Source organism: Lygodium microphyllum, chromosome 29 (genome assembly GCF_053477565.2).
Source record: "Lygodium microphyllum isolate KBCC chromosome 29, Lygodium_microphyllum_v1.1.10, whole genome shotgun sequence".
In the NCBI taxonomy this organism is placed as follows: domain Eukaryota; kingdom Viridiplantae; phylum Streptophyta; class Polypodiopsida; order Schizaeales; family Lygodiaceae; genus Lygodium; species Lygodium microphyllum.
Genome location: NC_141163.1, coordinates 64239574 through 64383752, shown reverse-complemented (window position 1 = coordinate 64383752; position 144179 = coordinate 64239574). Strand labels below are relative to the sequence as shown.

At 39.6% G+C, this 144179-nt stretch overlaps 1 protein-coding gene across 2 annotated transcripts; it reads right to left on the bottom strand.

The window, feature by feature from the left end:
- Positions 1-68828: 68828 nt before the first annotated feature.
- LOC148010718 (putative polygalacturonase At1g80170) lies at positions 68829-131908 on the bottom strand. Of its 2 annotated transcripts, none has more exons than XM_087671650.1 (9): positions 131692-131908; positions 130899-131033; positions 130480-130641; positions 129857-129883; positions 129539-129746; positions 70916-70997; positions 70529-70637; positions 70308-70427; positions 68829-69129 (listed from the first exon to the last, which is right to left on the bottom strand). In XM_087671650.1, exons 1-9 carry the CDS (start codon positions 131824-131826, stop codon positions 68860-68862), a joined length of 1248 nt encoding a protein of 415 aa, XP_087527776.1. In that variant the 5' UTR covers positions 131827-131908; the 3' UTR covers positions 68829-68859. The 2 variants fall into 2 exon arrangements, with proteins under 2 accessions (XP_087527776.1, XP_087527777.1); XM_087671651.1 differs by having other exon boundaries at positions 70529-70628.
- Positions 131909-144179: the final 12271 nt, after the last annotated feature.

Sequence of the window (144179 nt, the reverse complement as noted above, 5' to 3'; positions counted from 1 at the left end):
AGCAACTATGGAAGTGGTTTAATCATATCCAAGAACAAAATGCATGTTACCCACAATCATTGGAACCATTAAATATAATGACATACACTCGAGGCATGGTAAAAAGAAGTGATCTTTTGAACCAACTTATCAATACTTATCAAAATTTTGATTTTAAATCCGAGCTCGCATAGCATGTGGCCTAAAGTATATTTATACTATTAATTTCTTGATATCAAACTTGCAATTACAATATGCTTCATGCCCAGATAATATCAAACTTGTGATTTCAAATTTCCATCTTGCAAGATTAATATGGATAGGTGCACATAGCAATGGCTTTTGCTTATATCAAAGTGTCGATGGTGGAGAGACAGCATCTGGACTCACAAGATAGACATCCTAGCTATTCATTGTGAGCTAGTTCTCGATGGGTTTGTAGAATGAAATTTTACATCAGAGCTGTATTATTTTCTTTCTAACACTGAAATATAGGGTCTCGAAATGTGCCCTCCTTTTGTATAGTAATATAACCAATACCATCCAAAGTGGGAGAGTATATTACCAATTCCATCCAAACTATGGCAAATCTAGCATGGTTGCTCAACGAGTGTTTGGTGTGGTAGGACAAATTCACATAGGATGCATTACAACAGAAACGAGGCATAGACGCACAAAGTCGATCGCGTCTATCATTGCGTCTATATAAGCATGTAAAAGAGCGTGTAAATAGACACGAATTTTGCGTCTATATATCCGCGCAAATAGACATGAATATAGACACGTTTTCAGACGCGTAATTATTTAACCACCTGAAATTGGACTTAATATAATAAAAAACCCAGAGTTAATAATTATTTTTGCATTGCTCTCTAATGAATGGCAGTTCCTCCAGTTGACAAGCCTCATATAAGTAATTACCGGCAAGCGACAGAAACCTTATTATACAATTAGTAGCAAGCATTGCAATATGTATCTCGTAATTTCTCTACTTGAAGATGATAAAAAATACTTTTTTAAATTATGGAAAATTTAATTTAGCTTTAAACTTGACTATTGATTCTTGAGTATGCACGTGTGCGCATGATAAAAACCATAGAATTAAGAATACACATTGAATCATTAAGCAAATTAAGTATGTTACAGTGAATGATTCATCTCATCTTCAATGAGATCAGCCCTTGCTAAACTATCTACTTCTAGGTCTATGTTACCAAGAGGTAACGAAACAAATAAGTCTATCATACTATCAGATGTGTTGTTATATTGCTCAATAACTTCACCAATATCATCGACAATCACATAAAGGCCAATGAATGAGAAGCATTAGCACTTAAGTTTTATGCTCAATGTCTAAAGAAAGCTAGATTATTAGCACTTCCAAGTGCCATGAGCATACATGTATTTTTTCTATAGGATTTCCACACCTTTATTTCACTTAAATGGACCTTAGTAAGTGCTTGCAAAATACACTTGAAGAAAATGAAAATGTGTGAGCATCAAAAGCCTTCTCTTACATAATGATTCTAGGCTCACTGAATGATTTTCCATGATTAATGTTGGATTGGATCAAGGATTATGGCTCTTTGAAAATGTTTATGTGTGGATGAAGGTAATATATGATTTTTTGTATGCAAACAAATGTGATATAATGGAAAATGAGAAGTCAAGGAATTATTGGACTACAAAACACAATAGAAAATGAGCCATATTGGAATTTTTTATTTCTAGAATTGTACAAATTTATCTTTTTCCTGTGTTTTTTTTTGCAGATGTCGCATCCTGGTTCATCTAGCAATGACTTGGATTTGGATCGCATGAATGATACATTGGGCTTGTTCGGCAGAGGGGTCAATGCATTTTTTGGAGGTTTTCTTAGTAGGGAAGACTTCATGGGAGAGATGACCAGACACCTTGGCCGCTCTCCCACAGTAGACGAGGTGTTCAGCGTCATGTCTGGAACGCCTCTGACGTTTTTGCCTGGCACTACTTCCCAAACTCCAATTGTAGGTACTCCACATGCAGCACCTGTACATGCATCAGCTGAAGCACAAGCGTCAGCCGACGCATGTGCATCTGCAGCAGCACGTGCATCCAGCGAGGCAGAGGGTAGTCGACAGAGAGGGAGGAGGGAGAGTCGAGGGGGAGGACGAGGCTTGTGTGGGGGTTTCCTAGGAGGTGGTGAGTGATCACCCTCACTAGAAGATCACATAGAGGAGCCAGTACGCCAGTACTATAGAGTTACAAATACTGGTGGCATCTTCCATGATGATGAAGGAAGGGATGTAATGGTGTACATGAGGAGCGTCGTGCATGCGACGTATAAAGATTGTTTCGTCTACTTCAAAAATCAGAAAAGCGGCTTGTGGCAGGAGGTGTTGAGGGCAGTCCATAGGAGGTACCCAAATCTTGAGGGTCAGCGATTCTCGGATGATTGGGGACGCACAAAAGTGAGGGATTTGCTTCACAACAAAAGATCCCACCTCATGACACGCGCCAGGGACTCACTATGGAGATAGGAGGAGGGGCATGGAGCCTATAGCCAACCACCTATGTGCCATCGCATAGAGTGGAAGAAAGCCAATAAGAAAGCAGTAGAGAAAGTGAAGAGTCGCCAGCATGCAAAGGCGCGACGCATCCAAATGGAAACCATGGGATCGTCGCATTATGGATCGGGCGGCAGAGAGTCGTGGGAGGTAGAGTTTGTAAGTATATTTTGATTTCTAGTTTTTTAAATTTTATATTTCTTTCAATTCTTTATATAATTTGTTCTAATACATTGTGTCTCGTAATTGTTTGTATATATCATAATTGTTTTGTAGACTACTATCATTGGTAGGATACCTACTCCTAGAGAGGTAGGTTACCATTGAGGCCATAACCGCGCAGCCACATGGCTTCACTTCTATGAGGAGGGTCTCATCAATACAACCGGGCTATGAGGATTCGACAGCCAGAGGAGGTATGTTTTTCTTACTTTCCTATTGAAAGTATAGCTAATTATAACTTTTTCTCCACCATGTGTACATAAGCAACCTTGATCTTTTGTGCGTGTAGACGAAGCTCGATGTGGAGCATAGCGAGGAGGGGGATAGCGACACTAGTAGCCACGGTGGTGCTAGTGAAGATGTTTCTTCTTCAGATTCATAGAGGAGCACCATACCTCCTCTATGGCCTTGTTTTCTTGTATATCTATTATTCATCTTTGAGCCTACTGCTTGCGACCACGCTTTAGGTCGCAAGCACTTGAACTCCCCATGTAAATGCTTCTTATCTATAATGATTACATGGACTTTTTGTTTTCAATTCTCGTGCTTTTAAATCCATTGTCTTTTTCCCAAATGCACAATTTGATGTATGGGAGGGGGAAAAAAACCAGAGAGCATGTGCTCTCTGGTTCTTTTTTTCCAGTTCTGTTTTGCGCGTTTAACTTGCAGAAAGCACACGTTCATAAGCGCGTCTAAAATGCAGAGTACACGCGCTCATACATGCGCTACATTATTCAAATTTAAAAAATAAATTAAATATATTTTTTAAAAGAAGGAGATTTTTTATTTTGCGTTCGCATCTATGGGCGCTTGTAAAAGCGCGTCTATGGGCTTGTCTATATGCCCGTCTAATTTGCCATGTAGACGCGCTGGTAGACACAAAAAAGAAATTAAATAAATAATAATTTTTATTTTTTTATGCGTTTATATTCACGCATGTATATGTGCGTCTATTACGTGTCTATTTTTGCGTGTAAATTTCTCGATACATGCGACTATAGATGCGCATTTGTAGACGCGCAAATAGATGGGCGGGTAGACGTGCCCGTAAGATTTTCTCTATATTCAAAAATCGCATCTAAAAGTGTGTCTAAGAGGCCTTTTGTTGTAGTGTAACTTCCTGTCAAATATATTCACATACATTTGTGTATTAGTATATTCAAGACCTGAGTACTCATTAGTAAAATTGTAATATAACTCAAACTTCTACAACTAGTAGATGACCACAACTTAGAGCACAATCACTTTTACATAAATAAATACTCTCTTTTGTCTATATAAGAATAAATTTTTAAGAACTAAAGAACCCACACATGACTACAAGATCTTTACCTCAGCAATGCTCTTAAGTATTACAACAATTCTCTTGCAAGGGGAGTAAACAAAAAACAACTAAATACAAAGTACAATATGGGTAAGTGGTTAAAATCTAAATTTAAATTATTTTGATGTTTAAAGTATAATAAACTACATGTACTATCAAGAAAATGTGGGACAAAAAGGGATAATATTATTACGACTGCCATGCATATCATTAATAGATCGCCCTATAGTACCATTTATTTCCAGGTTGCAGAGGAGGTATAGACATGAAAGCCTCCCTCTTATGCACATTTATGTGTCTTTGGATGTGAGGCATTTTTCCATGTGCCCAAGGACAAGCGTAACAAGTTAGATCCTAAGAGTGTTAAATGCATATTCCTTGGCTATGGCGATGAAGGAGAGATGGGTTACCGACTATGGGATCCGTAGGTGTGAAAAGTCATCCACATCCATGATGTAGTCTTCCATGAAGACGAGATGCAAAGGTAGGCTAAACCGATTTCCTTTTTAGATAAGGAGTGCTTAAAATGCAAATTCATCAAACCTTGTCAAAATTTATTCTAGGCTATAGCATCCTAACCAAGTTGGTGCAAAAACCAATGTGTTAAGTTAAATGAGTATTCACACTAAAGGGTGATGTGTGCATACGTGTGTGTGTGTGTGTGTGTGCGCGCGCGCGCGCCATTATCTTTTGTGTTAATATGTAGCATTGATAATGGTACCCAATTGTGATCCAAGTAACAATTCCAAGACGCTAGAAAAATCTAACCCAAGGGAATCATGTCAAGTCAAAGCTACCAAAACAAAGTCTTAAAATTGGTCGCATGCTACAACAATATAATTAAGACCAAACATACTTGATAGCCTAAAACATCAAGATAGTTTCAAGGGTATTTGCATCTTCTTGAATGGCATTCCAAGATAACAACCATATCATTCCTTGTAGTCAAAGCTTAAACTAGTAGTTATGGTATCAAGCTAAAAGTGGAGAGTTCCATCTTCACAAGTTTTCTTAAAACTATTAATGGCTAATATCATAATGTTGATAGCATGGCTACTTTGCATATGCAATGCCTAGAATTAGGCTAAACCAATTTCCTTTTTCGATAAGGAGTGCCTAAAATTCAAATTCATCAAACATCGTCAACATTTATTCTAGGCCATAGCATCGTGACCAAGTTGGTGCAAAAACCAATGTATTAAGTTAAATGAGTATTCACACCAAAAGGTGATGTATGCATACACACACACACACACACGTGTGTGTGCGTGCGCGCACACGCGCATGCACATGTGCCAATCATTACCATAATAAACGAAAATGTGGTGGTTGGAAGGAGGGGGTGAAACATATACATATACCTACATAATCATAATTTGCATATACCTATATAATTGTAATTTGCATTTCATAATTGTGTGAGAACTTATACATATGCCTACATAATTGTCTATTTCATAAGTGTGTTTATGCCACATGCACATATTCAACTATTAAAAATCTATCCCATATATTCAATCCTCACTTTTGAAGTTAGTTATCCAAATCTACTCTCTCTCTCTCTCTCTCTCTCTCTCTCTCTCTCTCTCTATAGAACTAAATTTTTTTGAATAACTACTTACTGGTATTCAACTCCTCTAAAGTTTGAAATACCTCATTAAGAAGCCCTTTTTTAAGGAATATGGGAAACATGGCAAGTCCTAAATTTACCCATACGGAATTTTCTCGAAGGGGTTATAAAATATTTGATGTTTGTTGAAAAGGTTACTTTTTGCATTTTTCTCAACCATACGATGAAGTCATGTAAAGAAGTTTTTGTAAGGAAAGGTTTACAAGACACCCAATATCGTACTTGATAAGATACTCAAGGTGATTCCCCTCAAGAAAAGTGTATCGCTTCCAAACAAGAAAATGGTTATTTCATCAAGTAAAACTAGAAAAAGCTTACACATCTATATTTGCAAAATGGGCTTTTTTATTCCAATCTAGAAAAAGACTCATAAGTTTGTACGTTTCTAAAGAAAAAGGGGTTTAATTTATCACATTTGAACATTTGAACATGTAAGTCATGGGAAATTCTTAATACACTTTGAATGCACGTGATAGATGGCTTCTTATAGTTACACCTCTAGAGATAATATAACTATTTATCTTTTTGTCTTGACATGTGATAAGATGGCTTCTTATAGCTACACCCCTCTAGATATTACCCTTTTTGTCTTGACTTGTGATAAAGTCTTGTTATTTAACATTTCTACCAATGCACAATATAAATTTTTTTAGAGAGAGAGAGAGAGAGAGAGAGAGAGAGAGAGAGAGAGTCTTGCAAGTACACAACAAATATTGAATAGATAGACAGAGTGAGCAATATGTGGTGTGAAAAAACAAGGATAGGCATTCCGACGAAATGTACAAGGCTAGGATCTCAAATTACAAAGCATACACACAAACCTTTGATCCTTACTAAATGACTTGTGTAGGGGATATTTATTGCGATACACATACACTTAGGCACTAAGGGTCACTCTCAAACTCAACCATGAGTCCATGAGGACCAATTACAAACCTCCCTTGAAGGTTATGGCCCCTTTAGAATCCAAAGACTAATAATAATTAAAAAAACATACAAATCATTTCAATTTGTTCAATCTAAGAAGAGTGTATTGCTATACGTTATGTAAAGGTCCTAGTCTTAAGACACGTGCGAAGAATGCCTAGTTCCAATCACACTATGACACCTGCCCACAAAACCTCCCTTGAAAGAGATGACTCCTTTAGAATCCAATCTAACTAATGAAATAAAAACAAAAACAAAATACAAATCACTTTCATATGATATATGGATGTAAAGGTCTTAGCACAAGGGAGGAAGGGTATCCTCAAGAGTCTAAGAGTCATTACTATGATATATGTGATGTAAAGGTCAGGGAGGAAGGGTATCCTCAAGAGTCTAAGAGTTATTGCTATGCAAAAGCATCAATGCTCCCTTCTACATCAATTAAACTACCTGTCTGCGTCTATAATGACAATGATGATGATGATGATGATGATGCCCATCAGAAAAAGGAGAGAAGGAACAGATGTCACCTCCAAGCAATAAGGAAATGTTCTACAAGCTATGCTAATAAGATGAAATGTGCATGCTTGGCATGCTTGGAGACTTATTCTCAATTGCATGCTTCTTCCCAGCAAATGGGTTTTATCGGAGATGGACTAAGCTCTTCATTGATTTGGTTTTTACTCAAATGTGATTGCTGCACGTCTAGTTTTGCTGGCTCAAATCAGAGACGAATGATGTGTCGTGTTGATTCGAGGTTGCAGCTTAGTCTTATTATCACATGCAAGTTTTGCGAATTCAACCCTTACGTGCATTAATAAAAAAACCAAATCATGCATGAGAAAGATATTACTATTGGGACATTATTGTGAGACCTCTGTGATGCGCAATACTACAACAATCCCACTTTTATTTAAATAGTTTATTCAAAGAGAGAGAGATAAAGAGGGAGGGAGGGAGGGTAATGTAGATTAATACAATGCTTATTCAAAGAACTTATTTCTTTTGTATTGCAAAGCACTATTACCAAGCTCTTAATACCCAAACACTAACCATGTATTTATTAAACTAGCACCCTTTTGAATGTTAGCAAGACATCTAGAAAGCATTGTTTCACTTCACCATTTATTTCTTTAGCAAGAGTATGCTTGTACATGATGACATTGGTGAGGTTATCCCTCTAAGGACCATGCTTCAAAAACTGCCCTACTTGCAAGGATCATTCACACTACAAGGAAAAAGAGGTATAGCGACGGCGGATAGCGACGTAGGAATAGCGGCGTCGCTATTTGCATTGCTATTTGCGTCGCTAAATGCGACACAAATAGTGATGCCCGACAGGGAAGAAAAATAGGGCCGAAACCCGAGCGCATTTCAGAGAGAGAGAGAGAGAGAGAGAGAGAGAGAGAGAGAGAGAGAGAGAGAGAGAGAGAGAGAGAGAGAGAGAGAGAGAGAGAGAGCGATCATCTTGCATAGGGTGACAGAGGTAGAAGAAGAAGGCTTGCCACCGCCACCACCGCCGCCGATTGCGAAGGAGAGGAGGAGCCTTCATTGCGAAGAGGAGCCACCAAACCCTTGCCATATCTCATCGATGAGTCGATTCTCTCCTTCTTTTGCTTGTTTAGGGTTTAATTCTCTCCATCTTTTGCTTGTTTAGGAGAGGAAATGAGAGAGAAAGAGAGGGACAGGGACAGGGACAGGGACAGGGAGGGAGAGAAAGATAAAGAGAGGGGGAGAGAAAGAGAAGGAGAGGGAGGGGGTGGAAATGAGAGAGGGAGAGAAAGAGAAAGAGAGAGAGAGGGAGAGGGAGAGGGACGGGGAGGAAATGAGAGAGGGAGGGGGAGGGAGAGTGCATTCTCTCTCTCTTTTACTTTTGCTTATATGATTTATGTATACATATTGAGAGAGGGAGAGGAAATGAGAGAGAAAGAGAGGGAGAGGGAGAGGGAGAGGGGGGGAGGGAGAGAGAGAGAAAGAGAGGGAGAGGGAGAGGGAGGAAATGGAAGAGGAAGGGGGATGAAATGAGAGAATGAGAGGGAGGGAGAGTGTATTTTCTCTTTTTAATTTATTTTTTGTATAATTTGTATATAATGAGAGAGGGAGAAGAAATGAGGGAGAGGGAGAAAGAGAGGGAAATTAAAGAGAGGAAATGGAAGAGCGAGGGGGATGAAATGAGAGAATGAGAGGAAGGGAGAGTGTATTCTCTCTCTTTTTTATTTATTTTATTTATTTTTTGTATAATTTGTATATAATGAGAGAGGGAGAAGAAATGAGGGAGAGGGAGAGGGAGAAAGAGAGGGAGAGGGAGGAAATAGGAGAGGGAGGGGGAGGAAGAGAGAGAAAATGAGAGAGGAAGAGGGAGAGGGAGAGGGAGAGGAGACAAAAACATACTAGGGAAATGAGAGAGGGAGAGGGAGGGAGAAGAAATGAGAGAAGGAGAGCAAGAGAGCAAAAGGAAATAAGAGAGGGAGAGGAGAGGGAAAAAAAAGAGAGAATGAGAGGAGAGAGAAAAAGAGATAAGATGTTAAACATAATAGGCAAAGAGAGAAAGAGAGGGTGTGGGTGAGGGTGAGGGCGAGGGAGGGAGAGGAAATGAGAGAGGGAGAGGAAGAGAGAAAAGGAAATGAGAGAGGGAGAGGAGAGAGAAAAAGAAATGAGAGAGGGAGAGGAGAGAGAAAAAGAGAGAAAGATCATTAAACCTAATGGAAAAATAGAGAAAGAGAGAGTCAGGGTGAGGGAGGGAGAGGAAATGAGAGAGGGGGAGAAAGAGAGAAAGGGAAATGAGATAGGGAGAGAAGAGAGAAAAAGAGAAAAAATCATTAAACCTAATAGGGAAAGAGAGAAAGAGAGGGTACCCTGGCACCTGCTACATAGTATCATAGTACTGGGTACTTGGCACTATGATACTAGAGTACTAGGTACTAAGATGCTATGATATTATGTGCTAGGTACTGAGTACTAGATACTAAATACTAGTGTTCTATGATACTATATGCTAGGTCATAGAAAAAGAGAGAGATGGAAGGAGGGGATAACAATCTAAGAAAAGAAAAGAATGATAACAAAAACAAATTGTTTGTTGTAATGTAGACAAAATGGAAAACGAAGAAGGTCCTGTTGTTCAAGATCGCGAGGGAGCGTGGCTCAAGCTTAGGTGGATGCTCTGGAGGCAGAACGTGGTGTCTCCGTCTCATTGTTCAGCTGGAGTTGCGTCACCTCAGGGATTTGTCACACCTGTGGGGACGTCTAGTCTAGTTACTTCAGCCTTTGCTGAGCCGTCAGTAGGTGGCACCCCTGTGGGTGCCACTCCGATAGATATTACCCCGGTCGGTACATCGAATGCACAGGGGTCTCCTGGATATGCCCAAGAGTGTGGATGCAGATGGGAGAGGACCCATCTTAGGCAGACTCCAAGGGGATATGGATATCTAGTCGATAGTAGGTCAGGAGCCATCATCATGAATGATGAGGGGAGGAGGGTGATGGCTCGCATGAGAGAGTTGTGCCAACAAGTTTTTCAGCACAACGTCTTGGATCATTGGAAGAACATACTGGAGGGGAGCAAGGACTATATAGTAGCATCCTTGCACGAGGAGTTTCCGGTGCCAGCCTCAGTAGATAGATTCTCTACTGGCTAGATGATGGATTGCATGCGTGCATACATGTCACATAGACAATCCGACACACGCAAGGCAATCTAAAGTGGGGCTGCAAAGCTCGAGTGGTTAGATGCAGACAACTGGCGCCGACTGAGGGAGGAGGCTACAGATTCTCCAAGACGTTGGAGTCAGCAGCGCGAGGCGGTGAGGGCACGACTCGAGGCCGGAGTGGTCCATCATCTTAGGAGTGACGGCCACAGGACATATTTGGAGGACTTTGTAAGTTTTTCTTTTGTTTTGCTTATTTATTTTTTTGAAATATTCTTTGTACTGACAATCATGTTTCTAATCGTTAGCATTTTGTTTTCTTTGTAGCACTCCATTACAAATCGCGATCCGACTGGCCTTGAGACTCGATATGCAGAGAGACATGGTCTCACTTCATTGATCGACCGATTGTATAGACGCGGCAGCCCTGTAAGTCACTCATCTTTCTTGTCCGTAGTTACCATGTTTAATTAGAATCCATTATTGTATGGTGGACTGATGTGTTGTTTCTTTTTCTGCAGAGTCCGTTCGATGCTCCTTTTCGACGGGACGAGCTTTCGAGGGACAAGGATATGTAGCTCGCCCTTGGATCCCTGGAGCTCACACACCTTTATTTTTGAGTCGCCTAATCTATGTAGATATTTTCTATGTATTAGTGATATATTGTCATGATTGTACCAATCGCTTATTATGCGATCATGTATTTATTTCATGTATCAGTGTTATGATTTCAGTATGCATTGTTTTTGTTTGCAAGCGCATTGTACACAGTGCATAAACTATTTTATATGGCTCTCATAAAGCACACAGGCTGCCCTACCAAAAAAAAAAATTCATTGTTACCGTCACTATTAGCATCGCAAATTTTACTACTCGCGTCGTTATTTACGTCGCAAGGCATCGCTATCAACGTCGCAAATGCGACACTGATACCGACGCTGATAGCGACGGTGATACCGACTGTTCTATGGCGTCACCAATAACGACGCTTTTTGCGACGATGGGAGCAAATTTTGTTATTTGCATTTTCATCGCTTTAAACGTCGGTATAAGGTCTATATCTTGTAGTGTCACCTACTCTCGGGCATATATTTAGGCTCTTTGATTAATACCCCTTAAACTCTTACCCCCAAGGATCTATATTGCCTTCCACATCCACAAAAGTGCTTGCCAAATGTTATCTGCATTATGCTTTTGAAAGCCATAATTGATAGATGCTTCTTGAGAGTGATAGTTTCTCTAGCTTAATTAGAAAATTATTGCCATCAAGATTGAAAACATATTCCTAGCAAAGGAATCCAAATAGAAGTTTATCTACCTTAATTAGGAAAATATTACCATTAACATTGGAAACATATTCCTAGCAAAGGAATCCAAATAGAAGTGATTTTTTTGTTGCTATGAAAATGCAAGAACACGTTAGGAAAGAGTTCTCGCATGCCAAAAAACAAGTAATCCATGCAACAACTATGGAAGTGGTTTAATCATATCCAAGAACAAAATGCATGTTACCCACAATCATTGGAACCATTAAATATGATGACATACACTCGAGGCATGGTAAAAAGAAGTGATCTTTTGAGCCAACTTATCAATACTTATCGAAATTTTGATTGTAAATCCAAGCTCACATAGCATGTGGCCTAAAGTATATTTATACTATTAATTTCTTGATATCAAACTTGCAATTACAATATGCTTCATGCCCATATAATATCAAACTTGTGATTTCAAATTTCCATCTTGCAAGATCAATATGGATAGGTGCACATAGCAATGGCTTTTGCTTTTATCAAAGTGCCGATGGTGGAGAGACAACATCTGAACTCACAAGATAGACATCCTAGCTATTCATCGTGAGCTAGTTCTCAATGGGTTTTCAACTTTTGTAGAATGAAATTTTGCATTAGAGCTTTATTATTTTCTTTCTAACATTGGAATATAGGGTCTTGAAATGTGCCCTCCTTTTGTATAGTCATATAACCAATACCATCCAAAGTGGGAGAGTATATTACCAATATTTCCATCCAAACTATGGCAAATCTAGCATCGTTGCTCAACGAGTGTTTGGTGTGGCATGACAAATTCACATAGGATGCATGATAATACCAATCTCAATCAAGAGGCCACTTGCCAAGTAAAGCTAGCAAGTCGACAGAGTCCTATAGAAACCTAGTTACCAGCATTTCTTCTAAAGGAATGCATGGAGCATAGGAGGCTATTGATGATATCAGTTCTGTGGTGGGTGGTGGTGTGCTACGATGGCTGGACTATCAAGACTGTTGCAACTAGCTTTAACGAAAAACATTTTTGGTAGTAGATACGAAAACCTATAACTCAAATTTTTGCAGAGATTTTTGGATCAAATTACATGTGTTTGTTATTTTTTCAACTAGAAATTTTTAAGAGTTTGGTTTTCAATCTTCTTCTTTCAATTTTGAAAAGTGTTTTTTTTATAAAAAAAATTTACAATTCACTTTACATAAAACCTCGGATGATCGTGAACATTGGTTGTGAGTAGTGGTGGAAATCGCCCAACTGCTACGACTAGACTGCTATGACTATTGAGGTTGGTCATGCAAGGTGGGTGGTGGTCTCACCACCTGGCTGGTGTGAGAGATTTGAGGCTGGTGTTTGAAAGGTATGGGTGGCGCTATTACAATTTACGATGGGTGCTACGAGCTACGACTGGCACAGCCATAATTAGCAGATGGGGCTTCAGCGTTCCCTCAGGCGCCGGAAGCGGCGAGCTCGTCGTGCATGTGTATAATACTGATGATCGACCGACCTCCTTGAGTCACGCCTCACAAGCAGCCAAGGGGAGACGAGCTCGTCTCACCACATGTGTATAATGCCTCTCATCGACCTCCCTGAGTCACAAAGCATGTGCACAGAGAGAGAGAGAGAGAGAGAGAGAGAGAGAGAGAGAGAGAGAGAGAGAGAGAGAGAGCCAGTCATGGCGAAAGATTCATGAGAACGTTTGCCACAATCAAAGCATGCTATGCTAATAAATGATAGCATGCTCATCCAGCGTGCTAAGCTACAAAATAATAAAGCGCATGCCACCTCAAATTTCAAAAGGCTAGATGCTCTTCATCAGAAATTAGGTTTTTCATTTAATAGCAAAGCTTCGGAAGGAACTATGAATATGCAATGTCGCTACTATCTGCCTCTCACCTCTTATAGTACATGATGAAGCCCTCCACACATCACGTTCCCCAAGGGAAAAAAGCTATTATATACCTTGTGTAAGTGTTCTTGCATGCACATGCTAAGTCAAGATGGATCTCACTTCTTCTCTTCCAAGCTATCTTCATCATCTCTTCCCTTTGCTATTTTAATCATCAACAATTAATCCTTGTTGCACAATTATTGCACAAGGAAATGGATCATAGATATGGTACAATTCTAAGATACTTTCAAGGTGTCTATTCTCTCTAGCCATTTTGAACATGAATGATGCATATGTTGATGGATACACATACACAAAGTTGTGTGTGTGTGTGTGCGTGCGTACTATATATTATTTTAGATGTGGGTTTAGGAGGCTCCAAATTTACCAAAAGTCTCCTAAACCTACAAGACATACCAAACCTATTTCTCTCTTTGAGAGCATGCAACTTTTTAACTCAACAATAACCTCTCTCTTTTTTCGAATTTCAAACAATAGTTTAGGGCCCTCTTCCCTATTTTGTGTGTGTGTGTGTGTGTGCACACGTGTATGTGCACACACACGCGAGAAGTTGTAGGCATGGATACATTGGGCAAACAACTATAGGCTCCAAGGAGTGGCCTGCACGACTGCAGCAACAAACCTTCTTCTTCTTCTTCCTCTCTCTCACATAGAGAGGCCACTTATTTGAGAGAGAGAGAGAGAGAGAGAGAGAGAGAGAGAGAGAGAGAGAGAGAGAGAGAGAGAGAGAGAGATTGCTACTTTACAAAAAAAAAAGAGATTATTGCTAGCATTTAGAATTTTTGGGGAGAGAGAGGGAAGGAGGGAGGGAGAAGAAGAAAGAAGTGCACACACACACACACACACGCACACACACAGAGGAGAAAAAGAAGGAAAAGAGGGACAAGAAAAGGGGGGAGAGACAGAGGGAGAGAGAAAATAAGAAAAAAGAATAGAGAGAGAGAAGGAGGAGGAGAAGATAAGAAGGGAGGAGAATAAAATGAGAAAATGGAGAGAGAGAGAGAGAGAGAGAGAGAGAGAGAGAGAGAGAGAGAGAGAGAGAGAGAGAGAGAGAGAGAGAATAATACTTCAAGTCCTATTGTCCTCTCTCTATGCCAAAAACTATAACCCTAGCCCCCAAAACATTACAAGGGCTCCAATAAGGTGGCGTATGTCCATCTTAAGTTGGCTATCTATTCATTATGCTAGGATGATGATTGCATGATTTGAAGCAACAAGTGTGATAGATCATATAATCAGCCTCCTCTCACCTTCTATATGAGGTAATTTACATAATGATGGGGCATACCTATGCACTACCTTGGATATAGGTTAGCTCCATATCCCTCCTAGAAATTTAGTGGTTTCTACAAAATACTAAAGGTTTGTGCATCCTTGCATGCATGTACTTGCTAATGTATTCTTGGACCAATGGTTTTTTAAATTGATGTAGTTCGACACAATGTAGGTTGGCCTTTGTTTAAAAGAATTGATTTTGTATGTGTATGCTCACGAATGTGAGTGATATTTGAATAATTATCTCAACCTCGCTTTGATCAACCATGCTTATTTTACTTTACTAGGCTTCTTTACATAGACCTCCCTTGACCTTAACAATCTCACGTTGATCTATTTCTACTTCATAAAATCTATATGTGGGACATTACAGTTGATTTTGAGGGAAAAGGGACCTTTTAATCAGCATTCATTAATGATGAGATTAGGGAATAGTCCAATGGGACACTACCATGTGTGGTCCAATGTAACATTTGACCCTCTACTAATTCAGCCAAAATTCTTCTGAAACTAGTAAAAAGGTCTAAATGAGCCTCTAAACTTATCCTTAGGAGGCAAATCCAACTAACTTGACAATTACTTTTTTTCGAGTCATTTTCCTTGCTTTTAGCCCTTGATTCGATGTGGCTCGAAAAAAAGTAATTATCCTTGAGAAGTACCTTTTTTTAAAGTCATTTTCCTTTCCATATAGTAGGTGGAAGAAGAAAAAAGGTACATATATACGTTTGGACTCTAAGAAAAGTAATGATGACTTTATAGTGATTGTATACTTAAAGGATGGGGATCAAATGTATTTATTAGTGAACAAGAAATGGACATTGCTAGCTTCTTGCTTGTCCTTGGTTTCTTGGGTGCATCTGGCTTCGTCGTAGCAACTAGCTTCTTGCTTGTTGTTGGTTTCTTGGGTGCATCTGTGGCTTCATTGCATTAGCTAGCTTCTTTGTTACATGGTTTCTTCGATGAAGCCTTCATATTGGCTTTAGGTATTCCTTCAAGTGTAAGGGAGTCTTAGTCAATTGGGATTTCAATGTGCCTTTTGATAGAAACCTTGATTGCTAATGTCATTACTAGCTAAATAAAGTTAGCTTGATAGCAATCTTGTGTAAACTGCAAAAATATGATGAATAATATGAAGAAGAATGGAAATATATTTCCATAATGCTTAAAAAGTTGAACTTTACTTATAGCTATTGATTTGTTTTCAAGCATGAACTTTTCTTGAAGAAATCTCCAAGTATTTGCAATTACCCTCCAACCACGTGAAGAGCTGTCAGGCTACTGTGGGACTTGCAAATTGTAGATAAATAACTCTTTGTCCCTCTTAAGTTGTGGAAATTTGTCCTCAATGGTCATTAATTTTCTTTTAGAAAACTTATTCGATATGATTTTGATAGTCATGAGATATTCATTTGGAAAACACTAGTAGAGGAAAATCCATTTCATACTTATAGTTTGACTCCAGCATGGAAACCACTGAGGGAATTCATAAGACAAATTTCGTGAATTTTAGATCCAACACTAATGTGCTTTAGTGTGAATTGCATATTAAAACATGTTTGAGAAAGTCTATATATCAACGCAATGACTAAATATTTTCTTTGCATGAGAGTAAATTAGGCAAGAGTGTATTCCTCGTGATATGGAATAATGACAAATTGGAGTTCTTCGGGCTTTATCTCTTGTAGAAAAAAATCACTTGAATTTGCATTTGCCTTTGCAAATATAAGGGAATCAACAACATAAACCTGTTGATCTTGTCAGTTGTTGGGAGTGTAAGAATAAGACACCTGGAAAAATTATATAATTAGCTAAATTTGGAAACATGTGGAAATTAATTCCCAAACTCAATGACATGCATAATCCAAAATGGACGAGGAGAACATTTGCACCTTGAAGAGTTTGGGTGACTTGAAGATCCGAACTCAATGACATGTAACTGGTGCAGTTCCAAATTGAGCAGTAGGTAATTTTTCACATTGTAGGGTTCAAGTATTTGAAGACTCAAAATCATTAGCACGCAAGTGGCAGTTTCAAATTGGATATTGATAATTTTTTGCATCATAGAGACCGAGTATCTGATAGACTTGGACTCAATGACATGAAATTGGCAATTCCAAATAACTGAGTTTCTGATAGACTTGGACTCAATGACGCAAAAGTGGCAATTCCAAATTGGACACTGAGTAATTTTCCATGCTATGGGGTTTGGGTATGTGAAAGAATCAGACTTAATGATGCACACATAGCTCTTCCAAAGTGGCAATAGGGTAATTTTGCACACCATAAGGTTCATGTGTCTAGAAGACCCGGACTCAATGATGCACATGTGGTTCTTCCAAAGTGGATGCAAGTTTGTTTTCCACATCATAAGGTTTGGGTATCTTGAAGAACTAGTGTCAATGGTGCACATGTGGTGCTTAAAAAGTGATAGTGGAGTTACTTTACACATCATAGAGTCTATATATCTTAAAGACCCAGACTCTATGACACACATGTGGTGCTTACTAAGTAAAAGTGGGGTTACTTTGTGCATCATTGGATTTGGGTGCATTAATAATCAGTAAGATATGTTTGCAAGAAGATGAGTAACAAGGGATGAATTCAATGAAAAATGAGTAACTAACCTCAGAAGTATCAATATGGTTGTGTCATTAATTTCTTTGTCTTTCTTGTGAAGAAAGATGGAGTCTTCCAGTGAGATGGACAAGTATTGCAGATCTTCATTATACATAATGTTGACTATATCTTGGCTTAGAATTAGGTTTACCTCCTAGAGTTTTCATTTTCTAGGTCTTTGAAGGTATCATTGGTTTGTTCTCCTTGATCTTCAAGAACTTACTCTCTCATATTTTGTTCACCTTCTTTTTGTTGCTCTTTAGCATTAGGATTTGTAGTTCTTTGGTGTTTAGCTATACTTTCTTCTTCAGTAGTTTTTTTTTCATGTCTCCTTGAGGACTTGTCATTTTCATTATCTTTTTCATTTTTGTCCTTTTGTTCACCATTTGCATTCTCCTGCCGCTCAATGTGAATATCTTATACATTGCCTTCATTTACTCTTGAAGTTTTGTCTCTATCATGTCCTCTAGTGTTTCATCCAAAATGTATTCTTGCTTGCCCAAGGTTGCATTCAAATTTTCTTCTTGCCCCTCATTTATAATCCTATTATGTTCATTGCCCTCATCAGCTAGGTCACCTTCATGAGGGATTTTCTCTCCTTGATCATAAGTCACTTCTTCAATGAGCACTTCTTTAAAAAATGACTTTCTTGACTCCCTTGGTCTTCAATCTGAGCAATGCTTAAAATCTCATAAGCCTCTTTATCAATAATGTGAGTAGGCTTAAGCAATTAGTCAAATCTATACCTGATTAGCTTCGATGTGTGCATATCTTTATTCATTAATGTGACCCTATGAGCATGGGTAGCATAAATGTAGCTATCTTGTAAGAAGTCAATTAGGTAGTCCTTAGTGGATTGTTGCAAACATGCCATAGCCGAAGGCTACCACCTAACCCTCAACACAAATCTATTACAGATGCTCTAAATAAGCCTTAGGAATGGAGCCTTAGGAATGATCTTGTTAAAGGACTTTTGGACCTTACAAATTTCCTTCGGGCATTCATTTTTTGGGGCAACCTCTTTCTCATTGACTTGGTTTCCCTATCCTTGGCACTGTTGGCTAATGCATATGCATATGCACCTTGCTTGCTCTTGCCAAAATTCTATGCATTTTAGGCTCAGTCACATGATGCCACTGAGCTTGGAATGGCTGATTTCGTGTGCATTGTTGAGGCTCTAGTGGATAATAACAAGACTTAGGATTATCTATTCCATAAAAAGACATGTGAATTCTATGAACTATTCTCTAGTTTCTTGAGCTACTTGTGGCTTCAGAAGAGGAGCCTGCCAACCCTACAAGGCTTCAATAGATTGATTTCTCTTGAAAGAGCATCATAGACATCAAAGAGGTAGACATGGACATGGAGAGGTCTTGCCTATTGAGAAGGAGGAGAAAATGTCAAATGAGCTTGACATAGTACATTTGAACAAGTAGGCAATCTTGTGAAAGAGGTCCAAAAAAACATTCCAATGTCCATTGAATCCTTGACCCTTTTGTCAATCTTCCCACCATTCCCATTCTTAGGAAGGAGCTCTTCATGCTTAATGATATATAGAAATTCACAAGGCTAAGGGAAGATTTTTACATTGGAGTGATTGCAAAGTCTTGTGAGGAAGAAAGGGACATTATTGGTGATTCTCAAGAAGAATTAGACCATATATTAGATTACAACACTTCAAATTTTGTTTTTGCAAATGATGCTATGAAGTTTTGTCTACAAAAGGCTCTTAATACTTCAAGACACTTACAAATGAAGGGGTGTTTCTAGAGGCTCAAAGGTGAATTGGAATTGAGCATATGGATAAGAAGGTGGAGTAGAAGCTCACTATTGACGTGAACCTCATCAAGGTTCTATCAATTCGTCAGTCAATGATATAGTTATAGAGGAAGAAAACCCTCCAAATGTAAGTTTTTTTCTCCTCCTTTTCTTTAATTTCTTGAATCTTCAAATAACAATAACAATCTCATATTTTCCATAGGTATTAGTATACAAACCTCATCAAGGTGGAGTGGAAGCTCACTATGGACGAACCTCATCAAGGTTCTATCAATTTGTTAGTCAATGATAAAGTTGTAGAGTAAGGAAATCCTCAAAATGTAAGTTTTTTTTTCTTCTCATTTTGTTAAATTTCTTGAATCTTCAAATAACAATAACATTCTAATGCCAGAAAGCATATTCAACGGTGGATTTCGTGATTATATTTATTTGCCGAGGCTCATACACAAGGTGGATTCCTTGTGCGAGAAGTTGATAGGGATGCTTGTCCTTTTCGGGTGTCAAATTAAATTAATGTGCACGTGGGTGATTTCATAGCAGATGATTACATAAAATACATATTAAATTAATAGACATTTACGAGTTTAGAGTGCACACTCAAATTAAATTAAGATCAGACAGAGTTTTAACCTATTTAATTATTTTGTAGCTAAAGACTGCTAAGTATTCACTTTTTTTGGATTTTATTTAATTATTTTCTAACAATTGTGAATGCTTCAGTTGATGTGTAGAGCAAGCAGCAGTGGCGTTGGGTAGCATTGGGTGATAGCATGAATCTAAAATGCCTAGAAGAATTAGTATTTTTGATGGGCATATGCCTTATCACTAAAGACATGGTGTCAATATTTATTCAAGCATGCTTATTTATTAAAGCGCTTGACAAAACATTTATTATCTTGTGTGCATAAAGGCACTCGATTAAATATTTCATTATTTGATATTTGTATTTGGGCACTTTTGGACGCCCAAATGTCCAAATGCCTTACTCTATAATTGGGCAAATGCAAATGCAAATGCAAAAGCAAAAGCAAAAGCATGCTATTTGTAAAATGGACTATTTTTGGGCTTGAAGATAAATAAATCTATAAGTACATGCTTTGTGAAGTGCTCACACAAGGCATGGGGGGAGATTGCACCCAATTTGTCTTTTTGTCTCATGTTGTGCAAATTCCCTTTTGCTTTTATGAAGGTTTGTAGAGTTTTTTATTTTTGGGGATCTTCCAGCATTCACTACGCACGCATACAACATCTGATCTACGCACTAGTGGTATCAGAGCGAAGTTGAGATCAAGAGCTTCCAATCACTTGCCATGTCGCACGAAGGCAAAGCTCTTGGAACGAATGGGCTCTACAGGCTGTCTCGTGACAAAATGACAACACAGTCGTGTTCTTGGCAGTGAAGAACCCCCTGTTGTACCCTCTGATCATGAAGGACCTCTCACAGCAAGCGGAGGACCACTCCCCCAAGTCTCTTCTACAAGACGTTTTTATCACAGAGAAAGCAATTCACGATTATTGCAATGCTAAGCTTATTGTTTAAGCTTAAAGAGAACTTCAACTCTAATGTCTCAAATCAGTAATTCGGCATGAACTTGTCGCCGTTGATTCTGTAAAAAACATACCGTCGTCCTACACCGAATTCCTTAAATTCATTAAGCTTTTTAAAAGCTTAAAGTTATTAAGCTTAATCTAAAGCTTAAAGTTCCAATTATCAATCTCTTACATAGCAGGCATTCATACCATGGTACTCCAAACTAGTTTTTAAGCTTCAACAAGCCCCTGTTCCCATCTGCAACTTGGTTTAATGAATTTGCAACAAGTAGGGTGTTATGCGCAGTCTATGTGAAAGATATTCTGCTTGGAAGAAGACCATTACCAATTGCCGTACTCGAGAAAAGCAAGATCGTAAAAGCAAAGGCATACTAATAAACAAAGCAAGTTCGTGGTGATCTTATTCATATGTGACTAGAGGATGAGCGACGGACCTTCAATCAAATCCAGGATGTCGGATCATAATACGAATGATTTTATGGGTGAAGGCAATTCGCCGGAGCCAACTATGAAGTAGAAATTGGATCTAATCATGATGCAGCTTCAAGAAGAGAGAAGGGCATATCAAAACTTGCAAGTACAATTGGCTACACTTCAACAATCCATTGTCGATCAAGATGGAGCACAACCTGAAGATGTTATTTGACGTACTATTTATGTGACACTCGATGCACAGGCTCTTAGGAAAGAGGCCAATATAAGTAAAAGAAATTTTAAATTCTACACTTTTAATGGGCAATGTGATGGAAAAATTGTTCTTGCTTTCATTAGTCAATTTGATGACTATTTTCATGAAGAGCAATATGTTGAAAAAGATAAACTTAAATGCATCACTAACCATCTAGCAGACACAACATCATTATGGTGGATTGTTGTCCACAAGAGTATTGATTGTCCCTCTACTTTGGAAGCCTTTCAAAAGAAATTTTTTGCAGAAGTTCCTTCCACCTCAATTCCATGGGAAAGCTATCAAACTGTGGGATCTCCTACAACAAAGATATCGTGAATCCATTCCGCAATACACTGAGCATTTCTAGAGTGCTTTACTTCAACTTCGAATGCTTGAAGATATTCCTGAGGTGACCCACAAGTGCAAGTATATGTCCAGTTTTCTTGGTCACTTCTATGCGGAAGTGAATATGTTCAAGCCAAAGACTTTGGAGGATGCAATTACTTTAGCACATGATGCGGAGGATAAAATTTGTGGACAAGAAAAGTGACCGCAACAATTTTCAGTTAATGGTAACTTTGGTACAAAGCAATTCAATTCTAACTTCCAAAGATTCAATCAAAATCTCTTTGCTCCTTCTTCTTTCCGTAAATCCTGGCCTCGACCTTTTGCTTTACCATCAAATACAAATTCAAACCCTAAGCCTTTCCTCCACTCAAATCCCAATATACCCAAACTTCCAGCCCTTACCAATAATGTCTCCAAAGCAAAGCCTATGGTTGCTACAAGTGTCATCAGCTTGGACATTTAGTAGCGATATGTCAGTCCAAGAAGCAAGCTGTTCAAATCAATCACTTGGGAGCAACTTATGACGAGGACCATGAAGATATGCTAGACTTCACTGAAGATAATGATGATATCGACGATGCTTCAGATACTTTACCAGGTATGCTGAATCCTCATTCATTATTAACAATGAAATGTTTTGTGCATGGTCAAGAAAACATTGTTTTGCATGATGATGGAAGCATGCATGATTTTATTTCCACAAAGTTGGTAAAAGAATTAAATTTATCTATTGTTCCATAGGCATCCATAATTTCTTTCACAATTTAAAGATTGTTTTGTTGTTAATTTACCACCTCGTTTACCATCTACACATCTTGAAGACCATAAAATAGATTTAATCCAAGGTTCTCAACTACCATGTAAAGCACCTTATAGACACAATCAGATTAAACGAAAAGAAAACCAAGTACAAGTTGGAACTGTTGAACCGAGGACTCATTAGGCCCAGTAGTTCTCCTTTTGGTGCACCTGTCCTATTAGTTAAGAAGAAAAATTATACCTATAGGATGTGCATTGACTATCGTGCCCTAAACAAAATCACTGTAAAGAATAGATGTCCAATCCCTAAGGTAGACGACCTCATGGATAAACTACAAGGGGCCACTGTTTTTAGTAAGATAGATCTCAAATCTGGATATCATCAAGTACGCTTGGATATACCTAACATTTTTAAGACTGCATTTAGAACTCAGTTTGGTCATTATGAATTTCTTGTTATGCCTTTCGGTTTGACCAATACACCAGCTACATTCAACCGTATGATGAATCGTATATTTTTGAAGTATCAGAATTGTGTGATTGTTTTCTTTGATGATATATTGGTTTTCAGTAAGGATGAGAATGAGCATTGTGAACATCTATCTTTAGTTTTCAAATTGTTGAAAGAGAATCAATTGTATGCTAACCCTGACAAGAGTGAATTTTTCCAAACCCAGATTGAATACTTAGGTCACATTGTTTCTTCTGATATGGCATTCATGTTGATCCTAAAAAGATAGAGGCAAATTTGAATTGGCCAATCCCCAAAAATGTGCATGAGTTACGTTCTTTCTTAGGCCTTGCCAGCTTTTATAGAAAATTTGTGAGGAATTTTTTCATTACTTGCATTGCCTTTGACCTTGTTAAAGAAAGGTGTTATGTATCAATGGTCTGACAACTAGCAAAAGTCTTTTGATTTATTGAAACATGCTTTAACACATGCACCTATCTTGCAATTACTTGATTTCAATGGACCATTCTTTCTAGTAGTCACTGATGCTAGCGGATAAGGAATAACAGCTGTTCTCATGCAAGATTCACATCCCATAGCCTATTCTAGTTGCAAACTTAAACCTTTTGAGTTGAAGTATCCCACCTATGATAAAGAATTGTTAGCTATAGTTCAAGCCTTACATCAATGGAAACACTATTTGATGGGATTCGAATTTATGATTAAAACTGACCAGCAAAGTATCAAACATGTCCTTAGTCGGCTACAAATTTCTAATCATCATATTAAATGGGCTGCTTTCATTCAAAGTTTTCATCCATGTATCCAATATCAGCCAGAAAGAGAAAATGTTATTCTCGATGCCTTGAGTAGAAGACCAAGTATCCATAATATTTCTGTTCTATCTTTTGATTCCCTTACTCCTATGAAGGATACCTATGACCATGATCCCAATTTTCAAGCTGATTGGAACAAATTAGTTGCTAATAAATGGATTCCAATTGATTCTTTATCTTATTTTGATGAATTTATGTTTTATGAGAAAAGATTGTGTGTCATTGTTCAATTTTGATCATTTGTGCTGCATGAAATTCATTGTCCTCCATATCAAGGACATAAAGGTATTATTTCCACTTTAAGAACATTAGTTGAAGATTTTTATTGGCCACAAATGGAATCTGATGTTTCTAACTTTGTTTCTGAGTGTTTAATTTGCCAAAGAGTCAATCAACACCATGGTAAGCAATATGGCTTGTTAATGCCTTTACCAATCCGTGATCGTCCATGGGAACATATTTCAATGGATTTTATAACTGGTTTGCCTAATACACAAGCTAATCATGATATGATTTGGATTATAGTAGATCGATTTAGTAAACAACCATATTTTCTACCATGCAAGAAAACATTAACTGCATCTCAAGTTGCACAATTGTTTTTGAAGACTATTTTCACTAATCATGATTTTCCAAAAGTTATTATTTCTGATCGTGATTCTAGATTTTGTAATAATTTTTGGACTACTTTGTTTGCTAATTTGGGTACTAAGATTGATTTCTCATCTGCATTCCATCCTAAAACCAATGGCAAATAGAAGCTACTAATAGTACCATTCTAGATCTTTTGCGTGCATACACAATTTCAAAACCACAAACATGGGACATAGAATTGCATCTACTTCAATTTGCATACAATAATACACCACACACAACTACTCATAAAGCACCTTTTGAAATCATTTATGGACATAGATTGGCTACACTTGTAACATCATTGTCGAATAAAGTTAAAGCTGTCGATGATATTGCCAATACGCATGCTACTATTTTTGCTCAAGTTAAAGACATGATTGCAAAAGCCATGAGTTTCAATGTTGGTGATTATGTTTGGTTACGCATTGAAAAGAGAAGATCTTCCAATGTTTGGTTACCCTGTTGTTAAATTAGCACGGTTTTATGAACCTTTCAAAATAATTCACAAGATTAATGACAATGCATTTAAATTAGAATTACCCAAACATTGGAAGATCCATAACATTTTTCATATCAGTTTGTTACAACCTTTTAGAGACCAATTACCTATCCACCCTGTTTATGAAAATCCTCATTTGTTAGAAGAAGAAATCGAAATCCTAGAACTTGAAACTATTCTAGACACTGACTTTATGACCACTAAAACTGGCCATAGATATTCTAGATATTTGGCTAATTTTAAAAATCATCCTGTTGAAGAGGCCCAATGGATGCACGCCTGCGACCTAAGTGCTTACCCCTCACTGCTCGCTCCACATTGAGCTAATAGCAATTGAGGACAATTGCTATCTCACCCCAAGGGTATGATGCCAGGAGGTATATTCCATCGTGGATTCTGTGATTATATTTATTTGCCGGGGCTTGTACACAAGGTGGATTCCTTGTGCGAGAAGTTGACGGGGACATCTATCCTTTTCGAGCATCAAATTAATTTAATGTGCACATGGGCGATTCCATAAAATACATATTAAATTAATAGACGTTTACGAGTTTAGAGTGCACACTCGAATTAAATTAAGATCAGGACTATTTAATTATTTTGTAGCTGAAGACTGCTAGGTATTCACTTTTATTGGGTTTTATTTAATTATTTTCTAACAATTGTGAATGCTTCAGTTGATGTGTAGAGCAAGCGGCAGTGGAGTTGGGTAGCACTGGGTGATAGCACGAATCCAAATGCCTAAAAGAATTACTATTTTTGATGGGCACGTGCCTTATCACTAAAGATGTGGCACCAATATTTATTCAAGCACACTTATTTATTAAAACACTTGACAAAACATTTATTATCTTGTATGTGCAAAGACGCTCGGTTAAATATTTCATTATTTGATCTTTGTATTTGGGGACAACCCAACACGTTACTCTATAATTGGGCAAATGCAAACGCAAAAGAAAAAGCATGCTATTTGTAAAGTGGGCTATTTTTGGACTTGAAGATAAATAAATCTATACATACATGCCTTGTGAAGTGCTCACACAAGGCATGGGGAGAGATTGCACCCAATTTGTCTTTTTGTCTCATGTAGTGCAAATTCCCTTTTGCTTTTATGAAGGTTTGTAGAGTTCTTTGTTCTTGGGGACCTTCTGACATTCAATACGCATGCATACGACATCCGATCTATGCACCACATTCTCATATTTTCCATAAGTATTAGTATACAAACCTCATCAAAGTGGAGTAGAAGCTCACTATGGACGAACATTATCAAGGTTCTATTAATTTGTTAGTCAATGATAAAGTTGTAGAGGAAGGAAATCCTCAAAATGTAAGTTTTTTTTCTCCTCCTTTTCTTAAATTTCTTGAATCTTCAAATAACAATAACATTCTCATATTTTCCATAAGTATTAGTATACGATGACAATGATTTCCCATTATGGTGGCACATGGACTAAGTTTGGGCAAGATTCTAGCCTTTCATACTATTTTCGTAGGCTTGATCCAAATATTGTAAAGATTTTTATAGTCAAAGTATAGTAATTACCCATCTCTTCCAATGACTACTCTTAAGACCTTATCCAAAGTTTTAGGAAACTCCCATATACCAACAAATAGAGATAAAATTATACTTATTGACAACTATGCCATAATTAGGTTTTTTGGCTATGCTCTAGGATGCAAATGCTCAATGAATGGATACTTCCTATGTTACAATTCTTATGCCCTAGCTACCAATCCCTTGAGAAACCCCCCTTTTTAAGGCTTTAGGAGGCAAAGATACCTCATGTACAAGAAAAGTAGCACATTTTTGCTAGAGGACAATAAAGACAATGAACATTGGGAAGTAGAGAGCAGTAAAAGAAGACAACTCTTCAATTAACCTTTGAGACATATATATATATATATATATATATATATATATAATATCCTTAATTGTATTTACAAAATGTTATAAAGAGTGAATGCTCTCCAAGAAAATGTGATGAGAATCACGTTATGTATAAAGTCGTAATGCTAATGAGAATATTTTTTCTAATTTTCATATCAATCCCTTATGGATTCCTCAATTTTTTATATATATATAGTGTTGATTGTCTTAACATGCCTAAGCTATTTTCTATAAAAAGTATTGAACATTTTGCACAACGATTTTTCTTTTCTTTGTCCACCACCACGTCTCATGGTTCTGAAGTAGAATGTTATTGCTAGTGAGACTTCTCCATGCACTAAGTGTTCCATATGGATAATGGTCCACAATTCTCAACAAAGTATGTTTCATGCTTGAGTAAAATGTGTTGCACAAAAAAGGAATATATGAAGTCCAAGAAAAAATGTAGTTATAAGATAAAGTTTCAAAGTAGTATACTCACCAAGTACAATGTGATGTCTTTATTTACCTAAGCTTTAACTATTGCTTCCACCAAACTTTGTATAGCCTTCTCGTAGTCTAAACAATAGCTTGCATTGCTCTTGATTTGGTGCAAAAGTCTTAAGAAGTTATCGAGCTCCATCCAGACCTTCATACAATTATTTGCTACTAAAGGATCACTTACTACATTGGTTGTACATGTGTGAAATTGTAATATCTCGAAGGCACGCGTGAACTGCCTCAATAAAAATGAAATTGGATAAATGATTTTTTTTAAAATTCCCCTTATCCTCCCAGCCGACTGACGAGCTGGAGGGGAAGGGGAATAGAAGGAGTGATTAAGCTCCTTGGTGGAGCTTGGAGTGAGGGAGAGGCGTGCGTGATGCCATGCAGGGGAGGGAGGATCCCCCTCCCCTCCCCTATTTAAATAGGGTACGCTGCCGCCAGTGGGAGAAGGAGAAAAAGGGACGGCCTGCTGCTACCAGTTAGAGGGGATGGGGCTACAAGCTAGGCATTTTCTCTTCGACATTGTGGGTTTTTGAGAGCTTGGCTATGACCGGTTCTGGCCACTTTAGTAAACCCTGAACTGGTTAGGAGTAGAAGGCCCGTGCTGCATGGAGGGGACGTTGTAGACATCGTTGTCGTATCGCGGCAAGACTAGGAGGATGTTGTGCCGCTGTGGACTGCCGCCATTTCTCCCTACCACGTCGGCAACCATCCTTTTAAGCTCCTCCCCCCAATCATTTATCTCAGGAAGCTTCTTAGAAGAAGCAGCTTCTTAGAAGCTTCTTCTAAGAAGCTTCTAAGGGGGGCTTCTTAGCCCCCTTTCCCCTAGTTCAAACCCACCTTACACCCCTGTAAACGCCCCGAACAACGTAGTATGCTTAACAATTATGATATTCGCTTGTTTTCAAGATTTAATATAAAAGAGAATGAACACTTAAAGCTAAAAATGAAAATTACTCACAAAATTATAGCCATGAAAATGTAAAAGTAATGGAGACAAGATTGAGGGTTGAAGATGGGCCACCCCCCCCCCCCCCCCCCCCCCCCCCCCCCCCCCCGAAGGAATGTATTTCTGCTCAACCCAAGTCCCTTAGGGAAGAGCTCAGTTACAATCAACCTGAGAGTGAGAAAAAGGTAATTCTCACTCTCACAAGATCATGCAAAGATGTACAAACACACATGCATTATCTATTATGCAATGATAAGAACTGATTTCTTTACAGTATGAGAGAAGAAAAAGGGGAAATCAGCCTTTCTCCATCGTTGATCAGCAGTACATGGATAGGGCTTGCTTCTTGTTGCTAAAATGGAAGAAAAAGCTCGAGAAGGAGGTGCTGTGATGAATTTACAGGCTTGCTGTCCTGTAAACAGCAGTGATAGAAGAGGGCATATGGAGGAATTTGATAATGGAGAAGTGGGGGATGATGATGGGGATGGATGGGGCCAGTTTCTGGCTATCTGTGGGTGCTGTACATGAGTTTACAGCAAAGAAAAATGATGATCAATGAAGAAAAACGAGCTCTTATTTATAGGAGAGGGGAGAGCTAGTACAAAAGGGGAAAGTGGAGTAGCACATGACAAGTGTCCAGCCACATGTCATGAGATGTGACAAGTGGTGGGACACTTAGAAACTTGTGTGACAAGTGTCTTGACACTTGTCTCTTCTCTATGGCCTTCCTTTTTGGGTTGAATACTGTCAAGAATAGAAACAACCAAATTTAGTAAGCACAGTCAGAGTATAGAACTTACTATTTTGAGAATGACATCCCTATTTTTTAGGACTAGCATTTTTAGGCTAATTCGAGGCTCCTAAAATTTAGGGATCTCCTAAAATTTAGGGATCTCCTAAAATTTAGGGACCCCCCCAATATGGGTATCATATGAAAGCTTTTTCCGTGTACATCGCAAAAATGGTATCCGAATCTTCATGTGACTTTCCTATGCAAAGAAATGTGCATTTCAAGCTTTCAGCCCACACATGCACATTATACAAGCATTTCATGATCATGCCATCTTGTTGATTGTAACTGTCTGTTCTGGTGGATCTAGCCCACACTTCAAGGCATCAATCCTTTCTGTGTGCGAGTCTAACCCTGATATGCGTGAGTTCTAGTCACAGGCGCCCAATCGGGTCATATAGGTGGAAGTGTGAACTATCTTTTCTCTAACCCACCGCGTGGGTCCACCATAACCTGTGACCACTCATCAATGGCCAGCTCCAATGCACTTTTCTTTATATCTAATTAGTGCAAAGGAAATAAATTTAATAAATCATTACATAGACAAATTAATGAAAAAGGATACAAATTCTGTTTCTATAGAGTTGTGACAGCCCTCTGGCTTTTATTCAGCTGTCCTCAGCTGAAAAGCTTCTTGATATTGCTGTAGAATATTTGGGTAATCCTTCATGAATTTTTCATCTACCCACTGTGCATCTGTTGTGGGTAGATTTTTGAATTTTAGTAAGAATTTTCGTGTCACAAGGCCACTTCTCGTGGTTCGATCCTTGAGAAACAAAATCTTTTCAGGTTCCAAGAGTTGCTCTGTTTCTTCAACTTCTGGGGGATCTTCAGTAATGGGTTCCTTTGGTTCTGGTCCTATGTAAGGTTTTAGCAAACTTACATGAAAAGCATTGTGTATTTTCCAATGAGCAGGAAGCTCAAGTCGATAAGAAACTTCATTTATTTTCTCAATCACTTTGAAGGGTCCAAAGTATCTACTGGAGAGCTTTGGAAAAGATGAATTTTGACCAGAACCTTGTTTGAGCCTGCTTTTATCAAACTTGAGCAAGACATATTGACCTTTTTCAAAAGCCAAAGGTCTTCTTCGTTTATCTGCTTGCTTCTTTTGTCGCTCTTGGGAAACTTTGATAGTGGCTCGAACTTGATCCATTGTGGTTTTTAAATCTAAAGCAAACTCATCAGCAGCAAAAATCTTATCTTTAGTGCGAATAATTGGAGGAGGAATCACTTTACCCTGTACTATTTCATTTGGAGCTTTCCCTGTGGATGAGTGCACTGTATTGTTGTAAGCAAACTCCAATAATGGAAGATATTTCTCCCATTGTGACTTATGTTCACTAACATAAGCTTTCAACATATCCAAAAGAGTGAGATTCATCACCTCTGTTTGGCCGTTAGTTTGAGGATGAAAAGCTGAGGAGAACTTTAAAGTGGTTCCCAAATTCTCAAATAAAGCACGCCAAAAGTTACTTGTGAATTTGGAGTCTCTATCTGAAATGATCTCAGAAGGCATACCATGTAATCTGAAGATATGTTGAATGAAAAGTCTTGCAGCTTGTGCGGATTTCAATGTTTTATGACATGGAATAAAATGTGATTGTTTGCTGAATCTATCAATTATAACCCAAATCATATCATGACCTTGAGGTGTTCTTGGAATACCTGAGATGAAATCCATTGTGATAGATTCCCATAGATCTTTGGGCACTGGAAGAGGTTGCAACAATCCTGGAATCTTCTGCCTATCATATTTGGATTTTTGGCATACCAGACAAGCCTCAATGAAGTTATGTGTATCTCTTCGTAACGTTGGCCAATAAAAGTAGCGCTCAATTGCACTTAGAGTGGCTGCCCTCCCTCTATGCCCTGCATAAGGGGGTTCATGACTTTCTTTAAGCACCTTTTGTCGAACAGGAAGAGTGACACAAAGGCGATTGTTCATGAGAAGGTAACCGTCTTTGATGGAATAATCTGGATGAGAATCTCCTTGCTGTAAATTTGACCAAATTGCTGCAAAATCAGTATCTTCATCATAAGTATTCTTCATCGTTTGAAAATCTTCATGATGAGCCACTGTAATAGTTGCAATGCGAAGCACTCTAGAAAGTGCATCAGCAACTACATTTTGTTTCCCTGGAGTGTACATAATTTGAAAATGAAACATAGACAAGAAATTTTCCCATCTCGCATGTTTCTCCTGCAAATGCTTTTGAGTCTTGAAATACTTCAAGCTTTGATGATCAGTTTTAATAAGGAATTCATTGCCTAAAAGATAATGTTTCCATATCTTTAAAGCATGAACCACTGCTAAGAGCTCCTTTTCATAAATGTCATACCTTTTCTCCACATCATTTAGACGGCGGCTTTCAAAGGCTACGGCATGGCCTTCTTGATTTAGCACTGCACCAATACAATCACCGCAAGCATCTGCTTCCACCACAAATGGTTTTACCAGATCTGGAATGATAAGAACAGGTCCAGAAGTAAGAGCTGTTTTCAGCCTTGTGAAGGCTGCCTTCTCTTTTTCCTTCCATTGGAAAGAGATCTTCTTCTTTGTAAGGTCATGAAGTGGAGAAGCCATATGTGCAAAATGCTTGATGAAGCGGCGGTAATAAGAACATAAGCCAAGAAACGATCGCACCTCATGTACATCACGAAGATGAGGCCATTCTTGGATTATCCTGATCTTTTCAGGATCCATCTGAATCCCTTCAGAAGAGATGACATGCCCAAGGTAATTTATTTTATGCATGAAAAATTCACTCTTTTTACCATTTACCAAGAGTTGATTTTGTTGTAGTAATTGTAGAACAATTTCCAAGTGTTGATGATGCTCCTCTTCATTCTTGCTAAAGACAAGAATATCATCAAAGAAAGTACCGACATATTGTCGATGCTCTCTAAAGATGCGCTCCATCATTCCATTAAAGGTGGCTGGTGCATTGGTTAATCCGAAAGGAACCACCAAGAATTCATAAAGACCGTATGAAGTGCGGAAAGTAGTTTTGTGTACATCTTGTGGTATTACCCTAATTTGATGATAACCACTCTTTAGATCAATGCGGCTGAAAACCTTTGAGCCTCCTAGACGATCCAAAATGTCGTCAATTCTGGGAATAGGAAACCGATTCTTCACAGTGATTTTGTTGAGGGCTCGATAATCAATGCACATCTTAAATGTGCCATCTTTCTTTTGAACAAGAAGAACTGGTGAACAAAATGGTGAGCTACTTGGCCTAATTAGCCCACGGTTGAGTAGGTCTTCGACTTGCTTTCTGATTTCTTCTTGTTGAGGACGGCTCACACGGTATGGTGCTATATTAGGAGGAGAACTGCCCGGGATAATATCAATATGATGGTCTTCTGGCCTTTCTGGGGGAAGCTGATAAGGAAGATCTTCCGAAAAACAATCTTTATACTTTTCCAAGAGCTGAAGTTGCTCTTGGTTTTCAGCATTCATATTATCTTTTACATCAGTGACATAAAGCAGACAACATTGAACACAATCCTTAATTGCTCTAGAGACTTGCATATGGCTTACCATAGGTATGGTGTCTCCAGAAACTCCAGCTTGGATCTCGTACTTCTTGCCTTTGTTGGTGAGTTCTACCTTCTTTTTCTGAGAGAAGATGGTTGAATCTACTCTATGATTCCAGGGCATGCCAAGAATCACATCGCAACCATCAAGGTCTCCGATACAGAAGGTATCTTCGTCACTGTAGCCTTGAATTTGAAACTTGAGCTTGCCAATGTAGGGTATCACAGTCTTCACTGTGTCACCTTCATCAGCATTTAAAGCTTGGCGAACTTCTGCCGGAGTGTCCATCTCTTCGTTCTTTAATCCAAGCTCTTTAGCTAATTGCAAGGAAATGATATTTTCATTTGCCCCAAGATCTATCAAGAATAGTGCTTGCTTACCTTGCAACTGTCCCCAAGCTTTTAATAATTTCCGTGTCTCTGGAGTGTGAGTTGTGTTTGCAACTACATCACTGATAGCATTGATTTTCACTGACGACTTAGGCTTGTTGTCAGAAACCTTGCTTTGTCCCTTGTTTGGACATTGCTTCGCTATGTGGCCTGTTTGTCCACATTTAAAGCACTTCCCTTCTTTCATGAAGCGTTGCTTTTCTTCTTCGGAAAGTTGCTTTGCTTGTGGGTATAGATTGGAGCGAAATTGAGGAGCATTAGCAGGTGCATAGGGCTTCATCTTCTTTTGATTTGATGGCTGCTTTTGCCACTGTTTTTGTCCTTCATTTGGGGCTGAATACTCCTCCTCATCAGCTACTCTCTTCTTATCATTATTTGGGAATGATTTGTTGCCATTGTGCTCCATTTCCCATGTCTCAGCATGGTCAATGAGTTCCCTGAGACTAGAACAATGATAATGATTAAGAGCAGTACGAAGTTTAAAATGCAAACCTCCTTGAAACTTCCTAAGCTTTTCCGAACTGCTGATCTTCTTGAAATGTTGGACCTTCAAAAGTAGCTCCCAAAATCTCTTGGTATAGTCACCAAGTGACTCATTTTTCCTTTGCCAAAGCCGATCCCATTCCATTTTTACATCTCTTTTGAAATGAACAGGAAGAAATTGGCTTTGTATCAGGCGAACAAAGGACCGCCATGATTTTGGGGAAGCATGATCATATTCCAACCCCGTCCACCAAGTATGGGCTAAGTCGGTTAAATGTAAAGCTGCAAACTTAATCTTTTATTTTTCTTTATACTTGTCACGACCATACAAAATTTGAAATTGATGAATAAACTTCAGAAGAAGATCAGGATTTCGGGAACCATCATACATACTGAACTTGATCTTCTTTTCAAGTTGAGATAGTGACTTAGTCTTCTTCTTCTTCTTATGCCTTCATCCATGCTCGGATCTTGAGGTTGAAGATGATGAAGTGCTTGATGGGGATGAAGATGGAGACGAGGGTGAAGAATGTCGATGTCTTTGACGATGATGAGGTCTTCCACGAGAAGGGTGTGACTCTTCATTACTAGAAGAGGATCCATCAGAATAGGCGCCAGATGACTTTGAAGAAGAGGATGAGCTTCGACGCGATCTCTTTCTTTGTCTTGAAGTAGAATGGGACTGCCTCTTAGAAGTAGTTGGACTTCTTGATCGGCTCCTTTCATTGGTATGGCTTTGTCTCCTTGAAGTAGATGGGCTTCTTTCCTTGAATTCTTTGGGATTCTCAACTTTTTCTAGTTTGAGAAGTTGCTCACGAATTTGCTGATTCTCCTCTCTAAGACTTTGAATGGCTTGAAGGATAGCACTCGATTGATCCATTGAGACTAAAGAAAAAAAAATATATGCTTAAGCACTCAATGCAAGGGCTGAAAACAAACAAACTTATAGTTGTAAGCACTACCAGTGTTGGGGGTGAGGACCGAGCCAAAGCTCTGATACCACTGTAAACGCCCCGAACAACGTAGTATGCTTAACAATTATGATATTCGCTTGTTTTCAAGATTTAATATAAAAGAGAATGAACACTTAAAGCTAAAAATAAAAATTACTCACAAAATTATAGCCATGAAAATGTAAAAGTAATGGAGACAAGATTGAGGGTTGAAGATGGGCAACCCCCCCCGAAGGAATGTATTTCTGCTCAACCCAAGTCCCTTAGGGAAGAGCTCAGTTACAATCAACCTGAGAGTGAGAAAAAGGTAATTCTCACTCTCACAAGATCATGCAAAGATGTACAAACACACATGCATTATCTATTATGCAATGATAAGAACTGATTTCTTTACAGTATGAGAGAAGAAAAAGGGAAAATCAGCCTTTCTCCATCGTTGATCAGCAATACATGGATAGGGCTTGCTTCTTGTTGCTAAAATGGAAGAAAAAGCTCGAGAAGGAGGTGCTGTGATGAATTTACAGGCTTGCTGTCCTGTAAACAGCAGTGATAGAAGAGGGCATATGGAGGAATTTGATAATGGAGAAGTGGGGGATGATGATGGGGATGGATGGGGCCAGTTTCTGGCTATCTGTGGGTGCTGTACATGAGTTTACAGCAAAGAAAAATGATGATCAATGAAGAAAAACGAGCTCTTATTTATAGGAGAGGGGAGAGCTAGTACAAAAGGGGAAAGTGGAGTAGCACATGACAAGTGTCCAGCCACATGTCATGAGATGTGACAAGTGGTGGGACACTTGGAAACTTGTGTGACAAGTGTCTTGACACTTGTCTCTTCTCTATGGCCTTCCTTTTTGGGTTGAATACTGTCAAGAATAGAAACAACCAAATTTAGTAAGCACAGTCAGAGTATAGAACTTACTATTTTGAGAATGGCATCCCTATTTTTTAGGACTAGCATTTTTAGGCTAATTCGAGGCTCCTAAAATTTAGGGACCTCCTAAAATTTAGGGATCTCCTAAAATTTAGGGACCCCCCCAATATGGGTATCATATGAAAGCTTTTTCCGTGTACATCGCAAAAATGGTATCCGAATCTTCATGTGACTTTCCTATGCAAATAAATGTGCATTTCAAGCTTTCAGCCCACACATGCACATTATACAAGCATTTCATGATCATGCCATCTTGTTGATTGTAACTGTATGTTCTGGTGGATCTAGCCCACACTTCAAGGCATCAATCCTTTCTGTGTGCGAGTCTAACCCTGATATGCGTGAGTTCTAGTCACAGGCGCCCAATCGGGTCATATAGGTGGAAGTGTGAACTATCTTTTCTCTAACCCACCGCGTGGGTCCACCATAACCTGTGACCACTCATCAGTGGCCAGCTCCAATGCACTTTTCTTTATATCTAATTAGTGCAAAGGAAATAAATTTAATAAATCATTACATAGACAAATTAATGAAAAAGGATACAAATTCTGTTTCTATAGAGTTGTGACAACAACCCCCCCCCGCCCCCCCGCGTGTCTTAAACAAAAAACCCCCTAGGGCCCCTTCTTATGGGATTGGAGATTTTTCCCCATAAAAGGGTTTTTTACCGTAAAGGTCTTATCTTCCCAGTTTTTATTTCCCCCTTAGGGCCCTTGCTCATTATAACCCTCGGACTACCCCCTTATATCTTCTCCTCAGGCCTCCTTAGGCCCCCTTTTCCAATAACCTTTAAGGCTACTACCCCCCCCCCCCCCCTTGGAGTTCCTCCCTTAGAATTCTATAAGGCCCTTTTCCCCCCAAGAGAATTTGTCCTTAGCCTTTCCTTCAAACTCGCAAAATACCTTGGAGTTTTGTTCTTCTTCCCCCACTTGTAAAAGGGAAGAGAGTGCTGAGTGTTTTTTTTTTAAAACACCTTCCTTTCCCGCTCTAAAGCCTCGAGGGAGCCTTCTAAAACTACTTTCGACGGAAACGGTGCAAGGGAGCGACGGTGGAATTCCGAAAGAAGTGTAAAGCTGCCTCCACGTTCGACGGACTACAATTGCGATGCCCCCTAAGAAAGTCCAAGGTGTAGCCGCGGGAGGATCATCTCCCGGTATCCATGTGGATATCTCACCCCAAAACCAGGTTTTTCTTCTTGGCTTTAATTCGGTTTTAAGTCGATCATGCAAAGAGAAATTGTTAGGGATAGGATATATTTGTCCGAGTTATTTGTAATGAAGGAGTTTAGCTTATTTGAATGAATGATAATGTATAGAACTTAGTTTCCTTCGAATTGCATCAAGCATTATAAATTACGAGAAAGATTATCCATTTACTATAGTAGCATATTTTAGTTAAATCCTACAGGATTAGAAATTATATCTTGCACCATTAGTTTTATTCCTTTCGCAAACGAATCATTGTAAATGATTAAATTCATGAAAGGTTTCTTTCGTTGCTCAAATTACTAGGAAGTTATCATTGCTAATTGCACATAGTAGCAAGGGAAATATTTGTTATTTGGCATGAGTTCATCTGCAAGGAAAAAGGAAGTTTAATTTGAACTGTATTGACTGAAAAGTAAATTGTCACAAGGATAGCAAAACTGTGACAAGACGATTAATATTACCTTCCAAAAGATATCCAAACCAATCTAAACATAGAAATATTCATACCCCAGCACTTGACTACTTCCCTTATTATAGGGTTAAAAAAATTCGTAAAGATAAAGAACTAGGGCTATCCCCAAGATCCTTAAAAAGAAACCCTAGGCCCAACATACGTCAGCTTAAAGGATCTAAAACGGATTATTCCATCGTAGGACTTGCGCAGCAAGTACGAAATCACTTAGTCTTGTGATTGATTCACAAGGAGAAAGGGTAAAAAAAACCTCAACAAGGATGGCAGATCCCTACGCAAGTTATCTTGCAAAAGGACGTATTTTTGGATATCCTTCTAAATAAGGAAAGTTGTAAACCGAAAACTAGCATATTTAAGGAACTTTAGGGTTGACCAAGTTGGGTTAATAAGGTACACCCTACACCAGAATGTAAAGGATCTTGCCAATTTACAGGACACCTTGGGAACGAGTGCTGATACACTCAAAAGGAAAGAACACTTCCTTAGCAGTTTGCCAAACAACACGGTTGATTAATGGAAATGTTTGTGCTTGCTAGAGATTTTAGGGCTCTGTTTGAATTATGAATTACAAATTAAATGAGTACCTATACTTCAGGTTAAAGGCCTGAAGGAAGAGGCAGTTTCAGTTACCCCCGACTACCTGCCTAACCCTAACCAAGGGGGTTGTTCACCGCGCCAGGAACATGGACCAAAACCACCGCGAAAGGTCTCTCCGTTGAGCTCTACTTGGAGTAGGAGGACGCTTGGGTGCTAGGGGGGGCTCTGACCGTAAATCCCTCACCTTCCGGGTCCTGCACAAGAGGCTAACGTGACTCGGGATTGGATCTCGAGGCCCACATACTAGTTTACGGGCGGAACTCCTTGTATTTCAAAGATAAAATGATGAAATGTTAAAAAGAACTTGCTTGATATTGTTTTTCTATGTCACGTGATAAGATTACGTGAAAGAACTAGTGCTTAACAGGATTAATTAAAGAAGCTGATTGTTATATATCAAATTAATGTGTTAGATAATTACATAACTAAAACAAACCGAGGAAAGTGCGAAGGATGGACCATGGGTCCGTCCTACGGTTGGGTGGTCCCGGTTAGCTGGGAACTTTTCTCAAAAATCCCAAAGAACAGCGGGATGATCATCAAAATGAATAACGAGAGCGATGACCTAGAGTTACGTCTTACCCGATTTATGCTGTTTTAGGGGAACGGAATGGGACTATGCCTTATGGCAGAGAGGTTGAGCCTTGCATCCCTCTCGTTTCCCATTCTCCTTGAACCAAGTGCAACGTGAATCCGCTTCGGACCTGGCGTTTCTGCATAAAGTAGTTCGCTTGGGTCTGACGCTAGTTGCTGTTACCTAATGACCAATCAGGAAAACCCTAATTCCGGTCGATCCTAAGTGGAAACGACCAGGATACTTCCGCTACGTGGCAGACGCGGGAAGACCTAGATCGCAAAACCCGTAACATTCCATGGGAGTGCCGGGCGGAGTTTTCTAGACATCCTTTCCGATGGACTGCTAAGACGTGTCCTGGATGATACTAGTGGACACGTTACAGTTGGTATCAGAGCCGACCAACAACGGAATTGTTTTTATGAGATCTCAATAAAATGAAGTAAAGAAATTAGCTTGTAGTAGATGAATCCATTTCTTCACACTGATTGCAATACATTGTAGTCAAGGAAACACTTCCAATAGTGCATGTTTTTTCTTATAGCATTCATGCATGGCCTCCTTTTTCAACATGTCCTCCTTCCTACACAAATCCTTCCTTTTTGTTGGGGGTAAAGGTGCCTCTGCCTAGCCGCCTGTGTATTACTACACTAACAGTCACCGCCACTGCACACTGCAGGTGGCAGACGCCCGTCACTGTCACTTTATTCTTTATTTCTTTATTCTTTTAGTAACAGTTTGAATAAAGGAAGGCCCGGTCACACATTGTGAGACAAAGAAGAGAGAAGTAATTGTAGCACTTATAGAAGAGAAGAGGACAACAAAATTGAGAAAGAGAAGCACAAAATATGGAGAATTGTAGTGCCATGCAAGCGAAGAAGAAGTGGTAGTAGCATGCCCATCTTTTGAGAAGGGGGCAGTGTGAAGCTTACAAAGATCCTCCTACTACATGTCATATGGAGTAGAACTCTAAATGAGTTCACTCACAAGATGAAGGAGACACATATGCAGACATAGCTGTAGGGCAAGTTACTATTAATATTATAGACATGGTTAGCTGATATGACTTGTAGACACTGAGAAAAGGATGATGATAGCTACAAGAGAAGCACTAGTTTTGAGCAGTACATTAGGGAAGCTCCCCAAAGAAACTCATATCCCAAGCATAATATGGGATTTTAAGCAGCAATGAGCAAAAGGGGGCCAGCATCATTCAATAGCAATAAGAAATAGCAAGTGCCAAAGATGGCATCTATGAAGCTGTGACGCATGGGAGCTAAGTGCACTACATGAACCTATACAAGAAGCACAAGACATTGTCATGCATGCCTAGCAGTGTGACAGATGCCATGCATTCAGGACAAGACCATTGGGATAAGCTATAGTGGAAAGCTTAATGTAGATTGCAATTAATGTTGGAGTGGAGATAGCAACATGATTACAAAGTACGATAGTAGTGTTACTATCAACAACACTTGCAGGCTTCTAAGAGCTATAATCTTCGTGTAGAGGGGGTTATCATAATGGTGTAAAGGAAAAACCATGGTAAAGGGATGAGGCAGACATCAAGTTCCCTCAAGTAACAATTGCTACAAAATTTGACGAGAAAAGGAGTGATGAAAAGTAAAAGAAGATGAAGAAACACTATATTAGGGAATTTGGGAATCTCTCAAGTCCCACTTTCAAATAAGGTGTAAAGATTTGGCCATATGTCTAAATCTTAACCCATGCTTCAAAGTGGGACTTGGAAAGAAAACCTATATAGTAATTAGGATAGACTCCACTTTCAAGTAAGGGGACAAGATTTAATCATATGGCCAAATATTAACTATATTGGGAATTCCTAAACTATATGAGAATTCTCAAATTCCCTAATATAATGTTAAGATGAAGAAGTAGATGATGATGATGAATGATTTTTGCCATCTGGCAACTCCAATATTATCCATTCATTTGTTCTTAACAAACTAAAAAGAAAAAAAACCAAAATCATATTTAATTTCGGGCTTTGGCCTTTGTTTAAATATTTATTCAAACATCTTTTGTCTATTGTGAATACCTACATGTGGAAATCATTCACATTTGTATCTTGAGCATTAATATCCAAGCCTACATAGTTAAATCATGTAATTGTACACTTCACCCATGGTATAAGGGTTTTCTACCCAAACCCATCTAGAGGTTCAAAATGAATGTATGTGTTCTTGAAAAGGTTGTTCGAGAAAATATTGCACAAGAATTGGGTTGTGTTGGGTACTCTAGTCCTCCAGATTCAAATCTCAAAAAGACTTTATAAGTACATGCTGTGTGAGAAGGTGCAAGTTAGATACACAAGTCAGTTTGTCATGCCTTTTTCGAACATTTTAGTAGTTAAGAAAGGATGGGGTGGATTTGCATGAGCAAGTGGTGCTCAAATGAACATTGTACATGCACCCAATAATATGCATATGGTGGATTAGATGTGTCTAGTCATGTAAGCACTCCAATATAGCATTGAGGGAAAGTGTTGAGAGGTAGCTATTGAGGTTGTGCAATGCTACATTGGATGGGTGAGGAGGTAAAGTAAACGCCTTGCTTAAGAGGGGGTGCTGAAAATGTAAGCTACCGTGTTTGTGGATGCATGTGCATGTGTGTGTGAAAGTTGTTAGATATGATCAATGCCCCACCCTCATTAGGTGCTACCAATGATCCATGGTGCTCAAAGTTGTAAGGCCCCCATTATGAGGAGAAGCCAAATGTGAGCCCGGACATTGGTTGAGTCCTGACTTGTATATCAGATGAGGTCTATGTGACCGGATGGCAAAAAGGTGACTGTTGTGGGACTAATCTTTGGGTTAGACGGAGTGGTTAAGCTGGTAGCAACTCGAGGCACATTGCATTGAGTTGCGTGGTAAGGGAGTTAAAAGGGGCCCCTATTGTGGGGTCCGGGGGCAGCGCCCCCGGCCCGATGGTAAAGGGAATATTCCCTGGCCGACTAGTGGAGGCTCATATGGTAGGTCGGTCAGCAGGCCGACCTAACGACCTTCGCGGGCTATAAAAGCTAAACCCCTTCGCAGCCATCTTACACTCATCTTTCACCCAGTCAGAGTTGTTGTTCCAGCTAGCCTTAAGCTCTTCACCTATCTTCTGTCTAGATCGCCATCTAAGCTTCATTCATTGGAAGCGCACGGGTGGACAGAGCCATCTTTGTATCAGTTGTTTGGAGTTAAAGAATTTTACTGATTCTCCTCTTATCTGTTGTGTACTCTCTATCTCTTTCTCAGATTCTGTTCGCTGCGCCGTGTAATATTTTACATGGTATCAGAGCCCAGGGGGCTCTAGAGATCGGAGAGCGTGCAAGAGGCAAAGGCTTCAACAGCAAAGAGAAACGATGTCGACTCCGGGAAGCAGTTCTGGCGCATCCGGAAGCGGTGCAGGAGGTGGTGCTGCTGTACCGGCTATTCAAACACTGAGGATTCGTCCACCAACCTTCAGCGAAGGCAAGTTAGATGGTACAAACTACACCTTGTGGAAGTTCAAAATTACAACTATCCTTGATTCTTATGAGCTTCTGGAGACTGTGCTGGGGACTGACGCAGAACCACAGCCTATCCCCGACCCATCAAATCCTAGTGTGATGATTCCTCCGAATGCAGATCTTCTACGAGCTTGGAAACGAAGGAATGCAGATGCATTGTGTGCCTTAGTTACAAGCTGTTCTGACAGTGTTTTGACTCTGATTCAGCATACAACCAAAGCGTCAGAGGCTTGGAATGTACTAATGAGTCAGTATGAAACACGAAACCAAACAAGGATTCAAAACTTGGAGAATCAACTAGCAGCGGAGAAGTTTGCTGAAGGAGAGACGGTTGAAGCATTCATCACTCGGATTAAGAATCTGCGCGACCAGATGGCTGGCGCTGGGATACAAAAGACTAGCGAAGAGCTAGCTCGGAGGTGTCTTCGGATTTGTCCACAAAAGTTTGATGGACTAGTAACTGCCCTTAATACTCAGGTGAGACCTCAAGCTTTGACTTTTGAGGAGTTTTGTGCATTATTAATGGAGGAGGAGTTGAGGCTGAAAGCCCGAGAAGGAAGCAACAATGGAGATGCTGCATTCTCTGCCAATGCAAAAGGCAAAGGTGTTTCCTCCACCAAAAATGATGGTGACAAAAAGAAGAAGGGCGGCAAGAAGAAGTTTCAAGGAGAGTGCTTCTACTGTAAGAAGAAAGGACATGCGATTGCAGATTGTCGTGTCAAGAAGGCAGATGAAAAGAATGGTACCCTTAAAACTAAAGGGAAAGAGACAGCCAATACGGCTGAAGCAGAGTTGGAATTATTCATGGCGACCATTGAGGAAGTGTGCTCCTCGGCGCAAGAAGAATCTACCACTGACTCTTGGGTGTTGGATAGTGGGGCCTCCCGTCACATGACCAACAAGAAAGGTCTATACAGTTCTATGCAGCCTCTACAAGAATCCATCACTGTGACGGTTGGAAATGATGCTAAATGCCCTGCTGCGGGCACAGGTACTATTTCTTTTGTTGCTGCAAATGGTGAAGTCAAAAAGCTTTCAAATGTGTTGTATGTTCCCGAAATCAGGAGAAATCTCTTATCAGTTGCTGCCATAACTGATCTTGGTCATGAAGTGAGGTTCAAGAAGACAGGTGCAGAAATTATTGATAGTGCTGGCACAATTGTTGGCAAAGGAGAAAGAAGGAACAACCTGTATGAGCTAAGTGCTCTTACAGCCACCGCTGGAGTGGGCACAAGTAAGCTTTGGCATGAAAGGTTTGGACACATCGGATTTGCAGTATTGAAGGAGATGCAAAAGCAAGGTATGGTTGCTCACCTACCTACAATAACTGAATTGAAGGAACCATGTGAAGCTTGTATGATGGGCAAGCAACAGAGAAAGGCATTTCCACAAGAAAGCAAGAATAGAGCACATGCTCCTCTAGAGTTGGTGCATGCTGACTTGTGTGGTAAGATGTCTACACAGGCCTTGGGGGGATCTTCTTATTTTATGTTGATTGTCGACGACTACAGTAGGAAGATGTGGGTGTACTTCCTTCGTGATAAGGCTCAAGCTTTTGGTAAGTTTAAAGAATGGCTAATACTTGTTGAGAATGAAACAGGGAAAAGTGTGAAGAAATTTAGAACAGATGGTGGTGGTGAGTTCAACTCAAAGGAGTTTGAAGGCTTTTGCAAGAGCAAAGGTATCAAGCGTCAATTGACGACGCCTCACACACCTCAGCAGAATGGTGTTGTGGAACGCAGGAATCGTACCATTGTGGAGATGGCAAGATGCATGCTAAAGGGCAAGGGATTGCCTAACCATTTTTGGGCTGAAGCTGTTAATACTGCAGTCTACATTCTAGATCGGAGCTACACAAAGGCTCTCAAGGGAAAAACACCTCATGAGGCTTACACTGGTAAGAAACCATCTGTTTCACATTTCAGAATTTTTGGATGTGAATGTTATGCACATGTTCCAGATGAGAAGAGAAACAAGTTACAACCAAAAAGCAGAAAATGTATCTTCTTGGGTTATAGTGATGAGCAGAAGGCTTACAAGTTATATGACCAAGAGGCAAAGAAGATCATCGCGAGCCGTGATGTGGTGTTCAAGGAGGAGCCGCATACAGTGGAGGAGGAGAAGGCAAGGTCTTCCACTTTATCATCAAGCGAAGAAGTAGTCCACTATGAACCTGTCCCGAGAGCTATCCCTATCCTTAAGGAGGAGGAAGCATCATCTTCAGATGATGAGGAAAAAGTTCACCAACCTGACATCACCCCACCGGAAAAGCCATTGCCGCGCTGGGTGAAGCAGCTCTATGACCACAATAATCCTATGCCTGCATCTGTTGAGGAGAAGGCAGACGGACCAAGGAGGTCTCAGAGAATAGAGGAGCAAAGGAGGGCTTCTGCTCACATAGTCAACATGGCCTTGATGGTTGAGATTATGAGAGAAGTAAAGGAGCCAACTGACTTAGAAGAAGCACTTGCAGATCCATCATGGAAGGCTGCTATGCAGGCGGAGTATGACAGCATAATGAAGAATGACACTTGGGAGCTAGTGGATCGGCCAGCAAAGCGGAAGATTATTGGCACCAAGTGGATCTGGAAGGTAAAGTACAAGGCTGATGGTACCTTAGAAAAGTACAAAGCTAGACTGGTTGCCCAAGGATTTTCACAAGTTGAAGGGTTTGATTTTCAAGAGTCATTTGCCCCAACTGCCAGAATGACCACTATTCGCACGGTACTTGCAGTGGCTGCCCACAAGAAGTGGCCAGTGTACCAAATGGATGTTAAGTCAGCGTTCTTAAATGGTGACCTCAAGGAGGAGGTGTACGTGGCTCAGCCACCAGGGTTTGAGGCCCCCCATTCTGAGAACAAAGTGTGTAAACTGAAGAAGGCATTGTATGGGCTGAAACAAGCCCCCAGAGCATGGTACCAGCGGATAGATAGGTTCTTTTTAAACCTAAACTTCAAAAGATGTGCCTCAGATGCTAACTTGTATGTTTACAAGGATGGTAAAAAGTCTGTAGTGATTGTCCTATATGTGGACGACCTTCTTATTACAGGTGACTATGAAGATATGATCAACCAAACTCGAAAGGCTTTGAGTTTTGAGTTTGAAATGACAGACTTGGGCTTGCTGCACTATTGTTTGGGGATTGAAGTCTGGCAAGAGCCAGGAAAGATCTTCATCTCTCAGAAGAAGTATGCATGGGAGATCTTGAAGGCATTTGGCATGACCGAGTGCAAGGAGATAGCTACACCTATGGAGGTGAATGTAAAGTTATCCGTTGAGGATACATCAGCACTAGCAGACATTGGGAGGTATAGGAGGTTGGTCGGCAGTCTAATCTACTTGTGTAACACCAGACCAGATATCAGTTTTGCTGTTGGTGTTTTGAGCAGGTTCTCAAACAAACCTCATGAGAGTCATTGGAAGGCTGGGATGCGGGTGCTCAGATACTTGAAGAAAACTCTTGACTATGGTATCACATACAGTTTCGGAACTTCTCTTGTGGGGAACTGTGACTCAGATTGGGCAGGAGACATTGATTCCAGGAAGTCAGTTTCTGGTTATTGTTTCTCTTTGGGTTCAGGAATTTTCTCTTGGATTAGTAAGAAGCAACCAACAGTGGCATTGTCTTCTACCGAAGCAGAGTACAAGGCAGCTTGTTTTGCTGCATGTGAGGCCGTATGGTTGAGAAGGATTCTATGGCATATGGGAGTGCAGGATGAAGAACCAACTGTGCTGAGATGTGACAATCAGAGTTGCATCGCCATTGCCAAAAATCCAGTGTTTCATGCACGCACCAAACATATAGAGATCCAGTATCACTATGTGCGTGATTTGATGGAGGATGGGATAGTGGAATTGGTCTACTGTCCAACAGAGGAGAATGGAGCAGATATCTTCACCAAAGCACTTACGAAGGATCTGCTTCAAGTTCATCTTCAGAGACTCGGCATTGGGCCGAGGAGATAGTTCACCTATGGGTGGACATTGAGGGGGGGTGTTAGATATGATCAATGCCCCACCCTCATTAGGTGCTACCAATGATCCATGGTGCTCAAAGTTGTAAGGCCCCCATTATGAGGAGAAGCCAAATGTGAGCCCGGACATTGGTTGAGTCCTGACTTGTATATCAGATGAGGTCTATGTGACCGGATGGCAAAAAGGTGACTGTTGTGGGACTAATCTTTGGGTTAGACGGAGTGGTTAAGCTGGTAGCAACTCGAGGCACATTGCATTGAGTTGCGTGGTAAGGGAGTTAAAAGGGGCCCCTATTGTGGGGTCCGGGGGCAGCGCCCCCGGCCCGATGGTAAAGGGAATATTCCCTGGCCGACTAGTGGAGGCTCATATGGTAGGTCGGTCAGCAGGCCGACCTAACGACCTTCGCGGGCTATAAAAGCTAAACCCCTTCGCAGCCATCTTACACTCATCTTTCACCCAGTCAGAGTTGTTGTTCCAGCTAGCCTTAAGCTCTTCACCTATCTTCTGTCTAGATCGCCATCTAAGCTTCATTCATTGGAAGCGCACGGGTGGACAGAGCCATCTTTGTATCAGTTGTTTGGAGTTAAAGAATTTTACTGATTCTCCTCTTATCTGTTGTGTACTCTCTATCTCTTTCTCAGATTCTGTTCGCTGCGCCGTGTAATATTTTACAAAAGTACTCTATGTGCTTAAGATTGTATGTTGCATGAATATGGATGAGAGATATGGAGCAAAGTGTGCCACACATGGCACACATGTAAAGTGTGGGTTGTATGGTGTCCCATGGGGACACACATGGAAAGTGTAAGGGATCAGTGATGGAGCACCTCCTCCTTTATATACGTAACCAAATTATGCAATGAAAAATGAGAGAACATTTGTTGAGTGTGCAAGTTGTGTGTCTTCCCTTTGTAGCCACGAAGCTCCTTGTCTATTACAATCTACCACAATTATTTGTCAATCATTTTGTATTCACCATGATCAACCCCACATTGGGATTCTTGAATTTACTCACCAAAGAGTAGCTTATATTGTTGATGTTTATTATTATCTTAGAATCTAGAAGTGAACTTAAGATATTCTATAATTTATCCATTGATTGGGTTTGATTGAAGCTTCTAGAGAACCTAGCTTATTCATGATAGAATTATATGTATATGTATCTTGTAGATGCTTATTATTGTGCCATGATGATTGCACCTCCATTTGGGAATCATCCCACGTCTCTATTCAAAAATACCTTATAGATAGTTTCCAAATACCTTGTAGGCAATTCCAAAGTATCATCATGTGTATTAAAAGTTATTTCCTTCTATGTGGATTATAGAATAAGTACATTCAAAATATAATCTATAAAAATAGCATTAATCTAGTATTCTATGCAATGCTAGGTAGCCTATGGGTATTAGGCAAGCCTAGTTCTTAAACAAGACCTAACACCAAGGCAATGATCATAGCATTCATCATCAAGGATATCCCAAATGAAAGAATCTACAAGGCCATGGCTAGTAATTTAGTTTTGGATCAATCTATCATCAAAATTTTGCTAGAAGAGGACATTAGAAGAGATTATCTCCATAGGGAGAAGAGAAAAGACAAAAGTGGCATTGGAATTTGAAAATTCAAGTCTAGTAGAAGCATCATAGAGCTCAACATGACTCAAGTTAACTTGTTTGCCTTCCTACTCCAAGAGTTAACCCTTCAAGCATACCAAAAGGTTGGTAGTAGGGAGTCTTTTTCAATTTCGTACATGACTAGAGATAATTATAGGGATAATATAGAGGTTGGTAGTAGGGAATATTATTAGCCATGGCTTGATGCACTATGTTTGCCCTTAGCATGGTTAGAATCTTAGTCACAATAGTTCCATGTGTGAAGCAGTCTTTAGATACCTCATGAAGTGTAGTTATGTAGGTAGTTTTTAGGCGTGACTTCAAGAGGTATCTATGGTGTCTATCCCCTTTTTTTATCATTCATGATGCTTATGACCTGTTGCATGATGGATATTCATGATGATATATAAGATCTGACAGTTAGCGCTATGATTATCTATGTTTTTATCTAATTTCAATATATTGTTTGATCTAAGTTTTTTATTTGTTGATTATTAGTGCTATAGTATGTATTTCCATGTCTCTAAGTCATTATTTATTGAGTTGCCTGATGTGATGTTACGTATATTTTGCATAGACTACAATAGTGAGATGTATTTCCGTATTGTTGAGAAATATGCAATCACACTCCTGTGATAGCCTATTTCTATGGAGCAATAGGGCAAGGGATATGCAACTATCACTAAATTGATTGCTTATTACGCATTCTCTATTTAGTAAATTAATATCAATAAACTAATGACTCACTTTTCATTAAGTGTTGATGATGATCTAGCATGGCCATGAGACCATTTAGAGACCAATATTCCTAGTGCATGACTTAATGGGGTGATCAGAGTACTGTGACGGGGATATCTGGTACAAGCAGTACAAGTTATGAAGGGGGAAGTAAGTGTCTACCAAGTGTAAGAGTGTAGACAAGAACCAAGGAGTTACACATAAATGAAGATGGATTGAGTTCTAATAAGAGGAAGTGCATTAGCATTGTGTATATGTATTTATGTGTGCATCCAGGGACACCTGGGAATATTACTTGTGTGTAATGAGCATTACATTCATTTGGGGCCATCCTCTCCCTTACAAGTCAATGTTTAAGGTCTTTTCTCTCTTAATGAAATAAGGAGAGAAGTAATTCTTTCACTAAGAAAAACGAGAGAGGTAATTCTCTCACTAAGAAAGATGAGAAACATGATCCTCTGGAAGTGAGGAGAGAAGTGATTTTCTCTTTCTAAGGTCTAAGATGAGACAAGCTTTTGTGGGAAGTCAATCTTAAGGTTGAGGCCCAGGGCAATCTAATGGACTCTCTTTATCTATGGCTCAAGGTAGTTGCATGGACCATAAGTTAAGAGTAGAGTTTAAAAAGCTGCTTTTCTTAAAATAGACATGGTGAATCAAGTTTTAAAATATCTCTTGATAGAAAGCCGATCTCTGAAATAGCCCACGCAACTTATCAAAAATGATGAGATCTACAACTTTTGTGCTGGACATTTTTCCATTCAAGCAACACACCAAGATATATTCCAAAATTGGTGCTGCAAAGTAGGTCTTGGAACAGCCGCATCTTGCATGAAGATCAACCTTTCCAATCTTAGCATTCAAGTCTCTCTCCAAGAAGAGGAGCTCTTAGAGCCTATAAAAAAGGCAGGCTCTCCTTGGGTGTGGAGGAGGTGAAGGAAGCATCACTTTGCATGCATCCGAGAGGAGAAGAGAAGGAGCAAGTGTTGCGGAAGCTCTGCTGAAATCAAGTTCCAAGAGGAGAAGAGAATGTGCAAGTGCTACGGAAGCTCTGCTCAAATCAAGCTCCAAGAGCAGATCCCTACACATATTGTGTAGGAGAGAAGGTGCAAGTGCTACGAAAGCTCTGCTAAAATCAAGCTTCAAGAGGAGATCCCTACACATATTGTGTAGGAGAGAAGGAGAAATTGAAGAAGGATCAAAAGGTGCCAACTTCCAAGTTGTGCAAGTCTTAGCTGGTTGTATACCGTGCAAGGAACCATGATCTTGTAACCAAAAATCTACAAGTTAAGAACTTGTTTGTGTGTAACAAAGGAGCTTGCTCCTTGTCAATAATATAACTCCACAAGGGGGGGACTGGCCCATCTTCCAGTCCCTAGTGTGTTGTCAATCTTTCTCTCTCTCTCTCTCTCCATCTTTCTTTTCTCTCATTTGTTCTCTCTCTGCACCAACATAATATTCACCATATATATTTTAAGTATATAAGAAGGTTGAGTGTGTATCTCGGATCTTATAATAGTGGTATCAGAGTAGGTCTCTTTGCTTTTCTCAAAGTAAAGGTGATCCTTGGAAGAAGAAGGTAAATATGGCAATTGATAAAGTGCCTACAAGTGAGCAGTTATAGGCTCATTTGATAGAGTATCATATCTTGTTGGAGATTCCTGAAGTACGTCAATTGATTGATAGCTTAAGGGAAAGGGAAGAAGCTACTTATGGAGGATAAAATCCTCCAAAGGATGGTGTTATTGAAGAAAACACCACTACATCAATTGATGGTGAAGGTACAAAGCATCTAATTGCTGAGAAGCTTCCTAGAAGGAAGAAGGACTTTTGGGTGAAGAGTAAAAATACTTCACCTAGAGTGAGGCGGATAAGGAGGAAGTCATCTCCCTCAGCAAACCAGCTACTCCCCTAATTACTTAAGTTCCTCCTCCTCCTCCTCATCTTCTAGTTCCTACTCTCTTGGTTCTAAGTCTCGTGCAATCTGCAAATGGACAAAGAGGGACCATAAGAGGAGCAAGCTTAAGAAGACTAATACTTTCAAATTTGGGGATAAGCACATAAATTTTGACTCTTACTCGGGTAAGAGAGATCCTATTAAGGCATTAGCCTTTGTCAGGAAATTTGAAGTTGCTTTTTCTGATGGTAATTTCTCAGAAAATTCCAAGGTCAAGCATGTAGGCATGTACTTGAAAGACACCGCTAGCAATTGGTGGTTGACTCTCATTTTGAAGGGAAGGAAACCTTCAACTTGGGAAAAGTTCAAAAAGAAGTTTTATGCTCAGTTCTTGCCTCCTGATTTTGAGAATGATGTCAAGAAGGAGTGGGATTGGCTAGGCTAGAAAGAGCATGAGAAGGTCACTAGTTACGTGGACAAGTTTTGGTCTACTCTTCTCAAGATTCTCCTTTCATGGAGATCAGGGATAAAGAGAAGAAAAGGAAGTTTGAAGCTAGCCTACTCTCTCATTTACACAAAACCATGAAGGTGTATCCACATGAAACCTTATCTCGCATGATGGAGTCTGCCATCACAGTTGAAAGTTTACATACATCTGGTATATCTTGAAAGTTGAAGATGAGTTCTTATAGAGCTAGACAAGATCAGCTCTATGAACAACTGATAGACAAGACTAATCAAAGAAGACCTACCTCTACCCATGACCAATATTCAAAGCCAGAGAATAACAAGAAGAAGTGCAAGTATCTCTCACCCTCTGAGATACAAAAGTACAAAGAGGAAGGAAGGCACTTTCTTTCTGGTGAGTTAGGGCATATGAAGCCTAATTGTCCTCACAAAAGGAAGGAAGAAAATATGATTAGAGATCCTCCTCTGCCATCGTCAAATTCTATTCTAGATACGCAAGCTAACACTCATTCAAATGAGAAGAAGAGATAACTCTTAAAGGGTTTGTACAATGGCTGTAGCACTGGCAAAGGAGAGAACCTTTGAGGTTTGACCTATATGGATGACGAGATTTCACAATATCCAAAAATGGTGACGAATACACCGAAAAGAATAAAGACGGGACTGCCCACAAATAACACCATAAAAAACTATATGCAACCACAAACAAGCCATCCAGTTTATGCCTATTTTGCTAAAATTCAGAATACAGAAGTGATTGGCAGATGAGAGGATAGATATTTTGGCAGAGGAGAATCTAGATCCTTTGACAAAGGATAGTATGGACGTAGTACCAAAGGGTATTAATGATGCAAAGATCTTGACTAGGGATGCTACAACAAGATTGCTCTTTAGAGATCTCGCTGTTGAGCAATACAGCAGCAGAGTTAGCTGCTTTCGAGAAGGCAAGTTTGAACGTCTCCCAAGAACAAGGCATCGTACGAACTTTGGTTGCAAAAGGCTTGGGCAACAAGCCTAAGTCTAAGCGGTCGTAGCTCAGAGCTAGCTCTCTAAAAGTGGCATTGAGCTATCTAATGCAATCAACCACATCATCCCCCGTATCTTCGGCTAGATCTGAGACCAGTGTCAAAAATGATTTCCGCTCATAGGAGGGTTTAAGACGTGCTGGTGGTTGGGGTTTGAAAAAGCATTGAACGTGCATGTTTGTTTTGCAGTGACCGTGATATGGAGGTATGCGGGCTCTACATTTTCCTCATCCTCATCATCAATCTTAGTGATTGTGGCCACTCGTATCTTGACAGGCGGTTCTAACATCGGGGGCTCGTGCAAAGGATGGGTGGGAGGGAAGTACTTCTTGACACGACTACCATTGAAGAAGCCTATGCCCTCACCGTCTAAGGTCTCGAGCTCGACATTGCCTGTGCAGCTGATCGCATGAACTTTGAAAGGTCCAAGACCTCTAAATTTAATTTTCTGCTTATGCCTCTTAACTGAGAAGAGGAGTACTAAGTCACCATGTTCAAAGTTGTGCTGCTTGACATGCTTGTTAAACCAACTCTTGCATCGGGCCTTCTCACATATAAGTGCATGGGTGGCTAGAAGGAGAGTCTGTGAGAGGCACTCGAGTTCGACCAGGCGTTGCGTCCATGCCTCCTTCCCTTCCCATCGTTCTTGAAGTGCTATTCTCAGGCTAGGAATAAAGAATTCTAATGGTAGAACCGCTTCAGTTCCATAGGTCAGCCTGAAGGGGGTTTGACCCGACAGCCGTTTTATAAGCTGTGTGGTAAGCCCGCAGAGCTGCCATCAGCTTGTTGTCCCAGTCGCTGCGTGAGGCTGAGACTACCTTGGTCAGGACATTGATAAGGATCTTATTCGTGGATTCTGCCTGACCGTTTGCCTGAGGGTAGTATAGTGAGGATTTGCGATGATGATGAGAAAGGTGGATAGGAGATGCGCTATCACTTTGTTGATGAAGTGCGAGCCTTGACCATTGTGACCAGTTCAATGGGGCAGCTGAATCGCGAGTTCACTTGCTTCCATAAGAACTTGGCAGTCGTCCTGGCATCTTTTTTTCGTGTCGCTCTTGCCTCTGCCCATTTCGTGAGGTAGTCCGTGGTGGCCACAATGATGTACTTGGCTTGTGAATACTGGGCCGTAGGAGTGATGGGTCCTATGAAGTCAATTCTCCATTTTTCGAAGGGTTTTCGTGCAATAACTGGGGTCAACTCCATCTGATCCTTGCGAATCGGGACTTTTGTCCATTGGCACTCGTCACAATGCTTGACAAATCGCACTGCATCGCGGAAAAGCGTGGACCACCACAGTTGAGATTGCAACACTTTTCGTGCTGTCGTGTCTCCGCTAAAGTGCCCTCCATCAATGCCGTTGTGCGCCTCTGAGAGCACACCGTGCATCTGATGTTTGCATACACATCTGCGTAGCAATCCATCTTGCCCCAGCCTATAGAGTTGGCCTACGATTAGCTGATAGGGCTAGATCTTAAGGATTAATCGCCTAAGTCAGGCTTTTTCCATCAGTCGATCAGGTAGTCCGTGTTCAAGCACTTGGACTATGTCATCCGCCCAATATGGCGTTAGATTAGCCTTGAATAAATCTCTCTTGCTGGACAGGTTAAAGAGATGGGCGTCAGGTAATTTGTCAACAATGCCTTGTCCAACCAGCGGCTTCTCCCGTGGGAATGCGAGACATATGGTTGGCCATGTAGTGCTGTTTTCCTTTTTATACAACCACGGAGAAGTCGAATTCCAAGAGCAGAAGGAGCCACCGAGCTATGTGTCCTGTAGCGCAAGGTTTGTTTACAAGATAGAGCAGGGCTTGAGGGTCCACAAAAAAGGTAAAGGGTGTGGCCAATAGATAGTGCCGGAATTTCTTCACAGCGAACACCATGGCTAATTCTTCTCTTTCTGTCGTCAAGTAGTTCATTTCCGTCTCAGTGAGTTGTCTGCTAGCAAAGCTCACTGGATAGTCTAAGTTGTGTTTGCCAGGTTGGCACAACACTGCCCCCACGGCAAACTTAGAAGCGTCGATATGCACGTGGAAAGTAATGGTCCAATCTAGGGCTCGTAGAATTGGTGTTGTGGTTAGAGCTTTTTTCAACTCTTCATGTGCTTGTTGGCATGCCTCGGTCCATTCGAAGACGATCAACATCTTGTACAAAGGTCTGGCGATCAAAGCATAGTTCAGTACAAACCATCGATAGTACCCTGTATGGCCTAGGAAGCATTGAACTCCCTCGTAGTTGATTGGGGGTGGAAGGTCAACGATAACCCTAACTTTCAAAAAGTCAGTGGCAATGCCGTTTTCCGATACCACGTGCCCTAGGATGCATCCATGATTTATCCAAAATTGGCACTTTAAGGGGTTCAAGGAGAGATGATATAAGCGACACTGCTCAAAGACTGCGCGGAGTTTGTCTAAGTATTCGATCTAGGTCGAGTGAACATAGAGGTCGTCGACAAAGACTTCCAACTCCTTGTGAAGCATGTCTTTAAAGATGGTGCACATGAGGCATTGGAAGGTGGCAGGGGCATTCGTCAACCCGAAGGGCACGACTATGTAAGCAAAGACGCCCCACTCACTGGCGAAGGTAGTCTTGTGCCTGTCCGGCCGCAGGATGCACTTGCACCTGGTTGTACCCTGAGAAGTTGTCCAGAAAATTGTAGGCTTCCTTGACTGCCATTCTCTCAAGCATATGCTCGGTGTACGGCAATGGATAGTTGTCCCTCTTAGTAGCGGCGTTCACCTTCCTGTAATTGACGCACACTCGAATTTTTCCATTCTTCTTCATCACGATAACTATGGGTGATACCCAGTCTGTGTGTTCAATTTCGTAAATGAATCCCACTCTCATCAGCTTATCAATCTCCTCTTTAATAACATGAGCGTGTTTTGGATTCATAAGGTACGGGTGCTGCTTGACCGGCATTGCGTCTGGTGTCATGGGTATGTTGTGCGTCACGACACTCGGATCTACCCTCTTAAGCTCTTCTAAGGACTAGGCAAGCACGTCTATGTACTCTCGCATGAGAGCGACAAGACTCATTTCTTCTTCCTCAGCCAAGTCATCGGCAATGAAGACTGGTCGGGGTGTTTCCCCTTCCTAGGCTAGGTTCATCTCCTTCACCTTGGGCTGGTCCCTCGATCGGTTCGCTCATTTGCCCTTACGCTTTTGACCTTTTCTCCTCTTCTTTCTTCAGTCAGGCTACCTTTTTTCCGCCTTTGCCCTGCATCTTTTTTATTTCCTTTTTCTTTCTTCGTGTTGGGGTTAACATTACCCCCCCTCCTAGACGAGTGCCAGCCCCATGGCGCTCACCGTCGTAGGTAGCATGCGTTAGCATGCACCAAAGACGTGGGTGGCAAGGGCGTTGGTGGTTGCCATGGCGGAGTGTTGGTAGTGGTGGGGAGGAAGGTCATTGAGGGCACATTGGTGGGTTAAGTGGTAGGTGGTAGGGCAATGGGAGTTGGTGGTAGGGTTGTTCTTTGGGGGGGTTGCACTGATGGAGTACAATGGCAGGCTTACAGGGTGATAAGGATAGGAATTCAGAGTTGAGTGCTGATAAAGAGTGAACGACACCCTCGTTGGAGTCTTCAATACTTGCACAATTGAAAACCTCTCATAGGTGGTTTCTCCCTAAGGGTAGTGCGAGTCTTCTTTATTGTGCACAAGATAGAGTTTAATTAGTTTGGGAGACAGGTCGAACTCTAAGCAAGCTGAGAGTATTGTCCTGCACTTGAGGACCCAAACTGTGTATATACTTCGGTGCATATACTATGTGAGTGCTCGTGCATACTTAGATATTACGTAGGTAGAAGACCGTGGGCTGGTTTCTCATAACGACGTCTAGATGAAGCAAAGTCATCCATGGTGGGAAGAAGTATACGTGAAGGTGTATGCGACATCCTGTGCATTGTGATTGCATGACGTAACAGAATAGAACACAGGGATACTGCACTATCAGTAGTTGGTAGACATTGGGCCTGTGCGATGAGGACAATGTACTATTCATGGCCATTCATGCAGTGCTTACCACAATTGATTGCAATGGTATTAAGGCAGCGTGCAAGAGGGAATTGTGTGAATGGGTCAGGGTGACATGTCTAACCATAGGCGAGACAAGCTCTTAGGTCTGGCCTGCCCTCGATCTGCCCTGAATTATTGTGGGTGATGCTAGGGGGCTAGGGGACTAGGGATGGAGCCAGCCAACCAAGGTCACTGGATGCACCTAATTTGAGGAACCCTAGGTGCGGTGTTGTGATCGTGGGTGCTTCTTATCTTTTTGATTTTTTTTTTGATTTTTTGTTTTTTTGTTTTTTTTTGCCCGAGTACAACCATTGCAATATGTTGAGGTCATCAGCTTTTCAATGGGTTGGGAGATGTCAAGCTTCGAAGGCTCAGGAATTGGATATGACAGTGATGATTGTGATCTAGCATTGTTGTTAGAGAGGCCGTTGTTGCGAGCAATGCCTATTCCATTGCTTGTTAAAGACGTGGCATACATTAACGATAGATAAAGAAAGTGTGTACAAGTGGGGAGCTTGTCCCTTTAATAATCAAGAGACAAAAAGTTATGGTAGGATGGCTTGTTAAGATGCTTGTATATCATAGGCGCTACTCGACTTGCACAAGGCAAGGTGAGTCCGGGTGGTTGGGCGACTGAGGCTCTGTTGGTGAGGGGCTCCTATGAGGTTGGGCATGGAAGATGTCGGTCGGGACCCGAATGGTGTAGTCTCTGGCCGAGACCGTTTCCAAGATGCTTTTGAACAATGCATCGAATTCTTCCTTTTCTCAAGTTGCCCTTTTAGCCTTTGAGCATCTAGTGCCCGAGCGCCTGTTGGGGGCTTGCACAGCCGGTGTTGCCACACCTTGTGTGCTTCTTTGAGCTTCTACTCCCCTGACTTGGGGATTCTTAGGCCTACGTCTGGGGCAGTGTCACTTGGGACCTCTTTTCTTTGCATACCTTTTGAGGGTAGGCACATATCACACCGGCGGAGGGGCGTGTGCTGCATGTTCCCGCCGACAGTGGAGAGAGTATTTGCAAGACAACTGCCCTAGGTGCTCCATGTCATCCTCGTAGGGGGACCTGCAAGACGCGAACCAAGGATTAGGCCTTGATACAGGATAAAACCATTCGCATGTAAGGGATTATAGTGTGGGTTATCAAGCGCATATGACAAGAAGAAGAGGGGTGAGGCATGCAATGCTTGTCGTAGAGGAATGGCCCCCATGATGATGTTCATTTAGCCTCCAGCATTAGTAGATCTTGGCTCACGCTGAGTTACATGGACTGGTAGTCATGGATTGGGGCAGGGCTCATCCTCGGAAGGATAGACCGGAAGGGAAAAAGGTGTATAGAAAGGGACTGCACCGTGTCTATACAATTAGAGATGTTGGTCAGGGATTCCTATGGTGGTCATGAGGGATGCATGCCCTCCACCCGGAGGTGGAAATTGTCACTCAACTTCTAAATATGTGGTGAGAGGAGGAGTACTCACGGCAGCTTACTCAATACCGATAGATATTTTGCCACATCGAGTAGAATGGAACCTTGTCCGAGTCTACTGGCAACATGTAACTCCTCAGTGAGAACCTTGTCCGAGTCTACTGGCAACATGTAACTCCTCCTCAGCGAGAACCTTATCAATCAGAGAGTTCTCTTGGCTAGGTTCAGCTAAGTCCGTACCCCGAATGGCAGTCAGCACTCGAAGGGAAGTTGGTGCCACATAGGTTGGGTCTCTTTGAGACTGCCATTTGGCCAATCGCTCCTCTGAGACTGTCATGATCTGGGCTCCTAGTTTGGCCATTGCAATGCGGTTTTCACACCAACGCTGTTCAAATTGACTTCGTCCCTCTGATAGTCGCTTTAGTTGCTCTATCTCTAAGAGATTTGGTGGCAGAGCGCATCATTGAATGTGACAATTAAGCGCATTTCGTTGGCTTCCTCGCTAGAGATGAGTCGCATGCGTTCATGCAGGAGTCTGTATTAGTGCTCGTCAAGATGTTCTTGCTCTTCCCAAGATAAGGGAAATGGAAAGTATTCTCCGAGCTACTCTTTAGGGAATGTGCGCATGTCTGCCAGGACATAAACACGTGCAAAAACCTTGAGCTTAGCATCCAACTTAGTTAAGCACTCTATGACACTTCTATGTTCAATGAGGGCTTGCTCGGTTGCTATCTCATGCAAGGTTCTAGGAGTTTTCCTGGGCTTTAGCGTAGCTGGGAACTCAGGCCTAGACGTGCAAGTTTGGCCAATGCTAGGATTTCTTATGCTCTTGGGGTTTCCATGCTTCTTCTAAGGCTTCGTTATTGTGTCATGGTTCTCCTTGGATATGACTGGTATAGGTTTGTCACACTGTTGTGACAATGTTATGTCCACTCTTGATTGGTCAATGCAAGTTTGATTGTCGGTGGATTGGGTGTTGCCAGCAGCCATTGATGGTAATGACTGCTTTGATTTTTCAGAGCACACGGATGTGCCTGAGGTTTCATCGCTATTAGGAGAGGCATCAATGGGTTTGTTGGTGGATGAACTCGATGCTTTATTCATCAGCTCTCTAGCGCTCTCCGTTTCAATGTTCTTGGGGTCCACAACCACCTGCAATTGTTGTTGTTTTTGTTGTTTTCTCCTCTTTTTCTTGGTCAGTGAAGGTACATCTCTCAACGACTCAGGACTTAGGACTAGGTCAACCGTTGATGTGCTTGGTTGGGCCTCAGCATTTCCTTTCTCTAGTGTGTCCTCATGGGACATAGCTATGGCCTGTTGATTAGCCTCGTCAGGTCGCGAGGGTACAATTGTCTCCCTTTTGGGAGAGTCTAGCTCTTTAGCCAATTCCCATATGTTTAACTCCTCCAGCCTAGGCTGTAGGCGCTTTGGAAGTGCTGGAGTTGTTAATGAAGTTGGTTGCGACACCTCCTCCACAGGTAAACCACTAAGGACACGTTCCGCAAGGGGCATTGTCACGGCTAAGGGCTGTGACTGCTGTGATCCCTGATTTGAAGTACTAGCAGCTAGTTTAGTGGACTTGCTACCATTGGTGGATTGCGGTGTCAAGTCCTTAGGCAATTGGAAGTGGTCATGTCTTTTGTTGCCCTTAGAGCATTTAATTGCGTACATTGAGTATCAGTTGAGCTAGCCACAGTGGATTGCACAGACATATCCTTAGGTTGAGAGCTAAGGGTGGTGTCGTGTCCTGCCTCTTGGACATCTGGAAGCTTTGATGGAGATAGAGATTGGGAGTGAGCAGCCACCATTGACGACCGCTGTTGTGCTTCTTGTGTCCGTTTGGAAAAAGAGGATGTAGGAGATCTAGGATTCTTAGGTGGACTTGGCACTGGCTGAATGATTTGCTCGAGGCTATTAGACGATTGTGGCATTTGCTTTGTTGAATGATCAGCCTTGCCATGAGTAATGTCATGCCTATGATGCCTATTATCCTCTTGGAAAATTAAAGGCTCTTTGGGCACTAATGGCTTTTGTGCACACTCAATGGCTACATATGACATCTGCTTAGTAAGCATGCTAGGCTGAGGCTCTTTCTTTCGAACACTCATGTCTGGTCTCTTGCCTCGAGACCTAGAGTTTCTCTTAGATTTTCTCCTGTGCTTCGTTGCTTTTGATGCAATCTTGCCTTCAGCTAATAGAGATGGTTTATCAGGGGATTTTGGTACCCACATTCATCGGTTACCTGCGTAATATCCTTGAGCATGTAGCAACGCTTTGGATATCCATCACGGCGTTGTGCCGACCCTCCATCGATGCCTTCCTCTATAAGGCTTGGGCTTCTTTTGGGGTCTTCTACAATATTTGTAAGTCCAAAGCCCGTCCTTGGCATTGCCTCTTGACCTTATTGTGTCAAGCGTGGCCTCACTTACTAGTTCTCGTTGTTCAACGTGCGCTTGTATCAGCTCTTCCAACAAGTCCTTGCTCTCGATAGTAGGCTTGACTATTACGTCAGCACCTTCCTTGCCTTTCCCTCGAGGTTCAATGAGGTCACCCGTGCTAAAGGTTGTGACTATCCTCACACCTGGTAGTGTCAGGTGTATCCTCTATGCTACATAGTCAGCCTCACATTTGGTCGCCCTTATGAAGGGTCTTCCCAGGAGGGTTTCCTTACGGTATTTAGCACTATTTGGAGGAACATGAAATAGGATAGACAAGCTTTCAGTTTCAATTGTTGCAAGGATATTGCACTTCCCTATGAGTGCTTGTGGAGGTACCCCATAAGGGCTAAGAGTTGCATTAGTTGGTTGGCCTAGTAGGGTCCATGCCTCATAGGTCAAGACATTAAAATCTGCTCCTTCATCAATCAGAGCATTGATAGTATGCTCTCTTTTTGCGGTGAGTTTGACCCTAAGATAAGTAGGTGGTACTATGTCTTCATCTTCCGGGTCTTGGCTTGTAAATTTAAGCCTTCTGATAAATGCCCTTGAGTCCCCAACTGCACGACCATATGTGGGTTCTCCACTGATGTCTTGGCTAATCAGTGCAGGGCTATTCAAGGAGCATCTATTGTCAGGACTGTCATATCCAGTCATTCTCGCTATTGTAGCTTGATATTGTTGCTTTCTGCTTTGACTAGATGCAGTCCGAATGCAACACATATGTGTTTTTGCAGTGTGGCCTTTTTGCCCTTGTTGGCTAGTTTGGCTCGTTGAGGTTCTAGGGTCTTTGTTTGTCTTTGTTTGGGCATGGACTTCTGTTTGCTGCTTTGCAAGTGAAGATGTATGCTTGTGTAGAGCCATTACTACACTAGGGCCTAACCCGGAGGACCTGTCGCGGCACGTGTTTTCTCTCCGGCCTACCGGGGGAGGTGCCCCCTTTGCGGGGGTCCGGGGTTTTTTTTAATATGTTGCCTCATTTGTTTTTGGCCAATCAGGTTTTAACTACTTAGCGCTTTGTGTCTAGGTCTCTGGGTCTCGTTGTTGCCTACTTCAAGTTGCTAAGCGGCTGCTCCTTACGATTTCTTCTATTCCGTGTGCCAGAATCAAGTTCTGAGCGTTAGAAGGACTTCCGACAGTTTGCGCTGCTAAGCTATAGCCGGGTCAGGTCAAATTTCTGAGAGTTTGATAAAAATTTACACTTGGCCCAGCTGGTCCAAATTGCAAGGTCCGAGTGGGTCACTCGGATGGGCCGAGGGCCAAATTTGTGACTCGGACAGGTTGGCTCGGACGGGCCGATTGGTCAAGTCAGACGAGGCCACTCGGACGGGCCGAGGTACTTGGGCTGAGGGCCGAATATGACACGTGGCCGAGGGCCGATTTGGTCGATGGTTCGAATGGTCGACTCGGACGGGCCGAGTAGGTATGGGCGGAGGGCCAATTAGGGTTTCGGGCCAAGTGGGCCGAGCGAAAGAAGGTTGAGGGCCGATTATAGGACTTGGCCCAGAAGCGACCACTCGGACGGGCCGAACACGGCACGACGACTGCAGCGAGATGTCGATCTCGCTCGATTCATGCGATTTACCCAATTATAGCAAGCATAAACCTCCAGATCCTATCTAGGGGGATAGGGGAAGAGATTCATATACCTGAATAGGGCAATAGGCTCGTCGATGGTTGGCGAGATTGGAGCAAATTGTGCGATGGCTCTCTCTCTCTCTCTCTCTCTCACACACACTGAGATGGTCACAAATGAGCTCTCCCTTGGCCTCTTGGCTCTTATGCCCCTTCTCGGGTATGGTGTTGATGTCCCCCCATCACTCACTTGTCGATCTTAGGCATCACAAGCAAGCTTTTTACCATTTTTTGCACGATTTTTGCCCTGTTTTACCCTGTTTTGCAACAATAAACCCTAATGCTTATTATTATTATTATTTTTTTGTTTTGTCCTACTCTAATGCATCCAATTCACAAAGTAAATACCTACATTACTGCATATCACAACATAATTCTCAAAAAAGCAAAAAACCTACTTGCCAAGGAGATCAAATACCATCTTCAACCCCCTCACTTCCTACCTATCTCAAGCACCGGTTCGGGGAAAACCCTACTTCAATGCTCGATTCGAAGCGCGCAAGTGCTCAAGGCTTGAATTCGTTGGTCCTGAATGGAACCACAATGTGGGAGCCTTCGCTCAACTGCCGAGACCCACGGACTGCTTATTGCTTCAAGCGTTTCAAGCGAGCTCTAATGGCTATCTCTCACCTAGCTGACGCACCGTCGATCCTATGAGTGTAGTGAGCTTACCTTGATGCCGACACGAGTTGCCTCATCTCTCGCACACCCTGGTAGCTCCACGATCCTAGATGTGAGCTCAAGCATCCTCAAGCCTCCTCCATCTCCAAGCTCCATCGTCCATAGCTGCGCGCGCGAGAAAAGAGAAGAGAAGAGAAGAAGAGAAGAGGAGATGGTGAAGAGCTTCACCCTCTTGACCCCTCACTCTCACACACTCACACTCTCACACTCCCTCTCTCAAGAGTACACACAAGCAAGAAGATGAGGAGAAGAGAAGAAGAAGAGAGCTCTTGTTAGCCACACACCAAAGAATGAGCTCTCATTCACTTTTTGAACTTTATATATAAAAACCCTAAAATCCCATGGGCACCCATCCCTTTTTTACATGACCGGCCCTTGTGGCAAGGTCTTTTTTCTATTTCCCTCTTCTAGCGTTATGCCTCTAGCCTACACCCATCTAGTATTTTACAATTGGCATAGGAGGGAGCTTGGCACTCTTTTATAAGAGTTTTTCAAGTTTTTTGAGGCGCCCTTCATTTAAAATTGTGCTTTTTGCCCCGGCTTAGCTTTGGAGGTCATCTGCGTGTCTTTTTCCTTCCTTTTTCCACCATCTCAACTTGGGGCTAATACCTTCAATTGAAGATCCTGCATGCCTTTGACCAATTCATCTAATACATCTTCCCTAACAGTGGGATCAATAGTAGGTACAACCATAGGTTTAGTCATAGAACTGGGTGGCTTACTGGATATATCAACTCTTTTACCTGTAACAGTGGGAAAGCTAGAGACATGCAATCTTTCTCTTCCTCTATGCTTTTTCACAAGTGCAGTAACAGCTTCCTTGATATGTCTCCACTTTGTTTTAAGACCTGTCTCTGTAGTATGATCCTCTAGCAAATCATCAGGCTTCTCTTGAAGCTCACGATTTGCTGCTTGTAGAAACAACTCAATTTTTTGACTTGCAAGAGCTTGCTATTTTGCAAGATGATCTAATTGCTCAAATTGGTTTTCAAATTCTCTTAACAATTGTGTAGCCATAAGACCCTTATTTGATTGTATAACCCACTCTTGAAAAGTCTTGCGTATAATCAAACTAGTATCTTCAATGTAAAATTCTTCCCTGAGTGTCTTCCTGAAAGCTACCCAGTCAGCATTCTACATATACAATAATTAAGTAATTCGCGTTTTCAGTTCATGTACAGTGATCCGAACAAAATACTAGCTCCATGCAAGTTGAGCCACTTCAAAGAATTCCATCTTTTGAGCGTAGGTATGCACATATGTACATACATTCCTGCCATTGAACAACTTCATCTCAGGCTCTCAATTGCTTGCAAAATATTCATCATAACACTTTCTATTTCAGCACAAGCATGCATCACATGTTGTTGTTGTACGTGCATAAGCATATTCATATTTTGCATCAATTGTTGCAAAACATAACTGAAAATTGTGCTCAAAGGTTCTCCCATCTTGTCTTTCCTTCTGATGACCTTTTAGGTTAGGTTCACCAATGTTGGAGGGGTTTTTGTTGAAAGGTTGTATCCACCGGGGATCAAAGATAGAAGGAAGTAGAGATAGGAGATGGAAGAGAAGAAAAAGAATAGACAAGAGGTAAACACGATAAAGACAAAGGACAATGAATCAAATCAATATGTATTGATAGAACGTGCAATCCCTTATTTGGCACTACTCAAAAGCAATCTCCAAGCATTAGATCTCCTTGAGCTCCCTCGTAGAGCCAAAACATGGATCGAAAAATAGCTTCCTCTCTGTTGCTGAGAACCCAAATCTGATGGATCCTTTGGCTTTGAAAGGGGGTAAAACCCCAAGACACCTACTCCAAAATCTCCCTGTTCACTTCTTCTTCCAGTTCAAAGTGTTGTTTTCAGACTGTCAACTGCAATCATGACGCACACGATTTTGCCCATCTTTCTTTTTTATGAAAAATCCAAAATTGGCTAAAAAGCCACTTGGTTTTTGCATGCCATCCTAATCTAGAAGTTTTCCTAACTTTTTAGGATTTTTACAATAAATAATATAAAAAATAGGCCTAAAATTATCCAAAAATCTAGTATTTTTGTCCAAAAATCTAGTATTTTTGGACCATTCATACCACTCACACTAGCACTAATGACTCAGATCACATTGACTCTCTAGATCAATAAGAAAGTCGGATGATGATGCACATTAGAGTTTTTCACATTGTATCCACATAGTGGCACAACAACGTCTAAGGGACACACTGCCCTAACCTAACTTCTATAGTGAATTTCACGTTTGTTTTAAATTGTAGTCCAACGGTTAAGCCTTCCCCACACTCCTCAAAGGGAGTTCCTACACATATATTGGTGTAAAACTCCTTGTAACACAAATAGAAGGCGGCACCCATAGGTTAAATACCGTGGCCCTACTGTAGCTCTCCTACACCTCAGGGATTAGCCCCTCTCTATGTGCCGCTAACACAAATAACATGTACGTCACAAAATCCACTCTTGTTTTAATCCATTCCACGAGATAAGATATTTCCACACGTAACAGTTCCCCAAGGAACCCAATCGTCTAAACCTATAGCTTGGGTATCTCGCACACTCCACGTGGGTCTGTATAAAAAAAACCAATTGCAATGTATCCAAGAATTACACCATGTAATATACACAATGCAACTGTGTATTAACCATGGTGCTCAAACATTATGTGATTTATAAATCAACATTGTGAAGTGAAAAGACATTTATTTCAATGATTTCATTCTCTACACGTAATTTTGTGTTGCTAAGGGTCAACACCGAGCATCCTCGTGTTGCTCAACCCCTTTAAACTTAATTTATAAATGTCCTATATGATATAAACAAGCAAATAGATCATAATTTCAAATGTTATCAGCAAAACCAATCACCCTCAAAACCCCTCCTTCTCCCTACCATTTAAGTTATGCATTGTTGATAGGTGTAGGAGACTTTTTTTCATGTGTTTTTTCTTGTAAAAGCGGTAAAAATGGATTTTAACATAAAGACAAGATTGAACTGAGGCTTATCCCTCATGCTCCATCCATGCCATACATCCACGAATATAAAGCATATTTTTCTTTAATTCTCTAACGCAAAAAAACTACAAATTTTCATTTTTTACTATTTTTCTTTATTTTCTTAGATAAAAATTTTGATATTTCTAATTTATGGGTTGGGACCAATCGCAATCACCGGGAATTTATTTTATACTCATTTCTACTCCATGTGAATCTCAAAATCACAACAAAACCCCCAAAATGTATCATTTCTATGAAAACTGCATAATTGCGAGTTTTGCATGTTTTGGTATAAATCATTATATGACTAATTTTTTGGTTTTCTTCAAGATTTCTGATAGATTTCAATATTATCAATCAAAGGCAACCATTTACAAACAAATTCATTAAACATATTGATCCGGGTTTTTTACAACCCGGATTACTACCACAAAATTTGGCCAAAACCCCTATCAAGAGCTTACCATATCACTTTGGGTTTACTCTTCAAGCACTAGGTATGCTACATTGCTTCTCGATTATGATAACTCTAGAAAATGGGGGAACAAGTTCTTAGAAGGCATGTTAATGTAAAGGGTAAAAGGGATGGTTATCTTAGTGAAGATGGAAATGGATTACACCTAGGAGTTGAGTGAGTGCATAGATTTTTCAAAGGACTAGCCTCCAACTACACATGGGTTTCACCTGCATTACTAAGATTTGGAATCTATCACCATCATTATAGGACACCTCACCCTAGCACACAAGTCAATATCCACATCATGGTGTCATTTGGATCTTACACAAAAGCTTACAAGCATGGACCCCTTCTGTCACATGCTTATATGTATTTATATATATATGGGGGACTAAAGTCAAAGCAACTTTTGGAAGCCGTTTTTTATAATCTCAATAACTCCCAAGAAAAAGGAATTTCAAGAAAATTCCAGCATTGCTCGATTGGTTTTGACCTGTCTACAAAGTTGCAGAAGAAACTTTTTTCAGATTCTTCACGGATTTGAAGTTACAAAGGCGCAGACTGCTGGCTACATGCAATTTGCTTCTCTCTTTCACCACACCAACTTTCCACTCTATCCTTCTTGTAAATATATTATAATAATGTGCTTTGGGCACCCACCTCTTGTAATCTAGCTCCCTTTCTCTATTTTGTCTACCACCACCCTTGGCTTCTTGCATGATGACCAAGGTGGAGACTTGTCCCATCCGCTATTCTCCATATTTTCAAAGATACCATACATAATCTAGGATTATGTTAATCAAGAAGATTAGCTTAATCTAATCCCTCATGGAGGCTATATAAAGAGCCCATGGAGAATGAAGAGGGGAGGAGGACAATGACAAGCACATGAGAGCACTCTAGAATACCCTCATCTCTTTGAGGTAAGCTATGAGTAAGTTCTTTTATTATGTAGCATAATGGCAAGTTTCCTCTACCTCTTCTCCTCCTGTCTCCCTCTCTTCTCATCTTCTCATTCCATGAATACATAATAAGGTTTTAAACTTAAAATATCTAGTTCATCTCTTTGTGTTCACATTGCAATCGAAGTGGATTTTTTACTTTTGGAGGGGCAAATGAGCTCGGATTTGAGATCCATCTAGCTGGATGGATGCCTGATGTCGAAATCTATAAAACTGGGACTCGTGACACACTTTTCGGCTCTCGGATCATGTAGTTGCTTGATAATGCGAAACCTTGCAGGGAATAAATGGGGGGTCAAACGTTCTCACCTTGGTAGCACTAACAAGAGTCCACTTTGATTAGCAATAGGTTTTTTCCATTTGGGTGAGATCATAATCTCAAATAAAGTTTAAATATGTGGTCGAATGAGCAATTCTAGTCATGTTTAAATGTATAGTTGTAGACTACATTGTTTAGATTTTTGGCCATATATATGCAAGGTAGATGCTTTATTTATGATGATTGATGTGATATCTTGGCATTCTTGGGGAGCCACCATTCATAGAAATTGGGGTGATGCTAGAGCTCGATAAGTGTATGTAAGTCAAAGGGATAGGTAACAATATTAATGTTATTTGCACATATCTATGACCACACCAAAATGAGAACCTAGCCAAAAGGACATGAGGAGTAGCTTGCATGGCCACAAATGTGGAAAGAGAAGGAACAATCTAATATAAGATCTACTAGTGGATATATCTTTTCTCTTGGTAGTGTAGTAGTTGCTTCGAATAGCAAAAAGCAACTCACAATTGCTTTATTGAGTGCAAAGGCCGAGTACAAAGGTAGTGCTATGGAACATGTGAGGTGGTATGGTTGGAAAAGTGATTGGGTGACTTTGATGTGCAAGTAGATGGTCTACTTGTCACACTTATTGTGATAATATGAGCAACATATAGTTGGCTAGGAACCTTCTATTCCATTCTAGGATAAAACACATTGAAATGCATTACTATTTTGTGAGAGAGAAGGTACTTGTAGTTGAAATTCACTTGATTTATGTCAACACATAGGATTAGTTAGTTGATATTCTTACAAAGGCATTGGGTGCATAGGAACTTCAAATATTTTGAAGCTTACTTGGAGTTGTAGAGATGCAATTGAGCTTAAGGGAAAGTGTTGAGATGGCAAGCTCAGCACGTGTAGACATTGATGATGGACCGCTTGATTAGATGGTCTGTATATCTGCACTTAGCACTTCAATGGTCGTTATGATCCACACATGGCCATTGACTCATAAATTATTGTATTTTATTAGTTACACTTATCTACAATAGGTATAGTTATAGCACCAATCAATTAGCACTATTAGTTATGCATTGTTTGACTTAGTAGGTCACTTTTCTTATGTTGTATCTTATCTATACTTTGTGTACATTGTATTGTGTAAGAATATGTAAAAGTGGTGTTTGAAAAATCCCTTACATTGAATGCACATGATATACCCATATACTTATGAGTGACCTCGAGGCTTCCTCAATCTCCCTTTCATCCTATATCTAATGAGCAAGCCAAAGAGATGGTGAAAATCTCATACATGGAAGCATGAGAATATTTCAAGGTATTTATTCACATGCATACATCTTGATCTCTCATATGTTGGGCACATGTTGTCAAAATATGCACCAACTAACTTTTGAACATTGGAAGTAGCTCAAGAGGGTTTTGAAAGGCTAAGGCACATGTGGGAATTTATTTCTCCAAAGGATATAACAAGTTCACTCTAGCATATTTTGATGTAGTTTGGGGAGGAGACCTTGATACTAGGATGCCTGCTAAGGCTGGTGGACCTATCTCATGGAGCACAAAGTAGCAACAATGGATGGCTCTTTCAGCCCCCACAAAGGTAGAATATGTGACCTGAAGCATGCCTATAGAAGAGGTGATTTATGTTGAGAATGTCCTTGAGGATATCAATTTGGATATAATCCTCAATCAATATCTATTTTTATAAATAACGAATCTTGCATTTCAGTAGCTCAAGGTCCAACATTGAGTCTAAAAGTATGTCACATTGATATGAGGTACCCCATTATAGAGAGGTAGTGGAGAACTTGAGCATCATTCTTGATTACATTCCATCCTGCTAAGGCATACATTTTTAATGAAAATTCTTTTCATGTTTTAGGCAGGGAGAATAGTATGAACTCGTGGGTTTCAATTTTATGAAATCATCATTACCAATTTATCACTTCACTCCATTTTGGTTGCATTTAGATGTATCTCCTTTGTACATATCATCATGGAATCCCTTTGATCGGCATGTTAGAATAGTATGTAGTAGGACAAAATAAGTATGTACGAAGACAAGGATATGTAACATGTGGACAAAAGGATCCCATAATGATGTTCCTTGTAAATATCTTAGATATTATAACAAGGGTCTCACTTGCACCATTGAATGCATAATGTATATATAGAGTTAGAAGTAATATAATCATTAACTACAATTTACCCTACTTGTTATGCCTTCTCTACATTGTGTCCAATGTCTTCTTGCCTTATTGTCTACAACTCTACTATTTTAGTTTAGTCCATACATATATCTTTGAATTTCTTCCCCTTGCAAAATTTATCCTACTTTTAATATATCTTTTACAACCTATGCATATTGAGGAAGTCATTTCTCTCAAAAAGGTAAATGCTAATACCAAGCATCCATTAGGAAACCTAAAAAATGTTTTACTTTTCTAAGTTTCTTTTGATTTGAAGATAATCTTGTAGTGATGTGTTTATTTGGACATAAACAACAATTTTAAAAGAAATTTAAGTGCACCATTGGTTCTTATCAATATTTATTGTGTCATTTAGACAAAAATTGTCACAAACATTGATAAGTTCTTTTCCATGAGCTAGACAATGTATAGGTATCTAAGCAACTAGGTGGTTCAACAATGCCAAAGGAGTATCCTGTTACACTACTACATAATGCTTCAATCTCTCCTTCAACAACATGCTCTAGGTTGATATCCTCTAGAATGATATGGTGGCAAGGTAACATTTTACCACAATTAAAGGATATTGCATCTTTAGATATTGTTGTACCAGAAATGTTCTTGTAAAATATAGCACCAATTTCAACATTTGAAGTCTGCAAAAAAGTTTAAATTAATTTCTTTGCAAAAGGAAAACATAAGATGCATATTAAAAGGCAATATGAATGCATGCACCCATGTTTATTTTCATTAACTAATGCATGCGTGCATGCATTAATACATTAGGAATGTACATATGGACATATGCATCCATGTGGGTAAGTATGTAGGCAAGCTCGTCAATAGGTAGGTAGTATGTTATGTGTATATAGATTTGTTCTTATAGGAAACCAAGCCAATAGGAAGGTAGTATCTATAATGTACAAATGTGCACATGTTTTTATGTGTGTGCATGTAGGTGTATTACATGTATGTTTGTATGGCGCATGTATGCATGTATGGATAATGAATGTATACATGCATGTACATATGGCACCCATATTCTGATGGGCATAATCACATGCATTTCAATTGTGGGACTTGACATTTTAAAACGTTCTTGCTTGCCTTTTTATCAAATATTTCACCAATACTCCCTTAATTTGTTATAATGAAGTAACTAGGTAGGTAGGTATTGCTTCAATTGATGTATGATTTTTCCTTTTTTAAAAAACTCTTGTTCCAATAGAATTTTAATAGAATAGTTATTTGACAACTATGTGTAGTATGTGTGTATGTATCTATATACGTGTATATATGGATGCATATATGCACGAAGTAATAGATGTTCAATATAGAATCTATGTACATATATGCATGTATGTATGTATGTATGGGTGCATGCATGAATGTAATTTAGGTAGATAGATAATTTGTGTATGTCAATATCTATAGCCACGAGAAAGTTGTATAAGTTCATGCATAAATAAATAAATAAATAAATAAATAAATAAATAAATAAATATGTATACTTAGGCAAGTAGTTTATGCATGTGTACAATGTGTTGGCTAACACAATTTTGCATGATCATATGGTATTCATATGGTAGAGATAACCCCATGCATTAATCTATTGGAGAAGAATTTGTAGACATCTTCACTTTCACTCTCTTTCATAACTTGAGCATGACAACAACATCATATACTAGATTGATGGAAACTAGTAAGTATGCAAAGCTTATATAATGAGGACCAAATTTTGCAATGCTAGATGAATGAATTACTAAGGATATTAATGTCAACATATGTCTTATTATTTTCTTGGGAAACCAAAATAGGAAATCCTAAGGTATACCTGATTTGTATATGGCTTTTCAAGCTTTGTATGGTAGAATTGGTTGATGGAAATAGGTTTTCTCACTCTATGCATTTTTATGTTTTGGAACCAAATGAATTTTGTGTATCCTCTACCACCCTATTGAGTTGCATAAGAGAACATGTTAATGAAATTTGAAACTTAAATTATGGTTTTGATTATTACTAATCATTCTCAATTCTTTGTGTATACTTTTTTACCTGCCATGTCTTGATTCTCACTCCATATCTTGTAGAATTAATGATGGCACCATTAACCAAAATGTCATGAACTTCTCCATATGTGTTATGTCTCCCCAAGCTACCAACACTATTGTTCAACTTTTATTCAAGATATTGATGGAGAATATTTTCAATAAAAGTATGCTAGTAATATTCATCAAATACATCAAGAAAATTGCCATATTAAGTAATGTATTACATCGATATATTTGTGCACAAACCATAGGCATAAAACTAACTATTCTAACTCCCTATCGTGCAACATTAAGAATGAGACCTATTAGATAGCATATAAAAAACAACAATTTCAACATAGTAATCAATCATTGCAAGATAATTTCATGGATTGGATAGTGAAGTCCTTACCTAATGCCATGACCAGGTCCACAAGTTATGTCTTTTATGTTTACATTAAAGCTCCCATTTCCAATTGATATGCAATCATCTCCTATGAAAAGAAGAAATGGACTATTGTGGTTTTTCTTATTGTTAGAAATAGAAGAGAAGAGCAATGCTTTCTATGGCTTATTTATGTTATACACTAGTCTACCTATTGTGCACTTTATATTAGGCTAATCAAATGGCTATTACCATGTCTTAAAGCTTTTTGAGTTATTTTTGTCAATCACAATACATTCTACCATGTCCTCAATTTGACTATATTAATCTTTTAATGCAAGTTGAGAAAATATTCCCTATAGGATGATGTGATAAGATGTGCATAAACTAGTGTATTTTTTGGTAGCTTGTTTAGGCAAGCTTTCCAGCCATGGTTTAGATAGGTGAGTTTCTAGGCCATATGACTTAAAGGTAGGGAAAGTTAAGGGCATTTAGGTTTGTGTACCTATGGTCCCAAACCGCATCACAACTCTTCTTAGCCATGGCGCATTGGACTATGGAGTGCATGCTCAAGATTGTTCATCAATCATAAACCAACTCCCATTGTGCAGTATGAGAGCTTAGAGATGTGATTGAGTATGGTTCATGCTACAATATCTAAATGTATTTAGTAGCGAACTTTGCAAGAAGAAACAAATGTATTTCCTTGCAAGCTTAACTTATTGAGTGAGACTTTTCCATGATTCATACACTTTTTATGAATGCATAGTTTACAAACACATGCTATGCATGCACATTAAAGATCAAGTGCACAATATTATTTAATTGTTTGTAAATAGAAATGTCAAAATAATACATGTACACAAATGTGATACAATCTATTTGTGTACACAAAAAGATATGGCGTATATAGCATTTGTGTGGGTGCATAGAAAGAATGTGAATGAAAGGTCCTTGAAGTAAGAATAGTATATCAACATAATTATTTTAAAATTGATTTGATAGTGTAAGATGCATGTACTGGAAGAAATGTAACATAATGTACATATATAGGGATTGGATATGCATATTGTAACATCAAATGAAAACTGATACAGCTATCTATGTTGACCAAAGAGAGAGTCACATAAAATATATCATAAGTCATTGCATCACAAAATGTGTTATTAAAGAACATTGTTAGGAGCTTGATACGCCAGAGAGATAATGTAAATCATTTGATTGGCTAGGCTACCTGGCTCTTGCAAATTATTTGACTAGTGCAATAAATTAGTTAACCTAATATCATTTCCCTTGGGAAACATGATTTGCAGGTAACCTTAAAGAGCTACACAAAGGTAAGGGTCTAACACCTAGAGGGTTATTGACAAGCTTTTGTTGATTCTATCCCTTCAATGTCTATGGTAGCCACATTGAGAGCATCATGTGCTCCAATCCTTATAACCTGAGCATGCACTACTAGATGCTCATAGGCCTCATTGAATGCTAAGAATACATTTCTCTTTGCATTAGGCTTATTGCTGACCATTTGATTCTTCAAAGAGCATTGTTGGGATTTTTGCATGACATTTATTACAGCCACTTGAGTATGAATACCACCAAATTTCCCTCCCTTGTTTTGTCATAAAAGTCATTTTTTAATCTGCCCTCATAGATAAAATCACAACAACTGAATTTGAGTGCTCCAAGGAGCATGTAACAATCTTAGCAAATTGTGAGGCTCCATTGATGTTTCTCATCACCATTGTGTCAATGGTGTTGAGGGATCCATTGATGTTTGGATTAGAGAGGGTCTATAGATAATAATATTATAACCTATCCCTTCATCATGACAATGATGTATGCAGACTTAAGCCATTGCCCCATGGATACTATTCATTGAATGGTAGGTAGTCCAAGCTTCCCAATCACAACAAATGAGCTAGTTGAGTGATAAGAATGAGAAGTAATAACTACATTCAAACTTCAAATATTACCCTTATCTACTTATTACTCTTCATATCTATTAATTTTTGTCCTCCATTACCAATAGATGATGGAAGGAGCTAAGGTTTTGGCCATAGTTTGGTTTGTGAATGAGCTCAAGGGCCCCCACCAACCCTAACCTCCATCACTCATCAAAACTCTAAGATTAATCCACTTTCTTGAACAACTCATATACATATTTGCAATTTCTATGTCCACTAGGGACTATATTAACAATTGTCCTAGCCTTTGTAATGCATTATAATCCTATCCATGTCCAATACTATACAAGAGAATGTGAGAGAGACAACTTTGGGGGAGAGAGAGAGAGAGAGAGAGAGAGAGAGAGAGAGAGAGAGAGAGAGAGAGAGAGAGAGAGAGAGAGAGAGAGAGAGAGAGAGAGAGAGAGAGAGAGAGAGAGAGAGAGAGAGAGAGAGAGAGAGAGAGAGAGAGAGAGAGAGAGAGAGAGAGAGAGAGAGAGAGAGAGAGAGAGAGAGAGAGAGAGCTAGTTGTTAATTTTCTATTGAACCTAAAGATATTTAAAGCATTATTCATTTTTTTGTCTAATGAAATAGTTAATAAAAGTGTTATCCGATTAACTAAACTGATGTCTCAATATGAGATAGGATCAAATCTTATCCATGTTTTCCATCGAGAGGAAGTTGTGATAGTGATACACCTATCCATAGGCCTCAAACTATGTGTGTAAAGGGGAAAAGATGGGGGGGGGGGGGTTTTGTAAATTTCCACAACATAATGCGTCTCAAACTTTCTCATCCTAAATGAAAAATACCCTCCCCTCTCTCCTTCATTGTTCAAGAATTTTTAGTCTATGATTTAATTTTTCTTTCACACCATTTAGCTGGATTCCATGTACTTTCAAGTATACTATGTAGATACTCTCACAACTTCTAACATTACCTCTACATTCTATAGGTTTGCTATTTTGATGTTGGGCATGATATATCCGCAAGCTATTGATGTGGCATGCAATCAACTTGAAAATTCTATTTGAGAGAACCTTATCATGCTAGCCAGAGGTTTGGGAGATTTGAAATTCTAATGAATGAGAGAGAGGGGTGACATTAAGATGTTAGAGAGGCTTTGGCTAGCCTTAAGTGTTTTGCACAATATCGTAATGAGGGGGCATGGAGCCTTGCATTTAAGAGCAGGTCTCTTCTCTTTGAAGGAGAAATCCATTAACATCATAGGCCACTCATGCAATTTCCACTTCTCTCCCCAATTGTTCCTATGCGATAGCTAGCCATTGGAGTAGCCACATTGAAGCATCTAGGTTTCCTTTTTTTGTTTCAAACATCTACCTACAAACTACATTGTTAATAGCTTCCATATACAAATAAGATGATTGTGGTACCTCATATGTCTCAACTTGGGTAGCAATAGAGTGATATGCCAGTGCTTCCAAGTCCTTGCCAAAATGAGTCCTAATGCAAGGTAACATCTTATCATATAAGCAAAACCTATGAAGAGAATAACGAAGATACTTGACGTAGGCTCTTCCTTAGCAAGTTATAACCTAGCTCATCCCTTTTTCCTTATGCCTTTAGTCACAATTTTTTTTGTAGAGTGCTCATTTTGTATTAAAGTTTACCTAACATCCATGCATTTACTTGATGCAATCACCTAGTAGTTATTGTTGAGAGCCATTGCCATCACTTGATGATGTTCCCTCAATAATGCTCACGGGGGGGTTCACTCATAGTAAAGAAGACATGTCACCTGCGTGCAAGGACTTCTAAAAAAACCCCTATTTATGAAGCTTGTAAGACTAATATATCCCCCTATTTAAGCTTATAAGATATATACATGTATGACTTTTTATGTATCCCCTTTCTTAAATGTAAGTCTTCATAGAACATATACTAACTTTCTTTTTAAAAGTTGGAATTATCCTAAGCAATTAAAAGTATCAAAATGGTCATATCACAAAGTGATTTATGTAGTGGCACTTGGATACCATCAAATTCTGTGTCGCAATGTTTTTGAGTGCCCGTGCCCCCTTACTACATGAGGAGAGAGAGTAGGGGAATAGAACCCCTTTATACTTAAAACGACTACACCAAGCAGACACCAAGCTCTCTTTGGAAGAAGGGGAGTTGAATCTCACTACCAAAACCATGGGAAAGTCCCAACTCCCTCCCTCCCACACTATGATTAATTCAATAACCCTACTATGTGAGGGTTTAGAACCTTACTTGTCAAGGTCTCTTGTATGCCATGGAGAAACCAATCTATGGAGAGAGGTGATCAAATGCATCCCCCCTTCTTTTTTCCCTCTATCCCCTCCTTAAATTTAAGTTCAATATAGGAAATTAAGAGGGGTCTACCTCTAATATATACACTTAAATGTCCCCTTCCAAAAACCCCCCTCCCCCTCCCTTACACTCAGGTGATACCATACAACATCTATAGTGAACCGGGCCCCGGGATAATGCTCTTCTCCAAATCATTCCATGAGAAAACCTCCATAGGCAGCACTTTTACTTGATCATTTGTAACATTGATGTACAATCTCAATGTCCATTAATGTGAAATTAATGGGTCAAAGTAGACTCACCTAACCATGCTATCCTTGTTTCTAGGTAGACTTTCTAAATCTTGCATGAGCTTCATATATCATGTTAGCTTCCAAATAGCCATATAGGTAGCTTCAAATGGTCTATTGGATGGCAAAAGCTTTGAATGGTCTCATAATAGGCAACGATCTCTATAATAGACACCAACTCAAGTCACTTTGTAAGCCTTGGCAAGGTCCATGCTAGCACAAACCTTGGGCTATGCTAGCACAAGCATTGTTAAGGTCCATGAGCCAATGCATATACCAAAGGTAATACTAATTTAAACTAAGACATGTACCATTATTATGTAAATATATGTTTGAAATATAAATTTATGCAAATGTATTTTTAAAATACACATCATAGTGATAACTTATAACATAGTATGTTTTTGTTTTTATACTAGTATTTAGAGATTATATATTTATATTCAACATATGATATATTATTTTAAAACTTATATAACATTAGTGACATATAAACATATTATATATGGTGCATAAATGTATTATAAATATAATCTTGTATCCATGTGCATGTGCACGTGCGTGCGTGCGTGCACACACACACACACACACACACACACACACGCACACGCACACGCACACGCACACGCACACGCACACGCACACGCACGCGTGCGCGTGCGCGTGCGCACGCACGCACGCACGCACGCACGCACACACACACACACACACACACACACACACACACACACACACACACACACACACACACACACACACACACACACACACACACACACACACACACACACACACACACACACACACACACACACACACACAGTGTGATCATAGGTTTGTCTATTCAATCCATTTTGTTTTACAAATTGGGAGATACAACTATGTTTTTGACAAGTGATGTAGTTGCTTTGAGCTCCAAAAATATGCAAAACTTCTAATTTCTTTCCACTCAAGTCTACCTTAAACTACTTTGATGCAACACTAGTGTTCATTTGAAGTGCGCAAGGAGAAATGCTACTATGAACCTGAAGCAACATTATACCATATGAAATTCATGTCCTCAATTCTTGTTACCCCATGTATTAGAGTTGTGGGATGTTAGGGTTCTTCATCTTCCAATCCCCCCCCCCCCCCCCCCCCTTTTTTGACATTCATGTTGAGGCCAATCCTAGCATTTTAGTTGTGTATGGCAATCTCAATAGTGTTTTTAAGGCTTGTTTTTCTCTTCTTTCTATTCAATCTCATTCACACACACACACGCACACACACACACACACACACACACACACACACACACTCTCTCTCTCTCTCTCTCTCTCTCTCTCTCTCTCTCTCTCTCTCTCTCTCTCTCTCTCTCTCTCTCTCTCCTTTTTTTCTCTCCTCTATCTCTTTTCTCTTCTGTTTTTCTCTCATGTCTCCCCCATTCTTCCTCCTCTCTCTTCCCTCCCACCCTCCCCCCTTCTCTAACTCAAGCCTTCAAGCTAATCTAATCAAGATGTTTAAAGTCCTAGACATCACTCTAGTACCATCAAATCCCCTTTTGATGGCCTTGAAAGAGTCTCAATAATCTAATATTCAAGTTCTGTGCCTTCTCACAAAGGCTCATTGGGTTCTTGACCTCATGTTTCCCAAATTATACATTAAAAATGATGTTAAACATCAACTTATAGGTTGAGTATCAAAGTGTGTTTCATGGATAAAAAATGTAAACATATTTCCAAATGTATGCACCTTGTATGGAGCCACATACCAATTTAGAAGGTGTATTGTATTTGATGTTAAGATGGAGGAGCAATAATCAACCACATTTCTAAAGCCTTGCAAGCTCGATACAATGAGGACTAGAGGCTCTTAACATAGGACTAGGAGGGAGACCCACAAATGTAGTCCTTCAAAACTCCATGGATATTTTAGAGTTTTACAAAATTTGTTGGAGAGATTAATAAACCTCACTAAATGATGATTTGAAGATAAAACATGACAAGATAAGGAGAGTGATGGAGTGAGGAAAATGACTAAGTTAGCAAGAGTTCTAGTGACCCTCAAGGACACATTGCCCAATTTGCTACTTAAAAAACTTTTGGATAACTCCATGGCACCCAAACTAGTGAACGTGTAAGAACTACATTGCTGCATGGTCTAGATGTAACATTGCCACTAGAGAGCAATCTAAGATTCCAATTATCATAAAACAATAAGATACATATAGAGCAAGAGATGATCCTTAGAGCTATGGAGCAAGTCAAACAAGTCTATGTTGCTAACAACCTTCGAGATGTTGGTAAAAAAGGCACAAGACTTTGCATTATGTTTAGGCAAGTAGGGTTGGGACCTTGGGTAGGTTACTCATGAATATATGTGTGCACCATGTGGGTTCAAAATAAGGTATTTTAAAATTACCATTTATATACAATTTTTACATACAGAAGGGTGTAATACAAAGGGGTTATTTACAGATTGAATAGAAAATGGTTATGTTTTATTCATGAAAAATTCACAGATAAGGATATTTATAAATAGGCCTTGATCGCACATGATGTAGAGGATATTCATATAGTAACTTCCCCGATGGTTGGACATAATTAACAAGCTTGGATATGATAGAGAAAGCCAACATTGACTTTCTCAAGACCAATTCTTGGAAGTTGGCTATGTAGACACCTTGATAATCAAGCTTATAAATGTGAGCCAAGGGGAAAACAAGGTAAGAAACTATGCGACTAGTATTTGAATCCTTTATGAGAGAATCATCTTTGCTAAAAGAGAAAATCCCTAACCATTGTGTTCCTCAATGGGATAAAAAGCAAAGAGCTTTGCAAAGCTCTAATGAAAATTCTAGCATAGACAACATTGACCTACATGGAGTGTTCGAAGAGATAACCTATTGAAAGAAATAAAAAAAGGAAAAATAAAATAATGGGAATCACAACTCTAAGAAATGACAAAAGGAAGGGAAAAAAGGTCAAGATTAGGATGTAGTAGATGTGAAAGAAATAATTAATGAGGATAACTAAGAGACTGAAGTCTAGGTCCAATAGAAACAACATCTATGCATCCACACTTGTGGCAACCATTTTCCATGGAATGGTAGGAGCCTAAGGGAAGAGTTTGCTCTAGTTAGGGGACATAGGGTCATAACACAATAGTCTCTCGTGCTTCCAACACACTTCTATGTCCAAAATTGTATGAAAACAATACTTATCAAGCCAAAAGAGGGCTGACTATTATACACCAAAGGTGCATTGCTAGGTCCATCTACTCCAAACAAGGAGAGACCTATGGTGCCAATGGGAGATATCAATTCCCTATTGATTCCAACACCACTCAGCTCCATATTTCTCACATGATCTAGCCCATTCTGTAGAGGAAACACTATAATCAAGAATAGATATACTTAAGAAATATTGAAATCCATAATACCCGAATCAGAGCTTCAATTAGAGCAAAAGGAGGAACAAGAATAAGGAATGGGCCACCTTTTCTAGGAAGAGGTATCAAAATTAGAGGAGGAGGAGGCCAATGTCAATCTACTTGTGAGGTAACGATATCAACAGATGATAATCCAAGTGATGTTGCTGCACCCACTAGTCAATTTGATTCTAGAGCAGAGGTTCTAGAACATTGTGGAAGAATAGCCCATAAGCTAATACCTCAATCTATTGAGCACTTTGTCACATGCCCCATTGTAAGTGGTCCTACTTGACACAAGCCAATACTAGGTGCTACTCCCCAGATGATCCACACACTGCATTTTGTGGGTTTGATTACCCTCTAGAGCATAAATCTACATTAAGCACTTGGATGCCAAGGCCTCCACTAATGCAACTAGTCCTTGCAAAAATTGGACCAGTTGAGAATGCTTCATGATATCTAGATTGGATTTCAGTGTAGCCCTTATGTCTACCCCTCTTGTTTCAGCTCAAATGAGTGCCACTATTCTATCCACAAGATTGGTCCTATTTGGCCTAGCTAGAGTCATTGTTGGATGGCTTTCCCCATTAAGTACTATGACCTTTTAGTTAGAAGGCAATGGATCTTGATCAGAATAATCATTAGAGGGAAAAGGCATTAGAGCATTTTGCATATGAGTCGCTAGCCACTTCCGCTTCTCAATCAAAATCAACTTCTAGAATGTGAACTTGCTCTTGTAATTTAGCATTTTACCCCTCCAAAACTTGGCAGTGCTCCATTATCGATTCTACCTTCGGATTATCCTAACTACCACTTGAAGAACAATCAAACACATACCAAAAGAAACCCAAAAGTGGGCGATCTTCATCATCATTGAGTGCCACTGGCTCCTCCCGTATTGGTGTTTTGCCTTTGCCTATAACAACTCCTTGAGTAGCTTGAGAAGATAGAGCAAGGGTTGGAGTTGTTGGACTAGACTGGATTTGGAGAGTACATCAACATTCAAGTCTTCTTTTTGGAAGGGAATGGGAGGAAGTACAGATCAAGGATCATGCAAACCTATTTGAAATCACTATGCTACCTCATCCCAGTCATCTTGGATCTGCTCCTAGAAGGACATCTACAATGCCTCTAGAGAATTAGGAGAGATGGGGCACTAAAACAACTTCCCCTTCCATTCCAACCAATTGTAAGTGCAATATTATGGCCTCCATCCTGGAACAAGCAAGCTGGTTCTAGATGACATCTACAAAATCTAACTTAGTAGCTTGGTAGGCGAAAAGACATTGCCACTACTCTTGGGACTTATCTTGATGGTGACACACATATTCATAAAGAGTCACATTCTCTTGATGCAATGCTACCACTTTTGCTCATAGCGTGTCCAAAAAATATTGTTAAAAAATAGCTCAATACCCGAGCTCAAGAGTGATGTATGCCAAACAACATTGGGTATTCTTTAGAATGAATTCCTCTAGAAAAGTGACAAAGGGATCAAAAGTAGGGAGAGGGCCAAGTTTGGTTTCTAGTTGGGTAGCAGTGGTGGTGGCTTTAGATATAGTAGATGCAGTTTGAGAACTCCTCCCCATGTGCATGGAGTTCTTTAATATTTCTAATTACATTTTGAAATCAAGCTTGATAGTAGTAGACCAACCCAATATGATAGGAGTACTAGTAGATCTTGAGTACATGTGAGTGACTTGCTACTCTACTTCTTGGTATGCAACGCCTTTCTAATCTATTGATGTGAGCGCATTTGTTAGACCATTGGCACCTTCTTGCTATGTGTCCACCACATCAAGGGAGATAGGATTCTTTGTAGTTCCTTTTGCGACTCAGCCACCACCACTGAACATGCACCTCCAACAATCCTAGATGACATTGGAGTTTCTAGAGAAGCACAATCCAACCCATGTTGGGCTCTTCCAACACCAGAAGATAGAAACAAAAAAGTGAAGTGCTGGCTGCCACACATCACCCACATCAACTTCATAGTGGACACCCAATTGGCCACTCTCTTGCACTCATGCATCGTCCTCTCTCGTAACACGTCATTCCAAATTTTGTAGGGATGTTCTTCCAAGAAGAACATCAATGTGGACTTCTTAAATACATTGAAGGTTTTAGCTTGCAAAAAGAGGGCCTCTAGAAATAATTTGAGCACATTTTACTTCACCTTGTTTGCTTCTAGCATGCCACTAAGCCTGTATCAGCCCAACACTTTGTGACCAAAAAAATCCTCCATCTAGGGAATGGAAAGAACTGTAGGAGGCTCTCTGTTGCCACCAAAAGGAAACATTAGGTGCTCCTAGGATGATGAACTATGCATAGTAAACTCAGAGCAAACTTGACCAACCTACACCATGGTGCCCTGATGTAACTGTGTGATGATTGAATTTGCCTCAAGGTGAACTAGTGTGGTGCTCCAAGGAAAATAAATTAAGGCCTCAAGAAGCACGGACCACATCCTAAGGACAAACTACCTCCATGCGATCTGGAAGAACTTGTGTAATTTTTTTGAATGTAACCTAGTTGAAAACCATGGTTTTAAAGAAGAGCTGATATAGAAGAAACAGGTGACAAAGAAAGCAAGAAGGGAATGAGTCAAATTCAAAAGAAAATTGCATTTGTATTCATTGGGCCAATGTTCATAGGCCAAAAACTTTGCACCAATGCATGCTCGCCATGCCAACCACCTTCCCCATGATGTGCCATGAGTGTTGACCACATTGTGAAGCATCGTACCATAGCCAAAAATAATGCACACCCAAAATAAGGAGTAATTGTCTTTAACACTTATCACATAGGTCACACAATTTGCCAACCAAACCACTTGGACCTAGATATTTATGATTATCAGGACTATGATGTCAGGCAATCCATGAGTGGGGTTAAGAGTAGAAGGGCCCAAAGACTCTTCACAATCATCCTATAAGAGGAATGGGAATATCAGCCTATCATCATGATAATGCCATAGATTGAACCCATTAAGTGTATGAGGATGAAGATTTCCTTGAAAAGCAGTGAGGTAAATATTGGGATAAAGGGTAGTGCTCGTGTTCGCCCATAAGGGCCAGGCTATACATAGTACATATACCTATCTAAAACTTTATTGAGGTACACTCTTCAGTACCACAAATCGTGTGTCTCTATCTCTTCTTTCTCTCAATTTGCACCTCTATATAGAAGCTCCATTGCAGCTATTTCAACAAAGTGGTATCAGAGCTTGGTTTAGGCAATTAGGAGCTTAATATTTCTTCAGCAGGTGCAGGAGCTTGAAGTTGAAGAAGAGTTCACTGTGAAGAGTTTGCACGTAGGGCAAAAAGGTTTAAAGCTGCTTCTTGAAGCTTGAAGCTTCCCTCTTAAATTGAGCTTGTTGGTAGCCATCATTGGCCACTTGGGGACCCTCCCCACCATCGTCTCCAGCACTTGGACTAGCATTCCAATCCCTTCAGGGCTGAAGGCATCATCAACGTGGGTATGCAAATCTGGTTTTCAGCATGCTCAGGACCTACTACAATAGCTTCTCCTCTTCATTTGGCATCATGGTTGTGCTCCAGACTTTGCATCTAATGCTTAGCATTGAGCATTGAAGTGTAGTATTACACTTGGGGCTAATATACATTTAGCTTCAGGTTTGAAATACATAGTATTCAGATCTGTAATAAACAGGGGCAGCAACTATTTCTTGAGTGAATAATGCTTATGATTCACTTATGTGATGACTATCTGATGCCCATTTGGTACTACATGACTTAGAGATGTTATATCCATGATTAGAGATCATTTTGGGGTGATTAGAGTCATCAATTTTCTTGGTTTTGACAGAGATTTGGTTGTTGAGATTACAGGCGTGAATGACATTTTGACTGCGTATGCATTATGTCTTGCTTCTAGACTTGGTCTCGGGCATTGTAAACTAAGTATTCATGCTTATGGTTGATGTTACATGCTTGGATTTGATTCTAGAATGCATTTGAGTAGTGATTAAAGCTCATTTTTGGATGAGCTTTACCTATAGATCTATTACTGTACATTCAGGACAGTTTATTACATATTCAGGACAAAATACCTCATCGTCAGGAATTTCAAGACTGCACTCCTGAATTGCAGGACAACCACCTGTATTGTCAGGAATTTCAAGTTTTCACTCCTGAATTTCAGGAAGCCACTTGTATTACCAGGAATTTCAAGACTGCACTCTGTTTTTGTCAAGAAATTGGTATGTTTACTATCATTGAGTGCTTTTGAGACATTTTGGGCAATGAACTGATGTATGTTCTTGCTGCTACATACTTGGGGATATTCCTTATATACTAATGACTAGATTTTGGAGCTTCTATTGCTTGGCATTAGCTATCATTTACTGTCATACAGTTATTTGGCTATGGATCATAGCTAGCAACAATGACAATCATCTTATGCATATTAAGAAGCTTGAAGGAGCACACAACTTTGTAGTTTGGTAAAAGAAGTGCTATAATATCTTGTTGCAAAACAAGCAAGCAAAGCCGATTAAAGTCAAGGAAACAAAATCAGTTGGTGTAGAGCATGACGACTGGGATGAGTTGAATGAGCTTGCACACTCAACCATTGAGCTATCAATTTCTGATGCCTTGTTGTTAAACATTGAAGGGTTGGATTTTGCTTATGACATTTGGAAGTGACTAGAAGAATTGTATCCCAGAAGAGTGCTGTAAGCAAAGTCTACTAGCTAAAGAAACTCATGGATTTGCGTATGAAAGAGGGTATTTCAATGTCTACTCAACTTAGTGAGTTTAACTCCATTCTCAACCAGCTTGCCGCTTTGAAGTTCAATATTTGCACTCTGCTAGAGAGCTGAGATACCTTCAGGACTACTATGAGCAATTCTAATGTTGTGCTTTTGTATGCTGATGTAGAGAGTGCACTACTCATGGAAGAAATGAATTGGCATAACAATGCATCTAGTAAGTCTTCCAGTGCTTTGCATATTAGAGGCAAATCACAGCAAAAAGGAATTTCTGATAGCAAGGGACGCAATAAATCACGTAATAAGGATGTTGAATGCCATCACTATGGCAAGAAGGGTTGTGTCAAATGTGCAACCTGATTATCTTGGTTATGTATGTTGATGACATGCTGATTGCTGTTGGCAGGGATACTCATGCCTTGGATTCATTGAAGAAAAGTGTTCATGGTAGCTTTGATATGAAGGATCTTGGTGATGCCAATAACATTATTGGGATGTGGATACTCAGAGATAGATCAAAGGGGTTACTCTATCTATATTAGCAAGAGTATGTATCCAAGATTTTATAGTGTTTCAGTATGGAGGGGGAAAAGCAATTGGAGTTCCATTGCCTCCATATGTGAAACTCAGTGTAGAGGATAGCCCTACATCTGATGATGAGAAGGATGAAATGGCCAAGATTCTAGATGCTTCAATTGTTGGCAGTTTGATGTATGTTATGGTTGCTACATATCCAAACATTGCCCTTGTAGTGGGAGTGGTTAGCAAGTACATGACAAACCCTAGCAAGAAGCATTCGGAAGTAGTGAAATATATTATGAGATACCTCAAGGGCACAAAGGATTTGTGCATCTTCTTTGGTAAGTAGAAGACATATGTCTTCACTGGCGGATCTGTCTCTTGGATATCTAGAATGCAGAAGTGTGTTGCACTATCTACTATGAAGGCAGAGTATGTGGATGCCACCACTGAGGCTTTAATGGGCTTAGTTTCATCTGAACCCAGATAGAACATAGCCAATTCAAACTTGATGACCCTTGTCTCCTTTTTCAGTTGGGCCTCCAATTCCCACTCTTGCTCCAACACTTCTACCACATTTAAATTTGCAATTGCCGCAGCTTTTGCTTCTTCCTTCCTCCTAGAATCCCAAGGAGTCCACCTTACAGAACATGTAAGATAACATGTGAGTTCAAAGGAAATGTATTTAATTATAATTTGAAAAAAACCATAAGTTTAGTAAAGTAAAAAGGGATCATTTTATGGCCTTATAGAATGTAAAGAAAGGGTATTTCTTAAAAACCTTTGAACGCATATTATATAGATGATTTTTTATAGGTGCACCCCTCGAGCCTAGAATCCAGGACAATTGAATCCATTTGTTCTTGCCCTAATGGTGCCTCTTCAACATTTAAAACATCCTCCACAAGGAGAGCTCCCAACAATGGAAAACTAAGATATTGATGACTTATGTGCAAAACATCCATAAGGTAGAAAGATTCTGCCAAGAAACCTGCCTCCTCCTCCTCATCTAAGTCTTCCACCATATTGACCATCTCAACCACCATTGGTTGAAATGTTGTTGGGGGGAGAGGAGAAATCTTGGATTGGACTTTATGCTGACATCTACAAACAGTTAGCCGATCTTGATCCCAATTATGAGTGACCCAAGCCTACCGTAGCTAGAGATGTCCTAATAGGAGGCAATAATCTTCTCATGTTTGATCCATGTTGAGAATAAATAGAGAAACCAAGAAGGGAATGCCACCTAATTTGATAAGTAGGAATCACAAAATTCTAAGTGGCTACACTATCTATTGATTACTAAATTAGCCATTTGGACAAAAAATGGGACTAGTTTTGAGTCCATCAACCAATATTTTTACAAGTCACCACAGTGATGATATTCACTCTTGATCCACTATCTAAGAGGACATCATTAATGACTTGGCCTTGACATCAGACAAAAATTAATGGAATGGTTGGATTAGACAAAGGACATAGGGAAATGGGAAATGGACTCTTGCTACACCCTTCAAATCTCCTCAAAGATAGCTTCTACAATTGTAACTGCTATCTCATGTACTAGTTGTATAGGCCAATCTAGTTGAATCATTCTTAAAAGGCATTCTTTAAAGGCTAAAACCAAATATAAAAGGTGACCCAAAGGAATTGTTGTTGAGAATGGGGGATACCCTGAGTTTGAGCAACATCTATGGACTATAGAGTTGTCAAATTTTTGAACATTGGAAAATTCCCAAAGTCAGCTTGCTAGTGTCACAGCCTTGAAATAGAAATGGGCTACAAATCTTGCATGGTGGTTGGTCTACTAGTAGACCACCCTACCACTTGATGACATAATTCCTCCTATTCCACCCAAGAAGTGCCAGTTGGTTTGTCTGGTCCTACACATATTTAAGTTATTTACCAAAGTGGGTTACCATATGTATTGCTAGCTCTGGAAAATCTTTGATTTCCATGTGCTCATAGAAGCCATGGATCCTTTATCCCTAAGGGGGGGTGTAGCTTATAGAATATGTAAGATACCACATGAGCTCAAAAGAAATGATATTTTATTTAGTACAATATAGATAATTATCTTTACAAAATGGGTTTTTTATTTATGAGTTGAAAAGAAACCTTTAGTAAAGTAAAAGAGTTTATTTTATGGCATTATAGCATGTCACGAAAGGATATTTGTTAATACTCTTTGAACACATGTTATATAGATGATTTCTTATAGGTATGCCCCCTAGCATTTGTCTTGTCCTTTTTGCTTCTCAACATCATAGGCTTGGGTATCGAGAGATGTCAATCATTAGTGCCCTTCTTGCATACAGAAGAAGCGGTATCTTCTAGGGGGTGGGAAACACCACCCCAATCGCCTCAACCATGTCCTCATCCTCCACGACTCATGTTGTGAGATGGATAATCTTATTGAGTATAAGATATTACTGGTAGATGCACCACCAATGGTCATGGAGCACTCAAGTTGGTAGGCAGATTTCCACCAATGCCTTGCCATCCACCCATTCATAGTTTGGATAGCAGTTTTGCAAATCCCCCACTAGTGTTGATTTAAGCCACAATCAACTACTACCAAGGGACTTAAGTTGTTATATTTGGTACATAAGAGGGTTTTTGTTGTAAATTCATGAGCTCCCTTTGAAGATTTGTGGTTTTAGAATGCATGAGCTATAGACTCACAATAGAGGGAATAATCATTGTGGTCTCATGAAGTGTAATCAAGAACATATATACTTAAGAAATGCTAAAACCTATGATACCCAAACTAGACATAGAAGAGTACATGCATTAGTTTGATTACTTCATTGCACAAAGACTAAGAATAACACATTGAACATAGAAAGAAAACAAATTTCTCATGGATTGCACATCATTGCACATCATTCAAAATGCATTGTATTGAATACATCATTTGGTTACATCCGGGTCAATCAACATATTGCTATGGATAAGACTAAAAATGCATGACTTCTCAAGACACAAATATTTACTCTTTGGCATTTGGTCCATAGCACCCAACAATCACTAGAAGATAACATAACATGAGCCCTTGCATCTCTTATGAAATAGAGGGAAATGTAATCTTGATGGACTACACACCTATTGCAATGATGGTCCTTGGGCACAGAGAGGCCAATGAATTATGCAACCAAGAGAAGAATTATATTGTTCACATTGGAGTCCACCCAAGCATATATAATCTTGATGCCTTGAAGACTAGGAATCAAGAAAATATAATAAGCTAGAGTTACAATACCCTAAGTGTAGTATCACTTGCTTACTTTTGGATCTCTCAAAGCATCAAGCCTCAACTAGTAAGGCAATTGTGCCCTCTATGCCAATAAGTCTATTTTACATAGAGCCATTAGATAAGGATTATGTGTCCATACCATTGATTTTCATGATCATGGATCAACACATAAAGACAAAAAATTTCCTTCTTATAACTTTGTTTACTGCAAAGCGAAGGAAGCGGAAAACGAGGGATTAAGAGGAAAAGTGCAAGGTGGAAAAAAGGAAAGGCGCCCTACAAAAGAGTGGGCTCCAAGGAAATCTAAAAGCATGGAAACAATCACAAGGAGTCCAAGACGCAACCATGGAAGCTACAAGAAGCCAAAAGCAAGAAGGCGCACCTTTAAATATAAAGGTGTAGCCAAAACTTCTGTAAAAGAGTATCAGGCTCCCTCCTGTGCAATTCGTAACTATGAATGGGCAAGAGGACTAAGCTAGGAAGAGAGGAGGACAAATGGGAAAAAGGGACAGCCATATAAAAAAGGGGATAAGGGAATGACTGCCCAAAAGGGATTTAGGGTTTTGTATATAAAGTTCAAACAGTGAATGAGAGCTCATTCTTTGGTGTGTGGCAAAGTGGAATATTCTTCTTCTCTTCTTTTCTTCTCTTCTTTTCTTCTCTTCTCTTGCTTTCTTGTGAGCACTTGAGAGAGGAAGTGCGAGTGAGTGAGGGAGTGAGTATGTGAGAGTGAGGGATCTTGGAGGTGAAGCCCTCCCCCATTTCATCTCTTCTTCTTCTCCTCTCTTCTCTCGTCTCGCACGTGGCTATGGAGGAAGAGGCTTGAGGATGCTTGAGCATGCATCACGAATCGTGGAGCTATCGGAGTACTTGAGAGAGGAAGCAACTCAATCAGGCATTAAGGTAAGCTCACTACACTTGTAAGAGGGATAGCACGTCAGCTATGTGAGAGGTAGCCATTAGTGCTCGCTTGAAACACTTGAACAATAAGCGGTCGGTGGGTCTTGGGGGTTGGCCTCTATATTATGGTTCTGTTGCCAAGACCAATGGATTCAAGCTTGAGCACTTTCACGCTTCAAATCGAGCATCGAAGTAAGGGTTTCATCCCCGAAATAGAGCTTGAGATAGATAGGAGGTTTTGGGTTTTTAATTTGATTTGTGCTACAAGTAAGGATTTTTTGGTTTTTGATTATTAGTTGAGTAGAAAAAATCAATTCAGTACTTTGCTTTTGATTTTTGTCACATTTAGAGTAGGATAGGAGGGAGAAATCGGACTGGGAATCTTGAGATTCATTGCTGTAAAACAGTCCTGAATAGGGCAATAATAGGGAAAAATAGGAAAAAAAGAGTGCTCAAATGTGTCGGAGTCACAAGTGGAGTGATCGGGAAGACTAAGGTGTTGGCCCTAGCAAGGGTTTCAGGTCTTAAGTGACCATGGAAAACCTCATTTGCAGTCCTGAGAGAGAGAGAGAGAGAGAGAGAGAGAGAGAGAGAGAGAGAGAGAGAGAGAGAGAGAGAGAGAGAGAGAGAGAGAGAGAGAGAGAGAGAGAGAGAGAGAGAGAGAGAGAGAGAGAGAGAGAGAGAGAGAGAGAGAGAGAGAGCTTGTAGGTCAAGAGTCTATGTCAGATTGATCGGAGCATATCGGGGATTTCTACAAGATTCAAGTATAGAATGCCATTGGCCTACACGTATGCTTGATTCCTGGAAGTTTTTGTAGGCAGTGGCAACATCAGAGGTGAGAATTTTGGGAAAAATGTCATCGACATGCGTTTTGGCCAATGGAATCAGACATTTTTCAGTGTCTGATTCCCAGAATCAGAGCTAGTGATGACCGATCCGATTCCCAAAATTGGACTCAGACAAGGCCAGCCAGGTCCAATTGGATATACCCATCAGATTTTGAAAATTGGACATTTTTAAAATAGGACCAACTCCATGGGCCACTTCCTAATTGGACACACCACCTTCGTCCCATTCCAAGAATTGGACGAGAAGGAATCGCACATATCACCCCATCTGATCGAACACTCACTCGTCCAATTGCAACAATCAGACCAAAGAATCAAACACAATATTTTGTTTGATCGGACACACATTTGAATTGGACCAAGCACCCCTGTCCGATTCCAAGAGTCGAACATAACCCAATCGGACCAACCAACTCAAGCTGTCCGATCGGACACACCTTGTCCGATTGTGATAATCAGACCCAACCCTGTCCGATTCCTAGAATCGTATACTAGTATATTGGATGCCCTGTTTTCAGAATTAGACACTGGTAAATCAGACACAGCCTGATAAAGAAAATCTAGAAATTTGACAAACTTGGCAAGCGAGAAGCGTGATTTGCACATTGAAAGAACCCACCGAACACCTCACATGTAGCTACATACCTAGAAATCATGGTTGAACAATTTGTAATTGTGTTGGTGTTGTGGGCTGATTGTAAGACCCCAACTCAACCCTGAACAAGCTAGATAGAATAGCACAATGAAAAACCCTAGAAGCTAGCGAGAACACATAGAAACCAAACACATGACCCTATCAAGCCAACCCATAGACAAGAGCACCAAAGCTGCACACACTTTAATTTCTCACTCACTCTGACTTTCAGCACTTGAAACACACTTAAGGAGAGCAAAAAATTTGGTTGCACATAGTGCACTAAAAAGAATACACCCGCATGCACACGCATGGAGTGAGGGTAAGTTGAGGACTAGTTGCAATTAATATGGAACTCACTCGGACATAAAAATTTGAAGGAACCCACCAGTAGGAGAAGATCCCAAGACATAGAAGGTTGATCAAATCCCCAAAAGTAAGACCAGGAAAATAACACAACCGAAGAGCCAGACACAACAAGGGCCAACCCTATCGGGGAAGTGGATCGATGCGTCCTCATTCACTTGATCGATAGCTTGGTGCAATAGTAAGCCCTAGACATGGAAGAGGGCAGCTTAGGCCGAAGAAGCTATGAGGAGCTCAACCTAGGAGACCTTCCTAAAGTTGTCCAAACAAATATGATGCTCAAACTCAACTAGAACACCGCAATAGACCTATAGAGGACATCATAACAGACCTTGATAAAGAGAGGAAGCTGGCTCGCAGGGCTCTACAAGGTCTAGCCGTATACAACCAGGACCAACAAACTAGGAGCTTGCGCCAAAGCTTGGAAATACGAGAGATTCAGAGAGTGCTAGCCTTAGCAAGTTGGAATTGATCGAAGAGCGAGATAGCGCTAGAAGGGGGACCTCACACTGTGTTGAGATGGAAAGCTCAACACGTGCAGACATTGATGATGGACCGCCTGGCTAGATGAGTCTGCACGTCTACACTTAGCACGTTGGTGGTCATTATGATACTTACATGGCCACTGCCTTATCACTTATTATGTTTAGTTTGTTACACCTACCTACAACTGGAAAATATATAGTGCCCGTCGATTAGTGTAGTCTGTTATGCACTGTTTGACTTAGTAGGCTACTTTTCTTTATGTTGTATCTTATCTATACTTTGTGTACATTATATAGTGGGTGGAAGAAGAAGAAGAAATCAGAAAGAAAACGTTTTGGCCTCCATTTCTCTTCTTGTGTTCTTGAGTGAGCTTCCTCTTCTATATACAATGTGTGTTTGGCGTAGTAGCTCAAGCAAGTCCCCCCACCACGCCATTCTTGACATGGTATCAGAGCCAGGTTACTGAGAGAGACTGATTTTGAAGGCTGAAGTGAAGGAGAAGAAGCAAGGTTTGAGCAAGCAAACAAGGCTAAGAAGCTCTCTCTTGGATAGTGCTTGTGGAGGCATCAGAAGCAGGGTAGAGTGAAAATCTCAGATTGCTGTGAGATTTAGTGTGCGAGAAGAGCACTGTATATTCTACAGATTAGTCCTTTAGGGATTTCTAGCAATTCATTTTGGCATTTGAGGCCGCCCCGTTTTAGAGTTGTAAGGTTCCAGACAATAGTTTTAGGGTACACAGTGATTTCAGTTATATTGATCAAACGTGGATGCACAGGTTACAGATTTTGAATGTGTAATTTTTGAGGTGTTTTCCAGAAAGAAAAAATAAGGTTTATCTACAAAAAAGTTGCAAATTACATGTATTATTGAGCAATCAGTGAAAAAGGTTGCTTGGTATATTACTGTGCACTTGTTGTGAAAGGCTGCAGAAGACTAGCTTGCTGTGTTATATCCTTTTTTGTAATAATGACAGAGAACAATGGAAATCCCATTATTGAAAAGCTCAACAAGAACAACTACCCTTCATGGAAGTTCCGTGTGACGAACTTCCTCATTGGAAAGGGTCTTTATGAGTTTGTTTCAGGTGAAGAAAAGGAGCCAGAGCTAGGTATTCTTCCAACTGCAGATGAGTTAAAAGCATGGAAAGAATGGAATGCAAAAGACAAAAAGGTGATGTACTGGTTATCTGCAGTCATTGATAATACGATGTTGGGACATATCAGGAATGCAGAAACTTCACATGCAGCTTGGACAATTTTTGAGAACATGTTTTCCGTAAATACAAAGGCACGAAAGATTCAACTCAAGCAAGAGTTGAATGCCTTGAAGAAGGGGAAAATGTCTGTCAATGAGTATGTGTTGAAGGTGAAGAGCATTGTAGATGCTTTAGTAGCGCGATTGATGCAATGCCTAATGATGATGATTTGGTTTTATCCACTTTGAGTGGACTCAATAATGAGAAGGCATGAAAATCATTTGTTATTTCAGTATATGTACGGAAGCCATTTCCAGATTTTGACGAGTTGGTCTCTCTCATGATTACCAAAGAGATCAATATGCAAAGTGATGCGTCTAAAAGAAATGGTGAATAAGTCCAAGCATTTTACTCAAGTTCAGGAAGGGGACATGGTAGATCCTCTTCGAGAGGCTGTGGTATGGGACGTGCTAGGGATAACCAACAAAAGAGGTTCAATCAGCATTTTGGTGAAATGCAGGTTTTAGGAGGCCGAGGAAACTTTAGAGGCAGGTGGAGCTCTACAAGAAGAGATGGATGGCAGAATAAAGGTTCTGGAAATTTTGCTATTGTTTGCCATTATTGTGGCAAAACAGGCCATATTGCAGCCCATTGCTATGCTAAGAAGGATGATATTCACAGTGGTAAATTGCAGCAAGGAAACTATGCATCGTCTTCACAATAGAATGAATACAAAAATGAGTGCTTATTTGTTATGCAGCATATGATGAATGCAGTTACAGGAAAGGGGATACATGATGATGTATGCTATGTCGATTCATGTGCATCTAATCATATGACCAGTCATGTTGAATGGTTTGGAGAGATACAGGACTTACAAAATCCAGGTTATGTGCAAACGGGTGATGATTCATGCCACCCAATTTCACACATTAGAAAGTTTTCCTTGTCCTTGTATGATGGCGAGACAAAGAGTCTAACAGATGTATTACATATGCCATCCACAAAGAATCTAGTATTTGTTGGCCAAATGGTGGAGCAAGGGTTGCAGGTCCAATTCAATGCAAAAGGTTGTTTTGTAGAAGACTTTAATGATAAGTGCAGGTTGGTGCAAAAGGAATAAGAGTTGGCCACATGTTCACTTTAGATGCTGGAATTCTTGCAATGGATGTTGCTATGTATGGTGAAGGAAAATGAGTAGTTGTAGATATTGAAATATGGCATAAACGTATTGGAAATGCAAATGTGCAAAGGCTGAAATTAATGCAGTCCAGAGGGTTGGTTACAGGGTTGTCTTCTTTTAGAGTTGCAAAATTGCATAAAGTCTGTGAAGCATGCCAGTTTGGTAAGCAGGCAAGACAACCCTTCTTGCATGACAGAGAAGTGAGCAAAAATATACATGATGTAGTGCATACAAATGTTTGGGGGCTTACACAGAATGTATCTCTTGGTGGCAGCAAATACTTTGTCACATTTATTGAGAACTGTTCAAGGAAGTTATGGGTATACTTCATGAAGGAAAAGAGTGATGTGTTTGAGCACTTAAAATATTTTAAGGTAGCTATTGAAATAGAAACAGGCTTAAAAGTGAAGTGTTTGAGATCAGATGGAGGGGGAGAGTACCTCTCTAATGAGTTTAGTGGCTTCTTGAGGACTCATGGGATAAAGAGGCAATTTACTTTGCAGGTATACCCTACAGCAAAATGGGGTTGCAAAAAGAAAAAAGAGGAATATTGCAGAAGTTGCATGAGCATTAATGGTTGAAAAGAATATGCTCAAACATTTTTGGCCTGAAGCTGTCTATACTGTTGTCTATATTATGAACAGAACTTCCACAGCTGCAGTTCATGGGATGACTCGTGAAGAATGCTTTACTGGCAAGAAGTCTGATGTATCACACTTGAAGGTATTTGGTTGTGTTGCATATGTTCATGTGCTAGATGAGCTATGGAAGAAGCTTGATCCAAAGGCAGAAAAATGTATTTTTATTGGATACTCTTTAGAGCAAAAAGGGTATCGCTGTTATAACCCTGTCATAGGTGAGTTCAAAGTGAGCAGGGATGTCATTTTTGATGAGATGAGCAGTTGGTATGCACCTACTGGTGATGTATTAGATAATTATAATGATCAGGATAGCTATGTGCAGAAAGAAAAACAAGAATCACAGAGTCTTAGTGGACCAAAAACATCATCTGGTACTACACCTACAGTGAGCCCTTGGTTTGGGAGACTAAGGAGTAGCCCCATATCTTTAGGTGGATCTATAAGTGGTGCAGAGAAGGACAAAGGAAAGAAGAAAGTATTGGATGGTAATGATGCATCTACTAGTAAATTGGGATTTGATGGAGATTCTAGTGGTTTGGAGAGTTTGGATGATGAGTTTGGTATTCCTTCAGTCATAACACCAGGTGTACAGAGAGCTCATAGTAATGTAAAGGCTCCATTGAGTGATCCAGTGGTACGCAAGTCTAGCAGGGTCAGATACCCTGTTAAAAGATTTGGTTTTGAAGGTTATATAGCTCACCATTATGCTTATATGGTGAAGGTAGTTGAGGATGTTGAGGCCACTTATTTTGAGGATGTTGTTGGTCATGCTCATTGGGATGCAGCAATGGATGAGGAGATGGCTACATTAGAAGCCAATAAGACTTGGAATTTGGTACCCTTGCCTAAGGGTAAGAAAAGCTATTGGCTATAAGTGGGTTTACAAAGTCAAGCATAATGCAGATGGTTCCATTAGTAGGTATAAGGCTAGGTTGGTTGCATAAGGCTATGCTCAAACATATGGCATAGATTATAAAGAGACATTCAATCCAGATGCTAGGATGGCAACTGCTAGATGCGTGATTACCTTGGGAGAAACCAAAGGTTAGAGCTTGCAGAAAATGCATATTAAGAATACCTTCTTGCATGGTGAATTGCAAGAAGAAGTGTATATGGAGCAGCCAGCAGGTTATGAGTATTTAGAGCATCCCACATATGTGTGCAAGTTAAAGAAGATGCTCTATGGGCTGAAGCAAGCACCTAGAGCATGGTCTGACAAGATTGGAAAGTATATTATCAATATTATATTTTGTATTTCTCATGCTGATCACTCACTTTATGTGAGAAAGGGAGATCCAAGTTTGGTCATCATAGTCATTTATGTGGATGACTTGAATATTACAAGTGATAGTGACAATGGGATTGTTGAAGTTAAAGACTTCTTAAAGAAGAAGTTTGAGATGAAGGATTTGGGTGAGCTGAGATACTTTTTTGGTATTGAGATGATCAGATGTGATAATGGTATATGGCTATCACAAAGGCTATATGGCTTAGATATATTTTCCAAGTATGGTATGACAACATGTAAGCCTCTTTTAGTACCATTGGAGAAAAATGTGAAGTTGAGTGTTGACGTTGGGGATGACATAGAAGACCCTACTAGGTTCAGGAGGATAGTACAGAGTTTGATTTACATGAGTACCACAAGGCCAGACTTGAGCTATGATATTGGCCTTGTCAGTTAGTTTATGCAGATGCCTAGAAAGCTTCATTTGGATGCAATTAGACGTATATTGAGATATGTGAAGCCCACTTTGATGTATAGGTCTTTGGATACACAAATGCATATTGGGCTAGCATGTCAAATAGAAGATCTACTAGTGGATTCATGTTTTCCCTTGGTAGTGCAGTAGTTACATAGAGTAGCAAAAAGCAACCTATAGTTGCTTTATCGAGTACAAAGGCTAAGTATAGAGGTGCTGCCATGGCAGTATGTGAGGTGGTACGACTGCAAAAGTTATTAAGTGATTTGGATGTGCATGGAGATGGCCCAGTTGTCATTCATTGTGACAACATGAGTAGCATACAATTAGCTAGGAATCTAATGTTCCATGCTAGGACAAAACACATTGAGGTGCACTACCACTTTGTGAGAGAGAAAGTACTTGCAGGAGAGATTGACTTGGTATATGTCAGCATACAAGATTAGATAGCTGACATTTTCACAAATGCATTGGGTGCAGAGAAGCTTTGAAAGTTTCAAAGCTTACTTGGAGTTACAGAGATAGAGTTGAGCTTGAGGGGGAGTGTTGAGATGGCAAGCTCAACACGTGCGGACATTGATGATGGATCGCTTGGCTAGATGAGTCTGCACGTCTACACTTAGCATGTTGGTGGTCATTATGATACTTGCATAGCCACTGACTTATCACTTATTATATTTAGTTTGTTACACCTACCTACAACTGGCAAAGATATAGCACCAGTCAGTTAGTGTAGTCTGTTATGTACTGTTGGACTTAATAGGCCATTTTTCTTTATATTTTATCTTATCTATAATTTGTGTACATTGTATAGTGGATGGAAAAAGAAGAAGAAATCAGCAAGAAAACGTTTTGGCCTCCATTTCTCTTCTTGTGTTCTTGAGTGAGCCTCCTCTTATGTATATATTGTGTGTTTGGCGTAGCAGCTCAAGCAAGTCCCCACAATGTGATTCTTGACACATTGAGCGAAGTGACTACTAGATAACACGATCGCAAAGCAAACCGCTACAATATTAAAAACATCTCTACTAGTAGGGTTAGCGGTTAACCAAGGCTCTAAGAGCCAATCAAAAATTCATGTGGTGGCAAAGCAACTGGGACAAATACTAAGCAAACGACGACCTGTATAGCTTTTGTGGAACAGCTCAAGCAAGTCTGCAAGGCCAATGGCCTTACTGATCCTACTCAATGCTCCCAATCTTTTGGACTATGCTTAGGTGACAAGGGCCTGCAGACTTGGTACATGAGTTTGGATGCTGGAAAGCATGCCAATTTCAATAGCTTGAAAAATCTCTTCATCAACAGATTTTTTGAAACTGGGTACTTCGATAACTTGCTAGTGCGACTCATGAACATCAAGTAGAGAGAGAATGAGAATATTTGAGATTATGTAACCCATGTGAGTAGTCACTTCAAGGAAATCTCCATGGGTGAGAGACCAACCGAAAAAGTGGTATCCACGGTATCCATTAACATAATACAAAGTGAAGAGCTATACAAAGCCTTGGTCCAACAACTCAAGCTTACAACAAGATGCAATGGCAAGGGTCTTTGAAGAACCGATTAGAGTGGATGACCAGCTCAAGGAAAGAGGGTCCATTCAAGAAGAATCTAGTGCTAGGAGTTCCAAGAGGGCCTCAACACCAAGTGAGAGAGCAAATCCAAGTGCACAGGACAAAGGGAAGGACACTGATTTGGGACAAGAGCTAGCAAAGATTAGGATGGACACACCCAAACTACAGGAGATGATGAGATGGCCAACACGCCCACATGTCCAATGTGTGCATTGTTGCAGAAACCACTTGCTAGCTGAGTGTTAGGACCGTAGGTCATGACCTTGCACTAATTGTGGTAGGTTTGGTCATGACACCATGCATTGTCAATTACCTCGGAGGCTCTCCTGGCACCTAACAATGCCAAGCCATCCATCCCTAGGCTGGAAATAGTCCACTATGTGGACGAGCCTAGTAGCGACGAGCCGTATGTTAACCCATACGTGTCATACGATGAGGAAGGCAACACAATCCTTATGGACTACCGACCAGTACCAGTGACGGCGTTAGGAAGAGGGAGAGGCAAAGGCCTAGGAGCACTGACCTAAGAGCCAATCATGTGTTAGACTTGCAGTCACCTAGGACACATTTCTTTGTGCTGCCTGAGAGGGAGCAAGCAAATAGAGATAAGGCTGACTTGAGATGCGTTGAGTGTGGAATCACTCATCTCTTTGTTGATTGCCCTAGGCGGAGGCCATCTTTTGGTTCTGCAAACAAGCCATCAGTTCCATTGGGGTTGTTTGGTGTCAAGAAACTTGATGGGGAGGCCACGCCTATCCCGTTGCATGTCATGACCCATGCGCAGATGAAGCAGGACGGCATATCATTGCCAGGGCCTAGCAACCTTGACACAACCTCAGTTGGAAAAAAGAGCCTAAGACGAAGGTAGAAAAGACTAGATGCTAAGGTCACCCTCAAAACAGAAAGTGCCACGACACTATCGATTGGAAGGAAAGTCATTGACATAGGGGAAGAAAGGTCGGCCCCACGGACGGCTGAAAAGGGGAGTGCTAAGGTCGGGGAGTACCCCAACCCAAAGCACCAACTCAAAGCCATCAAGAAGGTGAAAGAGTGGATAAAGGAGGCCCAGGAGTACCTAAAGGATGCTGATCCTATACTAGAAGATGAGATTGATGATCTCTCAAGCATAAGCACACCAATCTATCTCCCATAACCAAGATGAAGGGAGGTGATGGCACTTCAAGTTGGGCCGCCTAGACAAAGTCTAAATGCTCTAGGCCAAAACACCAGTCAGGGCCAATGGCTAAGAACCATAGAATTAAGAGAAATAAAAGTAACTAGAAACCTCCTCAATACACTGATGACCACCCCTGTAACTCTAAGCTTAGGCGATATGCTTAGGTAGCATCCAACGCTATGGCTAGAGCAGAAATAGTGGGTTGAAGAACCAAATGAGTCAATTACCATAGACTTGCCTAAGCATGATGCAAAAACTCAAATACCGATTCTGACATTGCACTTCATACCTAAATCCTTGCATGTTAATGCCTTTTGGGAAGGCATGGAAATGCATGGAAATGCATGCAGTCGTGCCAATCTTAGAACTGGGGGATGTCACTAGAAAGGGGATTGTGGACATGGGGGCAGGAGTGAGTGTGCTAAGCCAAATGCGATACTTCAAACTTGGGGTAACCCACCGATCGAGAATGCTAGGTTCAACGTCACACTAGCTAACGTAATGAAGGTGAAACCATTCAGAGTGATGAAAAATTGGTCAGTGAAGATTGTGGGAATCCAATTCTCTGTTGACTTCATAGTCATGAAGGGAGTGGACTATGACATCCTACTAGGTTGACCCTGGATGCGCAATGCGAGAGTCCTAGAGGACTGGGGCAACAGTCTTATCTTCCTAGGAAATCAAATAGAGGCCGTAAGAGTGGAGATGGACACATGGAAGACTACGCCTATCAACCTGGATGCCATCTCCACCATGCTAAAGGGCGATGGACAGCAGACTAGGGGATCCTATGGGACCCTTACCAAGTATATGCCATGCCCTGAGGACGAACGAGACTAGATGCATGTTCTTGCTGCCATTGACATATCATTCTCAGACACTGAGGAGTATGAACAAGCTATCAAGGCAACCAAAAAACTCGAGGACATACCCTTAGTGCCTGTCTACATGATGATTAGAAGCTTGTATAGAGAAGACCACACCCAGTCATGTTTCGAGCCCTGAGCAATAGACGAGAGCTCCTAGATATCTTAGGATATCTGACTAACAAATTGAATGGAAATCCAGTGACAAATCTCGAGCCACTCTTCTTAAACAAGCCCGAATGGCAATGGTCCAAGGTACACAATTTAAACTTGAGGTACAATTGGGCCTTAATCCTCGACCAACAAAAAGAGAAATGTTAGAACCTAGAGAATGATGAGCAGCTGAACAAAGATAGCTCTGATGACGAATATGAGGATTGTTGTTCCTTCAGTGATGAGAGCAAAAGGGAAATCGATACCATAGAATATGACACCGGGGGACGTATAATCAAACAAATACGAGTAGACTCTAGACCACGCAAGTAGAATGCCCTTAGAGTAGAGAAATGAGTCAGACATAAGGACTGTGATCAAACTTGGTTGGAGCACATGTGTGCAATCGACTATACGCAAGTAGGCCTAACCTAACTAAGTGCACGGGGGATTCACTGACTTAGTGGAAATAGTAGTGACAAAGTAAAGGTAGACAAAGGCTCCGATGTAGATACACCCTTCATTCTTGGACGAAGGTGAGGGTATATCCTCTAGCACTTCTCCTCAGGGTGTGAGGTCTTTCCACAATGAGGACATGTTGGATATCCTCTATACTTCCCCACGAAAGCTATAGTAGAGTCAAAAGATGACTCCAACTTCTTCCTCTTCCCTTTCTTCTACTTGGCCCTATACTTGTAGATAAAGCTTCATATGCATGGCCATGTGCATGGGCTCCACAAGAAACTGGCTCATTGTGCCATGGATCCTGCTTAAGCACCAATGGAAGTAGCTCCTCCTAAGTGAGAGTCTATTGGTAGTGAGAAGACTGGTGTAGAACACATCATATGCCGATGAACAAAAGATGAGAGAGAAGTGTCACAACTAGATCCTTCAAAGAAATATCCATATCAAGAAAAGAAATCTCATCCTAAATCTCCTTCATCTTTTTCATGTGATCCCTCATCCTAGGGGAGTCTACAAAATAGAAAGCTATCGTAGCTTCAACTCAAGAGATAAGCAATGCCCAAATATCAACTCAAGAGATAAGTAGTGCCCAAATGTCTAGATCCAAAAGAGAGATGCCAATCTCCTCTAAATCTTTATAGTGGTGTAGATATGTCTAACATGCATGAGCACAGAATCTATACAACACAAAATGAGAGAAGAGCATGCTCTAGCATTCAACCAATCCCATAAAGCTATCAAATCCACAATCACACCATCATGAGGATCCATGGTAGGTTGGTGTATAGGGACTATAAAAACATTCAAAAGGTTAGAGTCATCGAGGAGACACTCCATATGACACAATCGTAGAGGGTAGTTTATCCCATCCAGCTTGTCAATTGTGGAGAGAGAGAGGATAGAATTGGCACTTGGTCAAGAGATGCCATCAATGCCAATCGGGGACTAAAAGCTTGAGAAGAATATAGTGAGAAATAGTAATATGATGGCGGTCAGTCTAAATGATCTTGAACCACACAATCCCCCATAGCATGCACGTCAGCCATTTAAATATAGTAAGAAAAAAAAGAAGATGATGCCACTGGAATAAAGGTGATTAACAAGAGGTGACCTCAATATAATTGGGATCTATCAGACCACAATACAGAACGAAACTAACTCACGCAAGATAGACTAGGAGTATCCAATGCCGAAGTGAATACACAATGGCATGTAAGAAAGGAAGTAGTAAATGCTGAGGAAAATAGGTATTTAGTCTATAATCATAGCCAATCTAGAGGTTGGTCAAGGACCAAGAGTGCTTGGAAAGTGAGTCCCTATAGTAAATGCACATGAGCCCTATTATTGACCTGAAAAAAAGGTTGCCCAGACTTGAAAGAAGTCACCCTAGTCAAAAGGCTTGTCAATTTGAAACATGGCAGAGAAAGGATGATATTCACCTGCAATAACAAGTAGCCCAATAGAGAACAATGCCTCCCAACTAGAAGAGCTACCACACCCAGCCTTAAAGGCTGCTACTAGAAAGCAGAAAGGAGGTTGCCCAACAAAAAAACAAAGATTCAAGAGGAGTTGCCAGTGAAAAACGTAGGCAATTTAGGGCCTATTCCTACAACAAGTGTGCCAAGGTTTGTTTCCATAAAAACGCAGGTGATATAGGGCATGGTTCTACAACACTTGTACCGATGGCGTCTTTAGAAAATGCAACTTTGTTTTGGTGTTTCCTAGCCAGTAGAATGGCTACCCAACCTGTTTGATGTTGCTTGAGTGAAGTAATGCTATTGCCTAGCCAGATAGAGGCTACCTAGGAGTAAAATACAAAATTTCCCTAGCAAGCATAGCAAAAAAGGGCTAGAAACAGGCCGCCTTACCTTTTTTTACTCCAAGCATAAGGTTTGCAACATGTGGGGATGACACCTATCAAGTATAATCATGGATAGCATGCTCCTCTTCAAGATCTCTAACTCCCACATGGCTCTGATACCATGTAAAAGTGAACATGGAAAGAGAAAAATGAACACTGAGAGAAGAATGAGATAAAGAGAATGCAAGAGAGAGAAGAAAGAATGTGATTGTAATGGTGGCTGAAGGTACAAGGCTCAAATAGATAGCCCCAACATGTAGCTCTATGTATTAGTGTGGGTGCTAGATGGTAGTAGGGGGATGGGAGAATGAGGAGGACTAGATGATCACAAAAGATGAATGATGGAAAATGGATAATAAAAGTGGAAGGACAAGCTACATGTATATAGGCAAAGAAGATGAAAAACCCTAAATGTGGTAAACCCTAAAAAAATATCCAAAAGTACACAAAAAGAAATGCACTAATGTGTGCTCCATCTAAAGTATCTAAAACAAATAAAATGACAAGAAAAGATAATGTCAGAGCTCCTAACGTCCTCATTTGACTCAGATTAATGAGGCTCATAGGCAAGAGATGACCACACAAGACATCATGACTAGTAACAAAACTAGGCTCTATAAATCCCATCTTCAATGGCTCTTTAATCTATTTGCCCACTTCTTCCCTTTCACACTTAGAAATTCTATAGGGTGGTTTGTAAACTGGCTTTGAATGAGGCTCAAGATCAATTGAATGATCAAGTTATCTTTTAGGGGGAAATGCTATAGATATTTGGAATAAATCTTTGACTCTTCTAAAAGACTTTTATGGCTATATTCTAGGCTGATTCTTTGGGCTGATCTGGCACTTCTTTATTAAGATGCAAGAAAAAAATTTGGGATCTTTTCTTGAAATCCTTTTTGGCCTGCTTTACTGAAATAATCTCAAAATTAGATTTGTTACGAATTCCATCCAAGTGTATAAGCTGTCCACTACTAAACAAAATTTAGGTATAGCTAAGAAAAATCATAACAAATTTGCTTGATTGCATTAGCCAATCATAGCCTAACACAATGTCAATGGGGCCCATATCCAAAGCTATTAAGTTCATTTGTTGCCCATAATTGTTAGCTAACTAAATATACACAATAGGAAACATTTGGTTGTTGATTTCTTTGTCTCCATTTTCTACTTGGAATTTAATACGTTGCTATAAATTAGTAGGAAAATGGCGGATTTATTAAAATGAAGCTATGGATACTTGATTTATTAATGAAGCTGTGGATACTACCACTATCAACAAAAATGAACACATTTCTCCTATTAATGCTCCCTTGGATACGACATGTGTTTAGGCTTCTTGATCATGTCCATGCATCCATTGAAATGGAACAAACAGTGGCAATATTATGTCTTATCATTGATCTCTCCTAGATCAAAAGAAATACTACCACCAATGTCAAAAGGAAAAGGTAGGATCGTAAAATTGTTCTTGCCCAACATCCTCTTCAATATCCTTATTTTTAGTGGCATCCATTAGCACATTTGCTTCATTGTTATCATTTTTTGAGTATTTAAGAACTAGCATGCTATGGACCTTGGCTTTTGCATTCTCATAAGTTCACTTTGTTATATGGTTAGCTATATACTTCTCACACATTTGAAACACAAGCCTTTTTCCTTTGTTTCTTTCTATAGGTCCGTAGGAATAATCTTTGGATTACCATTTGGTAGAAGTATTTTTATACTTATTGTCTCCTTGTTTCTAATCCACTCTTGGACTAATTGCTGCCCTGAAATTGCCTTGAGACCTAGAAGCATTAAACGATGGATAAGTTGGCAATAGAGCACCCACTTGATGTATGATTGCTACTATAAATATTGCCAACCAACCCCTGTTTTAAAATAGTCCTTGGCTATTCAAAAAATTTCTTCCATACCCTTTCATGAGCTCAATGGCCTTGAAGAGGTCCTGTAACATTAATTGATAATGAAAGTTCTAGACCATACATATACTTGAGGTGTTTGGCTTCATCACTTATACTCTATATATACATAGTGAGGTTGAGAAATTGGTTTGTATACTCCCACACACTTAGGTTTCTTTTATCTAATCCATACCATCTTCATGTCAATTTCTCTTTTTCAAGAGGCGAAACAAAAACCTTAGCCCATAAGTGTCTTAAATGCATCCCAATTCTCACCAGTATACTCTCTTTCTTAATGTACCTCCACCAAGCATGCACAAACCCTTCAAAATAAAATGAAGAAAAGTGGATCTTCATGTCATTGGTCCTAGGGAATATGTCAAAATAGGACTCCAACTTTGAAATCCCTTCATCTCGGTCAGATGGTGAAGATGATTGTCTAGTGTACTTTGTTTAAAATATTTTATATTTCAAATCCCTTTCATGAAAAGGTTGTTATCCCAAAATAGAATAATTATGATCAGTAGTCATTGGACTTCTAAAATGTGATTATGCTCTTCCATAAGGTGGCTAAGAATTTATTTAGAATCTTTTTGGTGATAAAGGACCCTTAGAAACTTGAGGATTTAGTTCATGAACTTGTGAATTAGTACCATTTATACTGCCCAAATAATCATCATTAATTTGTAAAGCCTCTCCTATTTCATATTGACTATTTGGAAGGCCATTTCATTCAATAATACCCTGACTTTTAACATTAAGATTATGTGGGTGGAGTGGAACTAATGGCTCACTATTTGATTGAGCTTTTTCACTAGCATCCTTGGTACCCATTTGCATTTGCATCCATTGAGAAAATTGAACCATAATTGGTGCATTGGACTCTATTGATTTGTCAATTGAAGCCTTCATTTGGATTATGGAATCCACTAACTTTTCAACAAAAGACTTTGTTTGATGGGCTGGACAAGACCATTTGCTCAACTCTTGATAAAAAGCTCTACATGCCCATGAGCATGTCTACTTTCATGTTTACAGATATAGTATAATTGAGAGTGCTAAGATATCCTTCTGGTTGAGGCTCATTAGGAATCTCTTGGGGTGTGTTTTGCAGCAAGGAATCTCTAATTGGTTAGGCATATTCATCCTAGATGTTATTCTTCCCTTTGTGACCTACCATGATAGTGCAGTCTTGGAAGAGCTATCAGTAAATTGGCTATAACTTGAGCAGGAAAATTCCGAATTGCCAAAATTTTTAGTTCAAATAAAAGCTAATGACACCATATTTGAGATGGGTACTAGCACATTATAACATATTTAAAAGAAGAAATTCTATAACCTAACTCTATGATTGAATTATCCAGTCATGCACTCTACCTCAACTTGTAAGAGCCATGTTTCCACTTGTCAAACCAAAATTGGTATACTTAAAGGCTAAAAAAATCTATGAAGAGTTGGATAGGATGTGTGGGTAATCTATAGTAGTTGCATCTATATCCCAATGATGAAGATGTACATATAATGACCTATTTATACCTTGTAGTACTGTCATGCAAAAGCCTTGTTTTACACTATTTTGATCTTTTAAGAGACTTGAATCTTTGTGAGTACTTGAATCTTCAATCCTCCATATGTGTTACTTGTGTAAGGGATAAAATGGTCTGACAACTCCTTACATGGGCTCCAAATCACTGGGAGATGGGCAAATTTTCCCCCAAATTTGTTGGTTGCACCCCTTCGAAATCTTTAATAGTGGGGGAGGGTCATCTCTCTATTATCCTAGTATCTCCCTTGGCATCCACTTTTTTCCTTGGTGGGAATCTCAATATGGTATAGACATGCTATTCTAATCAATTAGTCTGATATGCATAGCTAGAAATATCCATTCAACTTAATCCTATGCGATGCAATAGAATGGAATGAGAATTGACAAAGTGAGTAGGGGGAGGATCTTACCACACAATGACTCATTGCTTGACTTAAACTTTGCATTAGATTTGTAATATATTTTTCCATGAATCAATCATACATCAACAAGACATTGGATTAGAGTAATGATTGCAATCTACAATGACCTAATATTAAACTAGTCTTCTAATTCTCTATTTTGATTCAAGAGAGCAATGCAATCAGTGAATGCGCTGATTTGATCATTCAAGGGGCTGAAGTTAATGAAATTTATAAATTATTTAATCTCTCCAACAAATGGATGGAGCTCAATAAAAGGATTAATATGAGAGATCAATAGTTGATGAGAAGTACCTCTTGTGTGGCTTGATTTAGACTTGAATACTCCCAAATGTTTAAATAAGACTCTGCTTGCTCAATGTTGATGAAATAACCTTCAATACTTTTCCTTGAATGCTTGAAAGAAATCTTGAAGCATTGGTGACTTAAGATTGAAGCTCAATCATATTTGCCCTAAATCTTGCTCAAGAATAGACTCCATAGCTCAATAGTGCTCCATTTGTACCAAGAATGCTCCATTGTTGATAATGAAGAATCAAAACCATGTAAGATATCTTGAAAAGAAAGGCCTCAGCCCTCATCAAGATTTAGAAACCATGAATCTAATGCCTGAAGAAGAATCCCCCAAACAACTCCTTCATAAAAGCTTGGAAGAGTCAAAAGAACTAAAAAGTTTCAAATGCTTGATGAATCTTGATGGATACTTGCTATAGATAAGCTCCAAAGATGAAATAGAGTAAAATCCTTTTAAAATTGAAAAGCTTTACTCAAGATTTAATGGCTTCCCATGGACTATACAATTAGGGTTTCAAGAGAGCAAGAAGATGAAGAATAGAGCTTCATAGTAGGTCATAAGCATCAAAGAGTTAAAGTTTGATACCTCCAGAATGATTGAGGAACTTCATGGCTTCCCATAAGCTGGAAAAATGGAGGAAAGTAGGTGGAAAATTCAACACAAATTTTGGCCTACTAATATTCAATGTGGCATCATCAATGGTGGTCAAGATGGTATGCAACCTATAGACTTTGATCCTTGAAAGCTTCCTATATCATCCATTCTTGAATAGAAGCAAGATTGATGGAGAAAGATGAAGTTGAGGGGTTGAAGGTTCCATGGAGATCTCAAACATGAAGAAGAAGAAGTTATTTCTAAAAACTAACCACATGTTATTCTTCAACTATGTCTAGATAGCCCCTATTTTACCAAGTTACCTTCAAAATGGCATGAGATTGATGCATGACCTACTATTTTGGTCACAACTTGGCTAAATATCCTCCAAATATTTATCAAAATTCCAATATTAGCCTCCACTCCAAGTAAAATGCTTGCAACTACTTGCCATGTGCCTCTTATACCTACTATCCAATATTTGTTGGTGAAAAATGTAGAAATTTTGTTTGAAAAAGGGAAAATCAAATTGATCAAAAGCCTATTCTCTAATACCACTTGTAAAGAAGTGAGCCGCGAGAGAGAGAGAGAGAGAGAGAGAGAGAGAGAGAGAGAGAGAGAGAGAGAGAGAGAGAGAGAGAGAGAGAGAGAGAGAGAGAGAGAGAGAGAGAGAGAGAGAGAGAGAGAGAGAGAGAGAGAGAGAGAGAGAGAGAGAGAGAGAGAGAGAGAGAAGAGAGATACAAGGAGAGAGAAAGATAAGAAGTGAAGGATGGAAGCCATAGAAGCTGAGAGAGATTGAAGATGAAAAGACTTTGTATTATTATTGAATGGTGAAAAATTTAGTCCCTTACATCTTATGGTATTATACTAGCCCGTGTAGCAAGCATTTTCCCACATTATTAATCCCAGTTTCTTACAGATAACATTCTCCGGAACTTGGAAGGTAACAAGATAGTGCAAAAAAATTTATGTTTCCTTCTTGAATGGTGCTTAATCAAGATCAATTATCAAGTACACTATGCAACAATTATTTTTCTCTCTTGAATGGCATAAGATCAAATCTCTAATAAAATCTGAACCCATTATCACAACAATTTTGATGTATACAATATTAGCACATGAAAAATATCCCCATGAAGTTTTTTTCATTGTGAGAATCAATAAGTGGTGAGAAGGTTGTCATGAGGAAAGAGAAAGGAAGAGCTAAAAAAGACATGAGATAGAATATAACTAAAAGATGAGATATGTATCAAAGAGATATGACACATGTGTTAGGCCACTAAGTACAAGGGTAGAAGCACTAGAAAAATAAAAGCATAGCTAGAAATATCTAGAGTAGTCAAGTAAGTCTAAACTAATGAAGGTTGAAGTTATTCACCAAATTTTCTTATGTTTTCTCTAATCATAGTATCAAAACTCTTTCTAGTTAATGTATAGTAGGGGCCACCTAAGGACAAGGATCCTCATTACACAAGCAAGCAAGCACACACACACACACACATGCATAAAATTTTGCGTAAACATATTGTTTTGAGTATATATATACAAAGTAACTGAACCGTCTGAGTGCAAGAAAAAATCTATGAATAAGCTCTTTGGGCCCTTTTGTATGTATCAAACACTTATTTAGAAAACCCTTATTTATAGTTGTTTTTCATGAATATGATACAACCTATGAATAACCTCTTTCGGCCCTTTTGTATGTATCAAACACTTATTTAGAAAACCTTTATTTATAGTTTTTTTTCATGAATATGATAAAACCTATGAATAACCTCTTTGGGACCTTGTGTATGTATCAAGCTCCTCTCTGACTACATATGCATACCTTTAGTTCACTGGTTATGACCATTGCTCACTAGTTTGGTTTAGTTGCTATGGGAATGGTATGTGTAATGATTTTAGAGAGTATCCCTTTTCACATCCAAATGTTCTCTTAGGAGATCTAATAGTTTAGTTTTCTTCTTTGATGAGGCCATTAGGAAAGAGAACATGTTAGGGTTTCTCACCCTCTTTAAGAAAATTTACCTTCTTCACCTTGGCAAGGCCTTCAATTATCTCATTGGTGTCTCCTTCATGTTTAGCCCTAGCATCATCACAATGCAATCCACTTTCTTGAACTTTGTAAATCATTTTGGGAGATCATGGGGTATTATCTATAGTAATCCTCAAAGTCCTTCGTATTCCTCTATTTCTTTTACTTTCTATCGTCTCAAATGATGAGGTAGGTCTATCTTGGTCTATTAAGCTTTTGGTGGATTGATGAATTCCTAGATTACTAATGCTAATTTTTGTGGAGTTTCTTCTTTTGTAGTAGCTAGCCTCAAAGTCCTTAGTATCCCTCAATTGCTTTTTATTTTTGTAATCACAAATAATGTGGCTGGTCTATCTTGGTGTGTTATAAGCTTTGGTGGGTTGAGGAATTTGTAGATCATTATCTATGCTGATTTCTTGCTCTAAGTGTGACTTGTTACTCATTTTTTCCTCTTGGTTAGGTATGGCATTTTCTTGTAGGCTTCTTCTTGATTCATGGTGGCTAGGAGGTAGTTTGAGTCCAACTTTCTTATAATCTAGGATATCTAAAAATTCCAACCACTCTTGCTTAGCGTTAAGTTGAACTTCACTATCAATTAGCAGTCTAATTGCACTTTTCAAAGAAAGAACAACAAGGATTTACCCTATTGTCCATCCATTAGTATTATAGTACATAATTTCTATTTTATTGTCTAAGGCTTCATCCTCAAATTGTCATTTGACTTTCCTCCTTTTTTCATCCTCAGATTGTCATCTAACTTCCTCCTTTTGATGCACCTTATAAATAGTCATGATCATTTGATAGCCCTTATAATCTTTTTGAATCATAAGCAACTAAGAGTGAACAATTGTACATGAAGTTCAAGTCATAAAATTTAGTCTAGATCCATGTTAAATCCCTTGTGAGATCTTCCAAAGTCTTGAGATTCACTAAGGACTTGTGTTTAAGCCCTCCCTGTAGGCACTCAATGCTCTAGGGGTCTCGTATGGCCTTCCTAGCAATCTACTATTCAATGACAAGTTGAGCATGTCACGAATCGCGTGATGGGGGGACTTGCTCAAGATGCTACGCCGAACACACACAGAATGCACAAGGAGAAGCTCACTCAAGTGACAAGAAGAGAGACGGAGGCCAAAACGTTTTCTTGCTGGTTTCTTCTTCTTCTTTCACACACTTTACAATGTACACAAAGTATAGATAAGATACAACATAAAGGAAAGTGGCCTACTAAGTCAAACAATGCATAATCGACTACACTAGTCGATTGGCGCTATAACTATGCCACTGTAAATAGGTGTAACAACCTGAATATAGTAAGTAATGAGTCAGTGGCCATGTGAGAGTCATAATGACCACCGATGTGCTAAGTGTAGATGTGTGGACCCATCTAACCAGGCGGTCCATTATTAATGTCAGCATGTGTTGAGCTTGTCACTCAACACTCCCGCTCAAGCTCAACTGCATCTCTACAACTCCAAGTAAGCTTCGAAAATTTTGAAGCTTCTTTGTACCCAATGCCTTCGTGAAGATGTTAGCTATTTGATCCTATGTGCTGACATACACCAAGTCAGTCGCACCTGCTAGTACCTTCTCTCTCACAAAGTGGTAGTGTACCTCAATATGTTTTGTCCTAGCCATAGGGTTCCTAGCAATATACAATTGGGTAGTGTAGCTTCTCTCTCACAAAGTGGTAGTGTACCTTCTCTCTCACATAGGGTTCCTAGCCAACTGTATATTGCTCATTTTGTCACAATAAATGACAACTGGACCTTCCACCTACACATCTAAATCAGCCAATAACTTTTGTAGCCATACTACCTCACATGCTGCAACAACAGCACCTCTATACTCAGCCTCTGTACTTGACAAAGTAACTGTAGATTGCTTTTTGCTGCTCTAAGTAACTGCTGCACTACCAAGAGAGAACATGTATCTGCTGGTAGATCTTCTATTAGACATACTATCAGCCCAATCTGCATCTGTGTATCCAAATACCTGTACATCTATACCTGCCTCATAGAAAAGTCTATAATGTAATGTGGACTTCACATATCTCAATATGCGTCTGACTGCATCCAAATGTGGCTTTCTAGGTATTTGCATAAACTGACTCACAAGACCAACAACGTAGCTCAAGTCTGGCCTCGTAATGGTCATGTAGATCAAACTCCCCACTATCCTCCTGAACATACTAGGGTCTTCTATCTCATGCCCAACATCAGCACTCAACTTTACATTCTGCTCCAATGGGACTGAAAGTGGTTTGCATGTTGTCATACCATACTTGGATAACATATCCAAGCCATACTATCTTTGGGATAGCCATATACCATCATCACATCTAATCACCTTAATGCCAAGGAAGTACCTTAGCTCACCTAAATCCTTCATCTCAAACTTCTTCTTCAAAAAGTCCTTGACTTTAACAATCCCACTATCACTATCACTTGTAATAATCAAGTCATCCACATAGATGACTACGATGACCAAACTTGCATCTCCCTTTCTCACATAAAGTGAGTGATCAACATTAGAAACATAAAATCCAATATTGACAAGATACTCTTTGATCTTGTCAGACCATGCTCTAGGTGCTTGCTTGAGCCTATAGAGCGCCTTCTTCAACTTGCACACATACGTGGGATGCTCTAAATCTTCATAACCTGCTAGCTGATCCATATACACTTCTTCCTGCAAATCACCATGCAAGAAGGCATTCTTCACATCCATTTGCTGCAACCTCCAACCTTTGGCTTCTGCCAAAGCAATCACACATCTGACAGTTGCCATCCTAGCAATTGGACTGAAGGTTTCTTCATAATCTATGCCATATGTCTGGGCATAGCCTTTTGCAACCAGCCTAGCTTTGTACCTACATCTACATTGTGCTTAATCTTATAAACCCACTTACATCCAATAGCTTTCTTGCCCTTCGGCAATGATACTAGATCCCAAGTCTTATTGGCCTCTAATGCAGCCATCTCCTCATCCATTGCCACATCCCAATGAGCATGACCAACAGCCTCCTCAAAACATGTGGGCTCAATATCCTCAATCACTTTCACCATATAATCATAATGGTGAGCTGCATAATCTTCAAAACCAAATCTGTTAACAGGGTATCTCACCCTGCTAGACCTACGTACCACTGGATCACTCAATGGTCTTTGCATTGACATATGCTCTCTGCACACCTGGAGTCCTCACTGAAGGAATGCCAAGCTTATCATCCAAGCTCTCTGAGCCACTAGAGTCTCCATCAAGAACTGCATTAATGCTATCTGACACTTTATTCTTTCTTTTGTCTTTACCTGTAGTGCTACTAGATGCATTTGAAGATGTAGAGCTACTCCTTAGTCTCCCAGACCAAGGACTACGAGATTATGTCTCTGGTCCACTAAGGGTTTGTGATTCTTGCTTTTCAGCCTGCACATGAGTGTCATGTTCATCATCATCATCCAATGCATCACCACTAGATGCATACCAACTTCTCATTTCATCAAAGATGACATCCCTACTCACTCTGAACTTACATGTGACAGGGTTATAACAGTGATACCCTTTTTGCTCTAAAGAGTATCCAACAAAGACACACTTTTCAGCCTTTGGATCTAGTTTTTTTCGCAACTCATCTGGCACATGAACATATGCAATACAGCCAAACACTTTCAAGTGTGAGACATCAGGCTTCTTACCTGTAAAACATTCTTCGGGGGTCATACCATGAACTATAGCTGTGGGAGTTATGTTCATAATATAAACAGTAGTATGAACAGCCTCAGACAAAAAATGCTCAGGCATATTCTTTTCAGCCACCATCAAGGCGCGTGCAACTTCTGCAATATGCCTATTTTTCCTTTCTGCAACCCCATTTTGCTATGGGGTATACCTGCATGTGAACTGTCTCTTTATCCCATGAGACCTCAGAAAATCACTGAACTCATTCGAGAGGTACTCTCCCCCTCCATCTGACCTCAAGCACTTTACTTTCAAGCATGTTTCTCTTTCAATCGCAGCCTTGAAAGTTCTAAAGTGCTCAAACGCTTCACTCTTTTCCTTCATAAAATATACCCACAGCTTTCTAGAACAATCATCAATGAATGTGACAAAGTATGAACTGCTTCCAAGCGATACATTTTGTGTAGGCCCCCAACTATCTATATGCACAAAATCAATGATATTTTTGCCTACATCTCTGTCATGTGAAAAGGGTTATCTTGCCTGCTTACCAAACTGACATGCTTTGCATACCTTATGAAATTCTATAATTCTAAATGTAGGCAAACCTGTAACCAACCCTTTGGACTGCATTAATTTTGAGCCTTTGTACATTTGCATGTCCAATGCGTTTGTGCCAAATTTCAATATCTACGACACCTTTTCCTTTAGTATACATAGGATCATTCATAGTAGGAATTCCAGCATCCAGAGTAAACATACGTCCAACTCTACTTCCCTTTGCAACCAACCTGCACTTGTCATTGAAGTCTTCTACAAAGCAGCCCTTTGCATTAAATCTGACTTGCAGCCCTTGCTCTACTATCTGACCAACTAATACCAAGTTCTTTGTAATAGATGGCACATGTAATACATCTGAAAGACTCTTTGTCTTACCATCATGCAAGGACAAGGGAACTTTTCCAATGTGTGAAATTGGGTGACATGAATCATCACCGTCTGCACATAACCTGTATTTTGCAAATTCTGCATCTCTCCAAACCATTCTGCATGGCTGATCATATGATTGGATGCACCTGAATCAACATACCAAACATCATCATGTGTTCCCTTTCTTGTAACATCTTTCAACATATGGTGCATAACAAATAGACGTTCATTTTTGTCTTCATTCTGTCGTGAAGACAATGCATAGTTTCCTTGCTACAACTTACCACTGTGAATATCATCTTTCTTAGCATAACATTGGGCTGCAATATGACTTGTTTTGCCACAGTAGTGACTCACAATACCAAAGTTGTTAGAACCTCTGTTTTGCCATCCACCTCTTCCTCTAAAGCTCCCCCTGCATCTAAAGTTACCACGACCTCCTAAAACCTGCATATCGCCAAATTGCTGATTCAATCTGTTTTGCTGATTGTCACTGCCACGTCATGTACCACGGCCTCTTGAAGAGGACCTGCCATGTTCTCTTCCTGAACTGGAGTAGAAAGCTTGGACCTATTCACCACTTTTTTTAGATATCTCACTCTGCATGTTGATCTCTTCAGTGATCATAAGGGAGACCAACTCATCGAAATCTGGAAATGGCTTTTTGACATATATGGAAGTTACAAAAGACTTCCAAGCCTTTTCATTGTTAAGTCCACCCAAGGTAGACGACACCAAATCATCATCATCGGGCATTGTATCAATTCCTGCCAAGGCATCTGCAATGCTCCTTACCTTCAGTGCATACTCATTGATAGACATCTTCCCTTTCTTCAATGTATTCAACTCTTGCTTGAGTTGAATCTTTTGTGCCTTTGTATTTACGAAAACATACTTTCAAGTATGGTCCAAGATGTATATGAATTCTCTACATTTCTAATATGTCCCAGCATATTATTGTCAATTACTGCAGACAGCCAATACATGACCTTTTTATCTTTTGCATTCCATTCCTTCCGTGCCTTTATCTCTTTTGCGGTTGGAGGATCACTCACCTCCGACTCCTTTTCTTCACCTGAAACAAACTCGTAGAGGCCTTTTCCAATAAGGAAGTTCGTGACACGGAACTTCCATGAAGGGTAGTTGTTCTTGTCAAGCTTCTCAATGATGGGGTTTTCACTGAGAAGCTTCTTGCCATTATCACAAAACTAATACCAAACAGTAAGCAAATCTTCTGCAACCCTCGACCTGTAGTGCACAGCAATATACCAGACAGCCTTTTTCACTATCTGCTCAACAATACATGCAATCTGCAACCAGTTTGCAAATAAACCTTGTGTTTATTTACTGGTAAACACCTTTGAACTTACAGATATGAAATCTGTAACCTGTGCACCTATATATGGCAGACACAGCTGAAATTGCAGGATACCTTGAATTGCTATCCGTAACCTTGCGAGTCTAAAATGGGGCCTGAAATGACCTCAGATGACCAAAATCTCACTGCAATCTGAGATTTTTTTCTCTACCCTGCTTCCGGTGCCTCCACAGGCACTGTCCAAGAGAAGAAGTAGAGAATGGAAGAGCTTCTTACCCGTTGCTTGCTTGCTCGAATCCTTGGCTCCTCTCCTTTGCTTTAGCCTTCAAAACCAGCCTCAATCTCAGTGGTGCAGCTCTGATACTATGTCACGAATTGCGTGGTGGGGAGACTTGCTCAAGATGTTGCGCCGAACACACACACAATGTACAAGGAGAAGCTCACTCAAGAGACAAGAAGAGAGATGGAGGCCAAAACGTTTTCTCACTAGTTTCTTCTTCTTCTTTCACACACTTTATAATGTACACAAAGTATAGATAAGATACAACATAAAGGAAAGTGGCCTACTAAGTCAAACAATGCATAACCGACTACACTAGTCGACTAGCGCTATAACTATGCCAACTGTAAATAGGTGTAACAACCTGAATATAATAAGTAATGAGTCAGTGGCCATGTGAGAGTCACAATGACCACCGACATGCTAAGTGTAGACATGTGGACCCATCTAACCAGACGGTCCATCATTAATGTCTGCATGTGTTGAGCTTGCCATCTCAACAGAGCATCATGTAAACTAGAGGAGAGGGTATGTCACCAAGCTCAACTTGATTAACCATTACAAACTAAACTTTGACACAGTCTCTTAGTAATAGCCATCCATTATTTCCCTTATCCTTAGGATGCATGTTATAAGTCCATCTATCTAACATCTCATCCTTAGAATGTGTGCTATATCTTTTGAGTAGCCTATAGCTCATGAATATTGTGTCACCCTAGAGCATGATAGAGATGGCAGTGATTCTTGAAAATACAAGTCTATTTCCCCAATCCTTTATGAGTCTAAAATTTGTCATCCAAGGTCTTCCCAATAAGAGGTCATAATACTCCTTTCATTGCCACAAAATTAATCAAGAATTGAGTTCCTTTAGTTGTAATTAAAATTTCCCTAAGGAATCCAATAGGTTTGTGACTTTTGATATATCTTCCCACTATCAAATTGAAGTGTTCATTCTCTATTAGTAGGCTACTCTATCCTTGGGGCACTGAAGAGTTCACCTATGTCAATTATGTTGCTTCTATTCACGTCATCTAGGGCGCAACAATTGCAAGTAAAATGTGCCTCTCAAATCCTTCCCAAAAAAGTGTTCACTCTTAGACATTTAGGTTTGTGATGGGCATAGTGCTTGGGTTGAGCTCTTGGAAAGCTATGTATATAGAATAAGTTGAGTGGCCCCTTGTATCCAATATTTATAGTCTCTTCAAATAAGTGGATTTTTCTTGAACTTAAGTCCAATTGGTAGTAAGAGATCCATGCAGAGCAAATGATGTAGATATTCTAGGATCCACTTCCTTGAACCTATTTGGTCTTGCCTTTCAAGTTGGTTAACTTTGTTCTTGCAAGGATATCGTTGGTAACCCCTCATCATTTTGTGGGTTAATAGATAAATCTCCCAAATCCCAAAGATACCAAGATTTATAGGAGTCGATTGTGGTGCAATGCTTGTCATTTCCTTAGCACTCCAATCCAACTTGGCTTCCTTGCCTTGATGGTGCTCATGAGTTTCCTTAACCCAATCTCTCACTTTAATAATAATCTTGAGTTTATGTTTAGGATCAAGATACTCTCCTACCTTCCCACTTTTATCCTTTTCATTTTAGGTGTTGTATTAGTAGTTTTAAAGAACCAATTATGTTTTTTCCTCTTGATGGATGAATCATTCAACATTGAAGTTTGTAGAGGCGGAGCTCAAGCTCAACCGTCAAGACCCACGGACCGCTTATTGTTCAAGTGTTTCAAGCTAGCACTAATGGCTACCTCTCACATAGCTGATGTGCTATCCTTCTCTACGAGTGTAGTGAGCTTACCTTAATGCCCGATTGAGTTTCTTACTCTCTCAAGCACTCCAATAGCTCCACGATTCATGATGCACTCTCAAGCATCCTCAAGCCTCTTCCTTGAAGCTCCATCTTCCATAGCCACGTGTGAGACAAGAGAAGAGAAGAGAAGAAGAAGGGAGGAAATGGGAGAGGGCTTCACCTCCAAGATTCCTCACTCTCACACACTCACTCCCTCACTCACTTGCACTCCCTCTCTCAAGAACTCACAAGCAAGCAAGAGAAGAGAAGAAGAGAAGAAGAAGAGTCCACTTTGCCACACACCAAAGAATGAGCACTCATTCACTTTTTGAACTTTATATACAAAACCCTAAATCCATTTTGGGCGGTCATCCCCTTATCCCCTTTTTTACATGGCTGGCCGTGGCCTAGGCACTTTTTCCCATTTGTCCTCCTCTCTTCCTAGTTGGTTCTCCTGCCCATTCATGGTTACAAATTGCATAAGAGGGATCCTGGCGCTCTTTTACAAAAATTTTGGCTATGCCTTTATATTTAAAGGTGCGCCTTCTTGCTTTTGGCTTCTTGTAGCTTCCATGGTCGCGTCTTGGACTCCTAGTGGTTGTTTCCATGCTTTTAGATTTCCTATGGGCCCACTCTTTTGTAGGGCACCTTTCCTTTTTTCCACCTTGCGCTTTTCCTCTTGATGCCTTGTTTTCCACTTTCGTCGCTTTGTAGTAAACATTACCCCCTCCTAGTTGAATGCCAGCCTCATGGCACTGCTGGGTGGTGGGTCGGACGGTGTTGCTAGAGTAGCTAAGTGGCATTTTGAGTTTGTATGCGAGCCCTCGTGGATTAGGTGTTGGAGGGATTTATGGAACTAGAAGCCCTTTGAGTTTGGAATGAGCCCTGGTGTTAGAGGGATTTATGGAACTTAAAGGCCATTGAGTTTGGAATGAGTCCTAGTGTTGGAGGGATTTATGGAACTGAAAGGCCCTTGAGTTTGGAATGAGCCATGGTGTTGGAGGGATTTATGGAACTGAAAGGCCCTTGAGTTTGGAATGAGCCCTGGTGGAAGGTGTGCTAGAGGGATTTATGCCTTTGAAATTGAAGATAAAGTTGGATAGATTGGTCATTTGGCCCTCCCTGACTGCCTTCTCCTGCACTGTTCCAAATTAGCTTCTTCATTCACTTTTTGACTAGGGTTGTTGTGTCCACTACCCCATGCTTTTTGTTGTGCCTATATGGTGACATGTGTTGAGAAATAACAAATGATGTATGCTCCAGAAAGAGATGTCCTCAATCCCAGATGCACAGTGAACAGAGTGGAGAAGTTGGAAAGTTATAAAGACATGTACTTGCTTCACTTTTCAATGCAATGCTATTGTACTTTGTACTTAGAGTATGTAACTCTATCCACTCAAGATTGTGTTTATGAGTCCAAGATAATCTATCTTGGAACCTAATTCACTTGAGTGAAAGTCTGTGTCTAGTCATTAGTAATCTTGTATCTTGCTTACGAGTTCAAGCCTCCATAGCTAAACTGTGTTCAAGATCCATGTTTGTCAACATGGTATCAGAGCCATGGTGAGCTCAGTTTAGCTCTTCTCCCTGCTCCCCCAACTTCTCACAACTCAGCTCTAGCTTAGGACAAATGTATGAGTTCATCTCCTACTTCATTCTCACACATCTCTTCTTGGCCACTGTAGCCAACCTGCATCCACTCACCTTGGAGCCCATGGATCTCCCAATACAGGCAATATCTCACTGAGATTTCTTCTACAAACTTCTTCCCCTGCTTCTAGAGCTTCTCTCTAGCACTTTGTTGTTGAATTGGTGCACTATACCTCCAACATTATGGAAATTTGTCAAATTTTCTAGACTCTGCCTGATAGGCTATCATACAACTACGCGACATGCACATGCTGCAATCTGACTCAGGACCATGGGGCTTTTAAAGTTTGGTATATAAACCTTCTCTCCATAAAATCTTTCGTCAGTTGATTTCGTGTATGTGTTGCTACAAATGAAACGACAGTCGTGTGAAGTTCAAGTTCATCTTAAACTTCAGTCTCTCACTTTCTTCAACTAATTCAATTTGCTACCATTCTGATCTAAGTTCTAGCTTAGTCCACAGCACTCCAAATCAATAAGGGGATAAGATCATTAAGCAACGTCTAGCTCAACAAGGAGATTCAACATCAATAGTAGCTCTTGATACTCAATTAGTGTCTCTTGGCACTTGTAATGATTTAAAGCCCAATTGATCAAATCCATTTGTAAGTCTCAATTTCTGTGTAAAAGGATAGACACTGCCCGAGTGTTCTCATGGTAAGACCTCCTTCTAAGATGACTAAACTGGAGTAGATAGCAAAGTTTAATGGTGAAGGATTTCACACCTGGAAGGAGAAAACCATGTATCATCTCATGAGGAAAGACCTATGGGATCTCTTTGAAGAAGATGATGCAAAAGATGCTAAAGAGGAAGATACTGCATAAGACTAGCCTAAAATAGAGGCATGAAAGAAGATGAACAACAAAGCTCTAGATAATATTGCATGGGGTCTATCAGATGATGCATTACAACACATCTCTGACATCAGGGATGCAAAGAAGGCATGGGAAGAACTTGACAAAATCTTTGGTACACAAGTAAAGAACTCAAAGGTAAAATTACTTTGGCAGTTTTATAAGTTGGATGTAAAAGATAGATCATCTATGACTATACACATCAATAAGTTCAAGAGCCTTAAAACTCAGCTAGCAACTCTTAAAAAGACCACTGATGAGGATGCGGCAATAGCAGTGCTACTTGCCCCCAGTGCTAATCATGAACCATATGAGAACCTTGTTTCAACACTAAGCAATGTTTCTAGTCACTCACTTAAAGATATTGAACACTCTCTTCTTGATGAAGAGAACAAAGAGAAGAACAAGAATGCAAAATATGTTATTCCATCATCTAGGGAAAATCTCTTATACACCAAAGGAGCTGCTGGACCCAAAGGAAGAGGTCGAGGATTTAACACCAACAACAAAAGTTGGATGACATGTCATTGTTGTGTTAAGACTTACCATATAGCCAATGAATGTTTTCACAAGAAAAGAGCATAGCAGATACAAAATGACCACCACCAAAACCAATTCATGAATGAAGAAGAAGAAGAAGATGATTCCGCTACCATCAACAACTCTGACAGATTGTTCTAAGGAATTTGTTCCCATAGTGGATCTCTATGTTTCCCTTAGTGGATTTACTTTGTAAAAACCCTTGCCAAAGATGTAAATTTGCAAGCTTTAACTTGACTAGGTTGCTTATGAGCTAGTCTCTCAGGTAGCGGGGGCAAAAGCCAACAAGTGTAGGGACTCATCATTTGAGGGGGGGTGTTGGGAAATAACCGTGTTGAGGGGGGGTGCAGTGAGACTGTGATCGATGTGCAGCTTGCAGTGTCTACGTGTGATATATTTTTTTTGCCCAAGTTAATCTTTGTCATCATCGGAGTGAGGTGGAGAAGGGGGCTTAATAGATTTGTTAAGAAAATGGTGGCTTTGGAGATACCCCTTGTTGAAGGGTAGTGGTGGAGAGGAATGGATGATTGCAGCGGCGGGAGAAGTGGCTATCATTCTTGTCATCTAGAAGGGCTAAGCAAAATGAAGGTAATAAAGCAGCCCACATCATTAGTCGAGCCATCACATAACTATCTATAGTGTTAGGATCAATGCGGCTTCCACTCTGCTTTTAGCAAGTATCTTTTATTTTTTGACTTGAGGGAGATGGCTACCAAGGCTTTGACTCTTTTTTCATTCCGATTTGCCCATTTTTCTGCCCTCATGTTGATATCTTTGAGGCTTTTCCCCTACCTCTAGCTAGCACTGTCAGCCTTTGTTCTTGATCTTCCATTTCTGTCCTTAGCTTTTGCTGCTCTTCCTGTGCTGAGGAAGCCTCTTGGGTTAGTTTCTCCACCTCCCTTTCATACTTGCGAGCTCTTTCCTCCCTTAACTCCTCTAGTTCTTCTATGTCTTTAGTGATTTTCTCCATTTTAGCTTGTAGATATTCGTAGCAGGCCACAATCTCTTCATTCTGCTATTGTAGGTGTCGTATGGCCTCAGTTTCTTCATTCATTTGCACCTTCCATTCCACTTTTGTCTCCCCCTTAGCTTGTATCTACTCCTTCAGCTCGTGAACTTCCCTTTGGGCCATGGCTATTTGGCGTGTTTTCTCCAATTGGGATGTAGCCATGGCCTCTTTTTTGTCTTTGAGCTCTGCTGTGCTGCCGTGATTTTTTTCTCCTCCTTAGCTTTCTCTAATTGAGAAAGGAGCTCCTTGACATACTCGTCGTATTATTTGGATGGCCTCTCTGTTGCAAGGACGGAGGTTGTGGATCCTGCCACCTTTTCCCTCTTAGGGTCTTGCCTTGACTCGACATCTGCCAGCCAGCCTTTTGGTTCCTACCAAGGGGGTTCCTTCTCATGCTCCTTGACCCACTTCTTTATTCATGAAGTACTAGACCCAAGCCATTAAGTTGCTGGCATCCACCTGGGTCATAGAATTGGGAGTGGAGATGGCGGTGGTGGTGGCGAGCATCAAGAGAGTGGGAATGGGGTGATTGGGGCCTTGCCCTTGCCTTCTTGCATTGCAGGTGGTGTGAAATGTGACACATGGGCGCTTGACCTCAGCCTTTTGTCTTTCTGATTGGGCTTGCATGTTCCAACTCGTCTTGCATGGACTGCTACTCAATGGGCCTGCACGTGGTGAGGGCCACGTCTTCCTCCTTTTTCTCAACTCCTCTTCCTCTTCCTACTTTCTTCTTCTTTCCTCCTTGACCTTTTTGGACTCCCTATGAGCCTTCTGCAAGTTCGCCTTCTCTTGTTTTCTCCTCGCCTCTTCTTGCTTTCTTAGTGCAATTTTCTTCTTTATCTTCTTAGCCTTCCCTCGACTAGAATTCTGCTCTTCTTGTTCCCTATCTTCTTCTTCCTTACTCAGTGTCCTTTCACTAGACTGTGCCTCCTATTCTTGGTGAGGTGGCAACTTGCTTGGCGTCTCATCTACTCCTTCTCCTACTTCTTCCTGCCCTTGTCCCAAGGCTTGCCTGATGATCACAGTGAGGACCCCACCAAATCCACTAGTTTCACCCTTTGAAGACAAAGCTTTCCTTTTAGCCTTGGTGGTAGGAGATTCTCCTCTAGCAGCTGTCCTTCCATTGCCAAAGCTTTTGCTAAGGTCTCAATGGTCTTCCTCACAAAACCATTGAGTTTCACTTCATCCAATGACTTTGCTGTGATGCTCTCTAGCAGGGGGACGTTGATGTGGCTCATGATGGTGTTGTACCTCTAACTAGAGAACAACGCATGCACCATCTTGGCTTGGAGTTGGATTTTGAGATTCGGGATATCCCCCAAGCCGATGTTGTCGCTGATGTGGACCTTTACCTTGTCCATTCCTAGCAAGGCATATACATCTCTCTTCAACTTTCTCTCTACTTTATTTGCCAAGCCCAATGCCTTTTCCACTAGCTCCAGGGTCAACTCAATCTGCACCTAGAGAGTTCCCTCTCCCTCATGCACAATTAAGTGTCGCGGTTCCTGTGGAAAGTCCTTAGGAACTTTGCACAGTGGAAGTAGTCCACCCCCTGGCTTACTGCTTTCATATATTTCTGCAGATTGCATTGCTTGATGATCTACCTCACAACTTGCTCTTCAATGGCCACGTCTAGGTTGAAGATATACCAGAACTTGAACTGGTTGAAGGCTCGTGTTTTCACTGAAAGTCCATATTTTTCTTGTTCTTCTTTTGAAAAAGGAAAGTTTCCAGCCTTTTCTTAGCCTGCCATGATGGGTGCTTGTCATGAAGCCATATTCATCATTAGTGTTTTTCAGAATAATTACAAGCAACAGGAATTGACTACATACTTGGTGCTGGAACTGAAATGCTTGAGTGCAGAAATAGACTTTTTTTCTCCCAATAGTCTATTGATTTCAAATTTTATTGACATTTTCCTCAAGTACAATTTGTTGCATTCTACCCTTGCAATGTATGCTTTTCCTTTATTGTTTTCCTTATGTGTTTGGTTTGATTCACCTTACCCCCTCCCTCTTCTGAAATGAGAAGAATCTTTCCTAGGGTTAAAGGGTTAGAGGATGAAGGGTCTTAAACACATAATCTTAGTGTTTTACTTTCGCATGAGCTAGGCGTAGAAATTTGGATTCTATTCTAAATTAGCATAGCTATCCATATCGAAAGGGCGGATGCCTACATGCGTAATGTAAGTGAGGACATCAAGCAAGAAGTCACCGGAGTCCACTCAGCTAGCAACATGTAACTTCTCCTCCTCCTCCTCCTCCTCCTCCTCAGTGAGGATGAGATCTAAATAAGGGTGTCCCTTAATGTGTTCTTTGAGGGGTTGATTATGGAGATTAGTCAACACCCTATATGAAGTTGGAGCTACATAGCTTTGATTGCGCATCGCTGCTCAGCCTTGGTCATTATTTGGCATCCCTCTAGCTCCCATTACAGTCGTAGAGCATACCATTTCTACAAGAAGGAGGAGTCATTGTCAACAAGTTGTTTCAACTTCTCAATTTCTTGGTTTGTGGCCATGATCGTGTTCTTCCTATACGACGTAATGAGACACTATTTGATTTCTTGTTCCTTGGATATCTTAGTTGCAATTAACTCCTCATCTACTTCGAAATCCTTAATGAATGCAAATTTTGACTCCTCCCAAGAGCAAGGGAGTGTTTGTACTTCCGTTGCTATAGGTTCTTCTAAGAAACCTAAGTCTAATGTCGATCGTAGCTTTTAGCCAATGCCATGAAAGTAGCATCCAAGCACCTTAGGCAATCAACCAAGTCGTCCCCAGTATTTTCAGCTAAGTCCACGGCCAAGGTTAGAATTGACCGTTGTTCATAAGAGGGTCTAAGCCTGGCAGGTGGTTGAGGATTGATAGCACGAGAGAGTTCAACAGCTAATGGTCGTATCTTGGTTTTCTCCTTAGGTTGTGGCTTGGCCTCCTATTTGATGGGTTGGGTTGTAGTTGCGGTTTTCGTGCTACTAGATGTGTCTCAGATGTGAGGGTATCATCAATGCGAGATCTGGACATTTTACTAGTAGCAGGCTATGATTTTGGGTGATAGATAGGTTTAGGCGTTGCTAAGCTAGGTTTTAGTGGTTCTATGAACTTGGTGGCCCACTTCTCTTGTGGTATGAGTATCTCCAACTCACACTTTCATGTGGCCAAGCTCAAGGGTTGCGTTTGAGTAGAAATTTTGGTTGTTTTGGCTCTAGATAGCCAAATCCAGGGATTACCCTCATAGTAGCCTTGTGCTTGCAACAAGATTTTGGGGACCCATTACAGTTTTGACTGTGTGTCATTGTTTATAGTTCCGTCTTGGATTCCTAGGTTTTGAGTGTGGGCCCTTAGCATCTTAAGGGCATGGATGTTTGATTCAAGGTGGTAGTCCTTGACGCTTAGGTACCCATTTGAACTAGGGTTTCTCTATTCACAGGTTTCTCTATCATAGTGTTGGGTTCAGCAGGTTGTGACGAGTCACAACCCCCCTCCTTAGGCTTGACGGTGGGGTTCTCTATTGGTGGCTTTGTGGACTTGGAAGGAGTCACACTGCCCTTGTTGAAAGATGCAACTATTCGGACGTCGCCTATGGCTAGGCGGATACATTGCAACTCGTAGTCGACAGTACAATGAGGTTGCTTCTTGAAGTTTTGTCCTAACAGCAATTCAGTGAGTGCATTCTTAGTATTGGGCAACACATAGAAGATTATTGCCATGCTTTCACACTTGATAGAAACTGTAACCTTGCACTTTCCCAAAAGTGTGTAGGGTTGGCCTCCATAATGGCTTAGCTTAGAATTAGTAGGCTGCAACTATGGTTTGCCAATTTGGGTCCAATGGTCATGGGTTAAGATGTTAAAATCAACTCCCTCATTGATCAATGCGTTGAGATGGTACATGTGTGCTTAGCAGTGACCATCATGCTTAGGTAAGCTAGTGCTACTGCTTCCTCATTCTCACCCTCCATCTCAGTGATAGTGGTTACTCATATGTGGACAGGGGGTGTTAGCGTCGGGGGCTCATGTAATGGGTGCATGGGAGGGAAGTACTTCTTTATGCAGCTGCCATTGAAGAAGCCTATGCCCTCACGTTCTAGGGTTTCGAGTTCTACATTGCCAGTTTGGTTGACGATTCAGACCTTAAAAGGTCCTAGCCCCCAAAACTTGAGCTTTTTCTTATGTCCTTTGAGTGAGTACAACAGTACTAAGTCACCCTATTCAAATTTGCACTGCTTGACATGCTTGTCAAACCAATGTTTGTGTCTTGCCTTTTGGCATATTAGCACATGGGTGGCTAGAAGCCGGGTTTCTGATAAGCGTTTGAGTTCAATCAAGTGTTCTGTCCATGCCTCATTTCCATCCCATCTCTCTTGAAGGGCTATCTTGAGGATTGGTATGAATAATTCCAAGGGAAGGATTGCCTTTTTCTCCTCGATCAGCCCTGCGAACAAAATATTAGTCGCCTATCAAAACCCTAAAGAGGGCAACCATATCTATCAAGCTTCAAGCTCATGCTTCACTTCTTTCTCTCACTCCTTTGGCTCAAATCAAGTCATTGACTCTCTAATCTGCCCCAGCACTCAGTCTTCAGCAAGCATTCAAGTGATTTACTAGCAAGGAAATCAAGTGGAGGAGCCTTTTTTGATAGTCTCAAATTCTTAAGGAGCCTTGGCTCTTTGACAGTGGTGCATTGAGTCCTATGACTCCCCGAATTGATTTGTTATAGATTCTTTGTTCATCAAAGGGATATCATCTCTACTAGTGACATTTTGTTGGTGCCTATTAGTGGTGTTGGCACCTTGCCTCTATTGTCTGACCATCTATCAAGCTCCATTTGTGAGGTCCTTCATGTTCTTGACTTGGGCTTCCCATTTTCTCAGTTCAGAGACTTCTTAGACTCGAGACTTGTGTTGTATACATAATTTGTTGATGACTCTTCTACAAGAGCCACTTTTGTGATAGGTTGGTAGGCAAGGGGGCTATCTATGCTCTATTCCCCTTCCTTCATGTAGTGTCCTTCAAGGTTTTTACAGTCGCACTCATTTCTGATTGTACACCATCTATTTGAGATGTTTCATTCTATCTCCCACCATCTCCTCTGGTGGTTCCCTCATAACTCCCATCCCCTTTCGAGTGGGACAATATTGGTGATATGGCTATGGATTTCTTGGCCCTTTATATTTCAAAGGGGGCTTCCCAAGATCATGAGGAGTTTCTTTAGGGTTTCCAATCTACTTTTGGCCTTTCTTTTATGTGGCTACCTCTTTTCTTTGTCCTTGAGCCACCATCCCCTATCACTTGGCCCTTGGTTTCTAGTGTTTAGATGCAACTTGTGGTGCCTTCAAAAGTTCCTCGCTATCATCTCATAGTTGGGTTAGAGGCTTGGCTCACCCATCCCCAACTAGAGTTTTCTAGAGTGATCCATTTGATGCCTCTTGTTTCCTTTTCCCTTTGGTGGGCTTCCATTTGATTGGATTTTTCTATGGAGAGGGGGTCTTGCTCCTTGGCTAACTTTCTTCATCGATGGATACATCAACTTTGGCACTCTTGCCACCCTTGGATTCACATCTCCTTTGGCCTTCCACCACATCCAATATTTGAGAGGGGGTGTTAGTAATCATGTGTATCTTCTTGTGTAGTCATCTCCTACCTGTGAACCTCAACATAAGTCAAATGAGGACATTAAGAGCTTTGACATTGTCTTTGTTTGTCATTTTATGTATTTTATACACTTTAGATGGAGGGCGTATTAGTGCATTTCTTTTTGTGCACTTTTTGACTATTTTTTACCATATTTAGGATTTTTTATCATTTTTACCTATATATTTGTAGCCTATCCTTCCACTTTCATTATCCATTATCCATCATCAATCCTTTGTGATCAGATAGCCCTCCTCATTCTCTCATCTCTCTACTACTATCTATCACCCACATTGATGCTGCATAGAGCAGCATGTTGGGGCTGACCATTGTAGCCTTGTATCTTCAGCCATTGCAATCATATTGTTCCTTCTTTCTCATGCATTCTCTTTGTCTCCTTCTTCTCTACATATTCACTTTCCTCTTTCCATTGCACACTGTCACAAGTTCCTCACCTTATGCATCCCTAATACTCTTGGTGAAGAAGAAGGATGGATCATTTAGGATGTGTATTGACTACATGGATCTGAATAGGATTACAATGAAGAATAGGTATCCTATCCCTTGTGTGGATGACTTACCTGATGAGAGAAAAGTATTTCACTAAAGTATATTTATGATTTGGCCATCATTAGATATGGATGAGACAAGGTGATAAAGTTAAGACTGCTTTCAGGATAGATCATGGTTTTTATCATTTTCTAGGACATATGGATTGATAAATGCTCTAGCTACCTTTTAAAGCCTTATGAACAAAATTTTACATCCTTTTCTCTTCCACTTTGTGCTAGTGTTCTTTGACGACATACTCATCTACAATAAGACCTTCCAGGATCATTTAGCACATTTGAGGCAAGTATTTGATGTGTTGAGATAGCATGGGCTATTTGCAAAGGAGACCAAATGCTCATTCATGGAGACTAAGGTGGAGTAATTAGGACACATTGTCAATGAGAAGGGAATTCAAGCTAACACAAAGAAGGTGCAGTGTATTAGAGAATGGCATACACCCACTAATACTACTTCAGATGGCAATGAATATTTATGACCAAGAAATACTAGACATTCTCCATGCAATAGAAAAGTGGTATCACTATTTCTATGCTAGTGAATTTAGGGGGAAAAGTGATCATAGAGTTCTTAAATATTTCCTCGCTCATTCAAATCTCACTCCCAAGCAATAGAGATGGGTAGCAACATTACAAAATTATGACTTTGATATCACACATACTAGAGCAAAGGTAACATAGTTGCTAATCCCTTATCAAGATGTAGGCTTACAAGGTTCTAGCCATTTCTGGACTTCAATATAGTGATTGGATAGAGGAGATCTAGGAGGCCTACCTTTTAGATCATGACTTCACCCCTATATTTCAAAAATTATAGCAAGACATTATGGAAGAGAATTTCCAATTTCAACTAAGAAATGGTCTCATATGGAATCATGGAAAGATTGTCATTCCCCATACTTCTCCCTTTACCAAGAAATCATCCAATGCATTTCTCGTCTATAACTAGTCATTTTGGTGTTTTAGAAAATTGTGACAAGATTTCTAAGAGTTTTTATTGGCAGGGCCTTTTGAAGGATGTTAAGACTTTTTTTTCTAGTTGTGTACAATGCCAACAAAATGAGAAAAGTACATCAAAGCCAGTCATTTATCATAGCCATTGCCTATCCCAAAAGGAAAATGGACACATATTACTATGGATTTTATCATTGGTTTACCTAAGAAAATGTGAAATAGCACTTACGTGGTGGTGGATAGATTCACCAAGGAAGCCCATTTCATCTCTAGAAAAGTTCAATATATAGCTTCTCAAAGTAGCCAATCAATTCATAGAGCATGTCTTCGAGTTACATGGGTTCCCATAGGCCATAGTGCATGACATGGATGCCAAGTTTATGAGAAACCCTCAGAGTAAAGAGGAGTTGGATCACATGTAGGCTCTCCTTCATCAATGTAAAGTGGATTTAAAGAAAGGCCAGGATCAAATGAAGTTATATGCTGATGCGAGAAGATAGAATCTAGAGTTTCAAGAAGGTGATTTAGTGCTCTTAAAGGTACCCAAGTCTCATTATACTACTCAAAGATGGTTCTATTACTAAACTAGCTCATAGATTCTATGGACCTTATAGGATTTTGAAGAAAGTGGGCGAAGGATTTTGAAGAGAGTGGGCGACTTGGCATATCAGAGCACTCTCTTCATCCACTAGGATTCATAATGTCTTCCATGTAAGTCAGCTAAAATCTTTCATTGCATCTACTATGGATTATGTTGAGGAGCTTTCACCTATAGATGAGGAGGGTATCATTCAATATGCACCTAAGGAGGTTATTGGCTAGTGGAATAAGAATCTTAGGACAAGAATAATCAAAGATTATTTGATCCAATGGAGAGAATTACCCTTGGAAGAAGCTTCTTGGAGACCTGATTCAATCATGGAGGAGTTCCCTCATTTTAAAGAAGCAATTGTGGTGGTTGAAGATTAGTCAATCATGGCCCTATTCTAGCACAGTTAGATAGCCCTCTCTTTTAGACCATATTTTACTCTATTCTATAAATAGCAACAAAAAATTTACATGGGCTGAAAGCTTTTGGAAAGAGCTTCATTTTGATGCCTAGCATGCCCCTATTGGAGCTTTCTACTAAAATTTATAATAGCTTTACTACATTAGGGTACTAGTGCATAGCATGTTGTTCTATGTCTGTAGTCTTCATTTGGCTATTGATTTATGATCAAGTGATGGATTTTATCCTTCCCTTCTAATGTACATATGATATACTTGATCATACCTTCTCTATTCTTTCCATATTCTTGGAAACTTCATTGATTTATCTCTTGTAATAGTAGTACTTTGTTTGTTCTATCTCATACATTGTAATAAGTTCCAATTTTGTTTTTGGGGACAAAAACATTTGGGTAGGGATAGAATGTAAGAAACTAGGATTAATAATGTGGGAAAATACTAGCTACACTGGTTGGTATATAAGATGTAAGGGACTTAAATTTTGCACCATTCAATCATAATATAGAGTCTCTTCATCTTCAAGCTTTCTCTCAACTTCTATGGCTTCCATCTCTCACTTCCTGTCTTTCTCTCTCTACTTTCAATATTTCTCTCCCTTTGGCTAGTCTTTCTCTCTTCTTTGTACTCTTCTTCTCTCTCTTTTGTAGTCCTCTCTCTCTCTCTCTCTCTCTCTCTCTCTCTCTCTCTCTCTCCTTACTTCTTTACATTATCTTATAAATTATGATCACTTGGCACTTACAAGCAAGAAATTAAGCTAAGAAATTATTGGTGCTTGTAAATTTTCCAAGAATAAATATTTCATCTACTTACTATTTTTAGTGGAGAATATTTGGCATCTTCCCATTTTACTTCTAACCCTTTCCATCTAGCAACAATTAGTAGTTTTTCTAAATCATAGGAAATGTGTGTATGCATGCAAGCATGCAAATACACAAGAAATGTGAGATGTAAACTAATGATGTCATGTGGAATCTGATCACACACTTTTTTTTGTAAATAAAGACAAAGTCCTTCAAGTCTAAAATGAGAGTTCAAAGATTGGATATTAGATACTATTAAGAGTCAAAATATCAAGGTTTGTAAGACTTTGCACCTCCTTTCTAAGTATACGCATTGGGATAATGTTTACCTGTGGCCATTGTGCAGTTTTCAATTTGCACTCCTTGTGACCTTTCTAGGTGAATCCCATCTGTGTTTGGACTATTGGCAGGGGAAATAAATGTGAGATTCTTTGCCTTTACTCTTGAACATGTGTGGAAATCAATATGAGTTCTTTGAGAATTGATAAATGTTAAATTCTCCACAACTATGTTTGTGCTATTGATTATTCGCAACAACTGCAACAATCATCAAATAAAAACTCAAGTGTAAACAAGAGATTGAATCTTGAAAAACTTGCATAAGGAGAAGACTGCACCATCAAGTGAAGGATGTTGAAGTTACTTACAGTTGGAGGTAATATGAATGAAGAATTCTACAAAAAATAAATAAAACAAAGCATGACAATGAGTTCAATTGAATATTTTACAATTTGAAACAATTATTAGATCATAGAATTACACAGAAAATCTTTCTTTTAATGCAAAAACATTGTAGTGAACTATGCCTATACATGTAAATGCATACTCTTCCCATGAGAATGAACAAAATGGTAAAAAGGCACTAAGGCATAGCTAAAGCTTTAAATCATATAGGGCATATGCTAATGACTAGAGGCACCAAGGAATATAATTGATAATAAGTATACTTGATGGTTCTTCAAGTGAGTTGTCCATTAGAAAAAATTTAGGTTATAAGAGCTTAATTTTGAGTTAAAAGTTTTCTTATGTGGTTTAGACTACTAAATAAATATCTCATTTTATATGGATAACCTATAACTTTCATGAACTTTCCATTTTGATCCTCATGTACATTTAGCTTTTGTGTAGTGAGAATAAAGTACAATAATTTAGATCTAAATGAAAGGACAATGGATTATACATACATGCATTGATTTTGATTTTATATATAAATGCATTATATGTGAATGTTTCTTCAATTGAAAATATTAAAATAATGTATTACATCTACCTGCATTGCTTTCCTCACAAGTAACCACCAATTTTCCCCTTTACCATTGAAAAATCCACCACCCGTAATAAGAATATTGTCAACATTTTGAAATTGTAGCCAATATTTCTTGTTAGTGCTCCAAGTTTCTACATTCATAGGAGCAGTGATATTACCTTCTACCTGAAAAAGAAGTTCACAATCTGAACATTGATACAAATATGAAACAATGAAAATTTCACAATAGAAATCCTAATTAAAAATGATGTTCCTTGTCCTATTTTGCTTTTAGATGTTGTGTTAAGGGTAGGCTAACTATTATGCTCAATATAGCAATAAACTATTTGAAGTCAATGGTGAAAAGCATTCCATTTCCTATGTAGTTTGAGCCTATTTTGTGATGTTCTGGCTGATTGTCACAAATTCTCAATATTGTGTACCTGTAGAATTATGTATTTTGAGCAAGGACCTTGAAAAGATGTAGGTTGGAGTAGAAATTCTTGCCCTTTTGGCACATACAATTTTACTTTAGAATGATTACTCTTACATGCATTTTTCCAAGCTGATAGGAATGCCTGCATACCAATGTAGACACGAAGATATTGATGATGTAATAGTATTTATCTCTAACTAGAACCATCTCCTAGTTCACCTACTTCATTGTATGCATTTATTCATGTTAGCTCACTAGATGTGTGCATTTTAAGCTAGTACTTTGTATTTATGGTTCATGTCTCATGCTTGGATAGCTATAATTTAGTCTAAAAGGTGCAATACTTGCCTTTCTAGATACAAGTGGTAGGATTTTTAGACTTTACTAAATTGTGATGTGAAATTGTAAGACTAGGTTTTCCATTTCTGATGTGCATTCATTATTGGATGCTTATAGATATATTATTTTGTGGGTGTTACAAGGGGCAAAGTTTGAACTCGCCCACCATGCTAACTCAACCCACAACCAAACAATTACGCCATGACCCCATTGGCATGTGATGCATTATTCTATTACGAATTTGTGAAACTATTGAGAGCTAATCCTTACTAATCAAAATAATTTTCTCTTTAAACCATTTAGGTATCTATTGGTTGTAATGCTACCCCTTAAACAAATTGACACTAGTTGCCAGCAACTTTCTCCTATCTTCAACATCATGCATGCCTCTTTATGTAATGTGTTGCTAAGTTTTACAGCAACCCGCTTTACTAAAACATTCTCGAATATTTCAATCTTACCATAGTATCATTTTGGAGTCCATCTCCTTTAGCCCCAAACTTTGTGATGTTTAAGATAGCAATTGGACTCTTATGATTTGCATCTCCAGTATAATAAGAGTTTGAAATATTATTCCTTAATACATGAACATGCATTGCATTTGAGTATTCTCTGGTTGAACTAGAAATTAGAATTGCATTAAGTGGCTTAGACAAAAAAAGTAGCAAACATATAAGTTTCAACATGGTAAAGAGGTTTAGAGAAGATTAGAATTTGTAAATTTCAATATATAGATTTGAGAAAGCATATAGTCCTTTTGAAACCTTTCTACGATGAAAGAGTTAAAGCACACTCATATAAAATTGTTGAGATTGCTTTTCATGTAACAACTATTAAAAGTCAATACATATTGATTGTATGTATGAATGAGATAAGCATCAAGTTTGTCACATAGTTATTGTGGAAAACTATCACATTAATGTTAGTCACATCTTATTATTATAGATATCACCAAAGTTGCATGCAATGTATAATGGGTTTATTTGTAAGAACCCTTCATTTCTTTAAGCCCTAGATACAGATTTATATAGAAATCGTAAGTTATTTTGCTTGTTTCGTGTATTTGAAGCGCATAGCACTATTATTTGATGGCATACCTTGCTAGATCTAAAGCATTGATTAGTTTATTGAATTTTAAAATCATATTTTTTTTTAAATTTATGGCACCATTCTTTGTAAAAAATTCAAAAGTAGAAAGAAAACCTTGAAAATCTTAAAGAGAAGCCTAAGGGTATTTTAGTTATGATATGATTGAGGACCTACAAAATTCAAGAAAAATCTTGCAAATTATCAAGGTTAAAGGTTTCTATATTAGTTTTGAACAATGCTATTCGAGAACAATGGTCTTAGGAAAAACAAAAGAAATAAGAAATAGAGAAACTTGAATAGAAATATGCTAGTTGGCCTGGTTAACATTATTAGCCATGCTCCCTAACTACACTTTAGGGATTAGTATCATTGTTAAGCTCACAAGGCTATGTACCTAACTTGCTTTGCATTGAGGCATGTGTGTGCATTTCTCATCATGACAACTTCTCCCAACTCTAGCTTGGGACTTTGCAAATGTGCCATCATTTGGGATGGTGCCCGATTAGGTGTTGGGTGAATGGCCCAATTACATAACCAACATGGTACACATTTAAAAAAATATAGCATATGTGTTTAGTATGTTACTATTAATAATCCACTATGAATCACAAATTGATAGCTCTTTGTTGCATAAACTAAAAATTTCACACACTGGAGAAAAGGAGAGAATATAAGGAAATACAAAAAACTTATGAGTACAACTCAAATTTGGTAGAACCTTCCTCCCATCATGCATTGAGCTATTGTCAATGCATGTATTCACATAATGTTCTTGATCTTGTGCCAAAAATAGCACATTACATTATACTTTATTCTATTTTTGTGAATGGCTCCCCTTCCCCTGATATATAAACAATATCTAAATTCCTATACAATATCTTTTAGGCTCAATAGTAGTAATAATGCCTAACCTTAGAAGCATATAATAAAAATGTCTAGGGCTCCAAATGCACAAGTAATAGATTATTGTAAAAATGTGAAGAATAATTATGTATGCTTCATCTAGTGTTGTATAATTTCTAGGACTTTCTCCAATTATTTGATCTAAATATATGTGTTCTAATCAACAATATAAAACACATCAATCCTCTTTACATGCACCTTGCACAAGGCAACTATTACTACGTGTTCACACATGCAACAAGCTAGCAAGTCAAAAAAAATAAAAAACCATATAAGATATAAAAATCGTGTCACTTTAAATTAATAATCATAACATTGCCTAGGGAAAGAAAAGAAACAATCCTTAATTGACAAGATTAAAAAACATGGATGTTAGAAACATACAAGTGTTGTCTCATGCAATGGATTGATACAAAGTCAACTAAGAAATAATCCCCAATAAAATTAAGAAAAACAATTAGTAACTGTGCTACCTTAGGTAGTGAATCGGCACAAGAAGTGACCATGCATTACAAACATTGCCTTGTGCAACATATCTATGCTTGATTAAAATTTTAATGTGCTTATGAGTGGTAGGTAGAGATTAGATAATCATAATTAGAAAATGATATATTTTTTGAATCCATTGGGATCCCTTTCTATGGAATGGTTCTTATATTTAACTATAGTATATGGCATGGAGGTTCGACTCAATATTCCTTGAGATGAAGAGATCTTAATTGTCCACATCTTCATGAGTTAAAAGACTCTTTACTTATCATCGATAGGACCATAAATCCTAGTTATGAAAATGCTATTTAATATCTTACTTATCATGGATAGGACCATAAATCCTAGTTGTGCAAATATTATCTAATACCTTTTTGGGATTGAACAAGAAAGAGAGTAGGTTCTCTAACCCTACTCCACTCTTTTGGAAGTCCAGGGGCTCAAGTTTCTTTGGGGCAAGATGTGCATCTTTTTTTTTTTGTTTTTTCTATATTATCCCATGAAGAATCCTTACTGTGTAGGAAGTAGAAAGTGGAAGTCTTCAGTTGATGGGAACATATAAGGGTTTCATCAAGGTGGCTGTGATATTCTGACTTTATTTTCAATCTTCTTGACTTCTCGTGGTTAGATTTAAATAATTCTAGAACATTGAGTAAATAAAGTCTTGAATAAGAATAGTCCAAAGTTCGTAACCCGACACTTTCCCAAGTTGATAAGGACTGAAGCCATCCTTCACACGGAAGTCACCACGCGAACGGGAGTCATGATCCATAAGTCAAAATTGACCAAACCCATTCAAAACTTAGCAGAGCAAGGCAAGTTTTAAAGCTTTAAGCATTAAATCTTAAAAGCTTTATGAAGAAAAAGAAGAAGAAGAGGAAAATGACGGCAAATAGGCCGCCGCCCCCCTTTTCTTATTTAAAAAAAAAGACACATGATGCTCCAAATTTGGAGATCCAGATTGCATGAGAGAAAGCATAAATTCTCCTACTATATCAAAGCAGATAACTCTAGTAATCTCCCTCTCTTCTCAATTCGATGAGAGGCTTAGATTGAAGCAAGAGCCAAGAGAATCAATCATGGCATCTTTGGCAGCCACTCTGGACCTCAAAGATCAAATCACCAGCATCAGATTGCATCTTGAAAGCTTCCAGATTGCTAATTGGCCAAGATACCCTCCATAAAGAGCTACTCTTCTTGGCCACAACCCTTCTTCTTCAATTTAACTATAAATACAAGGCATGAGGAGCTATTGGAGGGTAGCCTGAGCAAGAGAGGAGAGTCCCTTCTCAGGAGTATAGAGCAAGAGGGAGTGGGGCAAGAGAAGTGCAAGGACAGGAATTCACATCGAGAAGACAAGGAGGATACTTGGCGAGCTCTTGGAATTGAATCCTCCATCCCTTCTACCCTACTTCCATGTGGAATCAAGACTCTTCTCAATTTTTCTAAATTCCTAGTGATTGCCATCCCCCATCAATTAAATTTTCATCAATCCAATTGCGACAACCCCAAGCTCTCTTGCCAAAAACCCCCTATACGATCTCGCGATTAAAGACCATGGCCTCAAAGAAGAAAGTTATGAAGGTCACAGAGGCAAGAGCTGCCAATAATGCTGCAGACACAATCACTACAAACGGAATGACAAGTATTGGGATTACAAATGAAGCTATCAATACCATCAACCAAACACTTGTCATGGATCCCCAGGTACTATATTTTTTTAATAAAAGCAGCTAGCACGCCATCATCCCATGAATTGGCAACAAAAGCTGCATTCATAAAATAGGATTTTATTCATTTCTTGCATATAATCTTTTAAAGGAATCATTAAGTGAAAATTCCAAGGGGTAACTTGGATTTGTACAAGATGAACCAAAGAGAGTACAAGTAATTGTGTCCCTAAATGACTTGATATTTTTTATTTGTATTGATCTAACGAAACCCTCTGATGGATAATCACAGACACTAATTCTCGGTATATAAAAGACCTTGAGATGAAATTGTCGAAGAAATACTTATCGTAATAAAACTAACCAATATTTTTTTATCGCGGGCAAGGACCCTTGAAACTCCAAGGGAGTTATTCTCAAGAATAGAATTCTTGTTTTTTACAAACTAGATTCTGAGGAAGGGGAAATCCGAGAAGACTATTGGAAGGTATTGCCACTTATGCTAAGTTTTTTCCTTGATATTATTATTTTTAGAAAGAATATATTTGTCTTGGAAATAAATTTGTTAAAATTTTATGTTTAATGCATTTGAATTAAGATGTTCGTGATTGTAAGCTAGGTACTAATCTTTCCTAAAATCATCAAGCTAATAGATGGATGACCAAGTACAGATCACCGAGACTAAGACAGTATTTCAGTGAGCACAGAACACCGATTGATGCAGTGTTCTTGATGGTGCTAGACCTCCCCAAGGCCAACATGAATAAAACCTACTCCAAAGGGTTTTCTTTTTTCTGTTTCACATTAGTGGGTATAGACCAATCATGACGCGAAAGGACTTGTCATAGAGAACTCTAGTCTCGGCAAGAGGAGGTGAGGATACCAGGGGGCTCTGGTCATAAACTCCTTAGGCTCTTATGAACTGCCAACTACCCTTCGAATTCTAGATAGTATCCTGGAAGTTCCAATACTAGTTTAGGAACTAAAATTGGAGAGAATAATACCTTCGGGTTGACATCTTTCTAGTTAGAATAGAAAACATTGTAAAATGTTTTTTTCTTAAAGGAACTATTGAGAAGGGATTGCTTTACTTTGTTTTTGTGTCATGAATTAAAGGTGTGTAACAAATTTATATCAAGAGATAATTCAAAGAAGCTATTTTTATATGTTGAACCTAATGTGGTAGGTAATTAGGTAATTAAAAATACTCTCTCGAGGGAAGCGAGAGGATATCCAGACCTATGGTTAGGTGGCCTCAGTAAGCCGAGAGCTTTCCTAAGAAAGAATAAAAACCACATTTTTAATGGACCATTAGAGATCAGAAATCCTGACTTTATCACTTTAGAACCTTAGGCAAAAGGGATCAAAGTGCCACACTCCCCTTCATATCTCATTCTCTTTGAACCTAGCACAACACAAGCCTGTTTCACTCAGCAGTTTTTATAAGGGATGGAAACTCAAACCACAGACACTAATCAACTGTTAGTAGTTGATTTGACAAAAAAGTTTCAGGTTGATCCTCGTGGGAATGGCCGGAACTTCCACTACGAGGCAGACTCAAGTGAGCCTAGTTAGCAAACTCCGAGGGTTTTCATCAAAATCCTGGACAGCGTTTTCTAGGACATCTCTTGATGGGCTACTAAGAACATACCGTCAAGGAAGCATCTCGGGCAGGCACATTACAATGGCAGATTTTGAAGAAAAGGAGTAGTAGGCTGCAGTAATGGACCACGAAGAAAAATCATATCATTATGGGATGATGTAGCAAGTAAACTAGTTATGAAATCCATATAAATTTTTCTTCGTGGTCCATTAGGTATAGACAAAGGATAAGCAAACCACCATGAGATTTTCCACAATGAAATTTAATGTGTTGACAAATGATGCATTTAGATACATACTTAGCAACACCATGATCTAAATCAAGTAAATATGTTCTTTACATGTAGCTTATGCCATATATGTAAGTATATGATTTAAATTCAAAAGAAGGGATTTTTAAAATATCAATTTTATCCTTTTTTAACACCTATAAGGGTACCATATAAAGGGTTATTCACAAATTAAATAGAAAATGAGTGTGTCTTATTTAGAGAAAATTCACATATTAGGGTAGTTTTAAAAAAATAGAGAGATTGAGCACACATATTATAGAGGGGTTACATATAGTGAATCCCTTGAGAGCTAATGTAGACTATATCCCTTGATATCCCATGTATTGGGATTCATGAATTTCTTCCATAGCAATGGCCATGTAAGGAAGTTACATGTAATTTCTTTTAGTAATATAAAAAAACATTTACGCATGAAATTGTTAAAAGTAGTTGCCTATGTATTTTGAGTCATATATTACCAAAATCCGTGTCACATGCATAGGTGGAAATCATTGAATCAAAGTCTAAATTTCAATCATAGAGATGCGATCTAAGTAGGCACTCTTAATCTTATCAAAACCAAATGTGTGACATAATGAAACATTCTTATGAGGTCTACGACTAAGTGCATCGGTAATAACATTAATATGCCTAAGATGATATTGGATCATAAGATGAAAATTTTGTATAAATGAAGCCTATTTAATATGCATGTTAGAGATTAAAGCTTGAAAAAGCAAGTGTTTAATAGCTTGATGAGATCTATTTTAATAAAAACTTCAAGTCCCATGAGATTATGCTTCCATATGTCTAAAGCAGCTAGTAATTGCTATCCTATGTACTATAACCTAATTTAAAGATTTTATTTTCCAACTTTTATAGGAAATAAACTGGCCATTTTGCAGTAAGATTATATCTATGCTAGATCCATTAGCATTGATGACATTGTTGAGAAACATGCAATCACATCCACCATAGCCTCTTTGTATGGGACAAACAAGGCAAATAAACAAACTGCAAATAAAGCCTTAGACTAGGTCATGTATGCACGGCTTATTAAAACCACGGTTGTTGAATACCATGGTCCCTTTTCACCTACCTTCACCTACCAATACCACCTATTATAAGCCTATAAAAGGCACTTATCCCCACACTCATTCTATCAGTCATTATCAATCAATTGTACTTGCATTATGCTTGGATAATATTAGTTGTTCTTCCTTGTCAATGCTTCTGCCTCATTATGATTGTCTATTTGCTCATCAATGATCCTCCATAGCATGCATTCTCAGTATTTTAACATGGTATCAGAGCGGGTTTTAAGTCAGTGAGTCATCAAGCCACAAATTGAGTCATGTCAGTTTTAATTTCTGGCTCCCTCCACTTTTCCTTGGATCTCTCACCTGCCTCCATAGCTACCCACCTTCAGTGGAGGACTTGAAGCTCCCAATCCAGGCCATTTCAGCTTGTGCTTCCTTCTGGGCAAACCTTCCCTGACTCTAGGTGCTCCTCCCTATCACTTCAAAGCCCAAAATTGCTGCTTCTCTACTCCAGCATTGTGCCTGCAACAACTAGACTTCCATCTGCAATTTGTACCATCGATTCAGCCTGCACGTGCAGCGATGCTGCCCATGACCATAGGGCAATTGAAGCCACACAAACACTCTATCTCCAGCTCAGAGGGTTTGCAAAATGATTGAGTCTACGTGCTGGAATAAGGAAAAAACCAGTCGCCTGTCAAAGCCCTAAAGAGGGCAGCCATAGCTATTAAGCTTCAAACTCTTGTTTTACTTCCTTCTCTCACTCTTGTGGCTCAAATCAAGTCACTAACTCTCTAATCTACTCCAACACTCAGTCTTCAACAAGCATTCAAGTTACTTACCAGCAAGGAGGGGAGATCTTGACAAGAGTATCAAGCATTTCAAGCAACAGTGTCCATTGACACCCATCTAGTGCTTTTGGCACTAATGTCAGTTAACACAATCAGCTTTGCCTCTAATCAAAACTGAATTGAGTCTACGTGTTGAAATAAGGAAAAAACCAGTCACCTATCAAAACCCTAAAGAGGGCAACCATAGCTATTAAGCTTCAAACTCTTGTTTTACTTCCTTCTTTCACTCTTGCGGCTCAAATCAAGTCACTGACTCTCTAATCTACTCCAACACTCAGTCTTCAGCAAGCATTCAAGTTACTTACCAGCAAGGAGGGGAGATCTTGACAAGAGTATCAAGCATTTCAAGCAACAGTGTCCATTGACACCCATCTAGTGCTTTTGGCACTAATGCTAGTTAACACAATTAGCTTTGCCTCTAATCAAAACTGAATTGAGTCTACGTGCTAGGATAAGGAAAAGACCAGTCGCCTGTCAAAACCCTAAAGAAGGCAGCCATAGCTATTAAGCTTCAAACTCTTGTTTTACTTCCTTCTCTCACTCTTCTGGCTCAAATCAAGTCACTGACTCTCTAATCTACTCCAACACTCAGTCTTCAGTAAGCATTCAAGTTACTTACCAGCAAGGAGGGGAGATCTTGACAAGAGTATCAAGCATTTCAAGCAACAGTGTCCATTGACACCCATCTAGTGCTTTTGCCACTAATGTCAGTTAACAGAATCAGCTTTGCCTCTAATCAAAACTGATTTTTTTTGCAACTCCAGCATCAAATCAAGGAAAGGAAGACTTGGACTTGCATCAAATCTTGAAGATTCCAACTTCAAGGGCATCATAGTCACTAAATTTCCTAGTATCTCTTGATATAATCACCTAGTGATTCTTTAGCACTTGTGCTCAACTAAAACTGGAATTCTTTGGAGCTGATTTGCTGATGATCTTGCAATCTCAAGGATTCACCTACATCCCGATTCAATGGTGTTGGATTCCACACATGGCAAACTAGGATCAAATTTATCCTAATGAAGAAAGGCTTGTGGTCAATCACAAGTGGTCAAGAGAAGAAACCAAGGGAAGCTGCACTTTCAGTTGTATGGGATAAAAATAATGACGAGGCTTAAGCAATTATCAAGCTCAAACTTGATGACAGTTGCATTCATCATGTTGATGATTGTGAAACCTCTTACGCGACATGGGATCGATCAGAAACCTTATTTGGAGCTCATTCTAAATCCTCAAAATATGGTTTACTAATTGAATTTTTTAGGCTCGACATGCAAAGTAATACCTCATTTGCAACTCATTTGAATTATATGGAAAGCTTGTTGACACAACTTGCAGGAATCAACTTGAAGATGGATGAAGACATTTGCATTGGAGTGCTTCTCAAAAGTCTTCCACCTGAATTTGATAATGTGTCTACCACATTAATCAACATGCCAAAGCCGAAACTTGTGGACATCAAAGCCTCTCTCATAGAAGAAGAAAAAAAGATCAAGAACAAAGGAGAAACAATCATCCCAAGAGGAGATCAACAACTCCTCTATGTGAAAGGGAAGAAGAGCGTAGTCTGTGACTTTTGTAAGAAACCTGGGCATATTGAGAAATTCTGCTATGCTAAAAAAAAGTCTCAAAGAGCATATCTTGCTACAATCAAAGAAGATGAAGACAACGTTGAAGAAGGAGAAGAAGAAACCCAAGATCAAAAGGATAAGACTCACTAGTCCCTCCTTTTAGTTCATTTTTTGATTATAGACTTTTATAAAGTTTAACATGTGGACTTGCCTTATGTTCCCACCATAAGCTCCTAAACTCCTCATGTAGCCTTTGCACACTACAGCCTCTACACACTTAGTGGGGCCTTGTAACAGACTCTAACTTTGTATGGTTGTTTTTGTTTCTTCCATGTCTACACTTAGCAAGGTTCTACTCACGATAGCCTCTATATATTCAGTGTCTTTTACGGTTGTGATTGAGGAGGGGTGTTGAGAAACATGCAATCACATCCACCATAGCCTCTTTGTATGGGACAAACAAGGCAAAGAAACAAATTGCAAATAAAGCCTTAGACTAGGTCATGTATGCATGGTTTATTAAAACCACGGTTGTTGAATACCATGGTCCCTTTTCACCTACCTTCACCTACCAATACCACCTACTGTAAGCCTATAAAAGGCACTCATCCCCACACTCATTCTATCAGTCATTATCAATCAGTTGTACTTGCATTATGCTTGGATAATATTAATTGTTCTTCCTTGTCAATGCTTCTACCTCATTATGATTGTCTAAATTTTGCTCATCAGTGATCCTCCATAGCATGCATTCTCAGTATTTTAACGGACATGATTAGGAAGAAGGGTTGGTTAAAATGACTAAATTGGAGTTAAAGAGCATGGATCAAGAAGTAATTCAACATATCAAAGGATTTCTACTAGCTAGCTCCCAATAGAAAACCATGTTTTTTGTGTAAGAGAAGTGTTAGTAGAAGAGCTATCAATGAAAACCTTCATACAAACTTTCAATAGAAACTAGCCAAACCAAGAAAAGAACAAATTTCATGGAAATATTTGGGGTTAGACCACTCATTAATGGTATGTACCTATTTGATGTTAGAAGATAACATTCTTAGCAAGATTATCATAAAGATTATTACAATGCAACATGTCAAAGATAGTTTTTAGATGCTCTTTATGTTGACCTTTTAATTTACTTAACAGCAAGATATTATTGAAATACCAATAAAAAAATAGTGATATTAAAAATATTTCGTGAGCCTAGTAGAATTTTGAGGTGCATTTGCTAAACCAAAAGGCATCACAACAAATTGGGTGGCCGAATGGCATACAAAAGGAAATTTAATTACGTTAGCTGAATCCTTTCTAATTTCACCATATTTGGAATCCAAATCAATTTTATTAAACATCTTGGCCTCTTCTAATATGTTTAATAAATGAGCAACATATGGAATAGAGTATCTATTTTTAAATGTGATTTTATTTGAGTGCTCTATGGTCAATATAGCAAAATTATAAAGATGATTTGTAGTTGGGAATTCGAGCACAATTAGACACCCTTCAACCTTCTTTGCTTTATGAAACTATCTTCTATGCTCATGACACAAAGAAAGAATCCAAGACCATAGCTTATCTTGTCCACACCAACCAAGGAAAGAATAATTAACTTTTAAGTAATAATCACCCCTTCAAAAGTCTTTCAATTCTTTTTGTAATGGCACATGCATAGTTCCATGTACAATTAATATATCACTTAAAAATAGAGCTAAAATTAAACCCTTTGAAGCCAAGGATAAGCTCCAAAGTATTAATCTTAATGTTCAATGCAAAGACCTCCTTTTTTGCTATTGATGCAAAAAGCTTGGCCACATACGTGCTACTTGCCATGTAAATATGTCTACTAAGAAGACTACTACAGTGGAGATTCATAATATAGAAGAGGTACTAGACTACACACTCGATTAGATGATAGATTTACTTCAACAAGATGTAGTGAATGAAGAAAACCTATCATCACATAATTTTATATACATTTGAAGGTGCTACAAAAATCTCTTAGTATATGTAGCCAAAACATCTCCATCTTGCCATGAAAGGTTGGCCAAGTTGCACCTAATCTATACATGAAATTGTGGTAGTAGAAATTATTACCTTAGACTGTAAGTTGTCCCATATGGTAGGCTTATTTGCACCATGGCAGAGAATGTTCCACCAAAGAGAATCTTTGGTAGAAATATAGTTAGTACCATACTTACTTTTTTCCTTTTCAGTGAAATATTCTTCGATAAAATAATTGTTAAATTGACTAAGCAATGATAGAATAATTTTATCATCTTTGCAAACATCAATTTTTGTAAATTAAAAGGGCTTACTACTAATTCTTCTCTACTTTTATGCTTGCTACTCATCAATAACACTATGAATGATGTGTTTGATATGATCATCTTTACCTTGGGATGCTTGAGCTCATTGTTATTCATGTTCATGTACGATGTGTATTACCTCAGTCAAATTATGTTGGAGTAGGTGCAGTTGCTATAAAAGAGTAATTTTGGGCAAAGGGGAATAGTGTTCATTGGTGTTAGGTTCCATAGCTTGGAATTGTGAAGGTGAAATGCTTAGGGAACTTTTATGTCACAACTTGTAGAAGTGGTTCCACAACCATGAACTAATGAGATTTAAGGATGTAAACTTGTTGAAGAGAAAGATCATGTCACATGTACACGGGCTCTTGAGTTTTCTTGTGCTCAAATAATTAGATGTCAAATAAATAAGTTACTTGGTAGGTATGTTGAATAATAATGAGGGGTAATAGAGGCCTTGCATGGTTTTTAAGAAATATATTTTAAAGGCTTGAGGAAGAAGGGGAGAAGCCTTGTAAGGTTTAAGCCTTAGAGGCTTATGAGCCTTTAGAGGCTATTGGATTTGATCACAATATGGAATAGGGAATATAAATACATTATAATGCCCCCCTCCTTCAATGAGATGTTCATGAACTATAGGTGGTACATTTTTTGGAGGAATCAAAGATAACAACAATGAATTTTTTGGGAGGAGTGTCAGATGAGGTCAGCGTGAAAAAAATCAGGGTGACCAATAGCCATGTAAAATGATCTACAATAGCAAGTCAATCAAGCCCATCTAATTAATGACGATCTTGGACTTCTCTCTTTATCTCTAGCATTGAAAATTATACCTCTCTCTCTCTCTCTCTCTCTCTCTCTCTCTCTCTCTCTCTCTCTCTCTCTCTCTCTCTCTCTCTCTCTCTCTCTCTCTCTCTCTCTCTAGCATGGAAGGCTATTAGTGAATAGCATGGCTCTATTTTCTTAACGGGGAAGAGGAAGCATAATAAGAATAAGATTTTGAAAGGAAGCCTTATGAATTAAATAGTCTATCTCCATTTGAGTGAAGGGAAGGAGACTTGGGGGGTTCATGTAGAGACGAGAAAAAGAGTGTTTATTCTTGAAAGAGATAGGTACGAGACCCAAATAAAGAGGAGAAGGAGACATGGATTTAACC

Coding starts and splice junctions, on each gene's coding strand:
- LOC148010718 (XM_087671650.1), bottom strand. CDS start 131,826: ATGCATGTTCATGTATTAAGGAATAATATTTCAAACTCTTATTATACT. Junction 130,642..130,898: donor CAAAATACATAATTCTACAG/GTACACAATATT, acceptor CTTCTTTTTCAG/GTAGAAGGTAATATCACTGC. Junction 129,747..129,856: donor CATTCATATTACCTCCAACT/GTAAGTAACTTC, acceptor TGATTGTTGCAG/TTGTTGCGAATAATCAATAG.